The sequence below is a fragment of the Lates calcarifer genome, linkage group LG5 (assembly GCF_001640805.2).
Source record: "Lates calcarifer isolate ASB-BC8 linkage group LG5, TLL_Latcal_v3, whole genome shotgun sequence".
Lineage (NCBI taxonomy): Eukaryota > Metazoa > Chordata > Actinopteri > Centropomidae > Lates > Lates calcarifer.
The window spans coordinates 15,132,357-15,270,707 of record NC_066837.1 but is presented as its reverse complement, the minus strand read 5'-3'; the positions used below and the strand labels follow the sequence as shown (position 1 = coordinate 15,270,707).

Below are 138,351 nucleotides of genomic sequence, written 5' to 3'. Positions count from 1 at the left end.
GGTTTTACATCATAAATTTGATGCCACATTTTGTTTCATTCACTTTGACCTGTTAATGACTAACCAAGTAGTGCATCTCTAAAAGCCTGCAGTGGTCTGGAAGTCATGACATAAGGTCATGCTGCCATTGTTCCTCCATTCAAACAGGGGGCACTGCACTCCCTAATCTCAAACTGTAAAATTGAGTCCATGCCTGTTTGAATACTAGGTCAAGAGAGCATGTTTGGCACAATGCTCTGACAAGGATTAATGAATTAAGGCTAAGAAACTCTCCAGAATTTTAGGCAGTGGGTAACAAAGGTGGGACTTTTACTGCTGCAGGATCAGGAGTGAGCTGCGTGTAGCACTGTTGGGTGAGTAGAGATTTAATTCTTTGATAAAGAGCTGAACTGCTGTGACCAAGTTAATAAAATATTTGGGCACTGCCATACAACCATGTTTTAGTGCCAGAACAGATTAGAGCCGATTTGTGTTCACATGTTTGGTTTGTTGTTTTTCAGTTTTGTGAGTGAACGGCCGTGTAGGACAAAATGAGGCTTCTGCTGGCAATCGCTCTTATTCTCCTTTTCCTATGTGAGTTTATGTTTCTTGAGAAGTGCTATTACACTGACACGGTCCAACAATTTTGCTTGCAGTTTTTTTTAGTGAGGCAGCTGTATGACACATCCATTTCTTTTTCTTTTTTCTTGTTCTTCTGTCTGCATATCTGCACATTGCTCATTTCTCAGGGCTTCACAAGGCACAGACATCTAGTGACACTTTGCATGCTTGTGAGGTAAGTTGCTGAAAAAAGAGGAAGAAACTCATTTGGCCCACATACAGTACAGTGGTTTCCAACCTGTGGGTCAGGAGCGATACTTGTATCGCTTAAGCATTAAATAATCTGAGAAGAAAAACTTTATTTTAAAGTGTTTATAACTCATTTTAAAGCCCTACTTTTTTTTTTTTTTTTTTTTTTTAATAGAATATTGAACTTAAAACTTAATGTTTTTCTGTATCTGCAGGATGTTTAAATAAGAAATTGTTTGCTAACAACTTCAATATATTAACTTAAAATGTGATCATATAGCAGTTTTGTTTCTACTGTTCAGTGGCCAAAAACATCAGTTATTTCAGTTCTAAAGGTTACAACTAAAATAGTTAGGAACCAATGCTATCAATTATACCATCAGTACCAATTCCTTTTGATCATCATTATCATATCACACGTCCACTTCACGTTTGCTTTTTTAGGCTGTATCCATGAGTGAGGCAGCGGTGTCTCTCATCTTGTCTCCTCTGTCTCTGTACTCCTGGTTGGCCTCCACGCTGCTCAGACTGGTCCTTTCCGTCCCGGCTCTTGTCCTCAGCTCCCTCCATCATTCCCTGCTGCTGCTCCTGGCCTTGCCCTGGTGTGTTGCCAGTGTTTCCACCTCGCTGCTGCTGACTTGTCTCCAGGTGGCCCTGTACCTGCTTCACCTGGCCCTGGTGGTTGGGGCAGTGGCCATTTTGACCCTAGCGCAGCTCAAAATGGCCGACAGTGACAGCGCTGATGAGAAGGTGTTGTACCGGCACAAGAAGCTGGAGAGGCGCCATACCAACGCCAGACTGAGGATGGTTGGTCGCTCAGCTGTGCAGCGAGAGTGAGTTCTGCTGTAAAATTATTATTGTGTGTTCCTATGAGTAAAATCTCCAATTGTTTTGGACCTGCTTCTACCTTCATTTCTCTAATGAACGTACAAGTGTAGTTGATTTTTACATAGATTCTGTGTTTAAATTGGCTTTGCGAGGGAAAAAAGCGCTGATTAGTGTGCATCCTCGTGACCTAAATGAGGTTGAAAATATATCTGCTAGTTGCTTCTTCTGCAAACAGCCTGCAGTTGTCCACTTATCTATCTCTCTCATTTTCTCCCTCCTCGTCTTGAAATGTGGCCCCCAATTATCTGCGGATTGTTGTGCTGTTGTCTTCCCATCTGCAGATGTTATCATTAGACATGTCTGTCAAATGGATATGAGCGGATAAGAGAAAAAAGAGAGGAATAAGAGAAAATCTTCTGCATTCATTGCGTCAGTGCCTTTAAATGTGTGTGTGTTTGTACAGTGCAGTGCAGTCCAGCAGTGCAAGGCATGCAAACCACATTCCTGAAAAACACTAATAAAGGGAGTTAACAGGGAGAGAAACTAGATGTGGTGTAGGCGTTGAGCCAAGGCGGCGATTGCTTGGCCAAGCAGTAAACAGTATGTGCTGACACGCTGTGGCTCTCAGATCTCAGGGAAGCATTAAAGATTACAAGAAAAAACTATTTTATCAAAACTATTAACACTCCAAGGGTGTAACCATAAAAAGTGATGGGTGAACTTTCTGTGCTGGTGTGTGTGAGTGCGTGTGTTAAAGAGACAGACAAAGAGACAGAGGGGAAATGAGGCTGGATCATAGAGATTTATTATATGGCCGTGGCATCCTAATTAGCATAAAGACTGGACCGGCCCACTCAAGCAGAGAATTAAAAACCTTAATTGTGCTGTCAGCCTTCTCTCTCTCTTTCTCACTGTTGACTCTACTTCATTCCACTCGCATTTGTCTCCTCCCTGCTCTCCTCGCCGTCTCTTCTCTGCTTATGAAGTAGCCTGCGTCCATGCTGTTTAATTGTTGGTGATAAATGGGAAGTGGGATGTTTGTAATTGTCTCAGAGATGGGGAAAAGGACGACGGAAAGATCGTCTGGAGGAAGGGGAGCGGCGGAGGAGGAGGAGGATGGGGAGAGTTTTCCCATTTTGAAAGTGGAGAGTGAGGAGGCCATTTATCAAATGTTTGTTTGAAGCAGGAAAATTAGCTTGGCAGACACAGGCAAGGGAGAGTTAGTGGGATTTGATCCCAGGCCAGACTGGGGCTATATGTGGAGCCAAGGTTGCGCAGTATGTTGCAGTGTTAACGTCATGTGGGATTCAGGGTGGAGATGGCAAAGATTCCCATGTTTAGGACATGACAAACAACTTACAACTGCTCTGTCATGCAAAGGTTAAAACTAATGTATTTGACAGTAACACGCTATCTGTAAAATATTTGTTTAATTACCTGAACATCAGATTTAAGATAACGTTGTGAGGCATCAGTGTTTGGTTTTCTGTTATTTTTGCATTATTAAGTGCCAAACTTGATGTGTTTGAGCTTTCAGAAAAAATACAACTTTCCATGTGGTGAGTAGGACTTGAAAGTTGAAGTAAACAGCATTTACAGGTTAGAAACTGACAATTACGGTAACTCTGATAGGACATGAACACAGCAGAGGTAAATGGGGAAAGCCAGGGAGTTGAAGAAAAGTTTAGAAAAGACATGTTAATGTGGTCATCATCTACCATCCAGACATTTCTATACTGACATACTGGATATTATTAACACCTGTTTCAAACCTTATATTTTAAGAAACACTCTTCCACAAAGTCTCAGTGCTTTTGCCTTGATGATGACTAATTAACTAGTTTACTTAGATTTTTTGCTGTAAGTTTGTAACACTTGTTATTAATGTTGCTGTGGTGTTTTTTGACTGCATTTCCCAGAGATCACCTGTAAAGCTAGGCACTACTGGAAGCACTGGACATCTTTTTTTCTCTTCTCTTTCATTTTCTTCTTGGTCTGTGCAGCACGCTTTAGCAGTTGCTGCTAATGCTAACTTACCCATTTCTTCTTTTGCATGACAAACCTGTTGCTGCCAGAATGTCATTTTATGATCAGTGGGTAGACTTTACCTTCTAGAAACAGACAATGTGTAAAAAATGTGATCTCTGGGAAATGCAGTCCAAAAACACCACAGTGAGACCAGTAGCAACCATCTATTGGTCTCACATCAACCAGGAATGGCTCAGCAAACACTGGTACATTTACTGATATAAAGATGTCCCTGAAATCTATTGCGTTAACTCAAGATGGGGTGATCGGCAAGATGGAGGGAGGGGGAACGTGTGGAACAAGGAGCGCAGCAGTGAAAGGTTTCTCTGGAGGAGGAGGATGAGGTGGAGGAGGAGGGAGAGGAGGAGGAGGAGGAGGGAGTGTTTTTGTGAGGGTCAGTCCTGTTTGTGCGTCTCTGCTGTCAAAGCCTCTCCTGCAGCAGCAGACGAGGTTATGACTTAAGAGGCCGGCCCCACTCACACTGCCTCTCCCTCAGCACTGACAGCTCGTAGGCACGCGCGCACGTACACACACACACACACACACACACACACACACACACACATCAATAACAGTACTCCCAACATGCATTGTCTTAAACTTCCCACTTTACCCCGATCCTCCTATTTCCTTTTTAACCTAGCTGCCCTTCCTCTCTATTTCCTCTTTTCCCTCTCTCCCTTTGCTTCAGTTTCTTTCATTGTTTTTCTGTTTCTTTCTCCTCTATCTCTCTCTCTCTCTTTCTCTCTAATTGGTCTCCACTAGGTTAGCTTAGACAGGCCTATTCATCATAGCACTATCCTCAGAGACAAACCCTCTGGGAGCGAGGGGTAGATAGACAGAGTCAGACGGGAGGGCGAGTGGGTCTGCCGCTTGTCAACCCACTCCTCTTCTCTTTTTTCCCTCCTTTCCCCCTTTTCTCCCTCCCTCGTCTCCCCGCTCAGTTTATAGATGTCAGTTTTGCAGAGGGAAGAGGTGGGTGAGGGGGGTAAGGAGGGGGGGAGGGAATGTAGACACATTAGTTAGGCTATTAGTTCAACAAGCTGCTTCCATGCCTGTCAGTGGTCTGACCTACACATACACACACACTCACGTTTGACATTTGTTACATGTAGTATCTGTGTTGGAGAGAGATTGTGAGTGACGGGCTGAGGGGGAAAAAAACTTTACATGGAACTAACATGTCTCGTCATTTCTGGTGCTTGGGGGGGCCTTAATGAGTGAAACACACCACATAAGCACTCTGTACAAGCCTCGCTCATCTTTACGACTGTCACTCTGTAATGCATCTCTGTGACTGCTGTGTGTGTGTCTGTGTGTGAGAGAGAGTGAGTGTGTGTGTGTGAGAACATGGACACTGCTGTAAAGGGCAATGAGAAGCTTGTAAAGGCTCATTCTGGGAGGTCCAAATGTCTCCTGTGATAAGGTCAAACCACATTTTTTCAGAGTGTCAGAGAGTTTCTCTTCATTTGATTAGTCAACAGTCCTCCTCTGGTCTGACTCTGTCAGTGATTTGCTTGAGTTTCACAGTGATGAAACCAAATGATTACAGGTGGTGATAGAAACAGGTGGCAAAGACAGGTGTAACATTCCTTTACAACAGTGGTTCCCAAACTTTTTGACTTGTAACCCTTAAAAATGAAGCAACGTTGGGACTTTTAAGATGTCAAATCATCTTGTAATCAACAAACAAAAAGTACTAGTTTAGGGCGGCACGTGGTGAAGTGGTTAGCACTGTCGCCTCACAGCAAGAAGGCTCGGGCCTGGGGCTTTTCTGTGAGGAGTTTGCATGTTCTCCCTGTGCCTGTGTGGGTTCTCTCCAGGTATTCCGGCTTCCTCCCACAGTCCCAAGACCTGCAGCTTAGGTTAATTGATAACTATAGCCCGTAGGTGTGAATGTGAGTGTGAATGGCTATTTGTCTGTATATATTGGCCCTGCGATGGACTGGCGATCTGTACAGGGTGTACCCTGCCTCTCGCTCAGTGACAGCTGGGATAGGCTCCAGCCCCCTGCGACCCTTAACAGATAAGCGGTATAGATAATGGATGGAAGTACTAGTTTAGAAAAAAGTCAGTAGAAAATTAATATCATCTTGACCCCTACATTGAGAAATAGTGCTTTAAAGGTGCTATATGTAAGTTTGTTGCAGTTGCTACAGTTGCAAACATCAGCACTGATGGCTGTCAAGTTACCAATCTAAAAGAAAGATTCAAGTTCAACATCAAACTGCAGTGTTTTGCTTCTAGTTCTATCATTTCTTTTCTTCCACTGAAGTTAGTGTGCTAGCCAGCTAGCCTCAGCACATCCCATCCTCTAATACAACTTTGCGATAGTGAGTCACACTAGCGTTAGTTAGAAAGCATACATTTACTGCACAACATAAATATTTTAGTGCAGGACTTTGCTGTTTTGCTTTGCTGAACCATCATTACTTATGTTCTTGTCTGGTGACAGTTGAACTAATCGTCTGACTGCTTGTGTTTCTTGCTGTGTGTGTCTGACTTCTTTTTAGTGAATGTTTCCAGAGCTCAGCAACAAACTTGATGAATACAGCTTTATTGTAACTAATCTAACCAACAAAAGTGAGATCCAAGTTGTAATAGAAAGATCTAAAGCAGAGAAATGCTTTAGATAAATGAGAAGATACCTGTCAGGTGCACATCCTCTGTAATGTTTCACCTCAAGCACAGAACATATGAATGCAGGACAAATGCACTTGGAGAGAAACTGTGAAGAGTGGAGAGATGGTAGAGAGTGGGGAAGCAAACACAGCAGCAGTCATGAATATGCAACACATGTATTAGCACTCTCCCTGCTCCATCCTTTTCTTCTGTATGTTTTGTCAGCTTCTCTTTTCCTTCTCCTCCTGTTTGATTCAAATATCCTGCTCTCTCACTCTTAATATATCTTCAGCACCCCCCCCCCCCCCCCCCTCTCTCCTGTATGAGCCCCTCTTCACTAATCAGCTGAGGCCCAATTATACTCAGTTGGCCCCACACGTCCTCCCTACAGGGGCTCTGGAGGGGCCAAAATATACCGATGCTGACTGACGTTAATTTGCATGACTTCTTGGCCTCCATAAGTACCACTGTTGTCTGTCTTCTGCTCTTGTATAGGAAGCCAGAGGGGGGTGGGGGTGGGGGGATGAGGAGGAGAGGTAGAACGTGTCAGTACCTAGTCATGTTATGTAATCTGGAGCAATAGAAGGAGAGTAAAGAGGGCAGAGGGTGTCGTGCTGCTTTCTAACTAACTAAGCTCTGTCAAACCTTTATTTTTCATGCAGACATTGATCTGACAGATCATACATGAGTGCTGCATCTGTCAGACAAACATTGTTGCTGACAGTCAACGTCTGGACAAGTTTCCGTGGTCCACCAGCATAGTTTTTTGTTTGTTCATTTTTTACACTATAGCAGTTCAAAAACTAATTTCCCATCCATCCAGTTTCACTGCTATTTTGAAGAAAATTGACACCTAGCAGCCAGTCATAGCTCATCAGAAAACAAAACTTTGGATTTAAGGCATGAACCAACCTTTCAGTGAGATCCCGCTTCACAAAACTAAATCAGACATAATATATTTATATCTGAACAGTGCCTGTATAATTTAGGTTTTTTTTCCTCTTTTTTTATTTTTCCTTTTTTATTTGTTGTTGACCTGTATACAGCCAAAATCCAACTCCATGCCGTCGTATCATACCTGTATCATGCCTGTGTCCCCGAGTTCCTTGTATTGTTTACGTCATTAATTCCAAAGTTGTCTGGTAATGTGCACCAATGAAATTTGAAATGGTATTAGCCTTGAGGTGGCTCCTGCTTTTTTGCCTTTGTCTTGGGGCTTGAATCGCAGAGTGGCCCTGCGTCAAAAATAAAGCTTTAATACCTTTAATATTGTAGTTGATATTGTAAGAGATGGATTAAAAACAAATGGTCAAAAACAAAATAGAAGGGTCAGAGCGATCCTGTCTTTTGGTCCTTTGTATGAGTCAAGCTCGAAAAACACTGAATCCTACAATTCCCACAGGTTCAAGTCCATATCATTTTGATAAACACCTATGTTTTTCAACCTTCATGCCCCTTACTTTTTTCCTATCAGAGCTATAGAAGTTATTTTAAAGCTAATTTCACAGGATGAGTACTCCTTGTGTCCAGTAAATCGAACCTGACATGTAAAATCATTGCAATGCCCCTTTATATAAAATAGCTTCCTTTTTTTGGGGGAAAGGGAAAAAGGGTTTTGGATGTGAAAGGGCCCGCAGCTCAAAGCCCCCACCCCCCAGTTTAATCCAGCCCTGATAGCTGGACTAAAACAGTAATAGTTGACTCTTACTGAAGTGTTTATCTTTTATCATTTGATGCGTTCTTACACAGCCCTATAAGGTTGCTTTTTGTTGGCAAGGAAGCAAAATGAGTCTAGACGCACACACACGTGTGCACACACAAAAGTGCACTGTGCCGTTCTGGTGTCCTGGGCAGGCACCCAAGCTACGGACAGCCCGGCCTGTGTCTCAAGCTGGGTATGTGCTGTTTTCTGTGTGTGTGGCATGTTGTCGCCATGTCGTGACTTGTGTCCTATATTATTATTATCACCCCTCTCCCCATACTCCTCCTCCTCTTTCCCTCCATGCACAAACACACACACACACACACACACACCTCTGCCCCCTCCTGGACTCGGCCAGCAGCCAAGACTGCAGCACTGGGACAGTCCATTCACTCGTATTGGTGGGGTGAGGCGAGGGAGGAGGTCTAACTGTGTCCCTCCCCTCGCCTCCAGACAGACGCCCCCAAGATGAGATTTGTGTCCCAAGATGGAAGCACAGCTATGGGGGTCACACTGAGACACAAACAACCTCCAGCTCTGGAAGTCTCTGACTGTCCAGACTGAGGTTGGATGTCGAGGAATGTGATATTTACACCGACAATAATTATGGGTGTCTACTGTTTGTAGGCATATTGACATCTATTAAAAATATATTTGCAGCTAAACACTGACACAGAACCTTTAACTTCCAAAAAATTATTTTTTATTCTGAAGGACCAATAAAATTATGGCAAATATTTACAAATAATTACTTCTTAGCTTCACATTACAGGTACATAAATGGAATAATTCACCAACAACAGTCACTCAGGTGGACGGATGGACAGGTACACAGACTGAGTATGAAGAGATGCATCAAGCAAACTGCAATAATAATATTTCACAGTAAACTCAAACCCAGGAAATAAAATAACATTATTAACAACAGAAATATAAAAAATAAGCATAATATCAAATTCACTGTTTAATTCAAAATTGGTCGCAATTCAGGAACAAAAAACTAAACAAAACAAAACAACCAAAAAAAAAAAGAGAGAGAAATCAAGTGATATGATATCTTTGGCAAATTCGCACTGCAGTAAAATACATTCAAATATTAAGACAACACACAACACACGAAGAGAAAAAACACCAAGTTTTTGTTTGCAACTACTAGAAAATTGAATAAAAAACATACACATTTTCTTAAAGAAGCATTTCTTTTACTTTTTTTAAATCCTCCCCTCCAGAATATTTGAAGGCATTTCTTATCTTCATTTTGTGTTTGTATCTGTAAGTCTTTTCTGCTATTTTATATGTTTTTTTGTACAAGAATCTATCATTTAAAACAGGCATCACAGGCTTTGGTGAATGTTACAGATATGTTTTTTTTTTCTTTTTGTCGCATTTGATTTTGGAGAAAAGAGCGAGATGAATCATTTAAACCTAATTTCATCTGTCTTTGCATTCTGATGTATTTCTTTCTGTCATTTGTTTGTTCATATTTTTTTTTCTTTTTTACCAAAACGTCACAGATATAAATATCTCTTTAACACCCCAGATAGGAAGCCATGGACACAAAAAAACTCCAGATTGTTACACGAAAGGCCACAGTAAGGTGAAAAATCATGTTATCTTTTTTCTTTTCTTTTTTTTTTGATTGAAACATCTGCTTAAAAAGCACAGTCGATTTTTGTAGGCTGAGTCGTGTGTGTTTCTCCTCTTCCACAGTTGAATAATATTAAGATGTACAGAACATTGTAACACTTCAGTATGAGATCTGTCCAGAGCCTAGTTATATCAGCAAGCATGAAACAGATTGTGCCACTAATTGCTGTCAAGATGTGATGCTGAAATCCCCTCAGGTTTTATGAAGGCTATAGCCATCTTCATGGATTCGTATTGAGATACAGTCAGGCGGTGCATACTCGGTAAAAAATCATAAGAAAGAAAAAAACTAATTTGCATTTATTTCAGTTTCCTATTTGACTTGGAGCTGGGATAAAAAATCAGGATGCAATTATATTTTCATGGACAGTAAACAGTGGCAGTGCTGGAAAGAAAATGTCTTTGTTTGATCTAAAACTGGTGTTTCTTTATGTTTTAAATGCTCTTTAGCTAAAAAAAAATGAATATGAGATGTGATCTCATGGAATATTCTTGGCCAAATAAAGATACAGGCAGCAATATTGCCATTGAAATGACCTCGCTTTGGCACAAAACACCCTGCTTCATTCCTATGCAAGAATTTCTGACAGGACAGTGAGCATCACGTCTGAATAGTCAGAGAGAAAAGTAAAAGGAAAAAAGGATTAATAGGGCTGTCTGAAGAAAGAGGGAGGACTTTTTGAGGAAGGTCACAGGCCTGAAATCAACAGAATAGTTTTAATATTCCTAATCCTGGAGGTGTGGCAGTGCTACAGGAGGGGAAGAGAGGAGGGGAGGGTGGGGTGAGGGTGTGTGTGCGTGGGGGGGGGCGATTGCATGAGATATGATGAGATTAGGGCTGAGGGAGAGGGAGAAAAAAAGCTGGGATGAGCTTCTGATGGCACAGCAGGTTTGGCCTCCCCTGGGGAACACAGGGGCATGAGAGGAGGGGCGATCACCACTCTGCAAAGGACAAAGGGAGGGAGAGAGTGTGTGTGTCTGTACGTATATTTATGTGTGTGTGTGTGTGTGGCCTCTGCCTGTCGTGCTTCCTACAGTACCACCCACAATGACAGTTCCCCCTCACCGCTGCAGTCAATGTCACGGCTGCCAATCGAAATGACTGCGGGCCAATGAGAGCCCATTTTCTACCCATGCGAACCAGTTAGGTCAAAGCAATGGCAAGGCAAGCTGTGTCACTATGAGATGCATAGTTAACAAATAATCCTGTTAATGTGTCTCTGGATTTGTGGGTACATTGGAGATTGGGCGTTGAGTTTGGCCTGTTTGGTATTACAGCTTCTTGTGAGCAGACACGGGAGGCACGACCGGATTCACCTCCTCAAGGAGAATGACTTTCAATCAATACTTTGTCATGTTTACAGGCGTGTGTGTGTGTGTGTGTGTGTGTGTGTGCGCGCGCATGTGTATGTATGTGTGTTGGTGTGTCTGCGTTGGTGAAAAAGGGGTGTAATTCATTTATAAGACGCTCTGGTTAATTAAAAAATAAAGTAATATTAATGAACAGACTTGTAATGTGTCTGTTGCTTACTTGGCCTTTTTGTACAGTTTGTGCCTTTTTTCAGAGTTAACTCCATGTCAAGCTAGTGGGTCCTGTGTAGCCCCAATCCAGGACTGTGTACCACAGATCACAGTCATGTATGGATATATTGCCAAATTTGGACATTTCATTCACAGAAACACACATAGACTTTGATACAGGAAGAATTCTGAGAATATAAACTAGTAAGATGGTAGGAAATCTCCTCTGTGAGCCAAAAACTACCACTGACTTACTAAAATGCTCACAGTGGCAATGCAACATGCTATAGGCTAATGTTTACCATGTTCACCATTTGTTTTCAACAAATTGTAATTTTGACCTGACAATGGCACCAGATGAAAAGTCAGGGGATCACTAAAGTGATTACAGTTTATCCTAAGGGGGACCTGAATGTCTACTAATTTTCATTGTAATCCATCCAACAGCTGCTGAGATATAAAAACAAATATACATATACGTTGTCTGGTGACTATAACAATTAGTATGAGTGCTCAGTGCTGCCACTGGTGGCTGGAAACTATACTGCAGCAATGTTAGCATCAAAACTGTAATCTCATTTATAGCAAGGAAGGAGTCCTGCACCATCTCTGATTTGGCTTGACATGGCTTATCTTGACTGTGAGTTTGCATTTCCGACATTATTCCTGTTACATATTTTTCAAGAGGGTCTGTAATTGAAATGTCCATGTGATGGGAGATATCATGCAGGACTGTGATGCATGGTATACAGTGCTAGATCTGTGCTAGGTCCTGTTATCACAGTAGCAATGTTACGGTATATATAATGAAAACTATTGTCTGATGTTGGTATTGAAATAATTCTCTGCTAGTTATTCGTGGAAGGCTTTAGATAAACCTGTGTTGCATGGGCAGACAGAGTATTGTTTAAGGAATTGCAGGGAGGGGCGCTGAATTTTGTTTTAGTGACTCGTGGTCAGTCAGGGGGTGTTTGACATATAAAACTAAAGGCACTGTCCTTGTTTTCAGCTGGTGTGGTTCAGGTTCAATAATGCCTCAGAAAGATCAAGAGAGAAAGACAGAAATAAGGAAGGGCTCCTGCTGCGGTGCATGCTGGCAGCACAGCGGGTGAGCCTTTATAAGAATCTTCTTTAGAGTTGTGTATGCACAACTTTTAAGGTCTACAAATGTAAAAGGATCCATACTATCACTATTTCAAAACCCAGAAACAACAAAGATTGAGAAACTAACAGTTTTGTTCAGTGTTCATAGGTATATGTTTATATAGCTATATTTTATGTCTCACGCTGCAGATTTGATGTCTCCAATCTGTTAGCTAGTAAAACTACACAGTAGCAATGAAGCGCTACGGTCAGCCACACATACCCAAAACAAACAAACAAACAGTCAAATAAAAGATTATGTAAACACTTGCAGACGATGGCTAAAACAACACCACACACCTCTTAATCTTTTTATCATAAAGAAAGCTCCATCACTAAAATCTAAAGTCAAGTGAATAATTGAAATTGCTATTGACATTGTGACTTCTCTTTCACTGATTACTGTACAAATCTTGTATGGACAGAAGTGAGACAAGAATCTACATACAGGTTTAGGAAGATATTGCCCTCTCACAAGATCAACATCTTTGTGGGCCCTCAAACATTTGGGAGGGATAACACACTGGTTTCAGATCAGCACTGAAGGGCAAATCTGTCCTACTCTGTCTGTACATTGAGTGGGTAAGGCCTCGACCCTGGTGTCATGCATTGTCACAGCGCAGAACTGATGTAGGAGACAAACAAACAAAAAAAAAAGAGAAAAAAGTAAAAAAAAGAAAACAGTTTCACTTGTTTTTCACGAAAGCAATGCTTTTATAGAAACAATTTCAGGATGTTTAACAGCACAAGGACAAGCACTCAAGAAGGGGAGAAGAAGAAGTACTTCATGGTTTTAAAAGGAAGTCAGAAAAAGTAAAATGGCGCCTTTAAATGATGATTGAGTCTCTTTGTGCTTTTGTAGTTAGTCAGCCGATCCACTAGGGGGGGCCCATCTTTGGGGAGTTTAAAGAGAGAAATAGAAAGAGATTGAGAGAAAGAGAAAGAGAGGGTGCCACCGCTTCCTGGCTGTTCTTTCGAATATTCAGGAGGCAGATAAAAATGGCGTCATATTAAATGGCACCTGTGTCAACTGATACCAGGCAACAAACTATAAACAAGAAAATCGCAATCGGATCACATTTATAAACAAAGACTTATTTTCTCATATTGAAAGTATTTAAGATTTCATATTTCACTGCATCATCGTCGTCATCATCATCACTATTCTAGCACAACAGCGTGACACATATTATAAATCATTACAGGCATTCACTCTCATCACGGAGTGCAGCGCAGAAAAGATTCTGAATATATTACTCTGTGTCTCCTCCATTATAAATAGCTCTTGATCAGGACTAAATCTTGGCTGGGGAGGTAGGATAGCACCTTCCTGTACAATAACTCTCCCTGGTTGATTTGGTTTTGGTCTGATGTGAACATGTTCAGCACTGTTCCTGTTACAGTAGAGGGCTCAGATTTAATGCTGTGCTTTACTGAGAGGGCTGTCCATTGGTCAGTGGCATTCAAACCATTTCAAATGCAAGTGTGGATGTGAGGATACAGTTTTCCCTGTTGGGGAACTGCAAGCACATTAGAATCTGGCTACGACCAATGAAACTGACTGTTTGCTAAACCCCAACCCTTGACGTTAATTATTGTACCTCGGCAACCAGAACTAGGCACAGTAGACCTGTCAAGCTTTGGATTTCTCCATGTTGAAACGATTTGCATGGGGTTGTAGTCAGAGTGATGCTAAGAGTTGAAGGGTGCTGCCTTCTAGTTTTTTCAAATCCAAAAACAGAAAATGTAACAACAGGTTAAACTCTGTGGTTATTTACTGTATACTGTAATGTAGGCTTACTATCTACAGTGGTAACCATTGCTTCCAAGTCACAGAGCCCATCATTAACCAACTACAATAGTTTGTGTGGTTACATGTTACTGTCTTGCTCCTTACTGGATTTAGGGAAGGTTTTCATTCTTGCAGACTCAACCAATGTTACCCAAGATGGAATTACATTTGGAATGGAAATGGAAAACTTGACAGGCGTAATAACAGTAACGAAGGAGGGCAGGGCTTAGCAAACATTAGCGAAACACTCCTATTAAAATTTAGGGTATCCCATGTATTAAGCATTGTGATCCCAGGGGAAATGTGTTGAATCTACAGCAAAGAGACTAGAATGAAAATGATAAGGGTGATTTTGGTCATTCAAGGTTATGAGAGTTGGATTGTCTTTACTTCACTGTAGCATGGCATAGAAAATTGATTGATTGATGTCAGGTCATAAAAAGACTGTTTGAAAAAGTGATTTTGCTCTAATCAGCTCAAATAATTTTGTCAAAAATATTCCCAACCTGAAAACACAACAGTTTACCCAGAAGATCACAACACAGATAGTTTCAGCCACTGCTGCACACACAGTCCAATGACCTCTTGGATTTGTAGATGATTGGTTAAAAACAAGATCGGGATACCAGGCCTTGACATATCATGGGAGGTTCCAAATTTACTTGCTTACGAAATCTTCTGATCTGTCCTATATGTATCAGTTGGGCTACTGCCATGCCTGTGACGATGTCTGTGTTGCAGCCCAGTGGTGTGTTTGTTCAAAGAAAATTCAAACTTCACTGACGTCAAAAATTCGTGCGTTGGCAGGCTTGTACTGAGCGGTGATGGTGCTATCCATCCCTCCCTCCCTCCCTTCCTCATCTCCTTCTCCTCTCTCCTCCTCTTCTCTCAGTAGGAGGGGTCAGTGGCGGTCGTAGGCGGAGGCTGTTGCAGTAGCTGCAGGGCCTGCCCCCCGTGATGTCGCACTGTAGTAGTACGGTGACCCTATGCAGAAACACAGACACAAGTTTTCTTTAACTGGAATACATTATCTTCAACAAAAATGCAATATGGTGCAGAATGAGAATGACTCTAGTTAGAGGATGAGTCCAGTTAATTACAATCTGAGTCTGGTTTCTGGTGACATTCAAACAACAAAGCCAGCAGTTTAACCAGATTATTTAACTCTGCATTTTGTTAAATTTGGCCACTTGGCAGCACAACAAACTGCAAAACAATGTTTACGTGCCTTTGTACATAGTTGCCTATTGCCTACAAATCCAGCAGTTACAAAAATGCTTGAGCAGTCATTTGAAGTCTAAACCACCCATGTCTTTAAATTTGGGCTGGGCAGGTCGTGTACAATGTGATCATCATTGTCTTTTGACGAAAACAGCTACATGCTACATCTGGAAAATGGGTGGATGAAAGTGAATCTAACACCAAAACAATGAGCAGAAAGACACTAAAATGTTCCACAGAGTTGAGGAGAACTAAGTGGTTGTTGTGTGGCTCTGCTCGTGTTTCTTTCCCAACTGGGCTTCTGAAGCAATGCGTTCACAGATCTCAGCAATTAACTCTGCGAGTCCAATTTCTATTACAGATAGGAATGATGTTTAAAATGACAAAAATAAGACCCAAGTTGTAATGAATCAGAATTATCCTATAACTACTTGAGGTTGGGGAAATGCGGTGTAAATGTGGAATGAACAGCTTCAATTTTCTGCCAAGATTATATTTTACTTTAAATGTGAGTGGTGAAAGGCCGGGATGAGATGACATGAGCCGATGAAGCTAATGACAGAAAAAATTAGTCTCCCTTTCATGTAAAACCAATAAAATGAGTCTACTTCCTGACACTCTTCTCTTTCAGTGTCACCCTCCTCTCTCTCTTACACACACACAGACACACACTCGCACAAGATCCAAGTGACAGTCTAAGCTGACACACTGAGTACAGCTCTACTACTACTGATCCCTTGAGTCTATTCTCTCCTCAGGGAAGAGGTCAATTCAATACTGTAACCCCACAGACACACAGCAATCCACACTCACACACCTTAATACACACAGAAAAAAAAACCTGCCTATGCAGGCACACACACACACACACCTGTCTCTGTCACTTCCATCAATCAGCCAAGCTGTGTGTTGACAGGTTATGTCTGTCCACAGTCCAGGTAATCTCAGGAGGCTCTTTGGGGAAGTGAGGCATTAAGCCGTCCTGACAAACTATTTAGTCTCACTCAAGACTTCAGACGCCCTCTCTCCCCTTTTGCCTCTTTATTTAACTCCCTTTTCTTCCATTTGTCACCTCTTCTCTCATCCTTCCCCGCCTCTCCTTTGTATCACAGCCTCTCTGTTCCCCTGCCATCAATCTTAAACCTTTCACTGTCTCCTAATGTGCATCTTGTCCTCATATTATGTGTCCGCTCATCCGTTATCATACTAAAGTCTCTTACAGTTTTTCCCTCTCTGCTCTAACACCACCTCTCCTAATCTTTGCACCTTCCTCTCTACATACACCCCTATCATCCCACACACTTTTAATTTGTCTCTACTCTTTCATTTACTTTCTCTCTCTCTCTTTTTCTCCACCTACCTTGCATCTGTCCTGCCTGGCTGGTGAAGAGACTGGAGGAGCAGCCGATTTCCGTCCCCAGGAGTGACCCATAATCCTGCTGAAACACTAGGGGACAGAGGGAAGGAGGGAAAAGGAGAAGTGAGGAGAGGAAAGGAAAGGCTGGGGGGCACAATATAGGTTGGTGCAGCACCGACCCCTCTCACCTACTGACCTTTTACACCATCACCCTCCTGACCCCTTCACCTTTAAACCTGACCCCTGAAATGGCTCCCTAGACAATGACTTTGACACTGACTGTTTCTGGCTCGGGGTTAATTTGTCCTGATAGGACACTGATGCAAAGGTGTGAAGACAATGTAGGGATGTTACTTTTTAGTTTGGCCTTAAGGTTAGTCATGAGTTAGTCAGTTGTAGTGTTATTGATTCACTGACATTAAAGAATAAGGGTAGTGATAGTCTATATTTGTCTTATTGTCTGTGACTCCCATAAAAAACAAAACAAAACAAAACAAAAACAAACAATGTGTAAGTCCACCTTTCAATACTTTCCAATTACCCTATCCTGTCTGTAGCTCTCAGCCTCAAGCCCATTGGTTACTACTTTAGATAGAAATCCTGGAAAAATGGGTAAGCATATAGTTTCATTTTTTAAATAGGCTAAGGAGTTCCATAAAATGAGTGCAGTTTTCCCTAAATGCAATTTAAACAGCATACCAAAAAACTTTCAACCATCCACAACTGAAGATCTTTTAGGTATTTCTGATCTTTGATTCTGCTCTCAGACCTCACACCGGGGGTGACTAATAGGACACAGTGTTGTCACTCTTGTCATGCCACATCACCTCAGTGACTCAGTGTGAATTAGCTCACAGGCTGTAAACTAACGTTGCCTGCTGAATATTTTTGTCCAACATGTCACTGGGACTGAATGAGCAGCCACCTGATCTCCAAGTTATGATATCAAATTCAGATTTGATGTACTGGCATGACAGCAGTTAAATATAGTCACGCTAAAATCATTAGTATTAAGATTTACAATCTAGCTCTACAATGTAAACAAATAGTTTTCACATTCCTGCACTGTATAAATTATAAAACACTGCCAATGAGTAACTCAGGCCACCACAGTGAGGATCAAAATGAGACTGGTGCATGGAAAATTAGACATAAGAAGTCATAGCTTCCTCCAGAGTAACTATATAACATCTTTCTCTCTCTCTCCAGCTCTCTGCCATCCTTTTTTTCAAATCCATTCACACCCCAAATTGCCCGTCTTTAAAAAAAAAATCCCTGCACAGAACCATTAGTATGTCTACGATGTGTTGTACTGTACAGTACAATACAGAATGTAATGTAATGTAATGAAAAAATGAACAGTGGAGCATGAAAGATACAGCGTATTACAAGAGAGTATTAGAGAGGCTGGGACTGGGATGTGAGGTGGAATGAAATGAAATTCATTGATACAATTATTGATCCAGTTCTGGGAAGCTCAGAGCTGGCTGCAGAGATATGGGACACCTACCTAATAAACTGGGATTAGGAAATCTCCACGATTCATTGTATGTGGAATACTGAGGATGGGAATATGGACTTCCGGAAAAGTCTCCACCTGAAAGAAGAAGAAAAACAAATAGATCATGTTCAAAAACAACAGATAATAGAGACAATTATAATGCCTGTTTTTTTTTTTTTTTTTAAGGGTTCTCCTCAGATATCAAGGGTGCTATGCTAGCTGTGGGGAGATATCATTGCACAGATGAATGCAAGTTGAAAAATTGCTGGGGATGGTGAGCAAGAGCTTTGAGTTATCCTGGTTTTAGTTGTATTAAGAATACGATGAAACAAGAAACAAGGTTATTTTAAATCCCTGTATATATCACTCCAACAATATCCAGGTGTCTGATTGTTAGCAGTGGTGCACATGTGTTTGATTCATTTTCATCCAGTAAATCACTCATTTTTGCAAGGAATGAGTTACGTATGTGTTTAGTGGTTTGGCTGTTTTAACTCTGCTGAATTTACCTCTGTGTTAACCTATAACGCCTCTATCACTGGTAATGTTTAAAAGAGAGAAAGACCAGAATTAATTTACCTTTTTAATGTGACAATTATCATATTTTTGTTCCACCAACTAACCAACACGTAAATCTACTTAAGGATGCACTTGTGTACATTGCAAACAGTGATCTCCAGCTAGCATATTCAGGCTAGCTAAACCAGGATGGAGCCCAAAGTTATAGTTAAAGCCTTTGACAAAGAGCATGTTTTTCTGTGAAATGTTAATCGCTGCACATTATTAAAAGCTTTAATTATAACTGCATGCTCTCAAGACCTTATCCCTCCAGAACATAACTGGAACACTACAAAAACCTAATCATGGGATTAGGTTTTTGGGGTAAAGCACTCTCTGGTTTCTTAGGCTGTTCTCCAAGGAACAACAGCATTGGTTGTTTGTTCAAATACCTAGAGCAACCTTTCAGACAGGGACCTCTTGTGGCTACACCAAACTTTAACCATGGTGGTGGTAGATGTGTTGTTTTTAAAATTAATGACCAACTACTGCTTCTTCTCTGTTCTCCAGAATGGTTTGCAGACTAGTTGAGAGTGATTCAACTGGAGAGCTCAGTGAGACTGTGTAGTGGTCCTGCCATACAGTGGATGATAGCGTAGCTTTTCTCCCTCATTTACTACTTACTGTCTGGGGTCCACTCTTCCTCTTGTCTCCCCCCCTCCCACTCTTCCCTTCACCCCTTACGCTTTATTTTTCTCCCTCCCGTCCTCCGGCCCGCCTGACTACAGCCCGCTCGTCACCCTTCACATCAAAACAACATTCTTTCCCATTTCTTCTCCTTTTTTTTCTCCATCTCTCCACTGACTTGCTCTCTTTTTTTTCCTCCTCCACTCCTCTGCTCTTTCTTTCTTTTCTCCTGAACCTTCACTCCTCCCGGGGGGATCCCTCTCCCATAGCTGACAGTCACAGACCCTGATGCCCCCTCCCTCTAAACCCCCCCCCCCACCACCCATTCCTCCTCTCTCCCTCTCGTTCTGTCGGTTCTGCCTCACTGCTCTCCTACACCCCCTCTGAGTGTCAGCCCCCCTGCTGCAGAGAGAGAGAGACAGAGAGACAGAGAGAGAGAGAAGAGGAACAGCAGAAGAGAGTTGCTTGCTTAATGAAGGTATGATATTAGACAGAGCGGACAAAAAGGAGAATAATTTGCCTGAGAAGTGCTGAGATAAAACATGGTGAAGCCGGAGAAGCAAAGTTGAGAGATTATCTCCTCCACTCATTCTAGTCAGCTCGTGGATTCAGGCAGCTTCGAATATTCACTGAGAAGAATTTAGATGTCGAGACTGTTTGTGTGTGTGTGTGTGTGTGTGTGTGTGTGTATTTGGTTGTACAACCCAAGTTTTCTTTCCTGCACTACCCTTTGTGCAAGTGTGTGTGTGTGTGTATGTTTAGCTGTCAGGTGGGGTCGGGATGTGGTCTCCATGGCATCCCTGGGTGCGAACATCCTCCCCTTGTCATCACCGTAGTGACGGCAACGTGTCAGGTTGTTTAGGAGACGATGGGAGGGGGGGGTGGTGTGGGGGTGGGGGTGGAGGGGCAGAGGAGGCTCAGGGGTCTCCCTTGTGTAGCTTGGTGTCAAGGTCGTGCACACACACACACACACACACACACAAACACACACACTGTCAAAAACAAACACACATGCGCACAAACAATCGCATGCCAGCACACGCATAAACACACACTGACGCAAACACACACACACACACACACACACACACACACACAAATATGCTGTCAAACCTGAGGACAGGACAGGGTGAGCACAGGGGGACAGGGCGACAGGGTTACCCATCTTTAGACGTGCTGTTCCTACACGTCCACTGAGAGTGTGTCTGTGTGTGTGTCAACCCACGAGTGTGTGTGTCACAAACTGAATGATTGGGAATACACAGAGACAAGAACTTGTAAACAACATTGTTTTGACTTTGTTTCACTGCTGCTGTTGCTTTTGTGTTTCCCTCTTTATTTCTCTGCAAGATACTTTGTACTGACCAGGACCACCACTGCAAGACTGAGAGAGAGAGAGAGAGAGAGAGAGAGAAAGAGAGGGAGAGAGACGGAGAGAGGGAGAACAAGAATGGCGGTCCAGGATTGAAACACAAAAGCGGCGTAGAAGGCGGAGTGGAAGGGAATGAATGAATTAGTCGTGGGTCACTGGTGATTCTCATTAAAAACAAATTACTAATGTTGAGGAGGGACAGCTGTGCTACTGTGGCTGGTTTCTAATGATACACACACACAGAATCACACAACACAGACACACACACACACACATATGTAGACACAAAAGCACACACACGCCACCCCCTGGGAGCACTGTCAGCCATAGTGTAGACAGACAAGAAAGAGGAAGTGGCAACGCTAAGTACACCCCCTAAAGACACTCACACACATGGGAAACGCTCCACACATTCATCCCGTGGGGATTCAAATGTAAGTACAGTTACACATCTGCTGAGAAGATGATGAGAGATGCATGAATTACTGTAAAGGGAAGCTGAGTGCAGTGGCATTTTTGTTGGAACTGCTGTATATTGAATAATCATGTCTCTCTCCCTCTGTGCCCTCTGTGCAAGCCTCACCCGTCTTTACCACTGTCACTCTGTAATGCATCTCTGCAACTTCAGTATGTGTGTGTGTGTGTGTGTGTGTGTGTGTGTGTGTGTGTGTGTGTGTGCGTGCGCAAGCATACATACTCACCAGGTACCATGCCAGTGAGGGAAGGGGTGGAGTAGCTGCCCTGTCCAGTAGGAGGAACATGTGGAGGGTAGCCTGGCAGAGTGGTGCTGGCTATGTCTCGACCTGTAATCACACATTTCATGTTACGTATTTGTAGCCTCTGGCCAGAACAATTGAATTAATGTTTTAACATAATTATGATTTCTGATTTATGACACCATAAGAGTCGATGAGAGATGGACTCTGTTGGTCAGTCATTGTTGGTGTTGGTTTTTTCGTGGGAGTCATTGACAAAAACAGAAATATAGAATAACCCGAGCCTTATCAGCCATTATTTATGTTATGGTTTAAGAAGCTATTTGTAAGTTTTTAAGTTTCTGTCACCAAATGTGGTTTCTTGGAAAGTACAGGATTAAGTCACTGTCAATGCTGAACTTGCAACATTTCCTCTAGACTGTAGTAGGAAGTAGCTGTTACTGTTAATATTGGCTATGTAGCAATAGCAAAACTTACAGATAGCCCCTTTAAATCTGTGTTTTCTTGTTACCCTATGAAAATGACAGTTACTTTACTTTCCTCCTGCCAGCCGTCGTACCAGTGACTCATTGAAAATGCTACACGTCATGCGGGCTCTTTATTGAAAAATGCATGCCAGTGCACATTCAGAACAACCCTCTTTCTTTTGTTTCTCTTCTCCTTATTCTCCATCCGCTGGCATCTATTAATTTACTGACTCCCCCTTCTCTCGTTACCACCCCCACCCCCACCTCCTCCTCTGTCTGTCACTTGGTGGATAGGATATATAACTGCATTAGATTACATGACAGTGTGTCGGCCCAAATCATTTCTCTATGTTTGCACGCAGTAGACAGTGGGAGTGCGTGGAGAAGGAGCCCTCCATTCATCATCATCATATACACACACACACAACCACACACACACACACGCACCGACACCCTCCTCCTCCCCACCTCCCGCACACACACACATTTATCATCATCATAAACAGCTCAGATGCTAACACCATCAATCCCATTCACTTCCCCTCCACTTAACCACCACTAACTAACGGAGAGGAGGAGGAGGAGGAGGAGGAGGAGGAGAGGGGAGAGTGAAATTGAGAGGAGAGCATAAAAGACCAGGAGGGGAAATGGTGTGAATTTAGAGAACAAGGACAACAAATAGAGAGAGGGGAGGTTTAAATGGAGGAGGAGGACAGCAGTGGTAGAAGAGGTACAAGTAATACCACAATGTATAAATACTGCATTACAAGTAAAAGTCTTGCAGTCAAAATTATATTTAAGTAAAGGTACAGATAAAGCTAAATTCAGTCAAGTATCAATCATGAAATATTCAATATGTGGAACAGCCACTTTCAAGATGTCATAGAGGTAAATGTGTGTGTAACAAGTATAATGTTTTCGATGTTCTAAATTGTTGCTTGGCATGTAAGCACGCTAATGTTTGCTATTGCTAAGCCCCAAGTACAAGTTAGGGTGATGGGAACAGTCATGAGTTATTTAGGTATTTAGGTTTTTTGTCATAAGTATAAGAAATATGACATTTTTGACAAGATGGTGGTGCTGGATGAAAAGTTAAGGGATCAGCAAAGTTAAATCAACGTGAGGGGGAGTATTCTTCCAAAATTTATAGAGACATTTCATTCAGAACCACAAATGTCGACCTCATGGTGGTGCAAGGGTTAAAGTCAGGGGATCACCAGTAGGATTCATCATCTGAGGACCATGAATGTCCTGATGAATGTATGTATGGATGAGTATTGAATGTACAAAACTGAAATTTGGTTTGGTTTTGGTTGATTCATTGTTGTCAGCTTTTTTAAAATTCTCAAATATTAATATTAGTCAGAGTCAGCAATGTTGTATCAACTGAGCTTTCCTGGGAAAAAAAAGAAAAAGTGGAGTTGGCATGAGGAAGGGAAATAAGCAAAGAAAAACAGAACATGTGCGGTTACAAATCAACTGAGGCGCCAACATCTTGTCCTCTCATATTTCTGTCCTCCTCACTTAATATTTGCTTCCATCCCTCCCTACTTGTGTTTCTCTCTCACAGATCGCCTCTGTACTCCAGCCTCCTCTGTCCCTCTTTGCCTCCTCTCTCCTGTCTCAGTGTAGTAAAGTTTTTCTTGGTGTTTGACGCGACAGCGAGGCATTAGTGCAGACGGGCTACTCATCCGCTCAGGGTCAGTGCACAGGGCAAGGAGGAGAGGGAGGAGAGGGTGGAAGAGAGGGGAGATGGACTCTCTACAGCCCAACTTAGAGGGGGCAGACAGGGCCAGATCCTCTGAGGTGTCTGTGTGTGTGTGTGTCTGTGTATGTGTATGTGTGTGTGTGCATGCTTTCCTGTGTGCACGCAGTGTATTTGTGCATATTTATGCCAGTTGTGTTGATGTATCTGTTCTCCACAGCTTTGCCGTAGAGGTCAACGAACAAGTACAAGTCTCCTCCGTGCTCACTTGCAGCTACAGATGAACACACATCCTCTGCCTCCCTTTCTCCCTTACTGTCTCCCTATCTAGCTCTTCCCTATCAAACAGCCATCAGAGCAACACATGTCAAACCTGGAGGGACCAAGGGTATACAGTGTGTCTCTTTGTGGGTTCGCGTACGCTGAGTGAAGTTCAGGGGAAAATGAAAATGCCCTACAGATTTGGAAAGACCTCGGAAAGGAAGATTGAGTGTGTAAATGTGGCTCTTCAGCGTGTGTCCAGAGTATCAACACTTCAAGGATGCAATAACATTGCGTCAAACATGCGGACGTCTGATCCCCTAGAGGGAGCTCTATTCTGAGGGAAAAGACAGGCAAGGAAATGCATGCATAATATTCAGAAAGTGTGTGTGTGAATATGAATGTGTGTGTTTGCATGCATAAGCAGAAATGGAAATTTTCTCTCTCTCTCTCTCTCTCTCTCTCTCTTTTTTCCTCTCTCTCTCTCTGCCTCTTGTCTGTCTCTTGGTGTGAGCAGGTAATATCCCTCAGTGGTTTTCGGGGTGGTGGGGGGGTGGGGGCAAAGAGCCCATTCCCAGATATCCCCAAATTCCCAGCTCTATGATTCCCCTCATTACAGATGGGAACGTCGAAGCCTTGTCCAAGTGCTCCCTGGTCTACTCTTAATTAACCACTGCCTCTCCCAGTGCCCCTAAATGGAGACAGAGAAAGAGACGAGGCTCTCACTTTTCCTCTAAGCTTCCACCTTTCTATTCCTCCTTTCCTCTGGGCTCCTCGGCTCTCTTGAGATCCAGAGCTCTTTAAACAGGTTAAATCACTTAGAACCCACGTGGCTTCCTCCACAGTCTCTCAAAGTCTCAAAGTCTCTGGAATATAGCAACATGGACTGATTATAAATTTAGTATAAAATGCTATGCATTTATGAAATTATTGTGATTGTGAATTATGGATTGATACAGCCAGAGCTTCCCAATGAATTAGAGAAAAAAAAACAGTCCTCACCTTTAACTGTCTCCTCATCTTTATCATTAACTGTTTGTGCATGACCATTAAGCAGAACGCGATTTTATATTATCACCCAACATCTATTCATGAACTGGTTTTATGGGAAAATATTGAGATGATGAAAATTTGAGTGCTGCCATGTAAGAGTGAAAAAACTAATGGTCTCTTACCATCAATTAAATGTAATCACAGTGGGTATAAAACTGATGTTATAGACCATTTTCCCATAATTAAAAAAAGGCACACTAGAGTACAATTACACATAGTGGTGTATGCAGAGTATCAAATCAAGTGTGTGGGCAAAAAGGCATGTGTGTGAGAGTTTGTGTACACCTTTTTTGTTGGTGTTTTTACATTTAGTCTGTCTTAGAGCAGGAGTGCAGTAATTTTGTTGGTTGTCTTTCTTACCTGGTACGAGTGAATAGGACTGTGGACCGGAAACACTGGCTCCTAACTCTGCCCCTGTACCAGGATTAGCCAAACTGTTCTTCATCTCATCCAGTCCGCCTGCTAGTGAGGCCATGGCCGAATAATCTGACGTCTGGGCAGAGGCAGAGGGAGTAGAGAAAGAACTTCAATAACAACAGAACAACAAAGCAAATCAGGACATCTTCTGATATAACATGAATATACAGTAGTGCTGGATGTTGCTTACAGCTGTGATCAATCTGTTTGATATATCCTGCTACATTTAAGACATGCTTCCTCACAGCAGGAGAGCAAAGAAGCTTTAGTATAGACACAAACACACACACACACACACACACACACACACACATACAAAGACACACATACACACAGAGGCGCACCTACAGCTGAGAGTTTATTGATCTGTTTACAAAGACAGGGATTTATTGTACAACCAAGTCCAACAGTCTATAACCACAAGATCAGCTTCCACTTTCTCTTCATCTCTCTCACCCTCACATACACACACACACACATATATATGTATACATACACGCAACCCATAGACCATGGCTAACACAAAGCCTCTTGTCTCCCCAGATACCAACAACAATAAGAACTATGATCATCCCTGCACACATACACACAGACTCCCAATGCTCTTAACACACACACACTACATAAGTTTAAAACCATATAGAGAAGAGAGGACTGAAGTGACAAAGCAATATCTGGTTGCTGTCTAGTTTTACAGTTTTTATTCTCAGTGCAGACTCGCTTGAGGACCTTTTTAGAAATTGAGGTTAAAGTCTGAGTTAAAACATGTCAAAAAGAAATAAACATCACAATAAATTTAACTTCCTGGAATGAATATTTGTTCTCCTAGTATGATGTTTTCTTGATCAACAGTGGAGTATCATATGTGACCTTGAAAAAAGGATGGTTGTTAACTAAGAGACACGTAAAGAGACATGTAAAAGGAAGTTTAATCTTCTCCAAATGCTAATAGAAACCAAAGGCTCTCCTCTTTTTATCTTGGCCCTCAACTACTCTTGGGTCAAAAAATCCCAATAATGTAGACGAATAATTGTTTTAGAGGCAGATTCTATCAGCCTCTCTCATGCTCCCAAAATACAGACAGATAGATGGATGGATGTAAACTGTCCGTCACCTGTGTCTGACCCCAGCACACAGCCATGACCCATCCATCCTCATCTCTCTACCAGATCTGTGTTTGTGTGTGAGAGTGTGTGTGTGATGATTTAAAGTGATGGTATTGACTCTGATGACCAACTATATATAGATTAACTACTGTAGATTCTCAGGGCCGCTATGCTCATGATGGGCAAATGACCTGTCTGCTGACTCTGGGCGTGTGTGTGTGTGTGTGTGTGTGTGAATGCGTTGTATGCTCTGGTAACTTTGTATTTGTTGTAGTGTTTGCATAATTGTGTGTTTAGCAAAAAGGGCAGGGTCTGTTCAAAAAAGTGCTATGTTTTATTTTGTTTACAATTTGTGCACAAATGTAATTATGAGGAGGCATTAGGAGCACACTTTGCTCATTCAAACAGTTTTGCTCTAAGCTTAGCGATCACATTGTCATTCAAACGCACTTCAGTCTCTGCAAAAAGCCACCGGTTCAGCCAGTGACAATGGTGATGGTGGAGATTTGTTCGTGCATGTACTCAACACTTAAGGTTAGACACATATTCATCTAGAGGTAGCCAACTAATTATACATACATGAACCAGCCATTATGTCATCATTTATGGGTGGCTGTAGCTCGGTGAGTTGAGTGGATTGATCATTAATTGTGAGGTTTGATCTCCAGCTCATTCTTATCAAACCCACGTTGCTCCCATTGTATGTGTGTGCCGAAAGATGTAAATTACATTGGACAGAAATGTGAATGAATGCAATGTACTTACAAAATGGATATGGCTCGTTTAGTTATGATTGCTACTTAGTTACCTGAAGCTGCAAGTCGAAGCATTTTTGTGTCTGCCTTTGCACGCAAACTGAGCAGAATAGGTTTCTCACTTTTCTGCAATAAATGGCTCCCCTCCCTGTTTCCTTTTTGTTACAGCTGACCTGTGTGTGTGTGTGTGTGTGTGTGTGTGTGTGTGTGTGTGTGTGTACACTAATGACAGCAATCAGAATTTCCTTTAGGTGATGAGGTGAGAGTTTCGCACTGACCCTTTTAATACCTCTGCATCTGTGTGTATGTGTGTGTGGATGTGTAAGTGTAGGCGTGTGTTTGTGCTCACTGACCTCTTAAACACCCCTGTGCTCGTCAACACACAACACAACCACTGGACTGTGACCTGCCAAATAAGAGCTTACCCTGTACGCTACACACACACATCTCTCTCTCTCTCTCTCTCTCTCTCTCTCTTTAGTCTTCAGACACATTTTTAAACCCTCTTTTCTCTCTTAACCCCCCCTCCTCACCCTCCTCGCACATCACACCTGTAGTTTTTTTTCACCCAATCATACACGCTACCCCAACACACACCCCTCCTCCCTCTCTTGGCTGCTCTCTGTCTTATTATAATGGTGTCTAATGTGTCCATGTATCCATGTAGATGGGGGCCAGGCAGCAGCAGCGGCAGAGAAGAAGGGGTCTGCCGTGGTAATTGGCCATGATGAAGTTTGGCCAGTGGGGTGACAGGCCCGCTAAGGAAGATGGATCATTCTCATTCGCCCCTGTAAATGTTGTCAATTCCACCGCTCATACAGCGCCATCAGCCCTCATCAAAGAGGAGGGACGCAGCTGCCGGGCCGTGGAGGGGTTGGGGTTTTGGGGGGTAGTGGTGGTGATGGAGGTGGTGATGGCAGTAGAGGTGGGGAGGGGGGAGATGTACAGGGCGAGAAAAGGTGTCAGGGGGTGTTGGACCTGGGGCAGAGAGTTATAGCGAGAGAAGAGGAAAGGAGGCAGGTAGATATAAATAACATCTGTAGAAGAGAAGAAGGATGGGATTGACATGATGGAGAGAACTGGCAGGAAGACATGAGGAAAGATGGGAGCAGCTGAAAGTATTCTTCAAACTCTGAATAGTATTTAGAATATATAAATTCAAGCTTCTCTACACTTTCCCATCCAGTCTCTCCCTCTTGTTGTACTCAAAGTATCTAAGAGAATCTCTGCTAACAACAAAAAAGCATTCAAGCTAACAAGCTACATGCTAATAATGGAAAAGGACCATACTGTGAGGTCCTGTACAGCAGTTTTACCATCGTTTCTCTCTCTCTCTGTCTCGCTCTCTCTCCCCCTCTTGCTCTCTCTCATACACACACACACACACACACACACACACACACACACACACACACACACACAACTTGGTCTACTGACTCAGATATGGGAAGGTAATGGTTTGGTCCAAATCTCACATCAATAACAGATGAGCCCTAATCGGCCCTCTGACACACACACACACACACAGACACACACACACACACACACACACACACTGACTGGCCCTCTTGGCTGGCACCATTTGCATAATAGTATTTCCCTTTTTCTCCATTCCCCCAAATAGCTCCCGATTTCTCCATCTCCCACTCTCTCTCCATCTCTCCACATTGTCTTGTGTGCTCCTGATGGAAAAAAAGGCTCGACTATAAACAAATACAATTCCCTCAGAGGCCCACAGACTGAGACAGGGATTGTGAGGAAGGAATTCATCTGCGCTCAAACTGAGCGTGGCCACAGTGGGGAGGATATTCATTTCCAGACAAACCAGACCTCAACCCTGCGGAGAGGCTGTAAAAGTTCATAAATTTTGAATGAGAAATTGGGCAAGCACTTCTAATTAATGAATGATTTATTGACTTTAATTTTAATTAAATAATAATAAAATATTAATGTACTGGTGGTTTATGTCTGTTTGTTGTCAAGGAGTGGTGAATACGTTCTGATGACAGAACTGACTGACTGACGCAGAAGCAAACTAGAGGCAGCACAATTCCATACAAAGTCAATGAGACACAAGTCTGGGACTTTATGGATCTACACATAGAGAGTTTCTAGTGAGTAAGGAGATTAGTCAGAAACTGAAAACCAACACATGCAGACACACTCCTATAAACTGTCTGTACAGTCTGCACTTTGGCTGTTTGGGGTGAATCAACACAGACTGCACAAATGGTCCAGCAGTCGCATTCACACAAATGATTTGTGTGTCTGACCTTGTTGTAGCTGGTTCGTCTGTCTGCTGCTACAAATACTCAGTAAAGTACAAAATGTGTGGTAATCCAAGGATGAAAATGCTCCAGACAAATAAGCTATTTACTACCTGTTTTAGTAATGTTTGCTAAAAACCTACAGTGCACAGGTGCTTTACTCTACTTGTCTTTTTTTTCCATGGCACTTCTCAATAGCAAGAAAAATATAGAATAAGAGCAGCCTTCATTTTGAATAATGTTTTTATCATTTGGTTGAAGACAGAAGCGAAGGGAGTAACTATCTGTTTTAGGGCAGTCATAAGGGTTGTTATGAAGGCTAATTAGTTTCCATCCTTCAGAGGAGATCACCTTTGATCTCTCTGCTTCTTTTTAAGCTTTATCAATGGTGAGAATGATATTCTCGTTTTCCTTCTATATCCCTGTGAAGCCTGGTTGGTTGGTACTGGGGGGTGGGCGTTTGGACCCAGGGCAGCGTGGATGGGTGGAGGCTCCGTCAGCCCTGCTGATTTATCACCTGGGTAATAGGAAGTGATTGAAGGGGAAATTCAAATGAACTCTCTCTGACAGGCACACATGCAGACACACATAGGAGCACGCACACACACAAATTAATAGTGGGGCTTAATAGACTACAGGGAGAGGGGGAACAAGAGCAGGAGAGGGAGATGAGATAAAAGGATGGCTTGTTAGGGAGGAAAGATAAAGAGAAGGTCTGAGACAAACAGGATAGAAGAGTAACTACTGGTGACAGATAAAATAAGATTTGCTTGTGAGGAACGTGAACAATTTTATTTTTTATCTCCTCAAGCGGAATGAAGGAAGAAGAAATAATGAATGAGGCTCGTGTTTCAGTGCAAGAAAGCTAAAAGATAATGAGGAGCTTGAAATAACTGCTGAAATTACAGTATATTAGTATACCATTATAATATACTATTGGCACCTGAAATTGAGCCACTTGCACCTCTGCTTCTCTCTTACTTGCCTGCTCTCTCTACATTTTATTGTCTTTCACAAATACACACACATACGCACTATCTCACACACACTGCAACAGCAACTACAGCAGGGCATCTTTTAGGAATGTCAGTCACAACACACCGTGACCCTCCTTGACCATAATGCCAACAATACGGCCTCACACACACACACAAACACACGAACACACACATCTCAGTCAGCCCACATACCAAAGAGGCCGAGCTGTAGCTGTCAGTGTGTCAGTGTTAAGGGTATGACTGTCAATCATTCCCTCTGGGAAATGCAGGCAGGCAAAAGGGGGGTGGTGGTCGATTAGACAGGATGAGAGAAAGGAGCAGAGGTAGAGGGACAGATAGCGATGTGAGTGAGAGTGTGTGTGTATGTGTGTGTGCTTGCATCTCTTTGTAATGCAATTCCTAAAGCCAGTTTGACCCTGGTGCGACCTGGAGCTTAAAGCCCCTATCCCCGACCCCAGTGGCTTGACCGGGCTCAGAGAGGACACTGACCTATGAATCAAGGGTATTATAGTCTCAAGTCATAGTCTATAGAGCTACTACAGCCAATCCCTGTCAACCTCTCGCCCTGTGCCACTCCACTCTCCATGTCGGTCACAGGGAAGTGAATGGGCTAAAAAGCCAAACTTTGCCCTATAGGTCTAAGGCTGTAGCCTTATCTGTGGTTCCATTTACTACTGCGCCACCATTAAGTGTTTGTCCTCTCGCCCTTGACATTGACCATATAAATAAACCTAAAGTAGGGATATATTTAAAGGCTGTGGAAACATAAGTGTCATTTTGAGATGCTGGCAAAATATTTCCTTAATATTCACTGGAGGCCTGCAGATTAGAAGACACTTGCGAAAAGGTAGAGAGAATACAAATGCTAGCTTGTTGCCATTTTGTTATGCAGCGTACTACTTACACCTGTCTATTCCACTCAGATTTATATTAACTTACTGCTTGGAAAGGGCGGGAGGTCAATTTAGATGCAACATTAAGACACACAGACACACCCTCTCTCGCTCTTGTTCTCTCATCTTTTTCTCTCACAGTCAAACACACATATGCAGCACATTCCCGAGATGCATCAGCATGTGGACAGCTCCGTTGGTGTCCCTGAGCAGCAGGAAGTGAGGTCATAATAAGAGCTGGGTCAATATGCTCATTAACCCCTGCAGTGTGTCTAGATTATAGGAACATCAATAGGCCAGGCCTGACTGGGTCTGTGCTGAAGCCAATACACTGTCTATCAGAGCACAGACACACACACACACAGCGGTTTGCCAGGCTAACAGAGAAAAACATGCTGATACTTTCAGATCACTCAGAACAACAGACACGAAAGAAAGAAAAACAAATCTGTTAGGATTAATGCACTGCATGTGTATTGCTTTAGACATATAATTATAAATACTTAGATTATGATTTTGTGATGTGTCTAATTTCATCAAGATTGACATGGCATGGCAAGGCATAGCAGGCAGGACAGGCTTTTAGCTCAAAGCAGAGACAAGCGTTTCATATGACAACTAGATCAAGCACCAAATGTTAATGTTAGCTTGCAAATGGTAGAGATTTTGCAAAGTGCTTCTGTACATCTGTATTGGTAGTTTTAATGAAGCTTCTCTTCCCCATTACCTTTTCAGTATAAGATTTCCTATTTTAAAAAGTTACATATAAACACACCTGTAGATCAAACAACCAATCATGTTTAATACCAGGGAAATGTCTAAATTGTGTTTTATCTGTCCTTGGAAACTCACTATATGTTCCTTTTTCCTCGGATTTAGCACTTTGCTCATAGTGGAGGTCAAGTTGAGACTGCCATAGAGTTTTGGCTGGCACAAAAACAGGTGTGTTACTCTGGCTGAAAAGTCACTATGTGGGGTATCTCTCTCTTTAAAGGATAAGGCTTGCATAATTGTATTTTTTCTTACTCTCAACAAAACCCATGAAGACAAAGACAAAAAACAACTGTTTTAGAAAACTTTTTGACTTATGTATACATCTTTGGCACTTAGCTCCTTAGCTAAAATCAAAGCACTTAACTTTGATTTTACCAATCAAAAGGCTATGTACTATTGTTTTTAGCAAACGTTGCTGCACATGCCAGTATTTGTTAACAGGATCATTTCACAGTTGATTTTGGATTTTTTTATGGGGTTTGCTGATGCAAAGAAATCACTCAGGCAATGGGGATTGGTAAATAAGCACCAAGTTTACAAGAAAACTATTAGGAGTCATTAAATCTCTATGAAAGGTTTAAGCAAAGCTGGCTACACAAATGTGTTTATGTAACTGGCTGAACTCAACTCAAGGCAGTGCAGTAGAGGCAGCACAAGTTCATGCCTGCACAGCTAAAAGCATCTACATCAGTGCTGTGGAAGTGATCTGAGATGTGGTGCTGTGTCTGGTGGCCAATGAGGTGGTTAGGTCACCACCAAACACTCTGTGACCCCAACTCTGCTTCTGTTCGTTTTTCATGGACAGTTTTCTTATGCATCAGCCCTATGTTTCATTGGAACACCCTTCAGTCTTTTAACCCTTCACCTATTCCCAAACTCAGCCTCAGCCCAGAGCCTGCACGATGCCCCGCCCTTACCTTGCCAGAGTCAGGGCTCACATAGAGGTCAGAGCTGGATTGGATTGGACAGGATGGCTGTCTGTCAAACAGGCGGTCCAATACCTCGATCTGCTGCGGCGAGAACAGCTCCCCTCTCATCTGCTTCCTGAGGAAGTCCCGCCCACTGTGGCCATGCCCGTTGGCCAGTGGTGACTCCTGCAAACCTATTTGGAAAAAAGACAGGAGAAAGGGGTCAGGTTAGTGGGGGGTTGTAAATGGAGGATGTTTAAGGGAGTTACAAGAAAGAGAGAGGAGAAAGAGAAGAGGTTTAAAGAGGGAAATAAAGGAGGTGTTTGTTAGTCTGGTGTGTACAACAGTGGGAGAAACCAGAAACAGGCAGTGATAGAGGAATGAAGAGGGGAGAAAGGCAGGGGTTGATAAAATGAATCACTGAGGCAGATGTGGAGAGAGTGAGTTAGAGTCAAGTATAGGCTCAAATGAACTCCAGTGAGCTGATTTAGGACCCAGTGACTTCATAGATTGTGGGGACTCAGAGAAAATGCTATACAAATGCAATCCATTACCAAGCATACGCTGTCTCTCCTTCTTGATCTCTCAAAAGTACACCCTCGCCTCTCGTATATACGCACCTCTCGGTCTGTCTTGTCATATCGCTCATACACACACAGACACACAAATATATATTGCTGTGGTATCAGTATTAGACTGTGAGCTCTCGTATCCTGCAGTTATTGCAAGGCTGAGGGACTGAACGAGACAATTATAAGAACTCTGAAGAGTCGCGGCCCACAAATGATTAGAAAAGAGAGAACGGGAGAAAAAGATAAAGAGAAAAAGGGGATGAGGGTGAAAATCCCCCGCTATAGAGCCAATTCATCGCTCCAAACCGCTCCTGAGAGCCTATTTTAGTCCTGGGGGTCACTGTGTGTTTGCCATGTGTGAAAGTGTGTGTGTGAGTGTGTGTCCGGCGGCAGGGGCAGTGATATGACAGACAGGTGGAGAGGGGGAAGGGGCCACAAATATATATATATTTTTCCATTTGGACTGAAAATACAGATCCATTTGCACCAGACTTTGGTCCTAAAGAAAAAAACAAAGAGTGATGTAGCAAGAAAAGAAAGAAAGAAAGCAAGAAAGAAATGTTACTCATTTTCTGTTTTGCTACACTGACAATTCAGGTCTTATTTTCATAGTTTTGGTCATTATTTCCTTCTGTTAGGCAAAGAAGAAACAATGAGTAACACAGCCTGTATCCCTGTGACTTAAGTTCATATTGGGCGATTCCTCACCTCAAGGTTTACAGTCAGCGCTAACGATCAGTGCCACTGCAGGAGGTAGTTTGCCTGTTCATTTAGCAAACAGAAAGTTTGGGTATGGAGGTCAGAGGAATCAATTAACATTTAGCTTTTTATTATCCGTAGCCATGATCTTTCCCTGACCTTAAAAGAGTATTCCACCAATTTGGCACTGCACTTCTTAAACATTGTTGGACTTAAGATTGCCAGTTTATGCAGCAGAACCAGAAATACTGTCTTTTTTATTCCACGCATTGTTCTTCCTAGACAAAACCTGGCACCTACATTATCCATAACGTAACTTGACAGCAGACAGTTTAGTCAGAGATTCGGTTGTGTTATGCTTGTAGCAGGTGATGTAGCCACAAGTACAGGTGAGGAGCGGGCTACAGAAGCCTGCCTCATTTCTTTCTAACTCCACACACTCAGGTTATTTTCTTTTTCAAATTTGTAGTCTTCAGATCTGATCGATGCAAACTCAAGTGACATCACTAACCTTAATAACTGGGAGTTATCTATTAAATGGCAGAAAATCAATATTGACCATGAACTAATACATTATTCAACATCTGAAACTGGGTGCAAACTATATTTTCCTAGTTTGAATAGTAACCTTTTAAAGGCAATGTCTGTGCAACACATATAATTTGGTAATTTTATTATGTACAAACGTAGGTTGGACACATTTTATTTCAAAGACTTTAAGTAAATCTCAAATTTTATGATAGTATCCAGACAGCTAAAGGAAAAAAAGCCCTTCACTGTGCCACGTACCACACAAAACCTCGCTATACCTTTTCGGTACACAAAACCTCTTTCACCCACTCTCTTACAAACACATTGCTTGATCATAATCTCAGTTCTCTTCTATAGTCACACACACACTCATATACAGATGCTGGGAGCAGTGTGAGTGTATGGTCGAGGTCTCTGGTGACAGACCAATCAGGGGGGGAGATAAAGCCAGTATGATGCTTTAGCCTGGTAACCCACCGCGACCCATTTAATCCCACTGGCCAGTCCCCATGATGGAATTCAATTGATCAATCATGTAGCTCTGATGGCACCATTTCAGCCAGCTTATTGCTTTCTGCTTTCTCTCTGTCGCGCGCGCACATACACACACATACACATACACGCATGCCCTGAAAGACTGACCCAAGCCGACAGAGTGCCCACAAAGAACCAGAGAAAGACAGACAGCAAAGAGGAAGATAGAACCTGCTGTAATCAGGCAGTAAGAACAAAGCTTTTACTTCTGATAATCAATATTGTCCATTCATCTGTATGAATGTGTGTGTGTATGCTTGCATGTGTGCGTCTTGGTGTGGATGTGGGTGTGGGTGGGTGAGTAGTTTGATATCCGGCTGGTCTCATTGTATCCATGGATGGGTAAAGAAACTCATTGCCGTGACGGGTTAAATCCTATTCACTGTCGGATACACGCATGCCCACACACACACACACACACACACACACACACACACACACACACACACACACACAGCTGCCTCTATCTCTGTGAGTCAGTCTCAGAAGGGAAGCGCTTCTCTTCCCTCGTTTTCAGAGCAGAACAAAACAAACAATGAGCCCTTATTGTTCTCTCCTTTCTGCCTTTTTCCTCTCTCTTCCGCCTTCTCTGTCTCTCTCTTTTGCTCACTCACTCACGCACTCTCTCCCTACCTCCGGGATCTCTCTCTCTCTCTCTCTCTCTCAATCACCGTCTCCCTCTGACTCGGCCCGCCGTTCCCATTTTTCGACAACCCAGGAACAGTTGAATTATTAAATCCAAATACCTCTGAGAGTTAGATGGGTTGTCACCTGTTTGGAAGTTTCAGTGTGTGTGTGTCTGTGTGTGTGTGTAGGACAGTACCAGTGTATGTCGTTTTGAACTTGACATGGATTATCATACAGATGGGGCAAGGGTTATAAGTGTGACCTCAAAGCCCCAGCATGTGCATGCATGTTTGTCTCTGTGTGAAAATGTGTGTATGTGCATGTGTGTGTGTGTGTGAGAGAGAGAGAGAGAGAGAGAGAGAGAGAGAGAGAGAAGGAGTGCCCCCATCTCAACTCCAGAGATCCAAGTTTTCAGGGGTGGGAGACTCACTGAGAGGAACTCAGGGTGAAGGGCGGAGCCCCCCTCCCTCCTCTCCTCCGTCCTCCATCTCTTGCTTACCCCCAGCGTCTTTTATCTGGTAAGCTGCTGCATGTCACAGTGGATGCACAAGGGGGTGAGAGGTCAACTTGGCATTCTGGGTAAATGCCATTGACACTATTTCATCTTCGTGCAAGAGAAGGTTTTGAACAGCCACTATAGATGATTTTGGCATCATCTAGAACACGCACTGAGAATATTTTTCACTCAGGTTTAAAGGAAAGAAACATTCCTGTCAATAACTAGCACCACCTGTTCTGCCCTCCATGTCCATGTTGCACACACACACACACACACACACACACACACACACACACACACACACACAGTCTCTGTGTGTAAGAGAATAGGTTAAGATACAATAGTCCCCTTTTGGCCCCACAAGTCAAGTTCTTCCATTCACTCCTATTCATCTACATTCTGTCCCCGGTCAAACCCCCACTTCCCCTCTCTTTGGCTGGGGCCACAGGTCACCACAGGGCTTTACCCCCACACACTCCTGCTGCCAATATGTATACACAAACCCCATCGTCTTCCTGTGTTCCCATCACTTGCACAGCTGCCATTTCTGTTCTTATAAGTGACATCAAAAATAAAAGGTTTCCTGAGGCATATCGTGATGTATGATATGATATGATATGATATGATATGATATGATATGATATGATATGAGGACATCTTGTTACAACTGTGTATGTGGTGTCAGAAGATCTGAGATGTAATCTTAAAATCAATTCTTAAATTACCCTTAATGAAGAGAAGCTAAAATGGGGGTAACGTGATCTTTTTTTTTTTTTTTTTTTTTGGTTCTGCTAAGAAGTCTGGCTGGTGCATTTTGGACTTATGTATTTGATTTATGATTTATGTAAACCATGTTGGCTAAAATGTGTGCAGAGAGTTACAGTACTCCAAAAAAGAAGAAATGAAGGCATATATGACCATCTCCAGGTTTCTTCTGGATAATAGTGAACTGATATTAGAACGTCTCCTGAGCTGCAGAAAACAAGACTGGATGACACAGTTAACATGCTTATTCGAGCTGAGGCGGTCATCAAAAGTGACATCAAGATTTTTTACAGTTATAAGCTAAATTTTGGGACAAAGAGCCCAGCTGCTTTGAGGTATAAACCTGAACTGTGTCAGGGCCAATAGTAATAACCTCAGTCTTATAAATGTTTGACTGCAGGAAATTCTGTGCCATCCAGCATTTGAACTCAGTGATGCAGTCATTTAGTATATTCATTTAATAATCGTTTTATCGTAATTTAATTGGGGTTGAAAGAAAGATAAATTTGGGTATCATCTGCATAGGAGTGAAAAGTCACATTATGCCTGTGGATGATATGCCACAGAGTAACATGTATGTTGTAAGAGAACAACAGAGATCAAAGGACATACCCCTGAGGTACCCCACAGATAATTTTCCCAATTGAAGATCATGAATTAACTATGGCTAAAAAATCTATCTTGTAAATAAGAATAAAACCAATTCAGAACCAAACCAGAGATACCACTGCCAGTGTTGGAGACATTCCAATAAAATAAATGATCAACAGTGTTGAATGCAACACTTAAAGGACCAAAACTGAATATTTTCCAGCATCAGTGACAACCAGTAGATCACTTATTGTAGGAGTGTCTCTGTGGTTTGCCCTGAATCCTGACTGAAATGTCTTAGAGAGTCAATTCCTGTTTAGAGCTGCAGTCAGCTGTTCTGCAACTATCTCTTGGAAAGAAATGGCTGTTTGGAAATGGGTCTAAAATTAAACAGGGAGTTAGGGTCCAAAGAGGTTTTTTTTCAGAAGGTTTTGAACAATTGCATTCTTAAAATAAGTAGGGACTGAACCAGTCAATAGTGAGGCATTAATTACGTGAAGAATATATGGCTCTAACAGATCAATATAGTTCTTTTGATGCTGGAGACTTTATTAACAAAGAAGGTTAAAAAAATTCTTCACATTTCTTGGGGGAGGAGTCCATAATGACATTCAGAGGAGCTCCTGTGACACAGTTAATAACATTAAACAAAGTCCTGGAGTTGTGTCTGTTCTTATCGATAGGGTCAGAGAAATATCATGCTTTCTTTTACGTTTCTGTCTTTTAAAATATGAAGGTGCACTGTCAGTCTGGAAGCTTTCCGTCTCCACTCTGCTCTATGACAGCTCCTCTGTGATCTCTGACTAATAACCGGTATTATGGGCATCAGGAGTATCTGGGCACAGGGGGGAGCTAGTGGGTCTATGCCATGATGAGATGTATGTTGGCAGCGGAGCGGAGAAGAAGTTACTTTGCCTTAAAAAGACCGGAAGTAACCGGTTTGAAACCTACTTGGTTACCTGGGGCTTGAGACGGTCAGGCTGTTGGAGGTGTTTAAAACCGAATAAAAAGCTGTTGTTCGTTAAAGTATGAGAACTCAGTCTGCTTGGGTGAACACGTCCTTCAGATAAAAGCATGGATGATTCCAAAAGACGTTAAAATTATCAATGAAAAATGTGTTATAAACTGCAGACAGAGTGGAGCCACGTATGAAGGCTAAGGATCCGGTTAAAACGACCGCCACCCCGGGCAAGTGGGGGAATGGGTCCGCAGGTAAAAGCACGCTTGCCACAAGCGAGTGACGGAGTCTGCTAAAATCCTGTTTTAAGATCTCGGACGCCCAGCTGGAGACATCGTTGCAGCCAACATGGATAATAACATTGCGAACTCTGGAGTGCTTTGCCAGGAAGTAGATCTTGTCCAGGATGTCAGCTTCCTTAGCGCCTGGGAGACAGTAGCCTGTATAGATTTAACCCCGGACTGAAGCCAGGGGTCCTCACAAACGGCGACCGGGGCAGAAGCAGACGCGGCGGCCGAGCCGGAACGGCCGAGGCCGGGATTGAAGTAGGAGCAGCGGCGGCGTCAGCAGGCCGAGGAACTGTGGCAACCACCGCACCAGCCAGCGATGATTGTGTCCATATGCCTCTCAGCTTCCTGGGTTTCATATAACGTGGATCCGGCGGTCTTCTTCCTGAGGTGGAGGCAGCTCTCGCAGGTGAGGTGAGTGGCTTCTTTGTATCTTCAGTTTACATCCTTTACATCCAGACCTCCGATGGCTGAAATTCTTTGTTGGTTAGAAGAACTGGCTACAAAGCGACTAGGATATAAAATGTGTATCCCAAATATATGGCTGAAAGCTAGATAAAAGGTCAGTGTGTGTGTGTCTGAGAGAGAGAGAGAGAGAGAGAGAGAGAGACGCTGGCGTTTCTGTGTTGCTGAAGCTGCTCAGTGTCTCCACACCTTTTCTGTGGAGTACTGAGTGAGTAGAGTTGTGTGCTTCTCATAGTTTCCTGTGTGATCTCCTGTGTTATTTTTGGATTCTTGCTTTTTTGGACTGCACTACTCATAAGTAGAAACTATAAGCCACCCTGTAGTGCATTTGGGAATGCCATTGAACCATCATGCCCCATACACCAGGGTCATGAAGCAGGCAAAACTCATTTCAACCAGTGGACTGACAAAAGGCTTCATGCCCAGAATACATCAGTCCACTGGTTTGAAGTAAAATTCAGGGGGAAAAAAACAGAGATTAGGGTTTTTTGCATTTTTTGCCACTGCTGCACCAACTTTTCATGATTTTGTTTTCTGGAAACAAAACGGTTGTTCACTTCTTTTACTCAGGCTTTTAATTTTTTCACTTCATTCATGGAAGGTCAAGGTTTGAAGCTTTTTTTTGATGCTCAGAGCTTCACTGTGACTGTCTCATTACTGTGTATGTAACATATTCAGCTGCACAGAGAGATAGATTTAACAACAAAGTTAACAGGAGAACGCCGTGTGATTGTTGGCCTCGCGTGTGTGATGTCTTTCTCCCTCTGTGTGTATACAAATGTCCATACAGTCGAGCATATGGGTGTGAGTGTGTGTGTGCATGCTGAGAAACTTGCATTATTGTGTGTTTGTGTATGTGTTTGTCTGTCCATGTCAGTGCATGCTGTTCTCCCTGTCGCCCCTTGCTGTGTGTGTGTGTCATTATCCGGCGGGGGCTGCTCTAATGGAAGCTGTGATTAGCAATGCTGTTAATTAGACCACAGAGCCAACCGCTCAGACCTCTGCCACAAGAAACACTGCAGATAAAACACACAAGCAAAAACGTGACGCAGAGGGCGACAACGATGCTCGAATGACACTTTCTGGATGCTCCAGTGAAACGTGAAGTGATACCATGTTTTTGATATGAATTACGAAAGGGCAAGGCCCAGTCAGAGTAAAACACAAACAGACCACACATGTAGCGCATGGCATAGCTCATCACGTACATAAAGAACAAAATGAAGTAATAATGCTGCTAATTAGATTACAGAGCTCCTACTTTAACAACAGATCTGACCACAAAGGTTTTGCCACAGTCATTATGACATGGATACATTTCTGTAATCATACAGGACTCACATTATTCTTGTCAATGATGTATGGCTTTGTAGGAAAAGTAGACCCCTAATAGACCTGTTTCACAGCAGACATTTTGGCTTGTTAGAGCAGGAAAAGCACAACTGTAACTAATAGCGACGGCTCCACTCCTGGTAAGCTATGTCAGTGAACCAGCAGCCATGATAGCAGAACCCTGGAACAGGAACACCTTAATGAAACAGAGCCATCATTAATGTTATTAGTTACACTTGTGCTTTTCATCCAAGAAAAAGTCAAAATGTCCGCTGTGCGGACAATTGTGGGTTGGTATTAAATCTGTGAAGTGCTCTGATCTAATTCAAGAGTAGCTACTATTATAGTCAAGTTTTCATGCAATTTTAGCGCAAGTTTTAACAGAATTTCCAGAAAATTTACCAAAATGCATGTTTCCATCCATGCGTGAATATTAGGCACTGGGTGCATCAAGATTAATACTTGGTGGCACTGATTCTCCAGTCAGCTGCATTAAACCACTGTAGAGGAAGAGGGCGCAGTGACATGACGTAATTAAAAGAGCGACATTCAAACCTCAAACTGATGAAACCGTGTGGGAAATGTGATTTTCAATCCTCATTGATTTTTCTTTTGTCTCATCACGTGCCTTGTGTATATCATGAATTATCTGCAAAGTCTCCGGTGCTTTTAGTTGCATTTTGTTTCTTTATTGATTCACTAGTTTTTCCACCTCAACCAAGTGTAAAAACATTTTTTTTGACTTTTTATCAAATTTCCATCTTTTCTAGCTTTTTGTGTAAATTAAAAATGCTCATAAAAAAGCACCTTATATCTCAGCTGATGATGATTGATGGTGATGTCAGTGGCAGTTGTTTGTTGTGACCTTCATCTAAGCTAAAAACTATACCACCACGAATTATCAGCTACATGTGTGCGGAGGAAGAGGAGGTCTTTAGATCAAACATCATCATTATTCATATTAACTGTGTGTGTGTGTGGGTATCTGTGTTGGGTCTAAAGTCTTTGTGCTCTGTTGATGGGTAAGTGGGCCGTATCCAAGCATATCAGAATGCCCAAGGTGCATCTGGGATTCATCCTGGAACCTGCTGGAATGTTTTGGAAATTCATCAGAAGTGGGAATAGGACCCCATACTGTAATCTGTGTGTGTGAGTGAGTGAGAGAGAGAGTGAGAAATAGCCCCTAGTGGCGTTCTGTCACCCCCCCCCCTCGCTCCGACATCTGGTCCTGTCTCATTTACCGTAGGAGACTGTCTGCGTGATGGCTTTTTAATGCCACTGACACTGCCACATACACACTCACAATCATTGCAATCACTTGCATACACAAACACATGCATACAGCTACTAGAGAGAACCCCTTTATGTGCACACATATGTACAAGCTCACACCTCTATTAACATGCACACAACATTGATCCAGTATGACAGTGTATATGATCAATAGCACATGAATAAAACTAACTTCTCAGGAAGCTTTCATGTGAGGTGCCGTTAGTTAACAAATATGAAGATATATATGAAGATGTTTGGTTTAGAACTCCCATATTGCACGTACAAATACACACATCTGTCACTGATCCTCATGTGTTTCTTTCCATCTGGGCTTTCCATGCTGGTATGGAAAGGAGGCCCTCCTCCTGAGGCTGTCCATCATGTATTGTGTTTATGTATGCTGTGTGTTTGTGCTTCTATATATGTACAAAGGAAATACCCATTGAAAAATACAATGATTTGTAAGGATATGCAAAAACACACTCAGACATACAAACATATTCTTGTGCTCACCTTCGTCCCTCTTCCTCTTGCCCACATCAGCAGCTGAGCTGATCCCCAGAATGCCACTGATGGAGTACGAGGAGCCGGCCGAGTCGCTGGTCACTGCTGAGACCTGTGTGGCCGCCACGGACGTCGCTGCAGACAGATCACACCACGGCAGAAACAGGTTGGAGGTTGGCATTAAGAAATCACAAAACAGGCAACAGAAAAGATTGTTCTTTCTGAAAGCAGTTTTTAAGTTTCCTCAAAGGTCCTTTGAGAAAAATTCAGAATCTGTCTCAGAATTTCAAAAATGCATAAAGATCTGTTTGGAGATCTGAAACACCACTGACAGGATTAGAGTATAACTGTTCAAATGTCCAAAGTAACCCAGACTGTCTCTGTGAATAATTGTATTGAAAAACAACAATATTGCATCTACTTGTGTTTAGTGTGATTTTAAGGAGTTCAGGTCAGACTTTCCATTATAAAAGGACTTTGTGTTGGACTCATGTATAATAGAAAATGTCACCTATATAGGAGCATAACAGAATCATTGCATCATAACATTATGTACTATTTATAGACTCTAAATGCAAAAAACAGTTTTATAATATAATATCAAGAAGACAGGTAAAATAAAAGTGCAACAGCCACATACATGATAACATGCTATGACCGGAAACTGAGTTTTATAGGATGTTTTTACATGTGTAATGTTTAATGTTTAGTGCTTTGATATTACATACAATTAGGGCTGATCAAAAGACGCAAATAACAACTATAAGCTCTGTATGTCCATTATTCTGCACCTGTTACTTTACAACCAAAAACACTGTATAGAACAAAAGCCTCTGAGTGAATGCTACACAATTTAAATCCTATTTATTATATCCTATTTATTCTCTCCATAAACTTAACATAGATGCACTTTAATCCTCTAAAACTTTACTGGGCTATACAGGCTGAACTGAAGCTAGACAAAAAAAAAAAAAAAATGCCACAAAGGAGTCTGTCTGTATTTTGCTCCTCGTTGTCTCTCCCTCTAATCTTCTCCCCTGGAGGAGACAAGTTCCTCGCCGGGCGACACAGCGACATACTTGTCACCGCTTCAGTGACACGTACACACAAACACATCCTGCAACCTTCTGACACACACACACACAAATATACACATACACACACACCGAAACATACAGTCACTCACTCCTCCTTGGTCCCTTATCTGTGCCCCTGTAAGCGGACGTGGGGCTGAGTGACAGTATGGTATCCCAGGAGGGACAGAAAGGTGTGGAGACAGACATCCTAATCCTCTCTCCCAGCAGACCCCCAAACACAGAAAGACAAGACCGAAAAGGGGGGAAAAAAAGACGACAAACCAAAGGATCAAGGTCCTTTCCATCCGTTACTCCTTCGCTAACGACAAGGAGAGTATAATGAATGCATATCCCTCCTTTTCCCATCACTTGATTTAGCACTTCAATTATCTGATTTTCCTTTCTCTTTCTTTTCAGTCTTTTTTTTTTATCAGAACGTAACGCTTTTATTCTGCAAATCCAAATGTTCAATTTTCCGCCTGGGAGTGGGACCCATTTATCTGTGTAATCTGTAAGTGTGTGTGTATGCGTTTGTGTGTGTGTGTGTGTGTGTGTGCTTCTCAGCAAGTCTAGGTGTGTATGTATGTGGGTGTATGTGTGTGTGTGTGTGTGTGTGTGCCTGATAATTGTGTGTGTAAAAGGCAGGAGTCAGGGAGCAGTGTGTGTGAAATTAATTTAGATTAATAGACAATGTGCGATTATGAAGATATGAGAGACACTGAAACACAATCCACTGCAGGACAAAGTGAGGAAGCGAGTGAGGGAGAGAAAGGCTCTCATATTTATTTGTATTCTGAGATATTCATCAAATAAAAAGTAATAATGTTCCAGTCATAGCTGTAATAGATACTATTCAGTCTGTAACATGATTATAAACTACAAACCTTGTTAATTTAAAGAAAGATTATGTTTTTTAAATGTCCATTTAATTAAGTTAAGTTTAAGTGTTCTTAATAAACATAACTATAACAGTGTTCCTTTTTATGATTGGACAAGAGAATATTATTATTGTGACCTCCATAATTGTGGACAATGTCAGTTTAGGATCAAGACTATTCTTTTCATTCACCCCCATGAGGCAGACTCATGCATAACACTGCCATTGTTGCTTATTTACTAGTAAAATTGCAATCTGCTCTATGATGGCAAAACAAAACACGGTCAAAATAACCCACTAAGGGGCAAAAACTTGGCTGTGGGCCCCGGTTTGTGATAATTTGGCTGAACACAAAGTCATTTAGGAATATGCAGGGCCTCTCTTAAAGACAGGTACAGCAGACAAGACCAATCAAAAAAATGCAGTTAATAAAGTGATAAGTGAGGTATATTAAAAACTTTCAAAAACAAATTCACAGTTAATCAAATTAGCACAACCCAATTCATGCACAATAAATATGGACCTTTGTAGCCTTAGAGGTTGTGGGGCCCTGGAGCAGTTGTCTGCTTTGCCCTGTTCATAATCAATTAAACTAGAATTTGTGAACAATATTAATCTATCAACAGTCAAACAATCTCCAACAATAATAATGTGTTTCTGGATCCATTATGGTGATACTGAAACACCGTCTTTTATGAATTAAGTTTGTTCTCACTGAATGTTTAGGGTGATGTTCTTTGCTGCTCTGAACTCATGCAACAGTCTTTATGTTGAGTATTGTTGTTTGGAGTATGGTATCTCCTTCTGGTTACATTATCGCACTTCATTATGTTACAAAATAAACGTACATAAATGTGTATGTGTAACACTGTTGCTAGTTTGAGGCTGGGGAAGAAACATTGCTACTAAATACATTTGTATTGGAGTGCTGTTGTACTTAAGAGTTTTGGAACTTGTGCAGCGTCTTGTGCAGGTTTAAGTGGTTGACCATGTAATTGCATTGTCCCCAGTTTGAGTCTGGCTGGACACTGGTTACATGTCAGCTCTCCACTACATGTGACAACAGGTGTGGAAGGTACTTTGAAATATATATTAACTCCGGCCGTCTCACAAACATCAGTTACCAGTATCACTGCAAAAAAAAATCTTGTAATCCTTATAATGTTCTTATTAAGTAGAAAATAGACTAAACAAAATCCTATACTTTATAAACTGACTTAAATTTGAGACATCTTGATTAAAGCATTCAGGCGAGGAACTTTGTGGCGCACAACGTTTCACACTGTGTCCATGCAGCCTTTTGCTGTAAGTCAAGGTCCAGAATTTCAATTCGCCTCCTTGTTCCAAATACAGCCCACGGTCTCCACTCCCGAGAGACTCACACAGAAACGTCTCCCCTGTAAAATTTGCTTTGACAGTTTGAAACAGGATTTTACCGCAGCGACCTACCTAAATTGTGAGCCGACACTGAGCCCGTTTGGCCGGGCTGCTGCTGAACCTTAGTCCGAATGATCCTGCAGGAGGAGAAGAGGAGATATTAGTGTGAGTGATCGTTTGTGTGTGTGTGTGTGTGTGTGTGTGTGTGTGTGTGATGTGAGAGAGAGAGAGTGGATTCTGAGTGACAGAGAGAACATGACCATCGTGGGAGCGCAAAACTGTGTGTATGTATGTGTGTGTGTGTGTGTGTGTGAGTGTGTGAAGTGGCTGAGGCAGGCTGACATGGCAGAGGGGCCTCACACTTCCTGCTTGGCTGCTCATGCAAGCCTTTTTTTCCCCTCTTTCCTTCCCTTTCTTTTCCTTTCCTCCCCTTTTTCCTCTCCTCCTCTCTCCTTTCCTTTCCTTCCTTTCCCTTTCTTTCCTTTCCTTTTGTGACTGTTTCTTTCCTTACTCCCCGCACACCTTCCTTCCCTTTTGTCTGCCTCTTTTGCTCACTCCTTCTCTCTCTTATTTCACCATCCCTCCCTCTCTCTCTGCCTCTATGCTCAGGGGAAAGGGTTGTCATTGTACCATCGTGTTGAACCACTGAGCTGCAGCCACTTCATACATATGGAGACTGGGGCCTCTTTGCTATTCTCTTTTCCACTCTCAGACACACACACACACACACACACAAACACACACGCATAAAACACACGGTATTATACTCCTCTGTGCTCTACCTACACTCAGTACCTGTTGCTATAAGTTGATACACACACACACACACACATAGATTACACAGACTGTGGTACCTGTTGATGGAGCTGACACTGGGGACGCTGTCGTTGTCGCACACTCTCTCAGCTAGGAGCCTGTCCCGGATCTCCCAGGCAAACATGGTGGGGTTTTGGCGTTTGTAATCGGCGATCTTGTCGACCACTTTGGGTGTAGCAACCTTTGGTTTGGATCCCCCGATTACCCCGGGGCGGATACTGCCCGTTTCATAGTACCTGTCAACCAACTGCAAGGAAGACATTGGCATCGGTCATAAGGAGAAACACATGAAGGTTGTAGTAATAGTAGAAGAAGTGTTAAAAGCTGTTGGAAGGTTAAACCTGTAAATCCAAACATGTTTTCAGGTATCTGTAATTTTTCAGATTGCCTCCAGTCAGTTTTAAATATATCTTGAAATTAAACATTTGACATTTAATAGATCCAAAATGGGATGAAAATAATAATTTATGCAATAACAACATGTAAGAATGATAAGGCTCAGCAGTTTAATTAGCAGTTTATACATTCATGGTTTTGTGACCTGATCAGTTGATCTGACATTGATGCTCTTATTATGACAATATTAATAGATGCAGGTAATTGTGTACAACACATTTATACTTTTTATTGTCAGCTCTCCCGAAAAAGACCAAAACTGGCAATGCATTCATTTGTCAGTACCTGTACTTTCTGACTTCCTGTCTGTGGCACCCAGAATGAGTCACAAAATAATAGTTTCCTTTAAAAAAAAACAGAAGAGCAATAGAATAACTGTGCACTATAGTTTTTGCAAATATTAATTTTGGTGTGAACAGTGTATTTATAAGGGACTATTTTCAGCGGTGCGGTTTGTGCTCTATTGAGCATTTACAGCAGCAGGACGGTGTTCGTGGGATAGACTCAAAATAAATTACAGTGCCTATGTTCGTTGAGATGAAGGCACATGTCTGTTGGTGCTGTGGCTCACATTTTAACTGTTTTGGGGCAACAATGGAGTTAAATGGCATAGAGCATTAAACTATATTAAGTTTTGGCCACAAAGACAGTACCTGTTAGTAGGATTTGGTTTGTAGACCTGAGACACCTGTGTGTTGTTTGTTTATTCCTCCATCTTTATCTCTTAAAACTAAAACCTACAATTGCCAAAACCACATTTTGACTTTAGTGGCACCATTAAAGCTGTGAATTAATTATGTTGAGTTTTTCATTGTTACATACTGGTCTCCAAAGAATTGGCATGTTTAAAAAAAAAAAAAAAAAACACCTCTGTTGTTTTTACTGGTCCTTTAGTTCCCCCCTCCTGGTGGTGATTTGGACATTGTTCCACTCAGCCTCAAATGTTTTCCCTCTCGGCTTTAGAGCTGAAGGAATGACCTTCTTCACTGCAGTCAGGACTCACTCACTGTCTTTGGCTAAAATTCAAAACTGTTCAAAACATGCTTCACGTCCCACTGGACTTTCCCTTGACCCCCTTCTGTCTCTCGCACTTGATCTTGTAAAAGCTGATTCTCTTGTCTTGTGTCTCCTTTCTCAAAAGATGGACAGATTCACATTTTTCAAGTTTATGTTATAAAACAATACTCACTCGTCCATGTAGATTAAAAGAATTATTGCGGCCTGTAAATGTTCACACAGTAAAATAAAGTGATCAATGGGATGCGGTTCACTCCTTGCTCTGTGCAAAAATGCACTCTTAAAGTAATCCAAAGCTAATATGAGTCCTTGTCAGACTGGATGTGTTACAAAGTCTTTTTAGTATGAAATTCTCTCTGTTCCTCCACTGAAGCTCAGCAAGGAAACACAGTCTGAGGAAACACTGAGATGTTTTTTTTTTCACACTAAAAAATACTAAAACTTCGGAGGATACTTGCCTCATATTAGCATCAGCTGAACATCAGAGTGCGTTTTTGCTGAGAGCGAGGACTGTCCATTTTGTCATCCACCTCTTACTTTTGTGAGGAATCCCTTCACGACGAGGGGGAGTGATTACAGCAGCCACTTCAGTGCACAGACCACACAGTCATGTGAGTACTGTATTAAGCAGACTTGAAAAATAATGCTTGGATAGAGACGGCAAAGGAAGCTGCTCCAGCTACTTGAGTCAATTGAGGAATCTTATAACTCTTGCCAAATTTACTTTTCATGCTGCTGCTGCTGCTTGGCCAGATCTCCCTCTCTGATCTCAGTGGGGCTCACCTGGTTTAATGAAGGTGAAATATAAAGATAACTGTGTCAGCTAAATGACTAAATGTAAATGTAATACGCTGAAAAAACTGACTCGACCTGTGAATGGCTTTTTGTTTTCTTTGGCAATTTCACATTGTGACACAGAGGTAAGAGGAGGATAGACACACACACACACACACACACAGACAAGACACACACACACACACACACATACTAGTGCAAACACACGCACTCACAGATTCAGGCGTTTCGTGTCCACCATGGCTATTTCATGAATGTATTTGCATGCAGAAGGGGCATGGGGGCAGGGGGTGGGAGGACAGCAAATGCGCTACTCAGCTTGCAGAAAAGGGTGTGTGTGTGTGTGTGGGGGGGGGTGCTGTGTGTGGATGCAAGCTGTCAGTCAGTCTTAAACCTGCTGCTCTCTCTCTCTCTCTCTCTCTCCTCTCTCTCTCTCTCTCCTCTCTCTCTCTCTCCTCTCTCTCTCTCTCTCTCTCTCTCTCTCTCTCTCTCTCCACCGCTGTACAGTAGAGTAATCCCTTCCATGAAGATGTGTGTTCCTGTAAATGTGCGTTTCCTTGTCTTTCTTTTTAAGTGTGCGTGTGTGCGCATGTTGCATTACACGGGGTGTGTGTTGCACGTTTTGACTATTCACAGCTGGAGTATAAACACAGCTAAAGGAGAAACAATCTATTTTCAAATGGAAAACTATTTAAATTATTCACAGCTGAATCATTGGTGAATAAACGAGCGTGGTTATTGATATCCGCACAACAATGAGCCAACACACACACACCACACACACACACATGCACACACACACACACACACACACAGGGTGGTAGAGTTGGTGTTTTTGTTCTGCTGGCACCAGAGAGACAGAGAGGAGAGGATAAAACAACCCTCCCTCCCTCCTTCCATCCCTCGATCCCCTCTCTCTCTCCACCCCCCCTCACGGTAACGCTTCAGTGAGTTGAACGGCCAGGACAGGGGGAGAGAGAGAGAGGTAGAGAGAGAAAGACAGAGAGGGAGAGAGGGAAAAAGAGAAGCAAGGGAGAACAATGAGCTACACATTTTTTGATATAGCTGAGGGTCGCTGTAGCTAATCCTTCCCCTCCGTCCCCACAAATGGTCTCTGTCTCTCATTCGTTTTTTTTTTCTTTTTCCTGCACTCTTCTTCTTTAACACGCCTTTCCCCTTTTGATTGTGTTCCTTGTTCTTGTCTTTCTCCCATTCTCCATCTCCCTCTGTCTTTTTTTTTTTTTTTTTTTTTTTTTAGGGGGTGCAGAAATATGGTGCCACTTTCATTTTGATGCTAATTCCAAAAAGTGATGAATCTTTTCCCTTTTGTCCCTCTTTCTTCTGTGGGGGACGGAACGAGCAGGGATTTACTCTTGAATTTAGCTTTGAAAAGGCAGAGGGAGAGACAGACAGACAGAGAGAGAGGAGGCGGGGGCAGAGACACAGAAATATTGAGAGGGGTCGGACGAGAAATACAGGATACAGAGAGAGTAGAGGAAGGTGAAAAGGCAAAAAAAAAAAAAAAAGAGCGAGAGACAGAGAAACGAGATAGAGAAATAAGGGGCAAGGGTAAAACGAAGACAGACAGTTCTGGGAATGCAGCTTGTGCATGTTGAGGGAAATGAATACATGACACTAAATGAGTCAGTGTGACCTTACAGGAACCTCAGTTTGACACATGTTGAGTTAATGTCCCTAACCAGAACAAACCAAAAATGAACCAGGTGTGTAAAGTTGACGTTTGCTGCAGACATTTTAAACCATCCTGTGTGGTGCTGCAATAGGTTGCACCTCAAGATATTTTCCATTTTGCGTAAAGGATGTTGTCACCGTGCTGTCGTAGGTGCTCACAGGCTTCTTACCTGCCCAGTATCTTGCTGACGCATCCATGGCTGACTCGTAGCTGGCGTGAGATGTCGCAGGGCCGAACCCCCTGGTGGGCGAGTTCTACTATTCGCTGTCGTACTACATCTGGGAGGGGCCTGCCGTTTACAAACACACCTCCGAGCTGGTTCACTCCACCATGTCCTGGAGGAGAGAAAGTGAAAAGACGCAGTTTTAAATGAATGAAAGGAAGGTCAAGGATGAATGAGAGAGAAAGATGTTACGGCTGCCTAGCTGGAGAAATATAAATTAGTTTACAGGCAATTAAATAGAAATAGATAAAGTCAAATGTGGGTGACCACATGCAAGGCTAAACAACTGTGGCTTTAGCTCCTTATGTAACAAATGAAAACTGCTAACAAACAAAATTCAATAATAAAAAGCGTTTCTCATTAGTGTCCAAGGCCTTGTCTTCCATCCAATTTTGTTTTGGAAAAGAACAACAGAAAACAGAAAATTGGACTGGTAGAGCAGGGGTGGTAACTCATACTTTTCCACCATGATCAAAGTTAGTTTGATTCAACCTCAAAAAATCTGTTCTTATTGCCTTAAAAATAAATTGACCAAGAAGATGTGGTTTCAGTGAAAAGTCCACACAGATAAATCACGTTAACTCATCTAAACTGCTTCGTGCACCTGCAGCTCTCCATTTGGTAACTGCTAAGCAGCTCAACTGAAGCAGTTGCCCATGGGTAAAATGCCTTGCTAAAGGGCAGTTTGGACAGTGACTGCATCACTGGTCATCAGGATCTTTGAGCTAAGCATCCACAGTCCAGTTTTGCTAAATACAACCTCTTGTTATGGATTTCTCTCATCCAGAAGACCCACAGAACTGCTCACCAAGGCTTCTACAAACATGGTCATGTCAAATTGAGTGTGTTTCTGTGGGTCAGCAGTTGGTAAAAGTGTATTCATAGATGTTTGTTTAGATTATTTGATTGAAATCTCATCGGCAGATCAGCTTGCTTGAGGCGCTACCCAAGACTGAAAGTGCTTTTTAACAAGTCTAGCTTTTAAAAGAATGTAAAAGACATGTTCAGCTGCTGGTGTTTCTTTACACGTACGATTATTGTTTATGAGGTTTGGTTAAGAAATATGGTAGCCTTGCCACAGCCTGACTTCCTGGGTTGAAATCCCACAATTGCTGGTCCCTGGCTGGAGTCAATTTAGTATCTCAGACACATCTGATTTCTTCTGCTGCTACTGATTTATCTTGCTCAGCATAATACTGCCAGTTGGACTATTCCAAAGTGCAAACTTGCTCATTTTCACCCGGGGCAGAGTACGTTAAGATCCTAAGTAAATGAAGGGATTTCAATTAATTATTGACCAAGGCCTTGCCCCGGCCCCTTACGGAAAAGATACCCTTAATATTTCTCCTGAGGGATGAAAGTATAAAAGGAAATGAATGAAAGAGTGCAAGGCTGGTACACACTAAAGCTGAACCTTCAGATAATTTAATAACTTTAAGTTTATACCCTGTTTAAATCATTTGGTCCTTTACTCCTGTAGCTTTAAGAGACAGAAAGTTCTAGTTGTCTGTTAATGCATCTGACAGTCTTCCCTTTTTGACAGACATATTTAAACGCAGCAACAAAGGAGTAAGGACAAGAGAAAATGGCTGTGAATCAGAGAAAAGTAACCAAGCAAGTTGATTTACAGGGATGTGTTTTCTGTATCTGTAGTTTCTGTTACCCTGCTCTGAAGGGATACCGACGTGTGCTGGACAAGAGGCCGAGTACACCGGAGAGAGGTCGGCAGTCTGTCGCAGTTCACGTTCACACCTATGTGAACCCATGAAAGGCTCCAGCGAGCCGAGCCAGGTCAGAAACCAGGAACTTCTTGTTTTGAGGCGACAGTGTAAACCACTGCTAACCACTGTATCAGCCAATATCCTCAGCAGCACCAAGATACAGTATACATGAGTGAGAAAGGGGGAAGGAAGACTTTTTCGGTATGTGTATATACTGTATATGTATATATCTCACCAAAGGCAGAGTATAAATCAACCAGAATTTCTCTCCCACATAATCCACTGGCTTTTGTATTACCATAGTGATTACGTCTTTAGGGGAAACACACACACAGACGCACACACGCTAATCCTAGCTGTGGGGGTAATAGATTTTAAACACATTACCCCAGCAGGGATACCCCCTAAAACACAAAGCTGTCCCCTGAACCTGTCCCCCTGTCCTCTTCTGTTCACCATCAGCATAAAATAAAGAAATACACACACACACAGCCTCCTCCAGCCCAAATATAAATAGTTCCACACATGGAGGATAAATACAGAAATGTGAAGTCTAGAGAGTCTCATTCTGTGAAATCAAACAAAGCTATTTCCAAATGGCTGATGTGTGCGGTCACTCTCTTCCACACTACTTTATTTTTTAAGATAGAGGAAGAAGCTTCATTATGCAGATGCCTTGCTGCAGACAGTACAATTTGAAAAGCAATCGCTCTTTACAAAAGACAGCAATATACAGACAGAGTCGCATCCATTTATGCAATGCCCCCGTGAACCCAGGCTCGACCGGGATTCAAAGACTAAATGGCATGAAATGTAACAACCACTATAAACTTTAAAGACAATATAATCGCATTAGCTGTGTCAAAAACCATTCAGGTTTTTTTTGTAGCAGTCCTGTTCGACTGAAGCAACAATCCACTGAATTAAAGAGAATATATTGTAGTATTTCAGATTTTAAAGGGGCACTCCACCAATTTTACACTTCAAAATCAGTTTATTTAACACACTCAGCTTGTACAAACTGCAATATAATTTCTTCTTTGGCTCTAGAAGAGCTTTTTAAAGTCTGAAGAAAATAACCAGAGTAATGTCATCAGATTAACCTCAGCTTGGGTTTGTAACAACAAATTTATAACAGAAAGCCTCCCTCACAAACTGAAGATGTGGCATTTGAAGGATGTTTACAGGTTCGGAGGGTCTAATGCAGATGCTATTGAGTTGCATTGTGGGAAGTGTAGGATACAAGGCTTTGTGGAGGTCGATCCATAAGGAGGAATATAAGTCAGGATATATCTGACTCTACTGCTTCTATTTTAACCTTTCTTTTTTTCTTTTTTTATTAGCGGCCCTTTAATAAAACCAAAGCAGTAAAAATATTTCCAGATGAGGTTGTATGTTCTTTAGAAGTAATACTGTAAGTGTTAATATTGCTTCAGTTTGCCTATTGGACAGGTGATACAAATGGAATAACAACACATGTGATGCACAGTTGACCCTGAGTATAGAGGATCATTCATTTGGACATTGAGAAAATCCAGTAGTTTCAACTCAGTGAACCTTTACAGATTATTTCAACACTGTGTTATCAATAAAACAAGCAGCTGCAGCTCTTCAAGAGATGAATAGTGGACTCAAAGCAACCTGGACTCTGATTAGTTCACATTCAGTTGGGCATATGTGCTGTCTTATGTATTTAGGACAATTCAGTGGCTTCCTGTGAGTTTGCTGATAGTTTTTAATGTTAATGGATCACGAAGTGAGTTCAAGTAATGTTATTTAGTCATATAGCAAATCACATATTTGCCTCAAAGGGCTTTATAGTCTACCAGATAACAGACCCTTGATTCACTGGAGATGCTGGCGACTGTTCCACTCTGCCACTGCTGAGCTCTACTGTTTTTTAATGGTTTTGGGACATTTGATGCCATTAATAGAAAGTTCATAGTAAAGAGATGATCAGAAACATGGAAAGAGAGATGGGAATAGCATCTAACAAATGTCCCCAGCCAGACTCAGACTAGAGATGTTGTGGTTTAAGTTCAGCACCTTACCCCCTAGACCAACACTTCACCCCTGAACCCTACTGTTACTGTATTTGTGCTTCTTGTTTGTGCTCCTGTGATTTTACTAGAAATCCTGATTGTAATGTCCTACTACGCACTGACGTACAAAGAGAAAACACACATACACACGTGCATTCCTCAAAGCAAGAGCGAGCCTTGCTGACCTACATGGACAAATTCAAGTCCTTAACACACTCCCTCGCTCTCTGTAAACGCTTTGCACGGTTGTAAAAAGGCATTATTCCTTCCCCCCTCTCTTTATTATTATTTCCTGAAACCTTTCCTGCCCGGTTCGTCTGAATAAGAAAAAAAAAAAAAAAAAAAAAAAGAAGCACAGTTTTTGCTGGGTCGTTTATAGAAGCCTACTGTGCTACGTCCTCCTCACCACAGGTATCTGCAGAGAAGACTCCCTCTCTCACTCCCTCTCTGTCTCTCTCTCTCTCTATCTCAGATAAGAGTAAATGAAATGGTTCCTTTCACCCTTCCTATCTGGGCCAGGGCATGAAATACGCCTTGCTTTGTAAAGAGATGGAGAGGAATGACTTGTGACCCACAAAAACCTCCTGATAACTATTTATTTACTTATCTGTGTATTTACTGTTGGCATTAGACGTCCGGGCTCTCACCATTCTTGTGGTAGGCTATGGGGATTATGTGTTTGAAATTTATTTTCCAACCTATAAATACTGATAGGGTCAAATGCAAAAACTTACACATTCCATAAAGGCATTTGTTTATCGACCTCTGCAGCATTATTCTCCGAATAAGTGGTTTAAGTTCTCATTTCAACTGTTGTATGCCATGTTTTTTACACAGTGGGCATTAGAGGAATGATGATGCCCTAGAGTGAGACTAAATTTGACCTTGCTGTTTTTATCATTGTAGCAGAAGGAAATGCTCCTCCTGCATGTTAGAGATGCATGGTCAGATGCCTAAAATAAATTATTTTGGAAACGTGTCACCTCACAGAAGAATCCAGGACTGGTGTTCCCCTCACAGCTGTGTGAGTTTAGTGACAGAGCTCCAGTAATTCATCACACTGACCAAACAAATCAACCACTCGCTCCCAGAAATTCAATCAACACTGGCCAACTTGGGAGGTTTTGTTGCAAATTAGATACAAAGGTTTTTTTTTATTATTTTGCCAAATTAGGGGTTTTGGCTTTTTAAGGGTCTGTCTATAAACGCTGAACCTACAGTCTCTGGAGGGGGGGGGGGTGTTGGCAGAGGCAGCAGCTTCAATTTCATCCTGGAGAAACAGAATCAGAGAGGGACAGAGACAGCCGGGGGACCAGGGGTCATTATGCATCCCTGTTGTATTTTATTTATTTAACCTTTATAGGAGCTGACTTAAGAGCCCAGCACCTCCTTAAATGTTTGATTGATTCACTGTTTCCGGGAGGAAAAAAATACAGAGATAAAGCAGAATATATTGGAGCTCCCCCATCCAGAAAATAAGGTCCATTAGGCTCTCTGTCTCTCTACATTCCTCTATGTCTCTCTCTCTCTCTCTCTCTCTCTCTCTCTCTCTCTCTCTCTGTGTCTCTCTGTCTCGCTCTCTCTCTGCATACCAACCTCTCTCTCCCTCTCTCTCTGTCTTTCTCTCTCTCATCTCTCATCTGCCTCGTCACGGCCTGACGATTCAAAAATAAAGCAAAAGAGAAATCGCAACAAAACGCCACCAGTTCTCTCTCTCTCTCTCTCTCTCTCTCTCTCTCTCTCTCTCTCTGTTTAAAAAAAAAAAGAAAGAAAGAGAAAAGAGGGAACTAGAAATTACTTTTGGCTGAAAACCTGTTTGGAAAGTTGCCCGCGAGAATACAGATGAAGCAAATTTCCTTGAGCAAACACTGAATAGATCTGTGAGATGTGCCAGGCAGGCGTTTTGGACGTATGGTGTTATTTTTCTCATGAAATGTGGAATAATTAATTTGTTGTTGGCGAAGTGCGACTCGGGAAAACCCGTCAATAAATCATTACATTTATCTTATATAGAAAAAACAGTCTGTCTACCGGAAAAAAAAATAATTATAATACTTGTATGACAAAGTAAAAATGAATAAATGAAGCCTGCTTCACCCTATAATTATTATATATTTACCTGCGTATTTTCAGTGGACAGAGTTCAGGATAAAGTTTTATTCAAATAAGATTCATATTTTTTTTCACTTCTGGTTTCTCCATAACTGTCATTTTGCCTGTTTTCTTTTCTTTAGGCTAAGTCATCACTAAGGTAGGCCACAGCCTCACCTACTTAACATTCAGCATGCCACTATTACCATTGCAATACGTGATTATGAAATTCAGCTCATTATCATCACAATTACCTTGTATAGATTTTTAAAACATCGCCGCTACATATTGTCCGTCATAACACAAAACACGCTCCAGAGTCAGCAAAGTTACAACTCAGGCGGTCCCGGTGTTTCAGGGATGATGTGAACCATATCGAATATTTGTACTTTTGAAAAGAAATCTTCAACACAGAGGACTGTGAGAGGGAGGGATAGGCGGACACTGGTTTTGACTGCGAAACACTTAGTAACCTTTGCTTTAAAAAAGACTAAAATAAAAAACCTTTGAATTAATATTAAGCACTATTAAAACTCTCTACTGCACACACGTATGCTACAGCGAGTCCCTGAAGTAGTGAAATGTATGCAGTTTCATTAAAGTGTTAACAGTGCACACTCACACACTGAAGACACACACAAACACGCGCAGCACATCCACACTCGCCCAACAACATTTCCACGCGTCACAGTCGATTCATCCCAACCCTACTCTCTCTCTCTCTCTCTCTCTCTCTCTCTCTCTCTCTCTCTCTCTCCCTACCTTTGACATTTTTTAGGTGTAATCGTTTTAAAGCGTCTCCGAGCTTTGACATATATAACTTTAGCTGCGCTGTGACCGTCAGCACCGCGGATCATTGGCTTTTGGTGAACCGGCGCAAGGGAAGAGGAAACGTGATTCGTTCTAGCTTTTTGGACGCGTGTGTGTGTGTGTGTGTGTGTGTGTGCAGCTTCTTTTTTTTATCCTGCAAGATAACGCACCGTGGGAACCTCTGTCAGTCACTTAACACAAGTTCTTTCCGGGACAACTCCAATAAAATGTCTAATGCATTATACACGCTGAAATACCTGTAGGACGCTTTATACGGCTTTTTAGCGGAGAGGCAAGATATTACAAGTATGTCCACCATGCAAATTGTGAATTAGGGGCTCCATTGAAATTACATTTTTCCCATCAAAAGTGTGTGTGTACAATTAAAATAATTCTATTGAAAAACATGCTCTTAATTAAGCTTGTTGAAAGTCCAGGTAAAGTTATTATTTCCTGTTATTTGGATTCATTTCAGATATTTAATGTGGGGATTTATCCAGCTGGGCTTAAAGTCAGTAGGACGCACTGTTTTGTGTTTTTTTTTTCTCAAGCTCAGTGTTTTTTTTTTTTTGTTCTCATAGACTGAAAGATTGCGGGTAAATAGAAGTCTTGTTTTTTTCTGTTATTTTCTATATTCGTGCAGGGTGTTTCACTATCATAGACTTCATGTGCAGGGAGGTAGCTGCTGTTTTGGGGAGGGAAAGTGGACCAAAAAAACAAAAACAAATCAACAACAACAACAACAAAAAAAAAAAAAAAGAAAGAAAAAGAAAAAGCAGGACCCGCCATGTCACGACTGAGTGACCAAGTTGTGTGTCCCCCCCCACCCCCCCCATTTATATATGCTACCATAGCTGCGTCCCCAAGCACCTGCTCCTGCTGAAGTGTCCTTGAGCAAGACACACCGAGCCTGCAAACGTGCTGTGTGTGTGTGTGTGTGTGTGTGTGTGTGTGTGTGCGCGCGCGCGCTCTGACCTGCCTGCTGGGCAGTGAAAGGAGAATTTCCCTGCGGGGGATCAACAGAGTCTCACCTCTGTTATTATTATATGACCAGAGCAGATCTCTGCCTGCACCTGTGCAGTATGTGTGTGTGGTGTGTCTGACCTGGTTATGTGGCAGAAACACTGTTACTGTGTTTGTGGATCAAGTTCAGCTTTTAGTCATGCTTTGTTAACCCGATCTCTCTCTCTCTCTCTCCTCTCTCTCTCTCCTCTCTCTCTCTCTCCTCTCTCTCTCTCTCTCTCTCTCTCACACACACACACACACACACCACCCCTGCACCCCGCCCCCCCCACCTCCTCCTCAGAGAGGAAAACACAGCAAACCGTCCAACAAATACAAGAAAACGCAGTCCTACATAGCCTCTGCATTACAATGCATTTCACAGTTAAAAAAAATCACCTCAGCTTCAATTTACACCTGTTCTATAATAAATACAGCAAGAAACGAGGCATCAAAAATCAAAATGAATATTAAATAGCAAATGCACAAACTAGAATATATAATAACTAAAAAAAAAACAATAACAACAATAAAAACACAATTCAGCCCATAAGTTTTGCATTATTCCAGATTTAAAACACTGCAAAAAATATCCATCTCCAAAGTTATTAGTTGAGTATCACGCTATTTGTCTTTTTTTAATGAAGCAAAATATTTGCCAAGACAGAGGGAGATCATTCACTTGCACAACAAATTTCCACATTACTTTAACTCCAGCTGTTCCGAGATTTTTCAAATAAATAAATTCCAGCATCTTGAATTTATCAGTCCAGTATTAAAATGTTATTTGATTTGCAGAAATCCTGGAACAGGCTGCTTCCTGTGAGTGGGATGCGATTGCTCGAATTATTTCAACACTGCTGCAGCCTTTTCTCTGTCGTTTCAGTAGACAGCTTCCATAAAAAATAAAAATAAAAAATAGACTAAGAGTGAAAGGAAGGATGTTTTTTGCAGTGTATTGTGCAGGTGGAAATGCTACTGCTCCGCTGTTACTGCATATGGACACAGAGTCGAGGGGGTGGGGGTGCTTGTTTAGTTCAGGGCAGGTGGGAACATGCAGATTGTGCAGATTATAAACGTATAAACTTACTGTGCATTGCCGCAAACGGGTCGTGTTTACAGTGAATCTCCATCGGTAAGATGGGGCTGGAGGGCCCCGGTTCGATATGAGGGGAAGGGGTCTTAAAAATGCCACCGGACGCCCTGCTTCAGTCGGCCACTTTACTGACAGACCGTGACCTCCCAATACAGATGAAAATGGGTAGGGGTCCCCTTCAAAGAGAGCAATTATTTCTCTTGATTAATTAAAAAAAGAAAGAAACTTTCATTGATTGACAGGGTCACACAGGTTGAACTCTGTCTCGAACTAAACGGGAGATTTATAGGCAGACGAGAAGAAGAAAGAAATGGCGTCAAGAAAATAAAAATAAAAATTATGAATCAGTGACGGGCTCCCTCCTCATGGGGACGGGACACCACAGCCGGTCTGTTCTGGCGTCTCCAAAACCAGAGGAGGGAAACGACAGCAATAGTGCTCATTCCTTCACCTGCACGTCAACACCAAGCTGCATCAGTCCAAGGACGAAAAAAAAAAAAGTCAAACTTTTAGCAAAATAAAAAATATATAGCTTATATATGGAGAGCAGACAAAGTAGTAGCTATAGCCTCCCTCCCTTTCTCTCCTTCTCGGTCCGCTGGCCGTGACCCCTGAACTGCGATGGGGGAAGCTGAAGTTTCTCCTCTCAGTCTGTTAAAATTGTTTTTTTTTTTTTTAAATTACAAAAATAGGAAAGAATACCCAGTTTAAACAGCCAAAAATATTCGTTACAGATCCAAGTTTGGGTGTTTTTTTTCTTCCAGGTTATTTTTTGCACATCGTCCTCGACAGCTGCTTTCACATTGACACTTGGTAATCTCCCATCAGTAAAGCGAGTGGCTGCTCACATCTTGAAGTCTCATATCCACCATGCCAATAAAAAAAAGGGAGATACAGAAAATTAGGCAGCAGAAAAATAATAATAATAATAAAAAGAAGCAGCGCTCTCTGGTTTGGGTAAAAGCTACAGAGGCTGAGTGGAGAGTTGTTATCCTGGCAGCTGTTGGTCTCTCTTCTGTCTCTTTCCCCCCCTCTGTGTTGACCAGGATTCGCTGCACAACCGTAGCTACACGACTCCCGGTTTATATGAGAGTTTGGAGACGAATTTCTTCGCGCTGGGGAAAAGAAAACAGTCCTGTTCCAAATTCTGAAGGTACTTTTTTCCCCCTCCGCGCTCACGCCAGAAAACGCCAGTAGCTGCTGTGCGTAGATATATACACAAGCGGGCTTCTTTAACTACCACAGAGTATAAAGCTGCCTGCGCCCCAGCGTCCACGGTGGCGCACGCCGCGTTTCAGGACCTGCTCTCGTGCGGACAGCGCCCGCGCTCCCAACCCCCTGGAACCCTAACCTACACGCGCCGGCCAGCTGCCCGTCACTCACAGCGGATCCGGCCAATCGCGACGCGAGCGCTGCCTCCGCATCACCGCCAGCCCCCCGGCTGGAATCGGGCGGGGGAAGGCGGCGATTGGCTGACGCGAATCCCGTGGGCCAATGACGCTCCGCATTCATTGTCCGTCCGCCAATGGTGGAGGCTCGGCGGAGGGACGCAGGGCTCGGGGAGTAGATGATCATATGTTTAATTTCAATTAACGAAGTAAAAAACCTAATGCCTTTATACCCATTTGCGCTCAATTTATTCATGTCAATATTAAATGGCTAATTAATTGAGTATTACTAAAAATGAGGCTTAGTTGCAGCAAGGCTTTATAAACGAGGGAATGCTCAATAACTCAAACAGCAATTGTCCATCTTTCTTTATTATAGGTAAAAAAAAAAAAAACGATTAAAAAGGAATACATAAAAGAAAAAGGTTGATTTTAAAGACCCATAGCATTTCAGTAAAATGCACTGAAGTTAAAATTTCAGACAAAAACCTTAAGCTTTCTGTTCCTTTAGCCATCATTGTAGGCCTACAGGAGGGAGAGCTGTCAACAATTGGCCCCCTGCATAATTCCCCCTCTTTCGTTCAACACAATGTCATAAATCTTTAGCTTTGGGGAGGAAATGTGAGGAAAACACATGAAACATGCATTCCCACTCATTACCTAATTGATCGCGGATCCGAACGGATGTCGTTTTTAATGAAATGCAATTGGCGAGCTCCGCATTTCCACTCCAAACTGAGAGAGAGAGAGAGAGAGAGAGAGAGAGAGAGAGAGAGAGAGAGAGAGTGGGGGAGATTCAATACATGTTCGTCCCACCTGATTTGAGAGGGCATATCTAAGCCTCGCCCCTGTAATATTAACCACACAAATAGCCTAAAGCATGAGCCAAATTAAAAAGTGTTATTTCCCTTCTTCCTGTTTCTAGACATTTAATCATTTTTTTGGTTCCTCGGTGTTTATACCGCGCGCATAGCACTTTAGATTAGACACGTTTAAGGAGAGAAATAATCACGTGGTTATTGCCTATATAACAGCATCATTAAAGATAGCCTGGTACTTATACTTTCATTTAGGCAGCTGGTATTTACAGTGGCACACTAATGAACAACAACAATAACTACCTCTGTCTTATTCTGCCTAGTTTTTATCCTCAGCAGACTCTCGGGCTTGATGTACCTCAAGGCAATGCATCTGATCCTGAAAAGGTCAGTGTATGATATTACTGAGTTTATTTAATTTTTGATTTTAAAAAAATATTATTATATGTGGATTTCTTGCTTTGCATTATTGGTTTCCATCCTCCTTTCATAATGAGCGCTTCTACCCTAAGAGCAGTAGACTGGCTCATGTTTAACCGCTCATAACCCCAAAAACAAGTGACTTAAATCCAACAACAACAGAAGCGGTCAGACTGGTGCGTTATCCTCATTAAAACAAACACATTTCTATTCATTTCAGTTATTAGTTCCTATGTGAAATCACCCCAACTGAAAGGTTGGAGTTTTGCTCTCTGGCGTGGGTTTCCTCAGTGAGCCACGAGGGGGCGTTCAACCTTGGGCGTACGCACACGCACGTGCGCACAGATACACACACCGAGCAAACACAAGATATACAGAAACTTTACCAGCAACATATTTTAACTGAAGAGTCCAATGAAGAGATCCCTCACATACAGAGCCTACAGTGGAAGCACATAAACACAATGTAAGACCCATGAGTATCTGGCTGCTGAATAAGCCACTCTGTTTCTCTAACCCAGATCTTAGACACTAAATATGGTTTCATGAATCCTCATTGATTTCACGTCCCTGCTCTATAATCCACTGACAGTAAACTACACAAGTCCGTACAAGCATTCACACTAATCCTCATTCATATTTCACATCTATTTCTCGAGTCTTCATGAATTAGGCCTCATACAAATCTGACAGACAGCAAACCAGATTGATTTTGTTTTTATATTCAAAAACAAAAAAATATATAGACAAGAAAAAGAAAAAGACCCAGATGTAGTGGAGAAACAGAAACCTGGATGTGTAGACTTAGATCATGTACAAAAGACATGAGGCCTGCGTTTAGGCCACATGTGATTCAAAGGAGCAGAAGTAGGCGAGTATAGACAATGGCAGTGACACAACTGCGAGAAAATACCCAGCAAACTGGGAAATCTGTTGGCTATTCTCTAATTTTTTATATGCATAATCCAACATACAGATATTTAGATGTAAAATGTCTGTTTTTTGTGTTTCTTTCTTTTTACATACACATAAATAAAACTGGCTCTTGAAATCTCAAAGAAAAAAAAATCAGACTCTAAAGCAAAAGCACAGTCATATCATAGTGTGCAATTCAGTTTTTTCGTTTTCGTTGTATCCGTTCGTGCAGCCAGAGTCTGGTTTTATTTATTGAGATATAGACACGAGCGCTTCTCTTCCCCCCAACAGAAGTAAATTGCTGCCGTCGCCCTTGTCTCTCCGATTTGCAAATTAAATACATAAGCAATTAAAAAATCCAAACACAATCAATCATGTATACAAATTGTTGTTGCTTTAGGGTTGGAAATTTGAAGAAAACTTCCATCAGGGTAGGACGACTTTAATCCGGGGGTCCAAATCCATTACCATATTTCATTACCTCCCCAGTGCTGGAAATGGGAGGATAGGAGGGTGGAGGAGGGGAGGTGGGTGGAGGAGGGGGAGAGAGAAAGGGTGTGTATACTTTTTAAAACATTGGTAAGAATGTGGCTGAGTCGTGATAATCATTTGGAGGCAATGTTGTTGTTTAAGTGCTCCGTCGTTTCCCTTCCTTCCTTCCTCCTCTCTCCCCTTTTCCCCTTCCCTCCATCCACCATGAAAGCTTCGGCTGTTTTGCTTTTTTGCGCCCGAGCCTCGAAACGGAAAAGCAATGAAAAATTAATAGCGCATGTTAACTCCACCAGCTCGTTTATTACACGCCCGCTGACTGTAAACATAATGAGAAAGCTCCCGTATCTCTTCTTAAGTTTTCATTTGCTTATAAAATATAAAAGTCATAACTAATAAATAAAATATATGGACTGGAGAGGAGAGTGAACCGTCTTGGACTTCGCCGAGGTGGAACTCGACTGTGTGCCGAGCAGGTGAATCCTGCTGCTGAACGGACTGGCTTCTCTCCCACTCGCGGGCCTGTAATCGAACGCACCTATTTGTACTCGTTTGGTGCGGTGATAATGGAAGTAAAGACCGGTCTGTCATCTGTCAGGGCGGGGGTGGGGTGGGGTGGGGTGGGGGTCTCAAGGCCCTGCTGGCCGCGGTATCAGGCCACGGCCTCCTGTGCTGCCATGGGGCACTTGAGGTCAAAGCGAAAGTAGGCTATGCCATGTGAGGTCATCTCTCTCTCTCTCTCTCTCTCTCGCTCTCTCTCTCTCTCTCTCTCTCTCTCTCTCTGTCTCCCCTCCCTCCCCTCTTACTCTCCTCCATCCATCTCTCTCCACCGCAGCTTTCTGTCTGTTTAGTGAGCAACAACTTTAAGGTGGAGAATGTGGAAAAAAAATCTGTTCTGTACGAAGCCTAAACGATCAGGGGATGAACGGTTTCAGGGAGGCACAGGCACAGTACATGTGGACCGCAGCTCGAACCTGACCGTGCCATTTTTGCCCAAAGTGGAGCTGTTGTATTATTTAAAATGATTTTTGGAAGGCATGAGTTAGGTTCGTAGGTCACTTATTATGTTTACGTATTAGTAAAATAAAAAAAATTAACGTCAGCCCCTCCTTCTTATCTTCAGACAGTTACTGAAATGGCGGTCCCGCTCATTGGAAAGAACCGGTCTACGCACTTTTACGCACGGCCAACCTGCAGGGCGGGAAGAGAGAGAAGGAGTGGGTGGTGGAGGGGTCTCATTAGATCCACATTCATTCTCGCAGATTCTCCTTTGTACCCTGAGCACGTATTTTAAAGTGAGAGGAAATGGAGAGGCTGTAGGTATAGGCCCTGGGCCCTGAAGACTTTACACATCAACAGGGGAGGGCCTCCTTTAAACTCTGATTTCCTCAGTGGTTAAAAGGTTATTATCCAATTGCTACAAATCCCATTGCTTTCACCGTTTATCAGAGGGTAGAGCCCACTCCACAAAAGACTGCAAAGAGGCCATTATTTGTCTTACAGACCATAGGCATTATTTGATGACAAATGTGCACAGAAGGCCTGGCGCAAGCTAATTTATTTCTTTTTCGAGACAGTGTGGCGCAGTCGGAGCAGCAGCTCCCCGCTGCAACATTGTGGAAATGAATATGACGAACAACACCGAGCCAGCAGTCTGCCCTTCAATAAAATGTTGATTCATGATGTCTTAAACATCTACCAGGCATGCATTACCGTAGTCTTTGTAAAAGACAATCAGGAGCACTAAAGCAGATTTTGTGCTTTTCCTGGAGAAAAGGCTTCCACTGGGCCCAACGCCCTCTCAGAGAGGCTGATCACCTGCCCACGGTTTCTTAATGACAAACGACGTTTTATCAATGCAGACGCAGCGGGCAGCAGTATGAAATGATGTGATATCCATTGGGTGCCATAACAAGGTCGATGGCCTGATCCACTGCTGTACCAGACCCCGCTGTTTTATGAATAGGCCTATAGGAGATGAACCTGTTGAATAAAGTAATGGAGTCAGAGCCGGAAAGAGTCGAGCTTCAGGCTTTGAATTTAGGGAAGTCGTTCGGCTGAACCGCGAGTGTAATTGTGGTCCACAAACAAGACAGCAAAAAAAGCTCCCACCTGCTCATCATCTCACAGATGCAAAGTATTGACCGAGCTGCATTTACAAAAGCATATGTGAGCAAATGTGTGAGTCCGTGGCACACACACACACACACACACACACACACACACTGCATTACCATGTTGCACAAATCCACTGTATTTTTATTATAAGAACCAATCATGGCACCAAGGTACTCCTCTCAGGTGATGGTGCACAGACTGGACCAACACGTGGAGCTGACCTGACGCACAATGTGGTGCCAACTCAAACCAACAAATTCTGCCACTTTTGCTTCTTTACGAACATGTGTCAAAAAGTGCACATTTAAAAAAAAATGAATAAACAAAGTCCTTAATGTCATCCAAATCTGATTTTTAACCAGCCAGGGTATTAATGCCAAACTGCAAAACTCTCCAGCCACACATCTTTTTCTTTTGCTCTTTAAAGTCTAAGAAAATTCTCAAAAGAGAGCAGAAAGTTTCCACTAAGAGAGTACTGATCATCGTGACTCCAGAAGTTTCACAAACTTAAAATAAAAGCCATGAAAAGCCATGTGTGTGTGAGCAACTGGCTAAAAGCAAATTGATAAATATACCTGCTTTTCATATTAAATAACACAGAACAGCATAATAAAGCCAAAAAAAAAAAAAAAAGGCAAAAAAAAAAAAAAAGAAACATTTTCTGTAACTTCAACGTCCATAAATAACTTCCAGCAATACATGTACAAGTGTCTCACAAGCAGAGCTGTGAAGCAACAAAAAACAACTTGTTTAAAGTGTAAAATTAAAAGTTAGTAAAAGTGAAATTAAGCTCAAGTGAGCCGGTGCGACCCTACCTGCTCTCCCCAGCCGCAGTGCAGGACTCTTGGGCCCCTGGTCCATGTTAACCCCGTTAGAACAGGGGGAGGCGATGGAGGGAGAAAAAAGGAAAAGAACAAAAACTTTTCGCAGTGTCCCCCTCTCCCTCTCTCTCTCTCTCTCTCTCTGTCTCTCTCACCCCCTCTCTTTCTCCCTAACTCTCTGGCACTGTTTTCGTCCCCCCCCCGCCCCCTCTTTTTTTTTCTTTCGTCCTACAGTACTTTTGGGGCGAGTTGTAGGTTGAAATAATTCGACCCTTCCGCTCCCTATTGCACTCCCTGCGAGTGCTCAGTCAGCTGCAACTAAACGCTTTAGGTGGAAAAAGGGCTTCGGGGGGAAGCGTGAAATGATCACGCCGAGTAAAAGAGCCGCTCTCTCAATGTGCGCTCATGTCCTGTCCCTTTCCTGCACGAGCTGCACACACACACACAAAAAAAAAAATGCAGTGCGCGTACACGCTCACGCGCACGTATGAACACACACACACATACATACATACACACACACACACATACACTTCCACGCATACATACACACTACATACAACCTCCACCTTTCCCTGCAGGGCCGCGCCCCCCTCACTCGCATCTGTTACCAAGTTCCACTTTACTAAACTTTCCCGCCCCCGCCCCAGTCTCCCCCTCTGTGTCTTTCTCTCACTCTCCCCCTCTTTTATGTTAGATTCATTTCCTCCGGGACACACCCCGTAGATAGCTGTGCAGGTTGGTAGCTAGAACATCAAATTACATGCGTAATGTCAGTGCAGGTTTGGTTACTTTTCATTAACTTATAAACAGAGAGAAAGTTGGTTCTTGAGTGAGTTTTTGTTCGCTGTCCTTTCAGCAACTTCCACGAAACACGTTTCTGAGTGTCTCTCCAAACTCCTCTCCTCCTCTCCCGGCGTACACCTGATACGCACGGAGCTCTTTACGCATTACGCACGAACTGAAAGACCGCGCAGCAGCAGCAGCAGCAGCAGCAGGTGCACACGCGGGGCTACAACTTCAACTTCATCGCCTGTGCAGCCAGAGAGTGCAGTCTTCTCCCTCTGCATGCGCTGCGTGCAAAAGTGTTTGCTACCAAAAAAGAAAAGAAAAAAAAAACAAAAACGGATAGTTCCGGTCCTCGGCTCTGATTGTTCGCAGACACACACCTGTGAACGCGTAGCATTTCATTTAAATATTAATTTGCCAACTGAAAATTTCCACTCATACTGATACTCTCCGCTTTGTTTGGTTCTCATCGAGAACTTTTATTCTCTGGCGGAACAATGACATTCAAGATTTCCTGAACATGTGTGCTCTCTTCGGCTCTTCCGTTTTTATTAAAGCAGACATCCACTGAAGACACGGCTGTACACTCGTTTTAGACCAAGTGAGAGGGTTTTACTCCTTTTAGTGCAGAGTTATACCCAACGCGCATTGTGTAACCCGGGGGCCTCGTTTGGCTGATCACAGCTTAGCCAAAAATCGGGATAGGTAAAGCCCTTCAAAATAAAATAAAAACTTAGACTCTAAGTGCGTCATAACTTGAGTTCGTATTAAATTCATTGACAGATTTAGAAATTTCGCCCGCACCTTAACCCCTCCCTCTCCACACTTTCATTTATCCCTTTTAACCAATAGGGTTCACACGCTCACGCACAAACGTGAAATTAGAAACATTTTAAAAATCCCCAATTGAAACAAAAGTACCAAAAACACGGCCATCAGAGCAGCCTGCTTATATGTGAGTATTGGCGCTTATCAGTGTAAGCTGAAAGTAGGCTACATGATCTGCAGAAGTCTCTCCTTGGGGGAGAAATGATAATAGTTAGGCATGAGTGCGTTCAACTAGATTTCAACTAACTGATAGGCGTGCAGTTTGAGCCGGAAGTGAGGGGTCTCTGCGAGATAATACACCACAAACAGGTTGAAGTGATTCGGCGTCACAAAATGTTAACACACCAGGTGAATACGTGAGGAGAAGACGAGGCAAATGAAATGTGCTTTTATTGCAGAGGCAAAAGCTGAGGGAGTGGATGTTGAGTTAAAGGCCACTTTCAGGGGAAAACACGATATTTCACAACAAAATTCCAACCGGACTTGATTCAAAAAAAAAAAAAAAAAACAGTGAAAGAGGGAAATAAAGATTTTAAAACTATTTATTTTTCTCACAGTGGCTGTGTCTCCTGACTCAGTGTCTAACTTCTCCCTCCTTCCCTCCGTTTCTGTCCTCCAGACAGCTGCAGGTCTCAGGGTTCACGCGCAGCCCCGAGACAATTGAGTGCGGAACAAAGCAGGAGACAGCGACCCATTTTGCTCTGCTTGTCGCCTCGCGCTGCAACACTACGACCCTGACCTTCGGCTCGCGCCCACAACATCAAAACATAAATACTAATGTTTCCTATAGTGATGGCGGGAAACAGGAAAAAAGAGACCTGACCTTCAGGCGGAGAAACAGCCACCTATAAATCAATGGTAGACGCTTATCAGGGAATATATTAATTTATTCCTGAACTCAGAGCAGATGTCACAGGAGGGACTTCAGGTTAAACTGATTTTTATGTGAGCACGAGGCGAGTAAAATGTACAGTATGGGCACAATTAGAAACGTGGATAAAGTGAGTCGGTCAAAATTAACTTTCTACAAAATACAGAGTAATATTTATTACTTACAGCCTCCTGCTGACACTTATTAGATTGCTGATGATTGCATATTGTTTTCAGAGTTGTCGCTTCATATATAGTAATATAAACCAGAGGAGTTATAGTCTAACTCTTATGGCTCTCTGTGGCATTTACAAGAGCTTGAATCCTCCACAGACTTGCCTCATCCTTATCTTTTCATAGGCCCAAAAGTTGAATCTGTATGCATGACCATGGCTGCGGATTATTCAGTGCATTTCCTAAACGTGTGAGCTCACAGGAAAGACTGTACAATTATCTGCTATTGAGCTGTTTGAAGAAACCAAGTTATTATATTCTACATACGTTTTAATTTGGGTTATTTTGCCAAGTTTACAGGAGCAAGATTAAACAGACAATTTGACACAATTAAAAATTCAATTTCCAAAATATGAAATGGATACAGTTGGAAGGAAATAAGATGAATAGCTTAAAACCTATTTTATTTATTTATTATTTATTTTTTATCTTGTGATTTATTTTCACATGATTATTATTTTTTAATATACATAAACATCACAAGATTTTGAAATATAACATAGCTGTAATAATGTTAATAGAACTAATCATTTATAATAATAATTATTATTGTTATTATTAAATGAAAATCTGCATCATGTTTTATATATTCATGTTTTTAAAAATCTATACAACAATTTATCAATTTATACATTAGCTGCTCAATTCAAGAGCTAAAAGGTCAAATTATATGTAAACTATATCAAGTGCTTGATCTATATCAATGTCTTTACCATTATTCTAATATCTAGTTACATGTGTTTTTACTATTTCAGGCCAGAAATATATATTTTTAAAAATGTTCTTTCATTTGTCTCCTGCAGCCTCAGTGAGGTGTCGCTGCACATTTGGCTTTCCTACAGGATCTCTTCAAAGAATTCGCCATAGTTTAGATATTAATCATCACTTGTTTGTTTTTCACCCCGCGTGCTAATTAATGTAATTAATATGAGGGGGGAGTAGTTGGATCGGTGACCCGAGCTCTGACCGAGCGGAACCGGAAAGAATCGCATTAACGCGCGCGACAGAAGAACTAAAGGGACGATTAGAACAATAAGTAAACACGTAAACACAGGAGGAGACGCTGTCTGTCTCTCTGGGACTTTTTGGCTTTCAGCAGACCGTTTAAATGTAATGTAAACTACAGGGAAAGACAAAGGTTTAAAGCCCCGCAGTTGTGAGGGTTTTTAGATCAGTGCAGAAAAGATGTGGGTTTCTACTTGGTAATGAAGAATCACATCTGCATGACCTGTCTCCCTGGTTTTTTGTAGTTCAGAAACAGTCGTGGAAAAAGTGTGCAGAGCATTTATTTAGATGAAAGTTGCAACATCATCTAAAAATACTCAATTACAAGTAAAAGTCTTGTTTTCAAAATGTAATGATCATAAATTAAGGTGTTCATTATGTATGTGGCCCTTTTCAGTATGTTGTGTATTATTGATTATTATATCATATCATCATATATCCTACATTATTATAGACATGTTCTTGGCTCACCAGTAGTTTACTGATGCATTAACATGTAATGTTGTTAATGTTGCAGCTGCTTCAAAGTGGACTTTGTTTTAACCACCTATTTCATATGAAAAGCCTTTTTTCCTGCAGAACAACAACAGCCTGTTAGATAAATGCAAAAGAGTAAAAGTAGAATATTCCTCTGAATTGTAGTGAAGTACAAAGAAGCAGAAAATAGAAAGTATAGGTACCTCAAAATGATACTTGGGTGCAGTGCTTGAGTCAATCTATTCATTTACTTTCCATTATTTTTTTTTCAAAATCGTAAGTTGTGTAATCTCCCAGAATTTGGCTGAAAATAAAGGCAATGTTTGTTCAGTTTCCCACTCACAGATCATTTATTCCAATTTCGAAAGTTTGTCATCACTTACTTATATCCCTCCACTTTTCATAATTGATATTTAGCTCTTTTTTTGTTAATTCTGTTTTCTTCCTTTTATGTTGGCTGCTTCATATTCAAATGCTACATGAATAAATCTTTACTTCCTAACTTCCCAACTCAAGGTTTTAATGTTTCTAACTCTTACACTTGAAGCATATCATGGATGAACAATACTTCTTTGTGTGTGACATAATACTACTTTTTATCCATTTGTCTCACATTTCTGTACACTAAGACAGTGAAACCTACACTAACACTCAAATAAAAACTTGCCCCTGGCGCTGCTGCGTTTGCCTTTGCTTTCCTCAAAGCACTCGGAGCCACCGTGCTGATTGAGCTTACCTCTGTATCCCTGGGATTTAATTCAGGGTGGCACTTCACTATGGCGACACAAGGTTTCCCTTTTTTGCAGCCGTGGTGCCTGGGTGTTGCTGTGACTATAGAGGCTCGAAGGGGGCTTAAGGGCTGCAGGGCGGATTGAGAAATGGGACACATTATTTGTCCATGAAACATTATGTGACACAACATGACACCCGGCCATTTGTATGTAAAGGTAAACATTTCAGCGTGACGATTCAACAAGAGCGGACAAGGCTCCTGTCAATGTGGTTTTATACCCGCAGCTGAGAAAGAGGTGTTGTGGCATCGTGTGGTGATGGAGTGTGTGTGGGACTCTGTGTGTGTGTGTGTGTGTGTGTGTGTGAGTGTGTGTGAGTGAGTGTGTGTGACTGCATAGAGCTTCTGTTCACAAATTTAATCCCCAAAGACACAAGTCACTTGGTCCGGTCTGAAAAGGTGTTGTCAGGCTTGTTCCCTTGTTCTAGTCTTTTCCTGCTGAAAGCACTGACAGACTGTTGATCACAGAGCTTCACAAAAAGTGTTTCTTCTGGTGTGTGTGTGTGTTATGTGTGTGTCTCTGTGTGTACGTGGTGGGGTGGGGTTGGGGGGGGTTCACCTGTACTGGCTATTCGTCTAATTTGATGAAGTGTGATCATCAGACACTCCCAGCTGAACTGGTCTAAAACAAAAAATGCACCTCAAAGTATATCAACACCAGGGCTCTCTGGTGGCCCGAAAGGGGGTTAGAAAATGTTTTCTAACTGTTTTTGGTTTGTGACCAAATGTGCCCTTGTGGCTGCTGGACCTGACCTGAATGTGAGCTCTCAGCTCATGTGAAGAGTGATTTTTCCATCTCAAATTGTTTAATTTAAAGCAGTATTGGTCAATATGACATGATATACCATTGGATAATACACATTGTCAACCATCTCAGTTCTGCTGTGCTGTGCAGAACATGGTATCTATCTCTTTAATACCTCTGGGTGTGTCAAGCTATTGTGGGCAGTGTTGCAAATCAATGAGCAGAACTGTCGAATGAAAATACTGGATTTTTATATGATTATTTTGCATCAATGTGCTGTGGTGCTTTGATTTGTCAGGCATTATTTGGTGAATTAGCAAATATAACCAGACATACTATGTGATTATGTTATCCACAACCTGCTTCATAAATGATCATTATGTGTATCAATATTGAAATGATATAAACCATGATAGAAGAAACCTGAAGGAAAGAAAAAAGCAACAGGATTGTTTTTCTTCTTATTGCATTATTAATAGTGACCCCTCAGATTTGACTTGGCTGCTCAGGTTGGGGACTACTGGTTTTAGACACTGACCATGTGACTGTAACATAATCTCCTGTCATCTCTGTACTCTATACTCTCTAATAACGGCAAAAATGCTATTTTTAAAAAAATGAAAACTTTCAAAATTACATCAGCAGGAACATGTGAATTATTTCCAGTATTGTATGATGAGTCATATCGAAGCAAGTGGTGTAAAAAGGTGATGTTACCTTAACCCCTGACTCTAACCCTGTAAAATTTCACTAGGAACCAAAAGAAATGTTCTCTTCCATGCTGACAGACTTTTAGACCCCTGTGACAACTCATCATCCCCCTCCGGCTGTGTTTTATCATTTGTTTCCTTCTGCATGTGAGCTCTGCCGCTGATTACTACATGCTCTACTTGGCATATTAACTCCAGAATCTACTGAACCTACTAATATACCACCAGTTTCTTATGCTGCAAAAGCTATTCGATGCTGTTTTATCTATTAGAATTAATGAAAATATAACACCTAAGTTAATATGACTGAAGAGATCAAACTTTCATAGAGTCTGTGTGATGTAGTGAAAGCAAAGAGACACTGGTGCTGTGACTCTAGGTTCACAAATGCTGTACATCCGGTATAAGTGAATGACTCCTGCACAGAGGGCCCCATATGGGTGATGCATGGGAGCCATTTTTGTTAAGAGCCGCTGATCCAGGGCGAGTCTTTTTTTTCTTTTCTTTTCTTTTTTTTTTAAAGAGGGAATTCCTCCTGCCTGGCTGCTTTGATACAGAGTGCCCTGGTTGTATTTACATACATACAGTAACAAGGAAGCCTGCACCAACAACAGAAAGGGAAGCAGACCTCTTGTTACAGAACTGAAACAAGCTAATGCAACCCACGGTTGGAATCTACCTCTGAACAGATGCTAGACATGTTTTTCAGACACCTAACAATTATTTTTAGGGCTTTGACCCACTATTTGTTTTTCACTTTTGATTAATCTACTGACTATTTTCTCAATAATCATTTATTCAGTCTATAAAGTGTCAGCAAATACCAGTGGTGAAATTGTTTTATTTGACCAATAGTCTGAAACCCCAAAGTATTTATTTTATTATAACTGAAGACAAAGAAAACCAGAAAACATTCACATTTGAGTAGATGAAACCAGCAAAGTTTTTCATTTTAACTTTAACAAATTACTCAAACATATGATCAATTATCAAAATACTTTAATTTTATTATCTTATTATTCTGAATTTTAGTATAGTTTCTGTAAAATACTGACATCAGTGTTTCATCACTCTGGCTGAATCTAAGCAATAGGGGTGTAAAGGACACAGTTGGGGCTTTTTCAGTCTTCTTTGGTACACAAATGTCCATCAGTTGGAGAATATTGCCAATACACCAGAGCTGACAAGAATCCTGTTTTGATAAAACACTCCATTGCAAGTGTTGGCTGCAGCATCTAGTTCCAAATGAAAGTGGGAGCTACCCATGGCACATACAAACACCATCAAATGAGAGCAATGACATGCTTCTTTTAACTCCTTCTCTCCAATAAAGATCATTCATCAGGCAGAACCATCCCTCTGGAATGTGTGATTGGAAATCAGGGGACTTTAAATCCCTGTCCCGGACACTCCATCCATCTTCAACACGCCACTGGTCTGGACGCTCAGAGATGAACCGCTGAACCAGATGCCTCCATTCAGCCAGTCTCCTCCACCTTCACCCCCACCCTCCCCAAAAAAATAATAATAGTAAATACCGGCAAATGCATGGAACCCAAAATCAGGCAGCCACATCACAATTTCACTGAGGCAGTGAGGCATCCCAAACCTGCATCCAATTTAGAGAGATATGGGGAGCAGGGGAGGCAGAGGGCCCCCATATGCACTTTCCCAAAAACAAAACAGATGCAGGATATTAAGTGTGTCTGTGTGTGTGTGTGTGTGTGTGTGTGTGTGTGTGTGTGTGTGTGTGTCAGATGTATACATGGGCTAAAAGAGGTGATAGTATTGAGACATGAGGTGCAGCCTAACCTTTGGAAGGAAACAATCCAACTCTGTGATGGCCTTTCCTGTGTTGACACGCATGGAGAAACCTCCGGAATCAGATGGCATTCACCCTCTGATTCCCCTATCAAAACGCCATTATTCACTCACTATTATTGTAACGCCGATGCCTATAGTTGGATATACAGAGTTCACAATAATTCTCATGATATGGAGGGGAGCAAAAGATGGATGTTAATGTTACACAGTCTGCACGAGAGCCTGGATGGCATAATTTTGCTGTATTCTATGTGTTATAAATATGACTGATGGCGATAGCTAGTCTGTTGAATTACATTTACATATAGATTTACATTCCCATCAACATGTAATAATAGCACAGGCCTGAAGGTCCATACTAGTCACTCAGACATGCATGCACACACCCAGTGAACACACAGACACATTCTGACATTTCATAACTAATATTTGTGCCTTATTGAGGAAGGTGAAAACGCCAAGCATCCATCAGACTGACAATAGTCTATGTAGTGAAAAACAGTTCCAAGACCCAGCTGGATCTTTTGTCTGCAGAAAGAGATATGGTGCCTCAGAAGTAAAGCAGCCCAGTTTACAATTCCATGTCAACTTTAATAATGACATTTTATAATCAAGGTACAAATTTCACAATAATGTAGGCGCAGGGTATTCTCCAAGTTCATTATATTTAGCAAAGGGAGAGGGAGGGAGAGGTGGGAGATGCCAGTCATCTGGGTGGGAAATTACTTTTACAATGAAACTGGTAATCCTACAATTTTAGAGGGACTCCACATCACAGCAAAACAATGAGATATTTTAAGATATCAGGTGAATATTTTTGGATTATAATGCTGATAGGAGATGAAACCAGAACCAGTTGTACAAGTAGTACACAAATACACTGTCAAGTCCCTGGAGGTATTTAGGTAATTATACTGATTTAAAGGCCAGAGCTACCAAGGTCATGTTAATACAGAGGATGAGTTTCTGAGGTCCTCAAACAACTTTTGTGCAACTTTTCATTAGTTTTTTAACCACTCACACAGGATTGGCATAGATATACAACTATCAGCTACAACATTAAAACCAGTCACCAGTTTTGAAATCCAATCGACTGGTTGGAGCTGACAGAAAGGCCATTTTCAGAACCACAAGGGTTATGTGTTACAACATCAGAAAACCACGTTGTGGGCACAGGCTCCCCAAAACTGGACAGTTAAGGACTGGAAGAACATGTCATGTCTGATGAATCTGGATTTCCACAGCATTAATGCTGCTTTGTGTCCAGGCTGCTGCTGGTGGATGTAATGATGTGGGGAATGCTTTCATGGCACACTTTGGGACCCTTAATATCAGTCAAGCATTGTCTGAATGCCACAGTCTTGATTATTGTGGCTGACCATGTGAATCCCTTTATGGCCACAATTTACTAAAATATTCACAAAACAAAACAAACTCCTACAAACAAAAAACAATTTAAGCCGTAATCTAACAATATCCAATCCTTTGTGATAACCTCCTGCACCCTCACAAATCACTAATACCTCTAAGCCTATAGTAAAGAACGAAGTGAAACGTTACGGTCGACCAACCAATTTACAGCGGACAAACCCGGAAATAGTTTGTGTGTCCCCCTCTGGCTGGAAGCAGGAGAGCAGCTCCGGCACCTGTAACCGCTCCAGTTTGGTGGATAAAGGTGAGCTCCTGCCAACTGACATTTAACGTGAAACATGTACAGTGATGCCATCGAGTAGAGCGACTTTGGCTCCACGTGTTTGTTCCCTTTAGTGCGTGTTTGAGACTGTGGTTCTTCATTGTTTACATCCGACCGGCTGCTCATAAACACGTGGACAGACAGGAGGGACACATGCTAAACCGGGGGCTGTCGACATGTGGAAATAACCTGAAATAATCGCCGCTCGGAGACAGTTTTTGACTTCCTCTGTTTTGGGGCTAAGTAAGTTTTAGATACGCAACGCTGCTAGCTTCTAACGGAGCTAACTTGTGCTTTAGTATGACTGCTAGCTAGTTAGCATGCAGCTAGCCGCAGCTACCACCATGCTAACTACAGGCAGGGTGAATAATTACCCAGAAAATCGAGACCTCTGTTGTTTTGCCTGTCACTGTAGTGAAACAGTGGACTGTGTGCACAGGACCATAACCTGTCAACCCTCTAGTGTGTGTGTGTGTCTGTTTTCCTGAGCAGCCAAACAAGATGTAAACATAGCATCTACCAATCACTGAAGTCATCCATTTATTCTCCCTGTCAACCCTCTGATTGATATGATAGATAGATAGATAGATAGATAGATAGATAGATGGCCTTAGCAATAAACAAATACTACCAAAGGCTACATTGCACATGATAAGTAAACAGAGTAAATAAAAATTGAGAGACTAAAGCTAAATTATGTTATTAACTGAACATATACAGTACAGTGACATTGTTTTTGCTATAAGACACTGTATCAGTGCAAGTTGGGTAGATAATCAAAAAAGCTGTATAGTAAGACACAGAATTGTCAATGGATGCTGAAGTGTGCACTGAATGTATAATAATAATATGGTATGTACTGTATGAATTATAACACAATATGGTAACAGTATATACAAACAGTACTTGAAATATTATCAACTTATGAAAAATATTTCAGATGTGGTGGATAGAGTAACCTGAAGTTTGTGTCAGTGGCTCTGATACAGGTCTTTAAAATCTTCCCTTTTGAAGGGGGGACATTAATGCATGGACTGAACAACAGTGATTACCTGATTTGACTTGACTGTGTCATAAATAGCATAATGTGCACACAACACACTTGTCCAAATATCCAAACAGTTATGGAAGACGTGTTCAGTTCCTAACTTAAGTAAAAGTAGCAACAGTACAGTATAACAGGAGGCAGTTGATTGTGTCCCACCATGATATTAATGACAAAAGAAGTTTCTGCTGTGTGTTGTTCTGTGTGCATTAAGCTAACAGGAGCGATATCAAGATGTCAAGTACAGTGTGTACACACCCATATGTTACTGAACAGGACTTAAATTAGGCAGATTAAGTGAAAACGCCTGTGTTGGTCAAACATGACTGTACAATACTTTGCACTCCGTTGTAAGACACAATCGTTTGTTGGGTGCAGGTTCTTGTGCGCTGCTAAACTTCAAAACTGTCGCTCTCTCCCTCACCCCCTCACCTCTCTCCTCTTTCTGTCCCTTTAATCCCTGGCGGGCGGCTTGTGACTGTCTAGCGTGGCGTTTCTGCAGTGTGTGCGGTCTGGGAGCCAATCATCTCCAACCATCATGGCACAGACACGCAGGACTGGACAGAGCAATGGGCCGATGCCCCCTCTCTGTCCAGTGTGTGTGTGTGTGTGTGTGTGTGGGTGTGCATGAGAGAGAGAGAGAGAGTGAGTTAGAGAGACAGAGATATGGAAAATTAGCAACACAGTGTGTGTTTTACAGAGTGTAGTAAGTAGATTATTTAACGGTTTCTAACATAATCATTTTCAGCTCCAGATTACGTCATGTTAGGTGTTTGTTGAAATCAGCGCAGGACAGATGATAAACCTGGATCCAAGCTGTGTCTTAGTACTGGCGCTCTGGTGAAATGGTCTACAGGTTAAAAAAAAAAAGAAGATACGAGCGCAGCTGAACCGTGTTCTCTTTCAGCTTTGTTAACAAGCCCTTATGGATTTCAGAACAAGACTGAAATCTGTGCTCACCCTCTAATTGACGCTGGCCTGTGTCCACTTCTTCCTCTGTGCTGTAGATGAAGTAACTTTATTTTAGGGCAGCAAGTAACGATTCAGTTTTTTTTTGGTTTATTATCAGTGAATTGATGACTTGTTTATAAAATGTCAGAAAATATTTTTTTTAAACATGCCCCTCACAGTTTGAGGTCACATCTTTAAATATCTGGTCTTGTCTAACCAGCAGTCATAAATCTAAAGATTCAGGATTCAGTTTATATGACAAAGAAAAGTATAAAATCCACACATTTTGGGAAACTGGAATCAGCAAATATTCTGTATTTTTTGCTTTTGCTGAAAAAAATGATTGAAACAATTAATTGATAATTAAAGTAGTTACTGATTCATTTACTGGCAATTTATTAATCAACTAATTGTTTCAGCTCTACTGTGTTTTTATCAATCCAATTCAGTGGATTGGTATTAGTGGATCAGGTCTCAGCCAGATGTGATAGATCCACATTAAACATATTAAGACAGCTACAGCTCAGATGTGACATACAGAATTTAAAGTTTCAACTGCATTACTTTTCACTGAAAATGTGTACTGTAAAGTAGATTTGAGTGTAAAGCTAACTGAGATTTGCTTTGATGGATTACATATGTAAAGCTGCTTTATTTTACTAGTACTCATAATCTGGTGACATGCTGCCTAGAAAACTGACAGCAACGTAAATGTGTTAACTGCTGAAATGATTAGTCAATTAATTGATTAGTATTTCTACAAATATCCAGTAAATTAATCAGCAGCTATTTTGTCAATTGAGAAGACAAAACTAGCTATTTGAAAACCTGTGATTGGATCTTTTCACTGTTTTCTGACATTTTATAAACCAAAATTAAATATAATATATTACAATGATTAGCAATAATATTATGCATCAATTATCAATAGTGAATGGGCTAAATATGTAAAAGAGTTATCTTTAAAATTTAATTCAGTTTTACATTATTTTGTGCATTAATAATGAATTTATTGTGATGAGTTGTTTACTGTTTGTTTTTGTGTTTTTGTCCCTGCAGTGAGCTTCAGCCACTGAGGTCACTGTCACCGCGGGTGTGAGTGTTTATGTGTGGGTGCTAGTGAGGTGTGTGTGTGTTGAGTGTGTTTTAGTGTGATGTACTGTGCCTATCAAGACCGTGAGGAGTTGGAGGATGATCTCTACCAAGAGGATGACAGAGACTCTGAGGGGTCAGAGACCGACAGCGAGCTAGAGTTCCGCCTCTACAGCCAGCTCCACTACTCCTCTAATGCCGGGGAGAAGAAGGAGCAGGGGGGCAGAGGTGAGGGTGCAGAGGGCGAGGACAGCCAGCAGCCAGAGGTGACCAACAGGACTGCAGATGCTGGCGGAGATGGAGAGCTGGGACACATCAGAGAAAGTAGGCCTCCGTCACCTAATGCAGGGGAGCTACTGCAACAACTGAAGAAGAAGAAGAAGAAGGAGAAAGGAGAGAAACGTGATAAGCAGAAGAAGAGGGAAAGTGATCCCAAAGGTCAGAGGTCGTCATCATCACTTTTTGAAGAGGTCATTGTAATTGAATCCAGCCCTGACGTTATCTCCATCTCTGAGGATGACACTGCCGACGATGACGGGGTCTGTGCCTCAAAAAGTCAAGGCTTAAACCGGCTGAGGACTTCCACTCCAGCACAGGTAGAGGACACAGGGATCTACAGCATCTAGCAGCATCAGTCATACTATTAGTTTCAGTCATTCCTTGAGATAACTGCTGAACTATGCAGACATCATTTTTATAAAGTTCTAAGCAGAGAAGCACCAGAAGAGAGATAATAAATGTGCCAAATAAATGTTATGAACAAGCTAAACCTAAAGCTGATTGTTTGTAGCTCAACTGTCCAGTGGCAAGTTTCAGCTAGAAGGCTGATTGGTGTTGAGCGTGTTGAGCTGCAGCAGTGGGTGTGCCATGTCGAAAAGCTTGTAAATGACTTGCTGCTGTGCCAGAGCATTGACCAAAAGTTTGACTGTAGCAGAATTTATTCATGCTGTTAAATAAGAAATGATGTTCATGTGAAACAGTGGATGAATGGAGTGTTTTATTGTATTGGTCAGTAAGGGACGCATAATGGTGCAACTGAAAGCCTTGTATTGACATCTACAATGTGGTTGTTGTTTGCTTCACCCAAGGGACACCAGAAAAAGAAGAGGAGTCTCGGTGCGCCAGTGGTTGTGGACTCCAGCAGCTCAGAATCTGATTCAGAAGAGTCAGAATCCAAATCTGAGTCTGATTCTTCAGATTCATCTGATTCGTCTGATTCAGACGGTCTGGAGAACTGGATGATCCTGGGTCGAGGGAAGCAGGACGGAGACCAGTCCATCTCACTCAACCTGGAGGGAGGGTCTGACAGCATTGCAGGTGTGTCTTTGTTTCCATGTGGCCTCATTTATGTGTGTGTGTGTGTGTATACTGGGTATGTTGCACATTGTTCAAAGCTTTGTGATATGTTTTTGTGCATTTGAATGTGTGTGTGACCAGGAGAATAGAGGCAGTGAGTAATTTTGTATGGTCCAGCTCATTCAGAACACTTAGCCTACCTGCAGCACATTGATAAGGAGCGATGGGCTGCACTGCGAACAATCTGTGTTCGTGCATCTTTGTATGTACATATGCAGCATCTGTGTCTGCATGTTTACGAATTTGTAAGCCCTTAGCATTCCTGGCACTGTCTGCCCAGTCGCTCTCTTCTCTGATCCATCTTTAAGTATGTTTGTGTGCATTACGTATTGATATGTGCGCGCAGGGCCTGTGCGAGTGTGAATATTTGTGTTTATAAAATATTCCAGCTCTAATCAGCATGCGTGTGTACATACACACGCATACCAACAGTCATAACGCTAATGCCAAAAACAAACAAACTGAGAGACAACAACGCAGGAGGAGAGGGAGGGGAGGTCGGGAGAGATGGGAGTAATCAAAAAATGAATAAAAATGTTCCTTGCAAATCTCTTCAGATCTACACATTATCTTAACCTGCAGCCTCAGCAACCTCTCCAGCTTCTCTCCAGCATCCCCCCCACCCTCCTCTCTCCTCCTCCTCCTCCTCCCTCCTACCTAACGCTCTCCCATCTCATTCTTTTATCCTATTTTCTCACTATTGTGCTCTCTCTCTCGCTCTCCCTCTCTGTGTGTCTCTCTCACTGTTTCTTCCTCATTTGAATTTCCCTGGGCTGATGTTTCTGCAAGAGTGCTCACTGCCTCCTCTACACACAACTGGGCTAAAGGAGGGGGTCTGGAGTTGGTGGGAAGGTTTGAGGTTTTGGCCTGGTTTTGGGAGGAAAGGAGGATTTTAGGTCTCTGTCTCTCTTTCTCTCCCTCTCTCTCTCTCTCGTCTGGCTTCTCTCTGTGATCTGTGGAGCTTGACCTCATGTCTGCACATGGGGGGCCATGGGTGTGGTGTGGAAGGGGTCTTAAAGTGGGAGGGATGGGGGAGGGTTCTGTCAAAAAAAAAAAAAAAAAAAGGAAATGAAGGCAAGGAAATTTTTGGGACGAGCCTCAACAGACTTGAGCTGTGCCCCAGTTCTATACTACACACTAATTCTAAGAGGGTTCAGAGGAATGTTGTGTGTTCACACAGAAAGGGGGAAAAACATATGTTTCTTATTGTTATGAATCCCCATGAAAAGATCAAAACCAATGATGAATTGATCTCAACAAGAATTGTCTGATATAGCTTATGTGCCATAGAGCACCGTTTTTTATCCACAAACTTAAGTGACATGTGACATGTAGGTTATTTGAGTCAGTCCTGCTGCAGTAAATACTCACTATAGTGCACCAAATGTGGATTCATCTGCAGGTGAAAGTAGTCCCCAAGTTGTGCACTATTTACTCTTACTTGAGTGATGTTTGCTAAAAACACAACGCCCAGAAAAGTGAGACAAACCAGACACACTGTTGATTTTGGTCTTTTCATGGGATTTGTTAACATATAGGAATTTGTAAAATACTCCAGCCAGGGTCTCCCACTGTGCTTATAGCAGAGGTGGGCCACCACTTTTCACATGACACTTTTCACAAGGGAAACCTAAGGAGCTGGTCACAACTGCAAGACATAAAAAAAAAAAATGCAGATGTTGGTGTGATAGCTATAGGAGGATTTTGGAAAACTTAACTAAAAATGTTTTCAGATTGAAAAACATTTGCTCTCTCATTGGCAGTGGCATTCCATTACTACAAAACTGATTTCATATATATAAACAATAAAAGCAGTTGATTATACAGTTAATAAAACCATATAATAATAGATATTTAGTATATAATACACACTCTGCACAACAAGTATAGAGCTAAGACACAGCTTTGATCATCCCTATGCTCCTTCCTCTCTGCTGGTGTAGGTTTAATACTGGACCTGTTTTCTTCCTTATGTGAATTTGTTTCACATATTCCTTTTATTTTCCAAAGAAATGTCGAGAGAAAGGCCAATTTTAGGTCACTGAGATATGGCTGGTTGGAATTTTATGACTACAATAGCCTGTTACATCCATAACCCAGGGCTGTTGGATAAATATAAAGGTTGTTTTCTGTTTTTATATGCCATGTTGTGTGTTGACTCCTGTAGGTCGGGTGCTTAGCTTGTGTGTTCACATTTGTGTTTGTGTGAGCATGTGTGTGTGTATATGTGTGTCTGTGTGAGTAACAAGTTCGCACAGCAGTGACTAATAGTATTTGTACGCCTAAACCCCATCTCAGCATCACCATCAAATCACATTCACTACACTTAGTCTCCCCCCCTCACCTACAGAAATTGAATCCTTTCATCCTCTTTCTCTCTTTTCTCGTCCTGTCTCTCTCCTACATGGTGTCACTTGTTCATGTACTTTTACAATCTAATCTTTTCTCGCTCCCTCACATATGGTTTTTATCAAATACATGGACACATACACACACACACATACACACACATACATGTGCAGCCTGAGTGGCTATCTGTCACCTGGCTGTAAGGGGCAGCTGTTGGTGGGTGGATCTGTAGGGACACTGGATAAGGAGAAGAGAAAAGATAGTAGAGAAAAGGGGGATGAGCGAGGGCTGTCTGCCTGTCCGGCAGCCATGCAGCAGCAACCAGATGGAACAAGAGAGAAAAAGCAGGGCTTCCCAAAATCCAGCTCAGTGCCTCTCCCACCCGGAGAGGTGTGCATGTACACGCCTGTGAATGAATCCGTGGTGTAGGCGGGGTGTGCTCAAGCTAAACTTGAATCGTAAGTGGTTAAACTTCACTCGGTGGTCACACTTTTTTTTCTCTCTCTCTCTGTCGTGCCCCCCCTCCGGTTTTCTCCTTCATTTTTTTTGTCCCCTCTGTCTTGGTCAGTGCACACCAAACTTTGTTTGAGGCTTAGAGAGTCAGCTCTGGCTTGCTATCAGGGTGGCCGATCACATCAGAGTGTGTCTGTGAGTGTGTGTGTGTGTCTGTCTGTGTGTGTTTCACTGGAAGTCTTGGTGAATTAGAGAGTGTGTTTGTGTGTTTGTACCAAAAGGTTAGTTCTCCCTGTCTTACAGAGGAAGGTAAGCTCTTCTCTTCTCTTCTCTTCTCTTCTCTTCTCTTCTCTTCTCTTCTCTTCTCTTCTCTTCTCTTCTCCTCAAGTTGCTGTATTTCAGAGTCTTGTCATGCTGTTCAGTTTGGGTTGACATAACAAAAATGTTTTTAGAGTCTTTGATTAAAAGCTGTGGTACGAGTGTTGTCGCTCAGTACCTTTATGTGTGTGAACAACTGATGCTTCTTTGGGCCTGGAGCTTTTTCCTGCAGCTTCTTGCACTCTGACACCTCAGTTGGCCTTTGTATGTATTTTTCATTGTAACTCACATGCCAGCGTACAGTACGAATAGAATGAAATATGGATTTCATCGGCTTCTCTGTGTTTGTGGCTCTGATTATGAGAGAGAGTGCATGTTTATGTTCAGGGCACTGGGATTGTAAAATGAGATTACAGTGGCATGTTGGGTACCACACTATGCGGTGCGTGCGTGCGATTGTGGCAGTGTGTGTGTGTGTGTGTGTGTGTGTGTGTGTTGTGGGTGTGTGGGTGGGCGGCGGCAGGCGCTGCAGAAGGGAGGCATGGATAGGATCAGCTCTTATCTTGGCTGCCCAGTGCCACACGAGGTGTAACGCCACACCCACACTACCACACAGTGTGTTTGAACAGGCACACACACACACACACACACACACACACACACACAGACTCACCATGAAATCGCTGTGCCGTAGTTTGACTTGTATTATCCAGTTTTTACAGAGGATATGCAAATTAGATGAGACTACTCTGTAGGCCTAATATTAGCGCATGCAAAATAAATCGTAGAAATTCAGTTGAAAGCCCAATGCTTTCATTTTTAAAAAAGCTTTTGATTGAACAACTGTAATCTGGTGAATGAAACGGCATTTTCTTTGTAATGTGAAAAATCCCCTTGGTAAGTGGTCGCATTTGGTGACCGTCTCGGCTCTGTTGCTTATCGTGTCCCTTGAGTGTTCTCTGTGGGTCAACCTCTGAAACACTTGGCCTCCATGTTACGTTTAGCTTTTTGAAACGATGTGTTTTTGTCGTTTTCAATCCCTAGAGATGATTTTATCTAGCTGAAGATGGCATCTATGTTCATCTGCCACAGACATCGCTCATCAGCGAGTTTGTGATGAGTAAACAGTGAAGTCAACCTTCACTTTTACTTTAACTATTTTACTAAAAGTATGCACAACCGTGACGGAAGTTTCAGTGAATTGCCTTTTTTTTCTGTCTCATTTCACTTTTCATCGTTTCTTGCTCATGTCATTATTGAACAGATCCGCTGTCAGTTCAGTTGTATGAATTGTGTAATCCCACTGTACCTTAGCCTCACACCTTCTAGTTTTCCCCGTGCTCTCCTGCAAAATTGAGGAAAATTTGTCATTTACACAACAACAGCAGGAAGGCAGTAGAAATCAGAAGGAATGCAAAGTAATACTTGAGTTTCTACCCAAAAAAATCTGCGTGGAAGGACGGACAGCGGGGCTCAGCATCAGACAGAGAAGGAGAGAGAGAGAGATGAGAGCGGGTAAGCCAAAGTGGATGAGACAGGCCTTGAAAAGGACCGACCACGGTGCTGCTGTCGGTCAGGGCCCGTTTTGTCTCCAGGCTAAGATCTCAGAATGGCTCTAACACGGCTGGATCTCTTGTCTGCGCGCTCTGACATCCAGCGCTGTCTGTCAGTCCTGTCTGTGTGTAGCTGACGCGTTCAACAGTCGAACCCTCTTGCATAAAACACTTGACCTGGCGTGGCTCAGCACAAGACCGCAGATCTGGTTTCCATGCTGTGTTGTTTGAGTTAAACGAAACAGCTGTTTGTCCTGTGAGTTGTTTCAGATTCGCAACATGTCGGCCACATTTGAATCGGTTTCTTTGAAGCTTTAAAATGATGCAATTTGAGTTGTGACAATGTTATGATGCACTGGTTCAGAAATGAATTTATGTTCATTGGATTGATATTAGATTTTGCTTCATGATTCTGGTCAAATGTGAAATTGAACAATATGATATAGGCAAAAAACATTTTTATTACATAATTATAGAAATAGAAATAAAATGTTTATAGTGGTTTATGAGTGAATTATTTATTGCAACTCTTTTCTTCTGCTGCTTGCGTTCATATGACAGATTTACCACAATTGTGCTATTAGCTGTTGCAGACATGTTCTAATTTCAGCTGTAATCCTGCTGCTGAATGTTTTGGGGCTCTTCTGTGCTGATATGTAGACTTTATTTACTACATGTTTATCTGCATCTGGAAGGGACGAGCCATCCTGTCTGAAAGTAATCTTTGTCAAAATAATCTATGAAAATTTCTCTATTTTTTTCTTGGAAACTTTGACTAAAAAATACCCACAGACATCTGCGGTTGCGGCTGCAGGTGCTCATTTGTATTAATGCTCACTGTTTGTTCGTCAGAGTGAGTGAGGGCCAGCATTTAAATATAATCTAGTAGAAAACAGTTCGGCTAAACTTGCAGACACCCACACACACACACCACAGCCTTAGCTGCCTCGAAACTGACATCCCTCAGTCGATGGATGATATTAAGATTTGAATTGAAATTTGAATTTGAAGTTGGTTTAAAATTCTCTCCATTAATTGTTTGATATTTTTTATCCAACTGCAATAGTTTGATATTATGTGTTGTGGAAATGAGAAAACATTTTAGAGTGAAAGTGAAGGTGTGACGCGAGGTTGGATGTTGTGTGTGTTGGAGTGTGAAGGTGTGTGAATCTAAAAGACAAAAGTGTGTATGTGTGTGTGAGAGCCGGTGTCAGCCTCACCACGCCTGAGGTGAGCCCAATAACCGTGCCTTGGCCCACTGGAACGGAGTTTCACCGTCTTTAGTTCCGAATAGAGAAAGAATGTGACGTTAAATGAAATAGTTTTCAACACGGTAGTTTTTTTTTTTTTTTTTTTATGTGGCGATGGTGAATTGTCGGTTTTGATTCTTGATTTTTGTGATTTTTAAAAACCATATGTGATGACGAAAGTGTCAGAAATGGTGTCAAGTATTTTTATTTATTCATTTATTTATTTATTTTGTAGTAAAAGTGCACAACCTCCCGTTTGCAGTAACTGTAGCCTGGAGGAAGGGGTAATAAACTGGAGACCAGAGGGTCCCTACTGTAGTTTAATGTGTGTGTGTGTGTGTGTGTGAAGGGGGGGAAGAATAGGGAATCCCACTCTTCTGCTTTAACCTTTATTTAACCAGGGTATCCCATCGAGAGCAAGAATCTCTTTTCTAAGGAGACCTGCAGCAGACATTGTGCCCTGAAGCTACAGGATAAGACATCTAGACAAATAGACACACACACACTGAAACACACTCATGTATGATTAAATAAAACTTCTAAGGCTCAACACCTTAATCCACATTGTATGTACTGGTGGATGGGATGTGTGAGGCTGTAACAGTATTTTACCTGTCATATTGTCATATTGGCTTTTTTTTGTTCTGCCTGATTTACACCATCTTTCTCCACCTTTTTCACATCCTTGTGCGTTTTCACCACCCGTCTTGTCCTTTAAGAAGATCTGAGGAAGGAGGATGGGAGGGAAGGGACAGAGAGGAGACTAGTAGAGAAAAAAAATGTCAATTACAATTACCAATAATAATCATTATAATTAAGCAATCACTTAATAGGAAATCAAATTATTGTGGGGGGTGACAGTGGGACAGAGGGAGGTCCCATGGGACTGTATTAATTTCTGTTCTCTTATTTGGCCGGAGAACTTTCTCCTTATTGTCTTTCCTTAGCTTTTGGGTAGGGAGGGGTCGTTGAGAGGGCTTTATTAACTGGTAGCCTAGGGTGGTGATATTTTTTTGAGGGGGGGGATGGAGGAGTTGAGGGAGGAGGTTGGAGGGATATGTATTAATATTAATACGTTTTTGGGATGAGGAACAGGAGGAAGAAGGGTGAGTAGCAAGATGGGTGTGTGGGGGGTGGCGGCAAAGGCAGTCATGGATCCACAAAATCACCCTTTCTCCACTTGCCTCGTTCTTCCACCCCCCCCTTTTTTTCGGCTCCCCTCTTCTTCTGCGGGCACTGGCACCAGCAGGAGTGAGAAGCTGTTTTGGAATCAGAAGTTCAGTTTAACAGTCAACAGGATAAGAGGGAGAACCCCAAACACACAAAGTCCCACGTTTAGGGTTAGTACACTCACTCCAGTATGCAAAGGGTGGCCTAATAATAGCGAGGCAATGTTTTTCACAAGGTCCCAGAGGGTGGTTGTGCGTGTGTGTGTGTGTGTGAGTGAGTGTGTGTGTGTGTGTTTGGCAGTGTACCACATAGACATGCAAGTGTGCCTGTTTAGCAGTTTCCTCTCCAGAGGCTCCTGGCAGTGTGTATGTGGCCATTCCAAGGCTTCTCCCCATGTCTCTTAATTAAGGCACTCGTCAGACAGAGACCAGCTGGGCCTGGTCTAGCCTAGTTGGCACTCACCACAATTTCAGTCAATCTAGCCCTTCCCTCATTCTCCCATCTTTCTCTTTCTCTTTCCATCTCTCTCACTCATTTTCCCTTCATCTTGTCTCTTCACTCTTTGTCGATTTCTTACCTAGTTTGTTTGTTTTCTTGGTTGTATTCTGATTTCACCCGCTGTCTCGTGCCTTTTCATCACTGTATGTCGACGCCAATACACTCTGCGTGTTTGTGACACATCTATGCTTAACTGGTTGACCTTTCCATCACACCTGCCTTCAATGAAGCACTAATTAGGAGTCCCATTAGGATCTGAGAGATTGCCAGTTAATAGGCCCCTTAAATACAAGGATTTACGTGTGTGGTTTGGTGGAACACGCTAAATACTCCAATTGTCAAGGGAGGCAAATGCCAACTCACGACAGTCAGCCGGCAACTGTTTCTTCTCAGACAAGGCCTGTGTCTGAAAAAGTTTGAAAAAACATGTGGCAATGATAACATCAGTTGTAATGACAATTGGATTAACAAGGATTTTGGCCATTTTCAGTCATTTTCAGCCTCTTCTTTCCTTACATTTTGTGGGTATTTACATCAGGTGCATTACCTAAATTGCTGAAGGTGTTAAAAGTGGCGTGTTCAAAGGTGGTGCTAAATAATGAGACTAAAACCTACATACGTGTTAAGCTCTGGCGTGTGTCTGAAACATTTTGAAAAGAATACATTTGTCCGATGCAATAGTTAAAGGATTTTTATGTGACCATTAAAGGGGAAGGCAATTTATCGGCATCTCGCAGATTTCTAAAACAAGCACAGACTGAGGGTGGCTAAGAAATTCAACATCAGCGTGGATCTATACCCACACTTCACCTCTCTTCCACTAACCCCTCAGCTCCACCCCTCCCTCTCCAACCATCCCATCTCTTTATTCCTCCACTCCCATTCCCAACCATCCTTCCATGCAAGAAGACCAAGCCCTGGTTACGTGGCTGTTGCTATGCCGGGCTCGCAGGGTCAGGATTTATGCTATAGGCTTGCCTGTGCTAATCCAGCTTGTATCCGAGATGTGTTTGAGAGGTCACACAGCTGACAGTGAACAGTGTGTCCTCATTCCTCATACACAGACTTCTACCACAGAGGCTTGATGTGTCTAAATGATTATCAGTGGGCTAAGATTCCAGTGTTGGAGAAATGGCCCAGCATCTGTATGACTAGCTCACCTTGCGCATCTGGTTTTCATAACGTTGTGTGTCTGCGAATGAAGTTTAAGTCTTTGCTCGTGCACGTTGTTCCTGCGTGCACACACACACACGCGCCTGTGCATTAGCTCACCTAGGCCGCCCCTTTATCCGGGGGATTATGGTTAAATGGAATGCTGAGATTCTGGCAGCGAGCGAATGATAAAGCTGAAGTCGGCGTTGGGAGAGAAAATTAATTATTGAGGATAAAATCAGAGTGAAGGAGATAGTTACCAACTCGTTGGGGAGTTTAGTCATTGATATTTCGGCGCAGGCTTCCAGACAACACGCAGAGTTCATCACGCCCTTAATGTGAGACTAGTTTTGTGTGTCTGCGAGTGCGAGTGCAAGCACCTTACGAGCAGGGCTTTGCAAACTTTTTCAAAGGTTTTAGTCAGACATCTTCAGATGGAGGGTTTTATACAGTCTTTACATACTGATTGGTCTCCTGTAGCTCTATGTTTCTTCTATTGAAACTTTACAGTGCACAGCTGTTATGTTCTAGCGCTGTATTTATCATCCAACTTCAAATTTATTTCTTATATATATATATATTATTTTATATATCTTATATATATTTTCGAATGATGATTCACTTTAGTCTGAACATTATTTACAAACAGTCTTCCCAGAATCAAATTTGAATGTTGACAGAGTTAGTGCAATTGATGCAAAAACAAAAACAAAAAACAAATTTTTAATTTTTATTTTATTTTAATTTGATTCAGTTATCTGGTTGAAATAATCCTACTCAAAGGTGGGTTTCTGAATTGCCATGAAAATGAATTAAAACATATTAAATGTCTGTAACAGTAAATAAAAAGATATTATTATTAAAACTAGACTCTAGAAGTACTTTAGAGCGAGGGGTGTTTTTCTATCTAGTTGCATCAGTAAATTTCTCTTATTTGTCTATTCTCAGGGATTTGATGATAACGATGAATTCCTTCTAAGATGTGCTTTTTTTTACTATATAGGAAATTGTAGACCTATTGTATGGGGAAAAAAAGTAAAGAAAATATTGTAAAATATGGTGGAAAAATTGAAAAGAAGAAAAATAATCTGTGTCAAATGTACAGGCAGAATGGGATTTAAGAAATGTACAGTAACAGTGTAAACAAACCGGGAAACTATATTAGCGCTCAATGTTTTCAGTCCATTGATTTAATACTGTGTTGGTTTGAAATTCTCACACCCTACAGAATTATTTTTGTTAAGTGGCACCTAACATAACACCACCACACCACCTTTCTGTGTGTCTTCCATTTTCTTGTTCTCTGGTTTTGCCTTCATGTTTTTTCTGTCTCTTTGTCTAATTTCTTTGTAATCGTTAATCTACTTTGACCAAAACAAACGTAAATGGATATTATAGTATTTAGTTCCGGTAATTTATCAACACTCTTCTAGTGTGTAACTACTTTACTTTTTACACCACAAAGATGAAAATTAAACAACAAACCGAATTCTTGTGTTGTTAAAACTCGTAGAATGGAATTGGTAAAAGTCTTGTAGCCTGGAAAAGCGTTACAGGAATTTCCTTCTTTTTTTCCCTTAAAGAGTCTTGCATGGTCACTGTTAAAAAAAAAAAAAAGAGCTGTGAACAAATAACTGCCCACGACCTTACAGGACTTCCTCTATCTCCACAGATTTGTGTGTGAGTGTGGGCTTATATGGCTGTGAACGAGTGCGTGTGCAGGTGAGCGCGCTCCTGTCCTCTGAGTGCAGACTGATCAATAGTAATTGGGTTGAGTGTCTCAAGCCTGTTTCTTTCTTTTGTACTGTGGCCCTTTTGTAGGGTGACACAGGGCCAGAAGAGAAAGGGGGACAGGGGAGAGAAAGAAAAGGGAAGAAAGAAAGGGGGAGACAGAGAGAAAATGGAGGATGTTTGCAAGTCGACGAGCATGACCGACTCCCTCAACCAAATCTCCGGATATTTATTCAGCATTACTCACTAATCTAAAAAAATCTTCCTCCCTTTCTGTCTCTCCTCCTTTCTTTTCATTCACACTCCACACTGGAGGGATGTGGGGTGTGTGTGTGTATATGTGTGTGTGTGTGTGTGTGTGTGTCTGTGTGTGTGTGTGCAGGTTTCTAGAGAGGGGATACTGTAGGATGATCTTAAAGAGGTATGATAGAATAGAGAGATAACTTGTTAAGATGTATTAACAGGCTTCTCGCCTCTTCGTCTCTTTCTCCCTCTTGCTTACAAACACAAGCACACTCCCAGAGTATCTCCTCCATTCTCCTCCCTCGCTATTCTGTCTCTTTATGACTTCCATAAAAGCAACGTGTGTTGAGTGAGGGCGGCGAGCTCCAGCGGTATTAGCAGGGAGGCATTAGGCATAAACTCTAAGGTATATTAAAGCAACGGCCCTGTTGTTCATATAAACACGCCAATTCAATTTAGCCTGCCCCACGGGGAATGGGATTTCAGCAGCTACCGAGAGCAGGAGGAGGAGGGAGGGAGGAAGGGAAAGAGGGATGGAAGGAGGGGAGGCGGATGAGGTAAGACGAGAGGAGGAGGTGAGATGAAGGGATCTTGGGCAGTAGAGGAGGCAAGGTGAGGGAATAAGGGAGAGAAGGGGGTGGGGGGTTAGGAAAAAGAGGAGGAGAGGTCGGGCTGAGATGTGGAGATGGGCATTTAGGAGTGGCATGGTGGCTAGTTGCAAGAATTCATTATTGTTGTTGCATTAACTACTATGACGTAAGCACCTCTGTGTTTTTGTGTGTTTGCGTGCGGGCATGCAGCGGTAAGCAGCCATAGACACACGCACAGAAAACTCACACTCTGGCAGGCAGAGGGGGCTGCCAGTGTCTGTGCGCCATTGCACGCTTGGACAGAGCGTTATGTGGGAAACCCTACAGTTATATTATTCAATCCAAATTCAAATGGGCTTGTCAGGAAAGCTCCCACTTTTTATTACCTGTCAGAAAAACCAAGGGATGGACGGTGCAGAAGGGAGCAAATTAAACGACAGTAAATAAGACCCCCTATCTCTCTCTACTCTCCCCCTGCCATTCTGCCATTCCTCCCTGCACTATATTTTGGACACGCACACACACACGCACACACATTTGCAGATTCTGACAGCATGTTGTTGTTCGACTCTATCTCTACTTTACCTTAACCAGGGTTTATCTGTCAATCAGATGCAGGAGGATCTAATTATTTTGTTCATCACTGAATACAATCTCCAGCCAATATGGAATCAACTGAGCCAAGCACTGGATTTGATATTAAAGGAAAAGTCAGTCAGACATTTACTGAAATGGAGTTGATGCTCATTTTATGTCTATAAACAAAGAATCATGGGAAATTGAGGGAAAGGAGCTGAAGGAAAGTGGGGCGGGGGGTGAGAGGGATTTCTTAAGGATGAGCTGTGCATGTGGAGAACTGAGGGCAGAGTGTGGTGTTTCCTGCTATTACACACACACACACACACACACACACACACACACACACACACACACACCCTAAACACCCAGAACAGCCTCCTCCCGTCAGCCAGGCATAACCTCTGCCATCTGTCCACCCCCCTCTCTCTTCCTCCTCTTTCCTTTTCACCTCCTCCTCCTCCTCTGCTCTTCCTCTGCCACCCCCAGATCCCTCCCTCTGGAGGGAGAGACGTTTTCCCCACCTTCACTCTCCAATGGCATTCAGAGAGGTGTGGGGTATTTAGTGTTTATCTTGAGAGTCAAAGGGACATTCCTGTATCTGTGACAGGAGGAGGAGGGAGAGGGGCAGTGGCCAAAGTAAGAAGCCTCTCAGTTCATTCTGAGCATCAACAGTGTGGAGTTAACTGGGGCTGTTTAGTCTTACTAATCATTACTCACTGTAGCGTAATGGTGAAGAATGAATGACTCAGTGTAGCCCACACTTTACAGTTTCATCTCCATGGCATGACCTCAGAGGTTCTTTATACTGCATCTTTGCATCATCTAGTGACTGGTTCTCTCACCGCCCTTTCATGTGTCACACACTCCCACACCATCTATGGTCTGGAATAGAAACTGCTTTTTCCTGCTCCTGTCTTATTATTTCATGATTTTTTTTGTGCTGTATTGATTATACTTAGTTAGTTAGTTTTGAACTGATATGCCTAGTGACAGAATTTTTGCAAAACTATTATTTTGTAAGTAATTTATCAAGTTAAAAAAATGTATGATTTGGTTGTAAAAGCTTCATATAACTAAGTTTTCACATGCTTAGCCTCATTTCATAAAAGTAATTTGGTTTTTTGACTGATGGTTTGACAAAATAAATGATTTTAAGACAACTCTGATAATTTAAGATAAGTTTTAAAGGAATTTTTGGGCTCTGTTTTTTTTGAGATTGGGAATGGCACACAGCAAAAGGTCCATTTCCAGACTGTAACTTTGAGGCATTATGGTTCATTGTTGGAGCCTTAAACCTCTAGGCCACCAGGGAGCCCCATCATTTTCAACATGCTGTGCATTATTAACAATCGATCATTTAAAGAAATAATCCACAGATCAATTAGAAGCAAAAATAATGAATAGGAGTTGCAGTCCTAAATGGGTAATATTGTTTTGTTCCCGTTCTCTCCCAAATCTACCACCAACTTTCAACTCTGCCAGGTGAAAAGGACAGCTGGATGCATTTATAAACTGTATTTGAATGAGGTGATAAAAGAGCCATATTAGGAGCTCCTCGTCTAATCCTCTATTGTTCTTTGTCTGTCCCCTGTCCCACAGAGGGGCTGCTCTAATTAAAGACTAATAATTGTATTGTTTTATAAAGCCTATAGAGACAGAGATTCTGCTCTTCAATCATTCAGTCTCTCCAATGTACCCTACCCATGGAGGGCTATCTCGCTGGATGAAGTCTATAACACACTGTGACTGGCTGTTTTGGGTGGGGGTGGGGGTGTGTGTGTATATGTGTGTGTGTATATGTGTGTGTGTGTGTGTGTGTGTGTGTGTGTGTGTGTGTGTGTGTGTGTGTGTAAGCTAGTGTGGCATACAGTAGGAGGAGGAAGGAAAAAGCCAAATCTAAATTAAAACTTTAAAGCACCATTATTTAATTACCCCAAAGGCTGTGGATTTGAAGGATTGAAGGGTGGCTGTGTGTGTGTCTATGTACGTGTGAGTGTGTGTGTGTCTGTGTGTGTTGTGTTTGCTCATCCAAATGTGTGCTGCTGTCCAGGATTATTTCAGTTTTTCAATTTGCCCTTTCTCCTCAGTGCGTGTGTGTGTGGGGGCGTTCATGTGTGTGTTTGTATGTGCGTGTGACCACAGTGTAACCTCCTTATTGGTTGCCCTCTCCTGTTGCCCCTCCTTCACCTCTACCCTCCACACACACATGTGTGCACGCATGCTGAAGCGCCGGCAGATAAAAAGGCATTATGGTAAATTCCACTTAATGACAAATTTTTAATTTGGGGAACAGGGCCTGCTGAATGGAGCTTAATTACCGGGGCCAAAGATCCCTCGGAAAAATAACCCCCTCAACGTGCCCAACCTGCCCGATAATGGAGCGCTCCGCAAAATGCCTCAGATAAACCAACGCCGTTTATCTCCCCCCCTACCTCCCCCCCTTTCTCTCTCTGTATAATAACAAAAATAACAATCATGAAAATTCTATCTGCCTCCCAGCCCCCATCACCCCACTTCCCTCTCCCGCTCTCCCGCCTTTCCGCCCTCCCGCCCACTGCCTGGCTCACTCCCGCAGGAGGAAATTCATCAAAATGAAATTGAGGTTGCAACTCACTGGTTTTATTAAAATATATTTGCCCCTTACAGACGTTGTGTGCTGGTGTGTTAGTGTGTTTCGCCGCAGAAGACAAAAGAGACACCCGGAATAATTTGGTCAGTGTTATCAGCGATATTTATTTGTTGGCGCGCACGAGTTTGACTTTGGCCATAAAATACAAAAACACTTGTTGACTGGTAGCCCATTCTGGCATCATACTGGGTTGAGTTAAAACTCCGGACAGACCTTCACTGCGCTTTGAATAAAACATATTGTGCCACTTATGCTACAGTATAATCTGTTTTTACTGACGTGCAACTTTGTAAAAACTTAATGGGTAAAAGGCTTAAACTTTAAATTAGGGTTGCAACTAACAATATTTTCATTATCATTTGACCTATAAAATGTCAGACAACTGTCCCTAATCTAGAGTTATTCAATTTACATCACATGAGACAAAGAAAACCAACAAATCCTCATAATTTAGAAACCTGGACCAGAAAGTGTTTCGCACTTTTGCTTAAAAAAATGATTAACTCATGGTTAAAAACAGTTGCCATATTTTGTTTGACTAATTGATTTATTAACTAATTGTTTCAGTACTACTTTTAATTATTCTATGTGCGTCATTGTGGATTATGTCGTTTGAAAAAACATTTGAAAATCTTTTATGAATATATGATACCGCAATAGTTCATCCAGATAATATCCATAGCAAGAGGGGAGCTATAAATGACCAAAAAGCCATGATTTCACAGCCCCAGATCAGTTTTATAGCTTCCAGGTTGATTCCATGTTCAAAGCTGTTCAAGTCAAAGTGGTAGCCTGTTACTTGTAGCCTGATACTGAGTCATCGTGTTAACAATATGACTGTAAAACTGTCATTTTCATTATCAGGGAAAAATCTTGTTAGATGTTCTACTGTTTTTATTGTCCTGTGATGTGTCATAGGCACAAATCATCCAAGCATGTTTTGGGTAACTAAAGAAGTCATATTTTAATTCAGTGTCTTTTTGAACATCAAGGCATGATTGGTGAGACCAGCAGAACTGGTCATGAGTCAGGACTGTGCGTTTTAATAAGAACCACTCTGATTATCAACAGATAGATGGAGATAAATGTTGCGTTTGAATTGAAAATCTACACTAAATAGGCAGCTGACGGATATTAAAAAGACACAATGACTACCTGTCTGCTGTCAAACGCACAGACATTTGCTGGCTCGGTTTTGAATAACTTTAATATGGTTCTGCTGCACACACACACACACACACACAAACAGCATTGCTCACTTTTCTTGGCCTTCTCTGGTCCCTGTTGTTGTGTACCCTGATTGGACCATGTGGTTGCCATGCGGTTGCCAGGCCGCGCCCCTGCTGTGTGGTAATTGGTGTCTGTGGTGTTGCCGCGTGGCGACGGTGCTTTGACTGACAGGTTTGGCCACCTGCCCTGCCCTGGCTGCCAACATGGCGTGGAAGGGGGTGAAGGGGAAGGGAGGAGGTGGCACGGGCTGGCAGGGGGTGAACACTCAACGTGTCAAGGGTGGGGGGTGGAGGTGGTGGTAGGGAGATAACGAGAGACGGGCTGTGATGAAATATGTGATGGCCGAACACAAGGCAGATTCAACAGGGACCAGGGTGATGGCATCTGCTTGTATTTCACTTTTTCTAAGCTGCAGTGGGGGAAAAAAATGACTGATCACAAAACATCTTTTTTGTTCTTCTCTTAAAGATTTCCCCTGATATATGTCAGTCTGTTATGTCAAGGTTATGTTGAGGAATGTTTCTTGAATTGTAATATAGGCAGATTTCCAGCAAAGAAATACTTATACTACTCAGCCAGATGTTGTGGGCTTTGGCTATGCGTAGCTTTGGTATTTCCTAGATCTAATTTGTTGAGAAATTAGTTTCTTTCTCCCTCTGTGCTTGATGTGGTTCAATACCACATAGTTACTTTTTTTAGGTTCTATGATGCCAGGAGTTAGCATATTGAAGCACTTAATAACCACCACAACTTAAAAAATTGACAAATTTTGGCTTAACTTGGAAGCATAAGCTTACTATCTCTTATATTATTGACCTTTTGGGTATTTGACATGAATTTTCAATGATGATGTTTTACAGTGTCACCCAATCATCTGGAGTCAAGCATCGTTATCCATTTTCCATCGAGGACCATGACAGAGTGCCTTATCCTTGACATTTTTAGGGTTTTGTCCCTCCCACAATGTGTAATAACCAAAACTAAAAACTAGAATTGTGTGCCCTTGGATGAAATGTGTTGCAAGTGCTATAAATGGTCAATGCTTGGCAAGCTAATTCAAAGCTAAATCAGTAATGGCTGAAATAAAGAAAAAATATGAGCTTGAGTCTCTGGTTAGGTTGGGACCTCAAATTTGGTGGTACCAGTTGGGTTTAAGACTCAGGTTATGGACTGGTTCTGATCTCAATTTTAGGCTTGTACAGAAGTCTGGAAGGGAAATTTGCTCCTGTTTGTGGGCTTTAAAGCCCCATGGAAACTTCAAATATTTAAAGTATTCATCTGTGTTCAACAATCAGTTATTAAAGTTTGGAAAGATCATCCATAGGTATTATCTACAAGAGGTTAATATTTAAAAACTGTGGAGTACTGTGTGGGTGTTGTTTGATCTGATTTGACTGGCAGTTGCCTAGCAACATGAGCAAACAATCCCATACCTGCCATCAGATTTTCATTCATTTTTTTTGAGAAGAGCACAAACTAAAATCTCTCATTTGAGATTAACTGAAGCTGTTTTTGTGTTCATATAGTAATTGCAGTGCTCATAGACAGTTACAGTACAGACTATATTATTCCTCTTGTAAATGAAGCAAATCTTTGGAAATGTCTGGAATAGTTTGATCCTGGGCATTAGGAGAGTCTTTCTCTCTCTTCCTCTGTGCATCTAACAGAGAGATCAGTGGAGATGGGCAAAGAAAAAGCATGAAATGAAGCCAAATGAAATCTGCTGCTTTAATCTATAATGGGCCTGTACAGCTATTGATCTATCCCCTACATTCAGTACACTCACTCACATGCACACAGACAGCATCTCTCTCCTTGTGCTGCCTATCATTTCATCCTCTCTTCCTACTTTGCCTCCACTGTCTTCCACTATTTTTTTCACAAACACTTGGTCCTCCTCTACCTGGACACTGTTTGCTGTCCGGTGGGCTTCAGACTCAGCCAGCTTCTCTTTTGTTGTGTTGTAATGTGCTCCATGGCCCATGCATTTTCACCACCCTCCTCCTCGTCCTCCTCATCCTCCTCCTACCCCTCCTCTCACTGTTCTTGTTCATCTCACTTGTTCTCCTGCTCACTTTGCTATAGTGTCTTACACCCTTTACTAGACTTTTATGTCACACAAAAGAGCAGAGTTTAAGAAAAGCTGCATCCATGCGCTTGTGTGTGTGTGTGTGTGTGTGTGTGTGTGTGTGTGTGTGTGTGTGTGTGCGTGCGTGTGTGCGTGTGTGTGTGCGTCTGACTTGGCCAACCTTTTGGTGTGTTTAACCTTGCAGAGGGCAAGGCTGTAGGGCAAGGGTGATGTCACAAAGGAGGCACTTTTTTTCGTGCACACACATACACACACCCGTGCATGCACACACACACAGAGCTTGCACACTCCCGCCCACCCTCACTATTGTCATGTATAGTGTTGCTAATCCGACCCTGTCGCTTCAGTATCAAACATAACCTCTAGTTGGGGGGCAAGGCCTCTCTTTCACTCCCATTTTGTGTGTGTGTGTGTGTGTGTGTGTGTGTGTGTGTTTGCAAGTGTTTGTGTGTGCGCATTACTTGGTGTGTTAATGGGCCCGGTCAACAGCGTGGTACAATGGGCGGGTTGGCTTGGGATGACTGTTTAAGTGTCAGGACAGGGAAAGAGGGATAGGGGCAAGGCGGGCCGGTCCAAGGCTTTGATGTTGCTGAGACAGAGAGGAGAACAGCTTGTAGATGACACACAAACACACACACACATGCACACGTACGAACGAAACTGGTTCATGACTAGAGTTGAGGTTTGGTTGTCAGGAGAGACTGCCACATTGAAGGATGGGTGTGTGTCTTGGCGGTCTCAGTCTCGTCCTTGGGTTATCAGACTTAAACCACCCTGTCTGGACCTTGTCTTGTGAGAAGGATGTTGCTTGCGGTCCCCTAATATTTCCTTTGTGTGTGTGTGTGTGTGTGTGTGTGTGTGTGTGTGTGTGTGTCTCACCCCAGGAGAGCCGGGTGTTCATGGTTCATTAGCCACACGTACACTTCCGTTCTGTTCTCACTGGTACAAGGGACAGATTCAAAGCATTCACACACACATGCAGGCTTCTCACACACACACACACACACACGCACACAGTTCTTCTGTTTTGTTCTGTTCTGCCGGCTCTGATGAACTGGCACGCAGCCTCCTCCCCTCTCCTCCTCATCTTCTAGTAATCAGGGTACCTATGAGACTGACAGGTAGCATCTGTCGCCTTTTCTCCCCTGATCCTTCCCTCCCTCTGTTTCTCCATCTCCCCCTCCTCTTCCACGCCACTGTGTTGAATTTCCCTCGACGACGGAGTGATGTGATAATGTACGAGTTGTCCCGTAGAATCAAAATCAGTGAAACCCGGAGTATTTTCAGCAGACGACTCAGACGCAGTTTGAGACTCTGACGTCCCTGGTTTCCGTCACATCTATTAAACGTCATCCTACTGAGGCACTGCACTCGTTCTTTGGACTTAGACCTCACGTCTAAGATGGCTGTAAGGAACACTTCACCACTAGATCTGTTGAAAGTGAAAACAGTTGCAGTCAACATGGCGGAGGCCCCTCTCTCTCTTTCTCTCTCTCTCTTGCTCTCTCTCTCTCGAGTCCGTTCAGCTGCGCGGTGAAGCCGCTGCCATCTGCTTATTCAGCTCCAGACTCCTTCAGATCTGTTGGGCCACGATGGAGTGAGCGGCTCTGATGGTTTGGTTTTGAACAGGGCCTCAAGGTTGATTAGCATATTTTCACCCAGTGTACAGACAACAGCCCCCACCCACCTACCCTCTCCTCTTTTCCTCCTCCATCCTCTCCCCCAACCTCCACCCCCCACCCATGTGTTTGATTCCTCGGCCGTGACAAAGAGCTTCACCCTTTATCCGTGTGTGTGTTGGTGAGATGGGGGGCCCTTAGATTAAGGGAAAGCTTCCTGCTCTTTATTTGGGGAGTCCCCCCGGGAGACGCTTTGGGAATGACTTTCGTTGAGTCACTAACGCTTACTCACACACACACACACACACACACACACACATACACATGCAGGCTCACTCCTACACACACACACACACACACACACACACACCTTTCACCCCTGCCTCTTTTTTTTTTCAAGCTGCCCATTGACTGGGTGCTGGTTGTTGTGTAACATCAACTACGCGTGCACAGCCACACACACACACACACACACACACACACACACACACACACACACTTCAGACTAAGGTCCCCCAATCTGCTCACAGTAGGTCGATGCTGCAGAGGTTTCCCATTCACTTCTTCTCTATACAAAAGTAACCAAACCTAAGTACACTAGAATAATTCTTACTCTAGCGTGACAGTGAGAAACAACACTCGTGCAGATACACAGCATTCTGCTTGTTGACGGAAAACTGTGGTACACTGATCTCTTGCTGACTCCACGCAGTAAATCTAAAAGCGTCAGTGAGGGGTGAGATCTGACAGAAACACATGGGAAGGAATTCAACAGAAACACTCAAAACAAGCATGGATAGTCCAGTGAACACACCTCAACAATAACTACAAATTCAATCATCATCTATGCTTGTACTCTAGTTCGTAATACATTTATATATCAAATGAAATTTAAATCAATCAATAATTTATTTACCGTGTGAACCTTGGGCAGATTTGCAGCCTTAACTTCAGGATAAAGTAAACTAGTCAGGTCACATTAACAGCTGTATCAAATCACTCTCAAACACACTGAAATACTACTTTCTTGGAACAGTTACTAATAGTTTGTACTTTCTCCTTTCAAAGTCTTTACCAGTTGTTTAGCTGAAGGAGAAGGAATCAATGAGTTAATTTCTCAGTCAAGCAGAAATGCCACACATTTGCCTGTTTCAACTCAGATGTGAAGATTTCCTGCTTTTCTCTCTTTTTTGCATCATTGTTAATTTAGTATCTTTGGCTTTTTGTCTGTTGGTCAGCCAAAATGAGACATTTTAAGATGTCATCCTGGACTCTGGAGAACTTCCATGTACATTTTTTGAACTGTTAGGTGCTAATTGTTAGGTGCACCCCTAAACTGAAGTAGACCAACTAAATGCTTTTATTTTTTAACGATACCTGCTTGTGGCCTCTCTTCAAAAATGTGCCAGGACAGTCACACTTTGTGTTTTTTCTGTGAATAATTCTATAAATGCTTTTATATTGTAACTGTTTGATTTCAGATGAGTCACCACACATTCTTAGTCAGCGTTAGTCTGTCACATTTCGTTGAGCTTGATAAAAAAAAAACACACACACAAACCAAAAAAACAAAAGTGAACTACTAACTTTGTTACTGTCCAGTCATTTTGAGAGCAAAGAGAAAATCTGCTTCAAATTGACATTAAAGTTTTAAAAAATCTAACTTGCATTCTGAGTCGTACACAGTTACAGTTTTAATGAACCAACCTCAAAATGAGTGCATCATCAAGTCAAGTCTTAGTGAACTGATTTCCACTTTGGACAGTGTGTGGATACTGATGTTAAACTGTGTGTATCGCCAACATATATACGTTTAAGTAACTGACAAAGATTTCATTGCTTTAACCTAGACCTCCATCTAAAGGACATTTAAAGGCTGTCATTTGCAAAAATAAATAAAACAGAGAGGACCCTCAAATGATGGTAAAAGTAAAATTTGCCTAAATTGGAGTCATAAGCTTGTCATATGACAATGGCGCTGACTTGCCTGCATTTGTGTGTGTGTGTGTGTGTGTTTTTTGGAGGTGAAGGTCATGGCAGAAAGAAGCCCCATCCAAACAGCAGCCATTTTAATTTGTTTGACAGGGAAGAGAGGTGATAACCTCCCTCTGCAGCCGCGCACCCCGGGAGGAGAGGAGGGAGGGAAAGGAAGGAGGGCTGAGCAGAATAGCGATAAGGGGCTGGATAGAGAGAGTCATAAAAAAAGGAAGAGAGAGAGGTGGAGAGAAGAGTGTAATATTTGATTATGGCTCAAGGCTGTATGTTTGTCCAAAGGCTAAAGACTGTCAACCAGCTAATAGCGGAGGTCGATGTGTGGGTGTGTCTGTGAGCCTGTGTGGGTCATTGCTAACAGCACATAATTTATGCTGAGTACACATGTCTGTGTGTTTCTGTACGTGCGTGTGTGTGTTTGTGTGTACGTTACGACTTCTGGATGTCAGTTACAGTTCTGTGGGCCTGAGGAGAATACAGTGGTCTCCCTCAGGGTGCTGTTAGTGCCACTCTCATACAGATGTGCTGGGCTGCCACTGTGTCAGTTTCAGTGCGTGTATGTATGTGTGTGTCTTTCTCTTACAGGAAACTAAACTCACTCCTCAGGGTTTAGAGTTCTTAACAGGGCTGGATATTGTCCACAATTTATCAGTTCTGGGTCTTATCGAAACCTGGTTCCAATTATTATCATGTAAAGTAAGAAAAAAACTGCTGAATACAAAAATAGATTTAGATTTCAGCTGCAATGAACAGACATTTGTCATACTTACCAACACTTTTGTGTGTAGTTCTGGTTTTATTGTAGAAGCTCAGTCCAAACTTTGCTTTTTCATGAATTGATAAGCAAACATGAAAAGTATATTTCATAATAAATTCATAGGTCTTGTGAATTTGGGTACAGTTCCAATTCAGAAAAGATTCTTGATACCAAACTATAATCTTCTACTAATTTACTACTTCCAATTTTTATAAATTTTTGTTTTTCCTGTATTATATACACACACACACACACACACATAACATAAATGTACTTAAAGTGAGAACCTAGACTTCAGCAATTACAGTAGCTTTTTCTGTATTTTAAAATGCATTTTTTTTCTGTTCTGCCAGATGCTGTAGAAGAAGAAGAGGGCAGCTGGTTGGTTTCTGACAAGGACAAGGAGGTGGGTGGCAATTAGCAGCTTTGCAATATATTCTGACATTCAGTCTCTTCTGTCTTCTGAGGTCATTTTACATAATAGTTTGAGCTTGTGGTCTAAAGGACAGTGAGTTTCTGAAAAGTAGGAACGAAGGGGAGCTGTGTAAAAGTATATATTTATAAAGTATATATTACAGTTCTCAAGTCAGGTGATATGTAAGAAGTAATGTGTGATTTTTAAAAAGAATATTTCTCTGTCATCAAAGGGTATCACGCACTCTTCTCTCACTCGTCAGTTGGCACGTGCTATTTATGGACTACCATCCAGGTTTTCTACAGAGCCTTCCACCAACAACATGATGTTAACGATGAATGAACTCTCTGTGTTTCAGGCTCAGATCTATAACAAAAACAGGGGTGCCAGGGTAGCGACGCAGCGGTTGTCAAACAGATACTACACTAGCAAGAACGTCCACTGTAGAAACTGCAACAAGACCGGACATCTCTCCAAGAACTGCCCAGAGCCCACAGTCAGTTTCACTCAGTGCACAGGAGCACGCACACACATTACACACAGTGATGAGCACAAGTATGTAAAACTACTAACTAATGTGTATATATATGTGTCTGTGTGTGCAGAAGTTGTCGGCCTGCTTCCTCTGTGGCACCCCAGGCCACCTGGCCGTTGAATGTCCCAGTAAACACTGCAACAACTGCGGCCTGCCTGGTCACCTGTACGAGTCCTGCACCGAGAGGGCGTACTGGCACAAACAGTGTCATCGCTGCAGCATGAAGGGACACTTCTTTGATGTGAGTATAGCTGTTTCTTTTGGTTGTATTTCAAATTAATGGGAGAAGGCTCTGCACCTTTAAAGCCACACTTCACAGCAAATGCCCCACGTAACCAAAAGTATGTTTCCCCCAAAAAAGATTTTTTTGGTATATGTGAACATTATACATATATTTGATTGTTGAACGTCATGCTCTGAAATATGCTGCTCTGACTAATATGCTGTTGTAACACCCCCCCACCCCCCCACCCTCCTTTTCTGAGAAAGGTCTTCACAAGCTTTTGACACCAGGTTGTAGGGATTTCCTCCCAGGTCAGGGTCTGATTGGGGGCACCAAGGCCTGGCTTGGGTTCCCTGGCCATCCCACAGGTGCTGACTGGGGTTGAGGTCAGGGCTCTGCACAAGTCAGTTCTTCCATGTCAAACTCAGAAAACCATTCCAACCTTTCCAAAATGTTTCCATGAAGTTGGAAGGGTACCAATATCTAAAATTTAATTAAGATTTTCCTACATTGTTGAAATGCATAAGTAAACCTAGGCACACAACTCATAATAGGACCTGAAGATAAATACTAAAATACTAAAAGCAATTATATAATCAATTATATAATCAATTATATAATCAAGATATAAGACAAATGTACAGCAGTAAAAGGGAGGGGCTGTAGCCTGTAATCAGAACAAAGAACAATTACTACCTAATGTAAACATGATGAAGCACCAGGCGCAATAATAACAAAAATATGCATCCCACTTTCCTTTCCATTACCCCCTCTTTCCTTCCTTTCCTCCCTTCCGCTCTCTCTCCCCCTCTTTCTCTCAGTAGTAATGAGTGACCAGGGGTCAGCACACGCTGCTGTTCACGTTAATTGATACACTTCAGCAATTACAGCTTAGTTATGTCTCTGCCATGCTGCATATTCCAGCTGTGGGCTTGTCTGTGTGTGTGTGTGTGTGTGTGTGTGTTTGTATGTGTGTGTATGTGTATGTGTGTGTGTTTGTGTGTATGTGTGTGTTGGCACTGAAGGGTGAATCTAATGACCATCAATGACAATTATCCCACCGCAACGTTCATTACCTTGCCCATTTACACTAATGCCATAGAATGGAAAACCCTGTGTGTATGTAAGAGCCTGTCTGTGTCTCCCCCACCTCTCTCACTCTCTCTCTCTCTCTCTCTCCTCTCTCTCCGTCAGTCATGTACTGTGCTCTGTGTAATGGATGAGTAACCAGGTGAACACCAGAGAGAGAGGGAAGACTAGGACACACAGCCCATTTTTTACTCTCTTTCTCTCACCCTCTCTCTCCCTCCCTCTTTTTCTCTCTCTCTTATTCTTTCACGTTTCTTCATCCAGATCCCCGCGTTCATCTCGTTCTTCCCGTCTCTTTTGCATATTGTTTTCAGCGGCAAACAAAGGTGCAAAGTTGTGTGGTATTGTAATTACCCTTTTCTTGGAACGCATAACTTTTTTTTTTTTTCCTTGCGCTCACAAATTATACTGTATGTGTTAGTGTGTGTGTTTGAGAGAGAAAGAGAGTCAGGTCTCTGTCCCCTGGGCCTTTCTGTGTCTCTCATTAAAGACAGACGGTTGACGGAGCGCGAGTGTGTCGCTCGCCTCGCCTGTCGCCCTCGACAACAACACACTACCCCGGCGGTCTGGAGGGAGAGAGCAAACGGGAGGGGAGCGGGGTGTGTGCGGAGGGGGGTGGGGGGTTGTTGAAGAAAAGAAAGCTTAGATGAGAGGTGGAGGAAGATACAGCTGTCGAAATTCATATTTGTCCATCTCTGTATTCAAACCTAAACGGTGCAGATTAAACCAGAAAAAGTGCCTACTGCTCTGTACAGGCTGCTGTAAAGGCCCAGGTTTGAACAAGCACTTTAGTCCCAAATAGTCAGTGAATTTGCATAACATGCAAATTTATATAGAAACTTGTTTAGTGTCTGCAAGAGAAAACTAAACTCATAGCCGTCCTCACAGAGCAGGCTTAAATCTCTCCCTCTCATTCTGTCCCCCTCACTCAGTAGGTGTGTAAGTAGATAAATCTTGTTGCCTGCGGCGACTACGGCATTTTCAATTTCCCAGTGGGAAGTGGTGGCGGTTGGGAGAGGATGTCGGAGCGCTTAAGGAACAGCATGGCGAAGCCCCGGAGATAATGCTTTAGCCACACCGGGACAAAACGACTGACTGCCTTACTTACTGGCTGTTTGAGTGACTGACTGCAGACACACACATGGAGAGGAAACAGATTTGTTTCTGAGAAATCACAGTGATGAAGGTTTAGCAAGAGAGAGGGAGGAAGAGACTTAAATATTCGAGCAGACAAACAAATAACACCGTGGCCTGCTTTTCAGTTTCCTTTTGGCCCTCTGTCTCTGTCCTCCCCTGTCTTCTCACTTCTCATCTCTCTCTTTCTGCGATAACAGTCCATCTTACCAACATTGGCCTAAATGTTTCTTCCTTACTGTGTATTTACTGTCTCACTCAGAGGAAAGACGCACAAAAACACACTATTTAATCTCTCTAATTCATTTTATATGCTCTGTAAAAGTTTATATATATATATATATATATATATATATATATATATATATATATATATATACACACATGTAGGTCTGTTTTTTTCTTTCATGATTATTTCAACTTTTTTTTCCTTTTCTCAGGCCTGCCCAGAAATCTGGAGACAGTACCACATCACAGTGAGTATCTTTCCACAAAACCATCAGTCAGCAAACTCCATACCAGTGCTGTTCACACTTCATCAGAGGGCTTGAGCAGGACTTACACACAGATCAACACTAGGTGAAAATAAAATAATGTGTACCTTTAAGAGGCTAGTAAAAGCTGCTTGTATTTTGGAAACAGCTGAAGCACATGCATTGGTTTTATCATGCTACACTTATTAGTATAGTCAAAGAGAGAGTGTTGGTGTTAAGTTTCCAGTGTTGCACAGGGTGTCTAACTTCTAAAAGTCTGAAAGTGAACACAGCATGTCAAAGAAACTTTTAGTCATCTTGATCTTTTTATTTTAGTATTTGGTACTTTTTCACACAAAAACGACCATCACTGAACACTAATGATCGAGACAGTTAATAGTCTAACTTCACAGTTGTGAGAGAAATATAGTAGGTGGTAGAGAAAATTAAAATATTATATTAAACAATATAGCGTATATATCTAGAGTATATATTACATTTCACCACACCTCAGCCTTAATGTGAGTGTGTAAAGTCCCATTACACATGATGCACATCAATTTTACATACTGTGAGGTTTACCCTAAGACTGTTAAAAATAGTTCTTGTTTTAAGTATGTTTGGTTTGGACTCAACCTGTGTCAAATTTGGCGAAATCCCACTGGATGTAGAGTCCCAATTAAAAAGCAGAGAAATGTAAAAGAAGGTGGTGGTGGCAGTGGATGGGGCGACTAAGCCGGTGACACTTCTTAAGTCTTTTTCATGCAGAACGTGTCTCATCAGAAGAGAAATATTTAAAATCTTACTGTACAAAATATGTCTTAACCAGTAGTATATGCATCACTATTAATTTATTAACTGAGCTGTTGTGGATGACTGAGAAAGAGAGAGTTTTTAATTATTCACAGGGCGTTTTATTTGCAGAATATGATCCATTTATCAAAAAATGCAAGTGCTGGTGGTGGAGGTTGTGCATTAGCAGGTATAGACTGCTTATGGAAAGCTGATAACCTCAAGGTCCTGAATGATGACACTCACCTCACTCTTTCTTTATGCTTTGTGTAGCATCTTCCACTGTCTATAAAAAGTCAACAGAACAGTGATTTGAGCAATATGATAAGGCGTTTACAGATAATTTGTAGTTTTGCATATAGATGTTCCAAATAGCCCTCAGAAAGAAAGTATTTTTCCATGAGCCTCACGAAGGCAAAGGTGTCACACGATCACTCAAAATCAATAAGGCAGTTGTGATTAGTATTGACCTTGCCCTGTAGCAGATGAGCGAACCATGACGTAAAAAACATCTCAAAAGATTAAGGAAGTGCCAAGAGTGATGGGAACCTTTGCTCTCTGTTTTTTTTTTTTTTTTTTTTTTATATTGAGCTTCATTTTCAACCTAAGTGCACATGTGACATCTATGACTCTGTCTGTTTGTATATGTGTGTGTGTGTGTGTGTGTGTGTGGAAACAATGTGTCAAAGAGTAGAAAACTGTGTGACAGTCACATGGGCCATATGTCAGCGGGGAGGCAGTTTGCTTATTTCTGTGTGTGTGTGTGTGTGTGTGTGTGTGTGTGTGTGTGTTAATCCAAAATCTGAAAAGATAACTAGTTTTCTTGGCTCCTTACTTGTGTGTGTGTGTATGATTATGTGTGTGTGCATCTGAGCGAGGGGGTGATATAGACCTCAGCCTAAGAGAAAAGAGCAGCTTGTTTGTCAATTAAAAGACGTGATAAAGCATGAAATGGGCTGCCAACGCCACGCGGGACGAGGGAGTGAGAGAGAGAGGGAAGAAGAGTGTGTGTTTGCATATATCTTGGCGTGCACTTTGTGAGTGTGTGTGTGTGTGTGTTGGGGGAGGTCTGTCACTCTCCTCTATGGAGATTAATTAGCAGGGGCTGTCTAATGAAAAGGCAGCATCGTTAGCGCTAGGGTAGCACGGCAGGAGAGACGGAGGGAGGAGGAGGGACGAGGAGGAGGAGGAGGAGGAGGAGGGAGCGGGACAGAGACAGAGAAGTTCCAGGGGAGACTCTGGCAGAGAGGATGAGAGTTGAGTTTAATTGTTGCTCATGTGTTGGCGGGGGATGCTATATGTTTCACTGTAGAGTTTCACTTTGAACCACAAACAAGAGAAGACCCTGATGAAAGAAGAGTGGAAAGATGCGTAGGATGATGAAACCTCCGTTGTTTGTGTGTGTGTGTGTGTGTGTGTGTGTGTTTGTGTGTGATGGTGTGCTTTAACGGGTGGAGGATTGTGACCCAGGTCTAATTGAAGTATTTAAGCCATTTAAGCACTGGGAACAGAAGGTCGTTACATATCCAAACTGGCATGGGGGTTAGGGGCCCCCACACACACACACACACACACACACACACACACACAAAAACACACACACAAACACACCTACACACATGCATACACAGGGCTCCTTCTGTTTAAGACAGCCTCATTTTATTCATGATGCTGTTTATGACCCTGAACTCCCCAATGTGAGAAGGTGTGTGTCTGTGTTTGTGTGTGTGTGTGTGTGTGTGTGTGTGTGTGTGTGTGTGTGTGTGTGTGTGTGTGTGTGTGTGTGTGTGTGTGTGCCCGCTTTGGGAGATGTGACTCTGTCACCTTCCGCTGGGCTCAGCCAGGTGTGAAAAGGCATTCTGTCAGACCTCCCTGCTACTGGGTCCATTTATCCTTCGTTCGTGTGTGTGTTTGAGAGAGAGTGTGTGAGTGTGTGTGCATGTGTGTGCGTGCTGGGTCCGTTTATCTTCTGTGAGTGTATGTGTTGTCTGCCTGCACCTGGCCCTCAACTAACAAACTCCTCCAAACCACACAGTATAGACCACAAAGCCCTAGGGTATTTACTGAGAAAGTAAGATACTGACACACATGGACACACACAAACACACACACACACCCCCACACACACCTCTACAAATATATAGAGCAGTAAATGGAGTAAAAAGCTATCCACAACATTTTCATCTTGTCTGTGTCATGTGGGTCTGAAAACATTTTTACACAACAGTAATATTTACACAGAAAGGTTAGCCTGTTTCCTCTGAAGGACAGGTTTACTTCAACCAGTCTTTCTCAGTCTCTCTTTCTCTTTCACCCCACACACACACACACACACAGACAGACACCCTGGTTTTACTTCTTTCTTTTGCATACAGCTTTACAGTGTGGGGTTGCTCCTTTTCCTGCAGACCCCATCTGCTTACCTCCTTCTTACATCTTACTGTTTTCTTGCCTTTGTCATGAAATACTGTACATACAAAACATCATTGAAAAAATCCCCCAAGTACTTGTACTCACTTCTTTTTTTTAAGATTAAATTAAATCTTTTATGTGCACATTTCTACCAGCTAGCATCACTGACTTCCGTATTCTTATTAGGGTTTTCCTTCATTTCCCAGAATGCCTTTTTTTCAACAAGCCCAAAAGAAAAAGGTGTGAACTTCTTACTTTCGGTCGAGGATGGGTGTGTGGTTGTGTTAGTTTTGATATCAGAGCATACCCATGATCACACCTGCACTTTTCTCATTGCATTATTCCCCTTGTGCGTTGGATTTCAGATGGTTTAGTGTCAGTGCAGACAGAAGCTTCTGCCCCTAGGTAGTGATACCAGAAGTCTGATGTTCACTGTTAACGGTTTTGTACGACTGCGAATGTTCTTAAATGCTATCAACCTACAACCTATCAACCATATAAATACAGAAATACAACATAAATACAAAAAATAGGACCAGAAATGTAGCATAGACCATAGATAATTATTTTTTTCATTATTGATATGTGCATGTGTCAGATTAATCATTTAATGTTTTGCCAGCAAAATGTTTGAATGAGTTAAAAAAAAATATATCAAAAATTCAACACGAGTTCTAAATGCCAAAGTGGTCTCTGGTTGTGTTGGTTATTAAAGATATCCAGTTTACAATGGTATAAAAAAGGGAAAAGAAGCAAATTCTCACATTTGAGAACCTAGAACAAATGAATTATTGGCATTTTCACTTGAGAAACTGCGTTGAATGATTAATAAATTATCCAATTTCCAGATTCAATTTTCTGTCAATCGACAAATTGTTTTTTTCACTACACCACACACTGAGTTTGAACTCAACAGCGTTGATGTTAGGAGAAATTTTTGATTGAAAGAAAAACAAAAAGAGCCATACTATTCTCATTAATAGCTAAAAAAAAAAAACAGGAAAAGATGAAGAGAAAAGATTAGATTTTAGGGCACAGAGAGAGAGAGGACGACAAGGGGCTAAAAAGGAAGACATGAAGGTGGTGACGGATGGATGGATGGAGAACGAGCAGCAAAGGCCACAGAGCAGGCCTAGTGACCTGCTGTCTGTACACAGGCTGCATTAATGCATGTAAAGATCATGCATAAATGCGTGCATGCATGCAACGCACGCACGCACGCACACACACACACGCAAGTCACAGTGACTTTTTCCTCCTGTTAGCGTTTTCAGGACCCTGCTGTGATGGGTTAAGACCAGAGCGCCTCCCTCTGGCTGCTGCAGGAAGTGAAGACTTAATCCCTCTGACAAACTGGGATATTTGAAGAGAGAATTTTCCTCCTTTTTAATTTGTTACACTCTGAATGTGGGTCAAACCTCTAATCAAACCGTCCATGTGCCTTTTCCGTATCTTTTTATTAGCAGTGTGTGATGTTTTGGAACGAGAGGGAGCCAAAGATGACTCACCTACATAGCAGAAATGTATGAAGGAGAGACAGAGAGGGGAAGGGAGGCAGCTGGAGAGGGTGTGAGAGAGGGTAAGCGATTCAGAGGGATGGCAGGAGAGAGAGAGAGAGAGTGAAACAAGCTTGGGCAGGTGGGGGTGGGGGTGTAGTAAACAGGATGAAAGAGACAGGAGAGCGCGAGCAGAGAGGGTGAATCTGAGCACAGAGCAGCTGATTGGTACAGGTATATCTGTGTGTGAGCATTGATTGGCCTCTCTTTAGATAGTAGCGGTGACACCTGTACGTGTGTGTTTATTGATCGGTACCTCTGGCCATGGTGGTGTGTATCGAGCTGATTTTCTCCTCTCGGTGGTATCAGTGTGTGTGTATCGATCTTTTCCCTAGGGACAGGTGTGTGTCTCTGTGTGTGTGTGTGTGTGTGTGTGTGTGTGTGTGTGTGTGTGTGTGTGTGTGTGTGTGTGTGTGTGTGTGTCAGTGTCTCTCGGGGTGCCTGAAGAAAACAGTCCGTGACCTTTTTGTTCGACACAGAAATGAAGTCGTTTTTAACTCCTCTCCTTAAACTCCATTTGGTATCCCTCTTTCTCACCTGACTGCCCTTCTTTCCCCTTTCCATTTAGTATGTTGTACCTTTTTATACCTTTTTGTCTCACTGTCTTTTCTCCAGAAGGTTCTTTGCTGTATGCTCAATTCACACATGCCTTTGTTAGCCCAAGGTTAGGACGTTTTGCCCCTTAAAATCCTCTTCTTTTCAGCAAAGAAAATACATTTACATTTCTTCAGGGGAAAAAAGTATTTTTGAAAAAGTAGGCCTCTTGAGTTTGTCCATGTCAAATTAAAGCGCATTATGCATAATGTGCTTACAGTATTAAAATATTGAGTCTGAATAATTCCTCGTTTCTTTTTCCTTCACTTTTGTTGGTTGAACTGAATCATGGGTCATAGACACTTGAAAATAGTCATTAAGTATCAAAGCTTAAACAAAAAAGCGCTGAGTCTGAATCCTCTGCAGTGTCAGTGTCATGTGCAGCCTTAACATACCCATCAGGTAGAGTTAAATTCACTGGCCTTAGGTATTGAAATCTGAAAATGTATCTAAAAGCTGGAACACACTTATGGAAAGCCTTTGTTTGATATTATATATATTTTTTACTTACTTTTTATGTCATTTTAAAGGGACAGATACTCACTTAGTCCTTGGCTGCAGGACATAATGTGTTATAAGTTATTTAAATGAAATTGTTCTTTATTGTGCCGTAGAGATGGAATTTCAAAACTTTGATTTATTTCCTGAAATAGATCATGGGCTGAATTTTGTATTATATTTCTATGTTTTTAGCCCAATAGTGTAAATATTTCACCATTTTAAGGAACAACACAAAACATATCCCCAAACTATAATTGCATGGTGTCTGTGGTGCACGGTTGAAATGTTTTCCATTTTAATTCAGATTTTCTTTTTTCAGTTTTTGAAGATATTGAAGTTGTGAAAATTATGTATTTGAATAATATTTTCTACACTTATTGTCAGAAATTGGTCGTTCTATTTCATCAATAACATGGGAATATAGAGCAGCTTGAATTTATTTTTGCTCCTGTACAAATGTTTAAGGAGCTCCGTACCTACATTTGTGTATTCACAGACAGATGATATTTGTCATGTATTCAGTTTCACTGTTTAACGTTCAGTGCTTTGTAGACACCACCTCAGTGACTGTGTCTGGTACATTGTGTTCCAGGTTCATTATTTGCCCCACTGACTTATTTTGGTTCTTGGTGAATTTCAGAACAAAACCAGCTACAAAATAGTGGCTTAAGCACATTTCTGTTGTTTATATAAACTAGATAGAACTGGTTTTCTTTCAAACAGAAAAATCACTAGTGCATTAAACTGAAAGCTGAAAATGTTTGTCCTCCTCAGTGCTCCAGTCAGGTCACTAAGCACAGAGTGTAGTGATTCTCTGGATAAGAAAAATGTTTTTCTCTCTACAGACTCGTATAAGAATGAATCAGTGTTTGTTTACAACTGTTTTACTGTGTTATATAGTACTTATGACAGAGTGGATCTGTCCTCCTACATCAACCAGACTCACCTCAGCAGTTGGCAGCGTGCGTCCTTGGGTGAAGTTGTTCAAGGCCCTTTTCAGCATGTTGTGTAGAGTTAGAGCGCCCTCCAGTGGTCAAACAGAGACAGCTGCACTCTATCACCCACTGAAGAGATGTTCTTAGTCAGAGTTTGTTGTAGACATGGTACTGTACATCTATGGTATGTCGTCATTGCTGTGTGAGCTGCAGGAGGTAACACCAGGAGTATGATTGATCTGATGTCAGGCTACAGATTAAAGTGGCTATTGCTCTGGATTTAAATTGCTAATTGTACAAATCCCATATTTAGGCAGTCATATTGACAATAGACATGAATAGTACATAAAAAACTAAAAACAAATCAAAAAAAAAAAACCCATCCCGTTACTAAGGCAGCCACTGAATAAAGAGCAAAATTATCAATTAAAACACTTACACAAGCAGCTGCTTATTAACATCTCCACTCATCAATCCTAATAGTTAAATAATATAAAATAATTCATATAACAATAAGCCATACCAGTTATAACTCTTCTGTTCTCTCTGCTGAACGTGAAATGACAGGTTTAAGTTTTGACCTTTATTCCACTCCTGGTTGTGTCCGTCCTTCTGTTTGGCCGACCTCTTTTTGTCATTCCTCTTACAAGAATGTGCTCAATTCAAACGGTGCTCTGTAAAAATCCTTTAAATCCACATCCATTCAGCTAGCTGTTTTTGCTGTCTCATCATTGTACAGTCCGGACTCTCCAGTCTTCTCACCTCTGCCATGTCAAAAGACTCTCAACCCTTTATTGTACCTCAGACTGACACACTGACGGCACAGGGGGCAGGGGGAGGTACATTTGTAAAAGGAAATGGTTTTTGTATGTCTTCAATCTAGTTTTGTTTCCAGCTGAAGGTCATCAGGGCAAAGAAAGTAAAGTCCATTTGGGTAGTACAGTCCATAAAGGACAAAAGAAGAGCGGAACATGGGTGGTACATGGGTATTACAAGGTAATGATAGTTCTTAGTGGTTCGTTTATGCGCTGTCTTTGTTCTCTCATAGTCTTCAGCTCAGAAACACTCATAGGTCATTCTTTAATATCCCACGTGGAAAACTTGGCTTAAAATATGGCAACAAATAGACAGAAAAACCCACTTGGAACAAAATAAAGACCAGAGAGCAGAATGACAGTAAATTCCAAATAAGATCTGGAACAATTCGTTTCGATAATTAACAACTATATAGAAAACTGATTAATCATTTGGTCTGATATCAGCCTCTTAAATGTGACTCTTTCTTTCTTTCTTTCTTTCTTTCTTTCTTTCTCTGTTTTATATCATTTTAAATGTAATATTTTAGGGTTTTGAACTGTTGATTGAACCAAAACAAGCAATTTAAAGATGTTACGCTGGTCTCTGGGAAATTGGCTTTTTTCCCTACAGTTTTCTGACATTTAATAGACAATACAATTAATTAATTAATCAAGGAAATAATCTGCAGATTAATTGATAACAAAAGTATTTGTTAGTTGCAGTTCTATAACAAATTATTTCTTGGTAAAAATTTAACAAACTGTAGCAATAATAATAAACATAATGTAGAGAATTTAGGACAAAAAAACAAAGTAAATAAATAGCAAAAAAAATCCCTCAGATTGTCATCAAACCTTGCGTATAGTTCACTGTCACTCAGGAGGACAGGGACACTGCGCTCAGGAGTTTATTCTTAGGTACAGGTGTCTTCACATACACTGCTGAATGTACATGCAGAACTATAGGAATGTACACACAGACATACACACACACACACACACACACACACACACACACACACACACACACACAGACAGTCACACGCTCACACACCAGGTACAGTGTTATCAGAGGTCTTGCAGGCTTTGCAGGTCTTTGTGCTTTTCCGCTTAGCTGGATGGTGTCAATTTTGGTGTGTGTGTGTATGTGTGTGTGTGGATGGCTTGGTGTGTGGAAGTGTATGTTTGTGTGTGATTGGTTGGCTGAGATTTAAAATCAGGGTTTAACATCCCACCCAGGGCATAAAAGACTCAGTCCATCTGTATATAGTACGTCTAAATCCCTGTCTCTTATGTCCACATATGTTGGCTCTATCTAATTGCTGGGAATAGAGTGGGTAATATCTTTCCGTTAAAACACGGCCGCACTCTGGCCACACTAGAACGAAGCCTCTGAACTCGGAATAGAATAGAAATTGAATAACTTAGACCTAGGTTTGAATAGATTAGGTTGTATCCTCTGTTCCGCCTTCCATGGTGTGACCAGATTACCTCCAGTCACTGCCCCAAAAGAGGGGGTTTTCTCCAGAGGTGGCAACCCACCGCCTTTCACCCCTGCATCACATTATCATTACATTCCAGGAGCATTTTCTCTCTCTCTCTCTCTCTCTCTCTAAAGAGAAAATCAGGACTCTTACTGATTGTCTTCAGACTGATTGACTGACTGACAGGAGGAGATAGGAAGAGCCTCTGGGAATTAGACTGCATGTGAGCGTGAGTCCTCGTAGGGCGCGGGGTTAGGGCTTCGGTCTGAGTCTTTGTGAACTGGCAGACACAAAGGGAGCAGGAATCACATCTGGTTATTTGGAGGATCCCCCCCGCTGCTCCTCCTCCTCCTCCTCCTCTTCTTCTTCTGTAGCCTCCTTAACGGCAAACATGCACACCTCCACCTTAAACGGTCTCCTAAGAACGATTGATTTTCCTGCTCCTGTTCATGAGCCAGAGTAAACGCTATAATTAATTTCTTTACAATTTTGGAAATAGCACAGTTCAAATTCCCACACGAAATTAAGAGGATTAATGGTGAGGCCTGCTGCTCATTTTTTCCCTATGTTGGTTTGAGTGGATGTTCGTCTTATAGCCATTTCATCTCTCTAATTCATGACTGTCTAATTACCCCTCCGCGTTAACCTAATATGTACATACTGGCACACACACACACACACACACACCACAATGCTCTGTTTGTTTTGGTATGAGCCCAGTAGTCTTGTGTTGTGTTGTGAGGCTGTTTCCTATGATAAAGCATGCAGAGTTGGTTCCCAGTGGGTCCAGTAACATATGCAAACCTCTCCCCATTGCTGCAATAACATATGCAAAACAGCGCCGCTGGCCCCCGGCCCCCACACTCCCACCACCCGTTACTGTTCAGATCCCACCCCCTCTCATCACACACATACATACACACACAAGCCTGTTTGCTTCTCGGATTGTGTTTGATAACTGTTGTGTGTGTGTGTGTGTGTGTGTTCCTTCAGATTGTAGTCTGTAACAGTCTGAGCTTTGTGTTGGCCGAAGGATTATCACAGCTTTGCCACCAGCAGCTAAGGCAAGGAGCAGAGGAGAGCGGGGCTTAGAGAGACACGGTGTATGTGTTGGGACAACTGTGGGAAAACATAGTTGAGTGTGTGTGTGTGTGTGTGTGTGTGAGTGAGAGAGAGAGAGAGAGACAGAGAGTGCTTATGTGTCTGTGTGTGTGTATGCATGAGAGGCCACGGATGGCTGGTTGTCTGTGTCCACACAGCGAAGCCCTTAGGACTTTCTCAAACACCCTGCTATACACACAAACACACATTCACACACACACACACACACACACACACACACACACACACATCCTAAAGTCCTCTTCCCAGCTTCAGTCATCTTTTTGTCTGACTGGCAAAGTGTCTGTGAGCAGCTTCAGAAGCTCTTCATGTCGCATCAGCAGGAAGTGGGTCAGATTCAGGTCTGTCCTGCTGTCTCTGCACTCAGAGGACTGTTAGCTAAACAGACAGATGTTTTTAATGCAGCCTCTCAGGCTGTGAAGTGTCTGTCAAGTAAGTTTACGAATGAACAGGTTAGGGCTTTTGGGACAGAGTTGGAAAAGTGTAGAGTCACATGATTGTTTTTATTAGATTAGGTATCATTTGATTTCGGTTACAACAACACGCACCTATCCAAATATTCACAAAACATGAAAGAACAAGAGGAAAAAGAAAACAAAAATCTGATTCTGTTCTTGTCTGCCCCATATACAGTGGTTGTAATAGATGTTTATATTGGGGCCAAAATGAAAATTGTAAAAAGCAAAAGTCCAAATGCCAAGCAGTTCAACACAATTCTATCACCAAAGCTTTGCTGATACACAAATCACAAGGTGCTCTCGAGCAATACTACATGCGGGTGGTTTCCAACCTGAGGGTCAGGACCCCCACAAGAACTCACAAGATGAATCTTAGGACAGGACCCAGAAAAAAAAACCATTTCTGTCTCACAGAAGGATGTTTTCAGATATTTGTATAGTAGACTTTTCTCTAGCAAATAACTACATTGTTTTATTTAAGGCCTCTAAAGATAAAATAAAGAAATAGAATATCTCATTAGTTTAACTGTTTATAGCAGAGAGCATAAGCTTAAGGGTCGCGAGTAGCGTTAACTTTTTAAACCTTTTATTTTCATGAGATAACTTTTCAGGTCTGTAAAACATCCACTGAGAGAACCAGTCAGCAGACTGTTTGGATGATGATGTGACTCAGTATCTCTGAGAGCCACCTAATGGTGTCAACAGCTATTTAAATCAAGTGTTGTAAATATACAGTAGAGTAATGCATGACTATGTGATGTTTGTTCTGTTGCCATGTTTATCCCATTTAAAAAATCTCAGTTTTTAGTTTTTAGTTTTAGTTTCAGAGGTTTAGGCATAGATTCAGGTTGATGTCTGACTCACACAAATGTTGGTTGAGCCTTGCACCACCATCATATTAATGAACCAGAATTAGTGGGTTGGATTTGCAGGGCCATTCTGCACTCTGTTCACAAAATCACTATCACAAAATACCTCTGGTATTTTACAAAGATGCAATTTGATGCAGAATTGATGCTGAACCTACAAAATCCACACCCAGAACAATGGGTATTCTCACATCTGTCTAAAAATATGCCTGTGTTCCGTTGACTTTCATCTCACAGCCAGGCTCTTTAGGACTCCTCTCCAAACCCCTGAGAAAGAAAGAGAAAGAGAGACACCAAACTGATTTGATCCCTCAGGCCCTCACCCTGTTAGCTATTTAGATGCCCCTGATAAGAAGCGCCGGATGAAAACAGGGAGCGGGAATGAGAGAGGGATGAAGGTTCATCCAGTTAATTAATATTGTATGAGGCAGACAACTGCTCACACGCACACAGACGCACATTCACTCCAGGTTTTCAGACAACTATCTCAGGTTGATGGGAGAATAGGAGGGGATTTCATTTCTTCTTTTCTCTCTCACTCTCTCCCTCTCTCATGTTTTCATTCATTCTGTCTATGTGCTGGATCAGAGTATGTGGAGATAACACAAGCCCAAGGTCAGGGAGGGAGAGACAGAGGGAGACCTACATCCAATTTACATGAGAGATGAATCGGAAGAGGGGCAGGAAGGGTGGAGGTCGGGGGGCTTGAGTCGGGGACTGTGATCTCCTTAGGGTGGTGCACATGTGTGTGTTTGTGTTTGAGTGTGTGTGTGTGTGTGTGTGTGTGTGTGTGTGTGTGTGTGTGTGTGTGTGCGCGTGCACTCGCAAGAGGTCTGTGATCTCCTGGCCTTTGTGATGGAGATGGGCCCGGCCGGCCTGACCCGATAATGACGCGACGCTCTAATAGCATTCATCCTTTCTGCCTCAAAACTACTCAAGCGGAAAAGAGAGAGAGAAAGGGAGAGAGAGAGGGAGAGAGGAGGAAAAACAAGTGTGAGGGGTAGATGTGGGGATTGGGGAGAGATGGAGGAAGGAGGAAGGGAGAGGAGGAGAGAAGGAGGTTAGCTAAGCTATGTTTAAGAAATGACGTGGGGCACAAATCATTTGTAATCTTGGAATCAGGGCTGAGAGAGGAAGGAGGGGGCACCTTAGATGAGTGTTAAGGTGTGCAGAGTGTGTGTGTTACATTAGCAGTAAATGCACTGCGCCCCTCTCTCTCTCTCTTTCTCTCTCTCTTCCTCTCTCTCTCTCTCTTTATCAGTGTATATTTGCTGTGGGCACTGGAGCATGGAAGGCTTTCTTCATACTGGCCCATAGGGGACGGGACCCTGTGTCCAACACACACACACACACACACACACACACACACACACACACACACACATACACATAGAGAAGGTTACTTATCATACAGGGTCATTACAGGCCTCTAACTATAGCTCCAGTAATCACTAGTTCATATCAGCACCCATATTCACCGTACAAAGCACAACAGCCTGTATCAATGGAGAGCATGGGAATGATGGCAGAGAAGAGGGAGAATGCAAAGCATATGGAAGGTTAAACCACTGATATATTGTATCTGTCATGTTCATGGGGGCAGAGGAGAAAGGTTTTAAATTTATATAAAATATATTGCTTTTTAAGTAACAAGCTTTATAAATATTCTTTTTCTGTGTTTAGACTAATGGCAGGTCCTCCTGTAAAGCAGCAGGGAGAGGACAACGGTCGATCTCCCTCATACTGTTACAACTGCTCCAGGAGAGGACACTTTGGCCATGTGAGTAGCTCACTAAAATTTTTATTTAACTGTCATGGTACATGTGTTGGTATTTGTCATTTTGCATACTTCTCTCTGGCCTGTAGACTACATTAGAGGCCAGAATGATGGCAGAAAGTGTGAGCAGGAGTTGTTCCAAGTGTAAAATTGATCTAAAAGTTTCTTCACCCCCATACAAATGCAGTGTATAGGACAAATTGGTATTGAAAAAGTTCAATTCTCACAACTGTTCATATTTCTAAATGCTAATTCTTTATTTCTATATGAGATAAGATAGTTTTTTGGAGGGAACAGTGTGTTTCACATCTAGTGTTTTCAGGTTTAACATTTTTTTTTGCCTTCTTTGTTTGTGATATCTGCGTGTGTGTGCACATGCCGTCATGCATTTTTGTGTGTATTTCCCTCAGGCGTGTACACGGCAGAGGATGTTCAATGGGGTGTATGCCACCATTCCGTTCATCAATCACTATGACACAGTGGAGGACATCAAGCGCAGACAACACAGGCTAAAGCTGAAGGTTAAAGGTAAGTCACGTTACTTCTTTCTAAGCTGTGGCCTTCTGGCTAATGTAAAAAACTGGTGTTTAGTGGTGTAATACTGTGCAAATTATTATTAAGTGTGATTGGTTTAGGATTCATAATTTATGTTTTCAGTGCAGTTGAAAAATGACATTTTTTTATTCTAGAGTTAAAATGAACGCACTCAAACACCAGCATGTGGTGAATAAAGTAATCTGAAAGAAAGGTGCTTTGAAAGAACTTCTTGTCAGAAGTTACTTGAGAAAACTGATGACACCTCTCACACAGACATGAGAGCAGTATCAATCATCGCATCTTAACTCTTAGCAAGAAAGCAAACAAACATCTTGTCATATGGTTAACAACCTCAGTGATTTTGTATGTTTGATGTAGCTGTTTACAGAGATAAAACTTAACTTAACCTGATGTCGACCCAGCTTTTGTCTGACATGAAGCCCATCGTGCTGTGGTGGCATTCCCTGCATGTAGAGAAAAAAAAAGATAAGTAAGTCATTAAATCCTTTGTGCTTCTGTCTTTACCCCAGAACTGAAGAAAAATGGCTGTTTCCCCACCACCTCTCAGACTCCTGTCACTCCAGGACCACCGAAAAAGAAACAGAAAATCAGCCATCTCGAAAACAACTGCGACCCTAACCACACACCTCAGCAAACCCCTAACAACCACAAACCCAGCCCGAACCATATCTTTTTTCGTGACAGTGACTTTAGTGACACAACACCCAAAACAAATAAGTTCAAACAACCAGAAAGCACTGGCAAAGTGAAACCGTGGAAACCTAAGAGACCAGTGCCCACCTCAAGGAACCAGCTGCCACCAGCGAAGCTAATTTTGGATGAAGCAGCTGACTTTCCCAGAGGTGGAGGCAGAGGAGCGAACATAGAGAAGAAGAAGAAGAAGAAGAGGTGGAAGAGACCAAAAAAAGCACCAGGAAACTGGGCGGTAACTGGTGAGATGCAGGGGTCAGACCCGAATCCAGAGAACGGGGCGAAGAAGAGGAAGAGGAGATATCGAAAGCCGGGGGACCGCTGACAAAAAACTCGCTGCGCAGATGTTCCCGACGGATGAGAACCTGTTTATAATCAAACAGAGGAAACGCAGCAGATAGCAGCAGTATGTCTGAGCTGTCAGGGCTGCGATCTTTATGACCAGTGGTTGTATGTTCATGATATTTAGAAACACGACTCAGGTCTTAACTGTGAAAGTTCCGCTTCAGGGGTTCATAGGCCTTTTTCCACAGATGACAGCCTGACATGTCACAGCAGGAAAAGCAAACATAATGTAAATAAATTAATGACTGATTTCAGTGTAGAGGCTTCAGTTTCAGGGTTCACAGTTTGTCAAATCTGTCTTAAAACGACAGCCATGAGACAGCCATGTACTCTTAGAGAAATAGAGGACAAAATTCACAGTCCTTGTTTTGTACAGAAATATATTCAGAGATTGATCTGAAAGCAATAGTTGGCCTCAGCAGTCTGAGTTAGACAAAGTAATTGAATATTTTTCTTTCAAAAGTTAAAATATTTTAAGTACAGGATGCCTTCTTTCTGTTACTGTCTTTCCACTGCAGCTTAGCAGGGAAACACTGGCCAGGAAAAGAAAAAGAAGGAAATTTGTACCACAATGGCAGCAGCTTTGGAAGATATCTACTTGATTTGTCTACTCAAACTGCTTTAGACAAACTTCTGAATACAAACAAATACTGCATGTTTTTTTCATTGAATGTCCAGGATGAACAGGACAAACGATTACAGCAAGTAAATACAGTTTCCATGTTTACATCAGCACCTGACTAGTAAAGTGAAAAGTAATGAACCTATCATTTAATAGTATTAGTAGTATCTGATTTTCCTACTATGATCAGTCAAAGTTTGTGCTGTGGTAAAGGCCTGTTGTGTTTGATGCTGTACTCCTGTGGTCAGTGTGAGAATTACAGCCCCTGTTCAAACTGAGGCATCGTTTCATGACTTTCATGACATGAATTGTTTCAGTGACATTTAAGTATGAGAACCAAGTTAAAACTTCACACAGTTAGTTCATTGATAATTTAGACAACTCATAACCATTGAGCATTCTCAATAAACAGGATGACTTACATTGTTAATAGACACGAAGAGAAGAAGTTAATTGCATCCACCTTCAGAGTGTACAGATTATTTTGCAGATAAATGTTTCGATTGTCATCATATTCTTTCATTTATTTGTTCATATTCATTTCTCCACATTGAAAGTTTGAGTTAAAAACAGACTCTGTTCTTTACAGTAGAAGAATGTCCTAGTGCCTCAGCTCTGAACATAATTTTAAATTTGTTGCTGCTTTTGGAACCAAGTGATGGTGAATTTTTAAAACTACTCTTGGGATATCATCCTCACTTCCATTCAGACCAGTCTTTTTTCAATAACACTCGCTAATTTGTAAATGATCTAAATATATGAACATACTGTAAATATGTTTGTTACATATATTTGATGCAAATCTGTCAGGTAGTCACTTCACCAGTTCTGGTGTGACATGGATAGCATGCGCCACTGACATGCAGCCCTGGCAGTATTAACGTTTAACCATCCAAATTTAGCTATATGTCATGTATGTCCTGGTTATAACATGATGAATCCTTAAAGACATGCAATTAAAGAGTATAAGACACGTCCTTGATAACATGAATACAGCTTACCCAAAGACTCTGAGGAAAAATAAAACTTGAATCTTCTCTAACTTATTCTGTGATTGAGGAAGAGGAATCAGTTGCATCAGTTGTCTGCTTCATCTCAGATTTTTTGGCATTTGTCTACTGGACAACTTTTAATCTTTCAATAATAATTCATCATTACAATCTGTTAACTTGACACATTAAAATCATTTGGTTCTAGTTACTAAATGTCTTTGTTTTCCAATAGATATCTGTGTTATCATAAGCTGCTGGGATTTCAGTCACCCCTCTCCCCCATCCCTCCCCTTTCTCTCCCTCCTATTCACCCCTCTCCCCCTTTTCTATGCCTCCAAGTTTGCTTCTGGGTCCAACAACAACCCTGAAACATGATTTTTTTATCTTCAGACTGAAAAGCTGCAGGCTGAAGCTGCAGCTTAATGTAAGCTACCTAACTTAAGCCCAGTGATTTTTGTGCTCACCCTTAGTAGTGATTTATATTAGTTTGAAATCTGTAGAGCCTTTAATTTAATATACAGCGGGTTAGTTGTTCATTGATCAGTCGTTTTCTCACAGAGTACTCTTACTCTTGATGCTTTAATGCATTTTCCTAGTTGAGTATTTTCACTTTGACGTAATTTTCAGCACAGGGCTTTTACTTTACTTTTTCTTAAGTGGCTGAAAACCTCCTCCACCTCTGAATAAAGCTCAATGAGACTAAAACACATAGAAAAATAGATAAAATTAATTAAATAATATATTCATAGATAAACTGCTGTAAAGATGGACAGTCTATTAGAACACAGAACCCTTAGATAACAGAGAGTTCTATTAGAACACTAGATGTATTAGAGAATTCTGTGACATCACAGAATTCTGCAAAATTCTGCAACACAGTACCTCTCTCATCTCAGAGTTTAGTTTTTATTCTCCCCAGTGAAGTGACTTAGTATTTTTATTCAAGTACAACCATCACAAGAGAAAAACACATTGACAAGACTTGAACGAAAACGACAAAAGGAAAAGAGGAAAAGACAAAGAAGAGACAAAGCAAGGAAGCCCTGCTCATCTGAAGATGTCTGAAGAGAGACAGGTAAGGTTATCCTCCTAAGATCCATGTTTTTGTATGCATTTATAATTTCTTCCTGCTTTTTGGGATTGTAGGTATAATCTGATCAGTATAAAAACTAAACCATGTCTTTGAACAGGAAGTAGTTTTTGAAAAAAAAAATTAAGTTGACATATGGGAACAATGGGTTTATTTTACTGTGTGACAAAATAAAGTCATTAGTGTATTTAGTGTATCATTTCAATGCCTGTGCATGGGTATGCAAAAACAAAAAAAGCCTCATGATTGTTCAACATTTTGTAACTCTACATTTTCCTTACTCTATACTCCAAACTAGTGTCACACTCGTTGGCCTATGTGAACCTCTGCTAATATTTACTAACGGGCTACATAGCACCACTCTCTCTTTTTGTCTTTCATTGAAATGAAGAATAAGGATCCGGAAAGCTGAAAAATCAAATATGAATGTCCTGTTGTAATCTTTGTTGTCTTGTCAAATTTGTATGACATATCAAGCAACAAATGTTACTGAGCACATAAAAACCCAGTCTCAACCATAACATTTAATTAGGTTTTGTTCCTCTTATACCTTTATCTTTATCTTGGTTGTAGAATGTGATGACAGAGATTGCCACTGTCTTGTTTTTACACTGTTGAGTGCATTGCGATTTTGTTAATACTAGATTGCACAAAAAAAGTATCAGCTACCGAGGACAACAGTTTTAAGTTTAGCAAAATGAAATATACAGGTACAGCAAACCCAAAATGCAATGTCCCCATTTGAGGATACAGGGTCTCAGGAGCTTAAATGCACTTTACAGTATCAAGTATCAGTAGTAAGTTAGTTTAGATCTTTAGATCTGCTCAGTTTAAAGACACAGAAAATGTATATTTCCCCACTAGGACACTGCTCCAAGCAGCATGGACAAAACTGTAGAAAAGATCGCTGACACCCTCGTTTCAGACGTCATTGAACAGGTTGCTGCGAATCTCAGTGAGCTGTTGCAAAATGTTCGCCGCTGGGATTCAGACGAGCATGCCGTGTCTGAGGATAACAAAGATGGATCCTCAGCTGGTTCTCTCGTCCAACAGAGGGTCCAGCAACATCTGGAGAAGTTTTTCGCTATGCGGCAGGTGTTTGCTGAGCATCGTGGGAATGGTCCAGAGGACGACGAGGTCACCGAAGAAGACGTCTCTCCAGCTATGTCTGAGGTGGTAGTTACACCCGATTCCCAGGAGAGCACCAAATCAGCCAGCAAAGCCAAGAAACCAGTTGCTATGCCATTCATGAACAAGCTGAAGTTGGTGTGGAAGAGCCACTTTGGCAGAAAGCATAGCAAGAAGGTCAAAAGGGCTTCTGATAGACACCTGAGCTCCAGTCCTGAGAAGCAGTCCATGGATGAAGAGGATGCCATAGAGAGTGAGAGAGAACAAGAAGCCTCCATCAGCTTGTTTCTGTCACCCAAACAGGTAGATGAAGTTCCTCAGCCAAAGGGTGAACTGCTGGACTGAAAATGAAACAGATTTCCAGGAGGAGATGAGACACGATGAGGTTCTGAGGGCTGCTGCCGACACTGAGGAGGAGGTGTCTACCCCTGACCTGGTGGACAGCTGCTCTCAGGCCTTTGAAAAAACCTCAACTCAGACTTCCCTGGTGCAGACAATTCAAGTCTTGCCCATCAAAGACCAGGAAGACTTTTACACAACTAAGGCTGATGAACAGACAATAAAAAACCCTCTAGAGCCAGAGAAAGAGGGAGACGATAAAGAGAGCACGGAAGTGAGGATCCCTGACACAGGATCATCCTCCTAGACTCTCCAGTATGTCAGAGGAGAGCAAGACCGGCAGCTTCATCTGCTTCCCCTCCATGTACCCCCCCATCCATCTATGAGGCAGCAAACATGATTGTCAGCCAAGTCATTGAGCAGGCCATCAGGACACTGGAGTCTGAGGCCAAAGCCAAGAGATCAGCCAGTACAACCATCTTCAAAACACTGAAGACAGCGTGGAAGAAACGCTTTGGCAAGAGGCAGAGAAATAAGGTCGTACCAACTTCACAGGATGAGGGTCAAGCTGAGTCTTTTGGTCTGGAAGAACTGTTTGCTGAGCCTGTCGAGGTGAAACCTGCAGAGGCTGAGGACGACAAGGTAATGGAGATACCATCAGGACCTTCAGAAGAGGATGGACGTACTGTGGTTTCCCAGGGAGGAAATGAAGCAGCAGCAGACCAGACAGTCATCATGAATTCCTCCACCATGTCTCTCGTGATAATGAGATTCTTCCAGGGTCTCACTGAAGAGTAGGTCATTTATTTTCCCACTGAAACTCTAGTGGATACTTGAAAACATTTATGACATATGAGTGCATTATTTCTGTGTTTCACCTTTTGTGTCTGTTCTCTCTTCTTTAGGCAATGGAGGGAAGTCAGCGAGGGCGTTTTCAATCGAGACGTGAAGGAGAAGCTGATTGACATGTGTGTGGATGTGTTGAAGTTCTCCTCAGACTCAGTCATTAAAAATGTCTTGGAGTCACTCGCTCAGTCATCCACCTCATCCGGCACATTCACCCTGAAGACCCACTATGACATCCAGAGAAGTGTGGAGCGCTCCTTCAGCCAGGCTGCTCTGTAATATCGTTGGGACAGATATCCCTGTTAGGATTTCACCTGAATTCACAGAGGCCATAGCGACTGAGGTATTTGAAGCAGTCACCCCTGTCCTCTCCGTGGCCATACAAGCCTCAGTGGATGAACGGTCCTTGATCGCCACTGCTCCTGCCAACCTCCAGGTGTCAAAGGACAAAGCAGCCAAGAAGACTCTGGCAGGAGCTATTTCCACCATGAAATCCCTCCTTACTGGACGAGGCGCTGTGATCAAAAGGAGGGTTATGTCACAACAAGGGTTGGAACCTAACATAAACAAGAAGCCAGCCAGAGGACGTGAAGACAAAAAAAATGAGTCTGTGTGGAGGAGGTGTTTCAGGCAGAAGAGAAGGATCCAGCCATTTTCACTGGAGGATCCAACTGAATCAAATGGCGCTAAAAAAAGCAAAGAGGAGTCCCGCTCTCCTCTGGCATCATCCTCCATCACAGAGGACCCACCCCTGAATGAGACCATGACTAGTGAGATCCAGGAGGAAGAGGAGACCAAGACAAACGGCTTCTGCAGCATCTTCTGCAACATCTTCTCAAAGGTAATGAAACTTTCTCAAGACCAAACAACAAGTCTAGTTGTCTTTGACTTAAAGACATCTGATCACTGTTGCATTCTTGTTGAACTGTGGCCTTTTATTTTTGCTTTTGTACTGATGTGTTGTTTGTTTTTCTTAAAGAAAAAGAATGAAAAGAAGAAAAAGGAGAAGACGACTCCGTCCAAAAAACTTCCCCTTTGGATGCGGCTGTTCTGCTGTCCATGCACCTGTCCACGCTGCCGCTCCTCCCCTTAAGCTGCAGCCACCCCCCTTTCTTTTCTCTCACCCCTCACCCCTTCTCCAACATCCCCTTTTCTCCCCTCTTCTCCACCCCTCGAACACCCCCCCACCCCCCACCCCCTCACCCCACCCCCCCGTCTCTCCCTCAACCCCTCCCCACCACCCACCCCCTCTTCTCTCTCCCCTCTCCCCCTCTCTCTTCTCTCTCTCTTTCCCTCACAACCCAACCGGTCGAGGCAGATGGCCGTCCACCAAGAGCCTGGGTTCTGCTCGAGGTTTCTTCCTGTTAAAAGGGAGTTTTTCCTCGCCACTGTTGCCACAAGTGCTTGCTCTTGGGGGAATGTTGGGTCTCTATTTCTCGGCCCCACTCAAAAACTTTTTAATTTGGCTTTAATAAAATTAACTTCAATTAAATATTCAAAAGATTAGTCACTGTCTTTCTCTATTCACTGTATAAATGCCTGAATATTGATGGTACTTCTGGTTTGTTGGACACCTGCATAAGAGGAGTGAACTGGAACATGATTTTCTCGGTTTCTGAGAAATCAAACAAACTTCCTAAAATCTTACAGTCCTGTACCTTAGAAGCTGCAGTGTTATGTTCACTTAGAGGTATATTGACTGAATGACAGTTGCAACACTCCAATGATGGGACTGCACATGAAACTCTCCTGGTTGAATCATCAGTACCAAAAATAAACAAATTAGAAAATACCAGAGAAGACTGTCAGTGTGTTTTCAAGTAAGAAACATCCAATCACAGACATTCAAATTCTGCTTAAAAGTGAAGTCTTAAAGTGCTGAACTAAACTCATGCTGATTTTTTCTATACATGCTAGTACAGAAAGTCCCATCGACTCACCCACAGAGAGAATGGTGTTTTCCAGTGTTAGCTTAGATGAGACAGTGAAGCATCAGCTCAACCTTTCACAAATAGAAATTAAACAAACAAACAAAAAAGTGAAATTGCTCACTGAATTTCTTGTAATTTCATTGAATTTGGGCTTGAAATGACATTTTTGGGCCTGATAATGATTGATGCCCCAGGCACTCTCCACAAACATCTCTCTGCTGTGTACATCCATTAGCCCAGCAGCTGAAATGGACAGTGTCTCCCTCAGTTGCATAAAGAAAATAAAACAATCAACAAAACACGTAAATTGCCCAGGGGTGCCCAAAGTTTTGCATATAATTGTACTATTGGGTAGTTAAAACTATATCATCATATTTTTGAGATGATGATGTGTTTTTATAAAAGTAATAACTAGAAAGTGGAGTAATGTTTTTCTCTTTGCTGGGGCATCAGTATTTTATTTAAGTAATTGTAGTGTTCACCACCTGGACTATGTACCACTGACGCCATTTTAGCGATCTGTACATTCCAGAGGTTATGTATTTACTATTTTAACACAAAAAACTCCATTCTCTCCCCCAGCTTCCTCCACTTGTTTGAGCTGGCAATAAACGTTTAATTGCTCAGTAATTCCTACATTTTACTGTGGTCTATGAAGGCATCAAATGAGTAACTCGTGACGCGCTACGTCGCTCCGCCCCGCGCCGTGCATGCGAGCGGTCACATCCACACCTGCCCTTTCCGCTTCGTGACGGGAAGAGGTTTCAAAGTGAGCGTCTTCACCTCGTATTAGCACAGATAGTGAGCAGGACAGTCTCTGGATTCGGGCGGTGAAGAGAAATGGAAAACGGTTCGTTAACCACCGGTGACACAGAGCTGGACCAGGCTGTCAGGCAGTGGCTGCAGTATGACAAGGTAAGCTGACAGCTAGCGAGCTAGCTCAGTGTGCTGTACTGTAGTTAGTTAGCTAAATACACTAAATGTTACTGGGCGTCATACAAGTTATTCAGTGCTATATGAATATCACAGTGTAGCAGGGACTCTCTGTGGGAATAACGAAGTATGGTTTATAACGGTATAACGAGAACTAGGAAGGATACTTTGTAAAAACATCACTCACTCAAGATGTAACTAATGCTGCATTAATTCATTTCACTGTGGTAATTCCTTATTTTACAGATCTGTACTTTACTAATATTTCTTTTTTTAAAAATAGGAGAAGTCCATGTAATCTGGTACAAGTAGTGATGAGAAAAAATGCTGTTTGTCAATTCATTTTTCTAGTTTAACACCGATGTGAAATCTGTCTACGAGCAAGTAAACAAAGCAACATATAGAATAAGAATAAGGCGTAAATGAATAATGAATTAATATTACCTCGAGGCAATATGGAGTAGCTCTCTAAAGGAACTTCCCCTTTTGCTTAAAAATCACTCCTAATGATCTTTGCAGGAAAATAACATGTAAAATAAAGCATATATGGGTAGAGATGTTATAAGGGAACCTAGAGATACTCTGGTGTAGGTTTATGTTTTTACCATAGAGAAAAATCAGATGTTTTTTTGTCATAGATCTTCACACAGCACATCTCCTCTTCCTTTAGAAGCTGTCTGCAAGTGAAATAATGGACTTCCCCCACACACACACACACAGTGATAAACTAATCATAAGTGATTTCACAAAGTAAAAAGCCTGGTCACACGATGTAATCAGACTGACATGCATCCTGCCATCTGACCAACACAAACAGCGTCATTCATGGCCTTAAAGAGATATGGGATGCCACCAATCAGGTCACATTGGAAAAGGAACCCAAATTCATTAGTCTTAAGATAATTGCGTTAAGGCAGCTTGCTCAGTGGCTCATCTGAATAGGAGGCATCATATGGACCCACTTAATGTATGTAGGGTTAACATTTCTAAACAGACTGACTCCATAGCAAAGTTTTTACTTTACCACTACTACTACTTAGAAAATGTACACATCATTCATTCACAACAAAATGCACCACAGTTGATAAAAGGGACCTGAATTTTCCTAAAGTCTATAAAAAGTAGTCACAGATTTGAATACATGTCCTTTATAAACCTCATTGTTATCTGAATTAGAGCTGAAACAGAAACAAGACATCTTCCCACATATTCTGATAATCAATTAAGTCATATTTAAATTAAGTAAAACAGCTAAAAGTTCACTTCTCAAATGTGAGTATTTGCTTATTTTCTATTTATTGTCTCCTATGATAATAAACTGAATACTTTTGGACTGTTGGACACCTGGCAGTACCAAGAAGGGAAATAAAAGTTTGACTAAAACTGGCTTTTTCAAAGTTACAATAGAAATTATAGTGACTTTTCTAACCTGATCTCTAGCTGTAAGATCTACACTAGTTTTTAGTAAATGTAGATAATACTGTGGGAGTTATCCCTTTGTTTTTCCTTCTCCGTAGAATCCCAAAACAGCATCTATGGTGCAGGACATGGTGAAGGAAGGAGCAGTGGAGGCTTTGAAGAAATGTTTCTCCTCCAGGATGGAGTTTGGCACAGCAGGTCTGAGAGCAGCCATGGGCCCCGGCATTTCCTGTATGAATGACCTCACTATCATCCAAACCACACAGGTCAGTTAATAGATAACTACTTTAGTTTGTCTATGCATTAAGCATCAGCTCACATGGAAAGTCAGACATAATACTGATTCTAGTTCTCTGCTACTGAATCAGTCGAGACATGCCAACGTCTTTTTACCCATCACCGTAGGAACTCCGTGCATCTGCCTTTCTCACCAGCATCCTGTTGCTGTTACTAAATGTCCTCCATTGCCAGTTAACACCTCTTCCTCTCCAAATGGTCTCTTATGTCCCCAAACGTTTTCTTCGATGACAGGGTTTCTGTCGCTACCTGGAGGACAGTTTTGAGAACCTTAAGGAGCGAGGGGTGGTGATTGGTTATGACGCCCGAGCCCACCCTACCAGCGGGGGCAGCAGCAAGCGTTTCGCCAGCCTGGCTGCAGCTGTTTTCATCAGCCGAGGGGTTCCTGTCCACCTTTTCTCTGACATCACCCCTACACCGTTTGTGGTAATCACTTGAACTTCTGTTATTTCCTCATTTTGGGTTGTTTTTTTTTTTCTCTTTTTTTGGTCATTGCAACACATTAAAACAGAAGTATCCTTTTACTGCTTATGTTTACATTTTAAACCTGCTTTAAATCATCTTAAGGTAAGTGAAGCTGAGAAACCAAATTCTTTTGTCAGAGCAATTTGTCTGCTGTCATGCCACTCCACTGACTAACAAGTCAGTGTGACAGAAGCTGCAGGGCAAATTCCATTCAAAAAGTACACTGTATGTTGCATAATGTGTATATGATTCAGTGGGCTGTGTCTGAAAAGATTCCCAGTCATCCAGGTCATTAAATCCAAGAAAAGTTGGATTTGGGGGCAACTGCACTTGGTTGTAGATACTAGAAGACTTTGTCAGTTGTCAGTTAGTCAGACTGATGGGGGAGACCCAGGTATTTTGAAGTGTAAAACAACATTTTTTTGGAGTCATGTGAGGCTAAGTGTGAGTGGTTGTTAAATCTCCTGGGTAGGGGATGAAAGGACGGTATTGTAGGTGTCGTAGACTTCCTCCTCTGTTGAAGGAGTGTGTAGTCTAGCACAATGTTTGAGTATGTTGGAAAGTAATACGTTCCTGTCCTTCTCCCTGCAGCCTTTCACAGTTTCCCACCTGGGTCTGTGTGCTGGTATCATGGTTACAGCCTCTCACAACCCCAAACAAGACAATGGCTACAAGGTAATACTTTTCACTTAGTTACCATTTGCCAATATCCTTTTTTTGGTAAAACTTGCTTCTGGCTGACCCTGATTAAAATCTGAACACTGCTGATAAATGTATGCGATTCCTTTGGTCTTCCTTCTTCAGCGTATCTGCTGTTATATCTGTCGTCTTTCGCTCTCTCGGGCCTCAGGTGTACTGGGAGAACGGTGCCCAGATTGTGTCTCCTCATGACAAAGGAATCTCCACGGCCATAGAGGAGAACCTGGAGCCTTGGCCTGAGTCCTGGAACGCAGAGGACGCCCTGAAGAGTCCCTTGCTTAAAGACCCCTACCAGGACATCCACACAGAATATTTTAAAGCGATCCAGAAACACTGTCATCATAGGTGCTCCTCCGATAAAACTACTTATTGAGCAGCATATATAATTTAAGACACCTGGGGGCAGAGAAGAGCATGCTGTAGAACTAGATAAAGTGTGTTCACCAGCTGATTCTGATCAGCATGTTTCACACGTTTAGGCCATAACAAGGCAAATAGAGTTTAAATGTACAAATATGTGTTGACCCTTGCTTCTGTCTCCACAGGGAAATAAACAAGAGTTCAGAGGTTAAAATTGTGCATACATCTGTGCACGGTGTTGGGCATGCATTTGTCCAGTCAGCTTTCAAGGCATTTGAACTTCACCCTCCATATGCCGTGGAGGAGCAGAAAGATCCAGATCCTGACTTCCCCACTGTCAAATATCCCAATCCTGAGGAGGGAGAGGGAGTCCTGGTACGCACTGAACATTCACACAATGATATATACTGTATATAAATGTATATACCATGCTGTAGTTTAAGGTGTAACGTGTGTGTGCGTGTGTATACTTTGCAGACATTGTCATTTGCACTGGCAGAGAGGGAGGGAGCCACTGTGGTTTTGGCGAATGATCCTGATGCTGATCGACTGGCGATTGCTGAGAAGCAGGAGGGGTGTGTGTTTGTGTGCATTTAATTATATTACACTAGTTACACCCTTTAACAACGATGAACTGAACAATCACATGAGCCACAGTGTGAGAATTTCACACATCTTTGTAGAGGAGTTTTTTAATGTCTCAAATGAATCAGTGGCTGAGTTGATGGGGCAGGTTTTATGTTGTATTCTGTAAGTTTTATCACTCTACATCACTCTTTAATTGCTGTTTTAAGGCCTTCTCTGCGCTGCCAAGTAATTCAAGCAGAGAAAATACTCAATCCCCTTTTTATTGAAATTGGATTTTATTTCTTTTTGCCAGTAACAGCCCACAAAACATCACAATCATCCTTAAAAACCTATCATGTGTCATTTTTGAGTCACTGTAGATTGTAAATTCCTTCTCTGGTCAATAAAAAAACCCCTCATATTTCTGGAAACCAAATCAAGGACATGACCTCAGTGTCCCCAAAAGTAGCTGCAGCCCTGAATAAAACACATTATCATTCTCATCTTTATGTCTCTCCCTGTGTCAGTGGACAGTGGCGGGTGTTCAGTGGTAATGAGTTGGGAGCGTTGCTGGGTTGGTGGATGTTCCGCTGCTGGAAACAGCAAAACTCTGACACTGGCGCTGTGAAAAGCCTCTACATGCTGTCGAGCACCGTCTCATCCAAGATCCTGCGTGCCATCGCTCTTAAGGAGGGTTTCCACTTTGAGGTAAAGCAATCAAATCCAAGACTGTAATAAATGGGCGACATTAATGTCCCATATTTTACAGTTTTCCAGTGTTTTATTTTAAGTTTTCATATCCAGATAGATAGATAGAAGATACATTTGTGGCTTTAAGAACCAAAAACCACTGTAATCTCCTCTCTCACACTTCTCTCTGGAGCTGTAGCAAGAACACAGCATTGTGTGTCAGCCAATCAGAAGAGAGGCTCAGAGCCTCAGTGAAGCAGCTCATGCTTCCAGTAATAATATTTTAAGTTGGGAGAAAAAGTGTATCTAAGGGATATCAGCATTATAGTTAAAAGCACTCTATTATAGTTGTGCTTCACCATCACAAATGTTGTAAATGTTTCAAAACTTCATGCTCACTGTCACCACTGTTTGGACAGGAAACATTAACAGGGTTCAAGTGGATGGGGAACAGAGCCAGAGACCTTTTGGACCAGGGCAAGACTGTTCTCTTTGCCTTTGAGGAGGCCATAGGTATGCACACACACACACACACACACACACACAAAAACAGAAATTAATGTCATCCAGTAGCATAATTATAGGGATACAGTCCTAATTGATTCTTTGTGGCATCACATTACAAAAGTTTGTGCGCATGATGATCCTCACAATGTCACAAGCTGAGTTAATTTGATCGGCTTAAAAGTATTCATGTGAGGTAAATTTTGTCTGGGATCAGTTGACGGCCAAGTTCAACTCACTATTTGAGTGTTACTGAAATCATTTTGCCTCAAGATCTAAACTGGAGCGAGGTCTGCTGAGAAACCTTACGTAAAACACACTTTACTGAGCAACAGCGCCCTCTACAGCCACGAGTGGTAATTAATTCTGTTGTGCTCTAAGTCCGAGCTGTTAAGTAGTTTTCATGTACAGAAAACAAAGACCAGAGCCTACTGCATAATCCCACTTACTGAACTGAAACATGGCCAAATGTATATTCCTCATGATCCCTGGCTCCTGTGGCCTAAAGTGCTGTCGCTGCACCAAACACACCAAACTCTGTTTAGAATTCTATAAACACCTGTTTTCAGCAGTTTAAGCCACTGACTATCACTTAGGCACTTCTCTCGCTAGATCACACCTGCTCACCAAACTTACATAGTGCAAAAAAGGCGTGTGGGACGTGGAGTGGGAGTGACAGAGGCACCATTCTCCTTATTTCAAGGCAGTGTTTCACCACAATGATTTTTAAGCTGTTGCTTTAAGGTAAAATAAGTAGACTGAAGCAGTGTAGCAGCCAGCATCTACTGAACTGTATTCATGCTGGTTTTCTAACCATGCGGTTACTTGTTAAAGGGAAAAAAATCAATGATTAAAATCAGTAAAAGCATGAGAACATCAGACGTGTCAGCTGAGGACCCTGGTCTCGGTTATTTGCAGTTTTTGAGCCATGCCCACAGTCAAACACCGTGTACTGGATTTAAGGTTGTTTGGAGTGAACATTACAGTTGCTCGCTCAAACACACAGCATCACATAGTTTAGAGCATTTCCATAAAACATAATTATGATGCTGTAATTGGAATCACTCACCTTCGCATGCACTGTTAGTAAAGGAAGCAAACGACTAGAGCAGCTGGAGGTTTGCACATACCAGGGATGAACTGGAAGTGTGCGTGTGTCTGTGTATGTTGCAGGGTATATGTGTAGTCCCTCTGTATTGGACAAGGATGGAGTGAGTGCTGCAGCCATAGCAGGAGAGATGATTTCCTATCTGGCCACTAAAAACACCAGCCTTTCCCAACAGCTCACTACCATCTATGAAGAGTAAGACACACACATATGCACGTTATACTCTGTTCTCTGAACTTGAAACTCCAAACTTTTAACTCACTTTAATCTTTCTACTTCTCATTGTCAGGTACGGCTACCACATCAGCAAGAACTCCTACTTCATCTGCCACGACCAGGATGTGATCCGCAGCTTGTTCGAGCGGCTGCGCAACTACGGTGGTCAGAAGGACTCGTATCCCACCCAGTGTGGTCGCTTCTCCATTTCTGCTGTACGAGACCTGACCACCGGGTACGACAGCAACCGACCCGATAAAAAGGCTGTAAGGGCACAAACTCACACATGTACATCCACACAGAGCCACACAATGGCTTTTGCTGCAGAGGTGGCAAAGATATAAAAAATAAAACAGGTTATGAACTTGTTTGTCTGTCACTCCCTCCTCTCATCGCCCAGGTTCTTCCCACCTCCAGTTCCAGTCAGATGATCACTTTTACCTTCTCTAATGGGGGCGTGGCCACTATGAGGACCAGCGGCACTGAGCCAAAAATCAAATATTACACTGAACTCTGTGCTGCTCCCGGTAACAGGTAGGTCACTGTAGAGACCAGCTCAACAATTGACGAATGTCTGTAAGGCTTCATTAGACCAGAAAAATCACCATTTCCCTAAAGTCCAAGTGCATGGCTTTATATTTTTTGTTTGGAGATGCTGGAACAGTGAATAACAAATAAGACTTTTTCTGAATAGCTTTAAATGTCTTAACTGTAAACGCAGTTCAACGCAGTTACTTACAGTTTTCTATTTTCCTTCTCTCTCTGGATTTCTAACAGTGATGTGGCGCACCTGAAGAAGGAACTGGACGACTTGGTTGATGCTATCGTTGAAAACTTCTTCGAGCCGCAGAAGAATAAGTTGCAGCCAAAGCCAGAGTAGCACTGATCAGACAAAAACAGTCACAAACAAGACAAGATGTTGCTAATACCTCTGACCACACAATGTCTTAATTATTCCAGAAGGGATTCTTGATTTAATACAGGCTTCACTTTGCTTTATAACTGCTGTAATGACAACTCTGCCACATTGTTTTTTCCTAGTTGGACCAGCGATGTCGATCACTGATGAATCTGTCTTTATTTTAATAATCTGCTGTGACAGCCTCTAATCTCTACTTTGAGTTTAGCCACCCGTCTATTCTGAGGGTGTAGCTATGGGTCCAGACCCAGATCCATCAGTCATCATGCATCACAGCTACATGATGTGGATTCAGTTCACCACCATGCTGGAGATCTTAAACCACAGCTGTAAAATGTTCATCACTCTACAGCCACAACCATTCCTGCTCTCTGGCTGCGTGATACAGATCACTGTATAATCACTTGTATTTAACATCATGCATTCCACACTGTGCTTCAGCATCAACTGCAAGGCTGCTAACATGAAGAGTTAGAGAGGGGTGGAGGTGAAAATTGCTGAAAGTGATATTGTAACTATCTTTAATGGCTGTTGAATGTGTAATAAGTTATAACATTGAACATAACAGTAGAATTGTTTTCAATATTTAAAAAATTTAAAAACCTATCATTGTAATGTTGCTAGTTGGTAAAATGACCAAGCTTAAAACCTTAGAGCACCACCAAGTGGAGATGTTGTACATGAATTTGTCAGATGCATCCACCTCCCATTACTTGTCACGAGTAGATGTTATGACTCAAAGGGACTATTGACACCAATAAGTTAAATGTACAACTAACAACCTCCCCAGTATTTAAGTGATGTTTACAGACTACTCCTGAAATGTAGTAGTGTGAAATAGCAGCTCACCTCTTCCTATGTGCCTCATATTCCAAAATACTGTGCTGAAAAGACAAATTTAATTCAATAAAGAACCGGTTTCTAACAGTTGAATATGGGCACAACTGTAAGTGGTGTACCGCACACACACACACACACACACACACACACACATCCTTGTACACCTATCTTTAAGAGGACCCGTATGCGACAATGCATTGACTAGTCCCTAAAACCCTAACTTAACCATCACACTTGAATGACTAACCCTAACACCAAGTCTCAGTCTCCAACAGACATTTAATCTTGTGAAGTCCAGCATCTTGGTCCCCACTAAGCTGCTGGACCCCTCAAGTATTGATGGGTTCC

The 138,351-nt window shown here is 42.0% G+C and overlaps 6 protein-coding genes across 8 annotated transcripts; 5 read left to right on the top strand and 1 right to left on the bottom strand.

The window, feature by feature from the left end:
• Positions 1–8,655: 8,655 nt before the first annotated feature.
• On the bottom strand, positions 8,656–67,264 carry pax5 (paired box 5). Of its 2 annotated transcripts, none has more exons than XM_018695796.2 (11): positions 66,663–67,264; positions 50,884–51,049; positions 46,852–47,049; positions 46,070–46,134; positions 42,677–42,802; positions 33,038–33,222; positions 25,271–25,403; positions 21,410–21,511; positions 18,161–18,247; positions 16,654–16,740; positions 8,656–15,056 (listed from the first exon to the last, which is right to left on the bottom strand). In XM_018695796.2, the coding sequence occupies exons 1-11, from the start codon at positions 66,706–66,708 to the stop codon at positions 14,974–14,976; spliced, it is 1,278 nt and encodes a 425-aa protein (XP_018551312.1). In that variant the 5' UTR covers positions 66,709–67,264; the 3' UTR covers positions 8,656–14,973. The 2 variants fall into 2 exon arrangements, with proteins under 2 accessions (XP_018551312.1, XP_018551313.1); XM_018695797.2 differs by having other exon boundaries at positions 33,122–33,222.
• A 9,239-nt stretch (positions 67,265–76,503) lies between these two features.
• LOC108896627 (zinc finger, CCHC domain containing 7) lies at positions 76,504–110,503 on the top strand. 2 transcript variants are annotated; one of them, XM_018695858.2, is made up of 7 exons: positions 76,504–76,615; positions 79,689–80,317; positions 80,810–81,038; positions 103,633–103,685; positions 104,053–104,190; positions 104,300–104,470; positions 107,116–110,503. In XM_018695858.2, exons 2-7 carry the CDS (start codon positions 79,784–79,786, stop codon positions 107,224–107,226), a joined length of 1,236 nt encoding a protein of 411 aa, XP_018551374.2. In that variant the 5' UTR covers positions 76,504–76,615; positions 79,689–79,783; the 3' UTR covers positions 107,227–110,503. The 2 variants fall into 2 exon arrangements, with proteins under 2 accessions (XP_018551374.2, XP_018551375.2); XM_018695859.2 differs by lacking the exon at positions 76,504–76,615 and adding an exon at positions 76,629–76,876.
• A 9,771-nt stretch (positions 110,504–120,274) lies between these two features.
• LOC127138996 (zinc finger CCHC domain-containing protein 7) lies at positions 120,275–123,740 on the top strand. Its single transcript, XM_051070657.1, has 3 exons — positions 120,275–120,448; positions 120,856–120,973; positions 121,513–123,740. The coding sequence occupies exons 1-3, from the start codon at positions 120,356–120,358 to the stop codon at positions 122,016–122,018; spliced, it is 717 nt and encodes a 238-aa protein (XP_050926614.1). The 5' UTR covers positions 120,275–120,355; the 3' UTR covers positions 122,019–123,740.
• Positions 123,741–124,466: 726 nt separating this feature from the next.
• LOC108896466 (uncharacterized) lies at positions 124,467–127,318 on the top strand. Its single transcript, XM_018695611.2, has 3 exons — positions 124,467–124,727; positions 125,607–127,003; positions 127,115–127,318. The coding sequence occupies exons 1-2, from the start codon at positions 124,710–124,712 to the stop codon at positions 126,213–126,215; spliced, it is 627 nt and encodes a 208-aa protein (XP_018551127.1). The 5' UTR covers positions 124,467–124,709; the 3' UTR covers positions 126,216–127,003; positions 127,115–127,318.
• On the top strand, positions 127,285–128,158 carry LOC127142437 (uncharacterized). Its single transcript, XM_051070277.1, has 2 exons — positions 127,285–127,896; positions 128,035–128,158. Exons 1-2 carry the CDS (start codon positions 127,285–127,287, stop codon positions 128,146–128,148), a joined length of 726 nt encoding a protein of 241 aa, XP_050926234.1. The 3' UTR covers positions 128,149–128,158.
• Positions 128,159–129,696: 1,538 nt separating this feature from the next.
• Positions 129,697–138,096, top strand: pgm2 (phosphoglucomutase 2). Its single transcript, XM_018695721.2, has 13 exons — positions 129,697–129,901; positions 131,437–131,604; positions 131,870–132,061; positions 132,692–132,775; positions 132,951–133,144; positions 133,345–133,534; positions 133,637–133,734; positions 134,254–134,434; positions 134,836–134,929; positions 136,094–136,223; positions 136,318–136,510; positions 136,645–136,778; positions 137,022–138,096. Exons 1-13 carry the CDS (start codon positions 129,827–129,829, stop codon positions 137,122–137,124), a joined length of 1,836 nt encoding a protein of 611 aa, XP_018551237.1. The 5' UTR covers positions 129,697–129,826; the 3' UTR covers positions 137,125–138,096.
• Positions 138,097–138,351: the final 255 nt, after the last annotated feature.

Excerpts from the sequence above, each read along its gene's own strand:
- LOC127142437 (XM_051070277.1), top strand. The coding sequence starts at position 127,285 with ATGACATCCAGAGAAGTGTGGAGCGCTCCTTCAGCCAGGCTGCTCTGT. Across the intron at positions 127,897-128,034 it reads TCTGCAACATCTTCTCAAAG|AAAAAGAATGAAAAGAAGAA; the intron begins GTAATGAAACTT and ends TTTTTCTTAAAG.
- LOC108896627 (XM_018695858.2), top strand. The coding sequence starts at position 79,784 with ATGTACTGTGCCTATCAAGACCGTGAGGAGTTGGAGGATGATCTCTAC. Across the intron at positions 80,318-80,809 it reads GGACTTCCACTCCAGCACAG|GGACACCAGAAAAAGAAGAG; the intron begins GTAGAGGACACA and ends GCTTCACCCAAG. Across the intron at positions 81,039-103,632 it reads AGGGTCTGACAGCATTGCAG|ATGCTGTAGAAGAAGAAGAG; the intron begins GTGTGTCTTTGT and ends CTGTTCTGCCAG.
- LOC127138996 (XM_051070657.1), top strand. The coding sequence starts at position 120,356 with ATGGCAGGTCCTCCTGTAAAGCAGCAGGGAGAGGACAACGGTCGATCT. Across the intron at positions 120,449-120,855 it reads GGAGAGGACACTTTGGCCAT|GCGTGTACACGGCAGAGGAT; the intron begins GTGAGTAGCTCA and ends TATTTCCCTCAG. Across the intron at positions 120,974-121,512 it reads GCTAAAGCTGAAGGTTAAAG|AACTGAAGAAAAATGGCTGT; the intron begins GTAAGTCACGTT and ends TCTTTACCCCAG.
- pgm2 (XM_018695721.2), top strand. The coding sequence starts at position 129,827 with ATGGAAAACGGTTCGTTAACCACCGGTGACACAGAGCTGGACCAGGCT. Across the intron at positions 129,902-131,436 it reads AGTGGCTGCAGTATGACAAG|AATCCCAAAACAGCATCTAT; the intron begins GTAAGCTGACAG and ends CCTTCTCCGTAG. Across the intron at positions 136,511-136,644 it reads ACCGACCCGATAAAAAGGCT|GTTCTTCCCACCTCCAGTTC; the intron begins GTAAGGGCACAA and ends CTCATCGCCCAG.
- pax5 (XM_018695796.2), bottom strand. The coding sequence starts at position 66,708 with ATGGACCAGGGGCCCAAGAGTCCTGCACTGCGGCTGGGGAGAGCAG. Across the intron at positions 33,223-42,676 it reads CAAGAGGAAGAGGGACGAAG|GTTTGCAGGAGTCACCACTG; the intron begins GTGAGCACAAGA and ends TTTTCCAAATAG. Across the intron at positions 21,512-25,270 it reads GTCCTATTCACTCGTACCAG|GTCGAGACATAGCCAGCACC; the intron begins GTAAGAAAGACA and ends GTGTGATTACAG.